General features: G+C 41.6%; 2 protein-coding genes and 1 non-coding gene across 10 annotated transcripts; all 3 read right to left on the reverse strand.

Moving 5' to 3' along the window:
• Window positions 1-2,657: 2,657 nt before the first annotated feature.
• Window positions 2,658-2,763, reverse strand: LOC125148490 (U6 spliceosomal RNA). Its single transcript, XR_007145573.1, has one exon. It is a non-coding gene; the product is annotated as a U6 spliceosomal RNA (small nuclear RNA).
• A 12,458-nt stretch (window positions 2,764-15,221) lies between these two features.
• On the reverse strand, window positions 15,222-56,945 carry ALDH18A1 (aldehyde dehydrogenase 18 family member A1). Of its 7 annotated transcripts, none has more exons than XM_047825680.1 (19): window positions 56,792-56,918; window positions 55,446-55,515; window positions 53,880-54,001; window positions 45,031-45,254; window positions 41,387-41,536; window positions 41,192-41,296; window positions 37,417-37,575; window positions 36,913-37,003; window positions 33,048-33,172; window positions 31,235-31,379; window positions 30,545-30,618; window positions 29,304-29,397; window positions 26,907-27,127; window positions 24,208-24,345; window positions 22,155-22,350; window positions 21,928-22,049; window positions 19,739-19,925; window positions 18,618-18,713; window positions 15,222-16,208 (listed from the first exon to the last, which is right to left on the reverse strand). In XM_047825680.1, exons 3-19 carry the CDS (start codon window positions 53,971-53,973, stop codon window positions 16,027-16,029), a joined length of 2,403 nt encoding a protein of 800 aa, XP_047681636.1. In that variant the 5' UTR covers window positions 53,974-54,001; window positions 55,446-55,515; window positions 56,792-56,918; the 3' UTR covers window positions 15,222-16,026. The 7 variants fall into 7 exon arrangements, with proteins under 7 accessions (XP_047681636.1, XP_047681641.1, XP_047681642.1 ...); XM_047825685.1 differs by having other exon boundaries at window positions 45,031-45,245; window positions 56,792-56,917; XM_047825686.1 differs by lacking the exon at window positions 55,446-55,515 and having other exon boundaries at window positions 37,423-37,575; window positions 45,031-45,245; window positions 56,792-56,945.
• Window positions 56,946-60,545: 3,600 nt separating this feature from the next.
• TCTN3 (tectonic family member 3) lies at window positions 60,546-87,461 on the reverse strand. 2 transcript variants are annotated; one of them, XM_047826047.1, is made up of 14 exons: window positions 87,114-87,461; window positions 86,827-86,950; window positions 86,373-86,491; window positions 85,045-85,172; window positions 84,699-84,807; window positions 83,914-84,029; window positions 83,414-83,449; window positions 82,765-82,845; window positions 81,223-81,348; window positions 79,719-79,826; window positions 79,226-79,320; window positions 78,580-78,733; window positions 74,906-75,043; window positions 60,546-61,428 (listed from the first exon to the last, which is right to left on the reverse strand). In XM_047826047.1, exons 1-14 carry the CDS (start codon window positions 87,361-87,363, stop codon window positions 61,195-61,197), a joined length of 1,818 nt encoding a protein of 605 aa, XP_047682003.1. In that variant the 5' UTR covers window positions 87,364-87,461; the 3' UTR covers window positions 60,546-61,194. The 2 variants fall into 2 exon arrangements, with proteins under 2 accessions (XP_047682003.1, XP_047682002.1); XM_047826046.1 differs by lacking the exon at window positions 79,719-79,826 and having other exon boundaries at window positions 87,114-87,456.
• Window positions 87,462-103,806: the final 16,345 nt, after the last annotated feature.

Consider the following 103,806-nt stretch of genomic DNA (forward strand, 5'->3'; position numbering starts at 1 on the left):
CTGTGTCTCCCTCTCTCTCTGCTCCTCCCCAACTAGTTCTCTCTCTCTCTCACTCTCAAATATAAAAAAAAAAAAACATTAAAAAACAAAAAAAAGAGTTGCAAAATATTAATATGCTAACTTCATGTCTTAGCTTCATTTCTTCATTTACTTCTAAAAAGAAAAACTTTATATCTGGCATATTTCTTTTTTTTATTTTTTATTATTTTTTATTTTTTGGGACAGAGAGAGACAGAGCATGAACGGGGGAGGGGCAGAGAGAGAGGGAGACACAGAATCGGAAACAGGCTCCAGGCTCTGAGCCATCAGCCCAGAGCCCGACGCGGGGCTCGAACTCACAGACCGCGAGATCATGACCTGGCTGAAGGACGCTTAACCGACTGCACCACCCAGGCGCCCCGCTGGCATATTTCTATACAGAAAAACTTCCCAATATCAACTATTTCATTATCCTGGCACACAGCTAGAAAAAGAACAGCAAAATAAATGCTATTTCTTTCTTTATTTACTAGTTTCAAAATAATAGGCTGCATGCCCTAGCATCCTTCAAACGATGACAAAAGAGAGTTTGTTTGTTAAGGACTACTATGAAGTCATGGGTTTAAATATATTTAAGGAGTTTGAGTTTGATGGTTATGATTGTTATGGATTATCCCATCACTGGCCAGTGGCATGGTGGGAGCCTCCAATCTGCTCCTGAGTCCTGTGGACCAACTGTGGTAATTTGGTAGATTCATAGTTTCTGTAGACTCAATTTTGGAGATAATCTCCAAGGTCCTCCTTAGTTAGCACTAGCCTCAGACCAGGAAAATAGGAGCCCTTGCCCTTGGCCACACATATTGTATACATTGAAACAAAAAGTATATTTTCTTCTTTTCAGGTCTCATAGGAAAGTTTTCTAAAAAGTAGGTAACAAATTGAATCAGGAAGGGAGGGGACATGTGTGGGCCCAACTGGTCCCCTCAGGCCAGAGGATGAGGGCTGAGGCTGCCAATGAGTGGGAGGGATGGGAGACAAAAGTCACAGCTTCTGCCCTGGGAAATCAAGGAAAGAGTGCCTACTTCAGTTTAAGTTGGAGCCCCAAGTCAACCTAAATGGGTGTCGAGACAGAACTTATTCCTCTCTACCTACCCTCCTGCCCTTCCCCCTTCCCCACTCTCTCCTGGGTTGGGTTGCTGTAGACTTGGGAGGCACTTAGAACTGCCTGGAACTCTTGAATTGAATTGGAAAAGTAAGGTGTGCAGGAGGATAATCTGCCTGCCCTAACTTTAGGGGAGCTTGACTGAGTCAGTCTATATCCTGGGATTGGATGCATCCAGCCACCACCCAGGGGCCTGGGACCAGCTCCTGCCCTGCTCTGGCATGTCTGTGGTACCTACAGCTCAGATGGCATGAACAACCCAGGGAGAACCTTATTACTTTAGTTTCCACATCTCAAAGCAGTGGGCTGGGGGAGAGAGAAAAGCTTGATTGGAGCCCAGGACATGAGTGGGCATAGCTTAATTTATAGCTTTTAAACATTTAGACATTTGGGCACATGGGGCCGTTTGCATTTTTGCAAATGTTAGGGCAGCATTGGTCCTTCTGGCTGGACATTCCAAGTCAGTGTTTGGATGCCCTGAGAAAGGACCTCTAGAGTCTCCTGTCCAATCTAGTCCCTTGCCCCATTCTTCCTCTTCCTTTCTGAGACATCCTGAAAAAAGACTGTCTTTGGCATTATTGAATTATGAGCATGTTTAGAATTTGGCCTGGGGCTGCTGCTTTTCATTTAAGGTTGGTGGAAACCTGCAGTTTTGGAAGGGCATGGTGGCAGCACAAGGCACATTTTGGGCTCACCATAGTTTTGTCTTGTTTCAGAAGGGTCCTGATAACCAAGTGTGACCTCCCTCAATTGTCACATCTGTGTGACTCTGCCCCTAGGCCATAGCTGATTACTCTTGGTGCAGACACCTCACCCAAACTCTCTCATCTGAGAAATCCTGATGGAGAGATGCAGAGACATACATTTCTGAAGCAGTCACATCAATGGCATGAGGTGCATGGATGCTAGCTGCTGAGGTGTCTGGAGTTGTCCTAATTCCTTCCTTGCCTAGATCTTCTTTGTTAATCTCTTCCTTTAATTGAGTGACACACTCAACAGTCTTTGAAAAGATTTTTTTTTTTTTTATTTTTATTTTTTTTTTTAAATTTTTTTTTTTCAACGTTTATTTATTTTTGGGACAGAGAGAGACAGAGCATGAACGGGGGAGGGGCAGCGAGAGAGGGAGTCACAGAATCGGAAACAGGCTCCAGGCTCTGAGCCATCAGCCCAGAGCCCGACGCGGGGCTCGAACTCACGGACCGCGAGATCGTGACCTGGCTGAAGTCGGACGCTTAACCGACTGCGCCACCCAGGCGCCCCTGAAAAGATTATTTTTTTGTTATTAGTTTGCGCTAACCCAAGTTAGTTCCAATTGCCTGTGAGTGCATGCGTGCATGCGCGCGTACACACACACACACACACACACACACACACACACAGAACCCTTAATTAAAACCATTGTTAGAAGGAGCACTGGGCAAGGAGCCAAAGCACCTGGATTCATTCCTTTACCTCTGACACCCCCATCCCTATCATCACATCTCTATCTATCTATCTATCTATCTACCTATCTGTTTAAAATATGGAACGCTCACGAGTTTGGGTGTCATTCTTGCACAGGGGCCATGCTAATCTTCTCTGTATCGTTCCAATTTTAGTGTAAGTGCTGCCACAGTGAACACTATCATCACATCTTTAAATGTCAGACTTATTATCCTCCCCTATAACCAGAGCTGAAGCTCTAAGTGAAATAGAAATAATGATAAAAAGCAACGATGATAGCAATAATAATACCTGTAATTTCTTTTAGCACTTTGATACCAGGAACTGTGCTAGGTGCTTTACTTAAATTATTTTATGAACCGAATCCTCAAAAACAATATTGGCTCAAAGTAGCTTAAACATAAGGAAATGAGTTATTTTATTTGTAACGAGCAGTTCCTAGCAAGGGCAGCTTGAAGCTTGGTTAACTTAGAGGCTCATGATGTTATCAGGGAACCCAGGTTCTTTCCACCTTTTTGCTCATTTGGCTCTGGTCTCCAGGGTAGTACCCCTCATGACTGCAGAATAGCTGTTGAATTTCCAGGAGCCACGTAGAACAAGACAAAGTTTAGCAGAGTGATAGTGTCTTCCTTGCATCTCTTTTTTAAGTACAAGAAAAGCTTTCCAAGAAGCTTCCCCTGGATCATCCCTCTCATCTCAATGGCCAGAACTGCACCATACACACATACCTAATCCAATCATTGACACGAGTAAGATCACTGCAATGGGCTTAGATGAAGCACAATTCAACCCAAGTTGAGAGGGAAAGAAGTGAAACACTCTGAGAAAAAAAAAAATAAGGCCTCTCCCAGCAGAGAAGGGAAGAAACTGCTAGTTAACCAGCAGTGCTTGCTACAAACTTTGTGAGATGCACAGGGGAGATAAAGTGACTTGCCCAAGGTCAGACAACCAGTTAATGGCAGATGTGGGATTTGAACCTAGAGCTGTCTCTAAAACCTGCTCTCTTAACCTATGCTGTGGGAGGCAGTTGTTCTCGCTAGATTCTTTTGCCTTTGAGGAACTTAAGTCACTAAAGCTATCCTGGCTGCTTCTGGAGAAGAACTGGTGTGGGGACTACCAGTCAGTCAGATACAAGAGACTCAGCAACAGAGCAAACTTACCCAGCTACGGGGACACCTCATTCAACCCCTTCTCTCATGGCTTGCTCAATTCTCTTTAGCCACGGTGGGGAGCAAACATAAAACAATGCCAACTAGCAAACAGCAGGCTTCAGTCTCAGATTTCTGGCTTTCTGAATATCATAAGTGAACAAATATCCCTTTCCATGTCCTTCCATTTTTCCTCTTATGCTGGTATTGCCTCCTTCAGGGAATTTTTCCTAAACTTCAATCATTTGGTTCTGGTAGGGACTTTCAATGACAGTGCCAAGAAGTGACATCAAAATACAGCAAAACCTTGGTTTGTGAGCATAATTAGTTCTGGAAACATGCTTGTAATCCAAAGCACTTGTATATCAAAGCGAATTTTAAGAACCATTGGCTCAGTTATGATCACGTGACATTTGGCATAACATACTACTCATATTGCAAGACATCGCTCATTTATCAAGTTAAAATTTATCAGAAATGTTTGCTTGTCTTGCGGAATACTCACAGAACAAGTTACTCGAGACCCAAGGTTTTACTGTAGTTGACGATGGGAAAGTACAGACGCCAACCAATCAGAAGGGACATTTGCATCAGTGGTGTAGCAGGTCCTGGAGGCCCCTGGCTGGATCAGCCCTAAACTCCGGAGTTGCTGGATCATGAGGAAGTCCAGGCTGTCCAGGGAGGGCCACATGGCCATGGAGGGGGAGGATAGGAAACTCAAGAGGCTTAGGCCAGTAGGTATTAATTAACAGGTATGGAAATATTTCTTTTAATCAGTTCTTAATTTCAGATACTGCATTTATCAGTTCTAGAATGTCTACTCGATTTTTATAAGATTCTAATTCTCTGTTGAAATTCTTTATCTTCACGTATATCGTGTCCTTTTCCTTTAGTTTCTTAAACATGTTTTATAATACTTATAATAAAGTCCTTGTCTGCTAACTCAAATATCAGAATCATTTGTAGGTCTGCTTTCATAGTCTGATTCTTCTCTTTATTATGAGTCATATTTCCCTGCTCCTCACATGTCTCATAACTATATAAAGGAACCATAAATGCTGTAGATGATATTATTTCCCTCCAGTGGTGATTCTCTTTTTCTTCTGTTACCAGGTGGGGTAAGAGGCAGATTGTCCCAATCTAGTCAGGGGTTCAGCCACATGGGGGCTTGACTGCAGCTTTATTAGTCCAGTCCAACACTGGGTTATCTTGTTACTTGGAGGGAGTCCATGCAAGGTTTTGATTGATAGCCTGGCAGGTCTCTGTCTTTCCAATGCTCAAAGCCTATAGAAGATTCAGTCTGTTCTTAGGAGCTCAGGCTCTTTGGTCTCTTGCCCCACACAGTTTAAAATTTTAGCAAATATTGGGGTGCCTGGGTGGCTCAGTCGGTTGAGCGTCTGACTTTGGCTCCGGTCATGATCTCACAGCTCCTGAGTTCGAGCCCCGCGTCAAGCTCTGCACTGACAGCTCGGAGCCTGGAGCCTGCTTCAGATTCTGTGCCTCCCGCTCTCTCTGCCCCAACCCACTCTCATTCTGTCTCTGTCTCTCTCAAAAATAAATAAACATCAAAAAAAATTTTTTTAATTTAGCAAATATCTTGAAGGGGACACCCATCTTATGTTTGATGCAGCCCTCCTCCTTCTAATAGGACTTTGTTTCCTATGTACTGAAAGTCTGGGAAATTTCCCTGTGCTATTAGATACTTCTAGTGCAGTGTCTCCCACTCCATCTTGGAATTCAGCAAATGTCCCCTGTGGGGAAAACTAAGCATGTGTTTAGAGCTACTCTAGATTCCACTATTAGGCTCCTCCAGATCACACCGTCCAACAAAAGCTCTACTGACTTCTTTGTCCCAGTAAAAACCTTATGCCTAGGTCAACCTCTATCCTTGGCCTGTGCCCAGTTTTGGCAATTTCCCCAAGGGAAGAAAGTGGTCAGAGATTATCAGTTCATTCGGAAAAGGCTCTTTTCTCTCCAGAATTTTAGCTCATCAGTCCTTGTTGCTACCAAAACTCTCTACTATCTTTTAAAATAGTATTTCTGTAACTTATCCAGCTTTTTTTCTAGTTGTTTCAGCAGGAACACTGAATTGTTGCTACCTACTGTATTCTATCCAGAAAAATAAGTCCTATTAAATCATTTCAAAATTTAGCCATGGCATGGTCATAAAGGCATATGTGGCCGAATTAGCCCAGATCATGCCATGGCCCCTCTTCTGCATCTCTACTACAGCAAGGACAGGTGACCCAAGTAGACCAACTAAAGTTCTTCTGCACTGGAAGGGGGAGCCAGAACCTTTTTATTTTTGCAGTAGGTGGGAGGTGTGGGACTAAGGCATGAGAATAAGTCTGGAATATTCCACTGGCTCAGTCTTTCATGCTCATGGAAGAAACCAGTCTCCAGTAGGAGAAAATGAAGTCTTCACGCAGAAAGGAGAAGCATAGGAGCGCCCAGACGATGCTGGAGTCCCTGGTTACCTGAGCCACAAATTTCTTTTTCGCCTGAGCTAGTTCCAGTCTCTTGAGAGGCTGGGCCAGCTTTATGTTTTTGCCCTTGGCTTTATGAGACACCCTAGGTCAATCCTTTTCTTCTTAAGCAAGGTAAATGTGGCTTATGTTACCTGTAACTCAAACAGTCTTAGCTAAGACTGCTCCTTTAATGATGGGCAGGTGTAGAAGGGCCGAGTGAAAGGGGTCTCCCTCACTGCACAGAAGGAAGAAATGGAGGATGGGTGGTGATAGTGCTGAGACCTCAGTTTGAAATCATGAATCCTTACCCCAAGGACAGATGGTGCTTCTGGACTCTGGACACCCAGCCCACTGTGGGAGGAACATCAGACTTGCCCAAGTTATCTGAGTCTGTCTGCCAAAGCCACGCTGTTTTATGCTAACCAAACTGGGAAGCTGTTTCCCACTCTCAACAATATTCAACAATGGGAAGGAATGGAAACAGGAAGATTCCTGTGTTTGCACATTTTACCTACTCCTAGGGCTCCTGACTTGCAGATGAGCCTGAAGTTTACACCAGAGGGTAAACAAGATAGCTATTTGGACATCACACACCACTTTGCCAGTTTCCGTTCTCTTGAATTATTTACCATCTAATTGTCTGCATTGAAACAGAATCTGGAAACACAGAGTCAGAGATGTAGCCTTATTTGTGAGTCAGAGAAGGAAAACTAGAGTCCAGAAAAGTACCTGGAGCAGGAAAACTTCATGGCTTATTGAAGTTCTCTTGCTTTGGGAGGGCTGTGAGTACAAAAGGGTAGGGGAACCAGAGCATTAGCTGATAGAGCCACAGGCTGGAATTGTCCTAGAACTAACTGGTTCGGTCTCTCCTGTGGGGCCACAATCCCTGAGCACCAGTCTGGATGTACCCTCTGAGCCTTGATTTCTTGTCTGCAAAAGACAGACTGCAAAGGGGGGTGGGATGGAAAAATAAGCCTCTCTTATTTGTTTATTTTTAATATTTATTTATTATTTCTGAGAGACACAGAAAGAGAGAGAGAGAGAGAAACAGAGCATGAGCAGGGGAGGGGCAGAGAGAGAGGAAAACACAGAATTGTAAACAGGCTCCAGGCTCTGAGCTGTCAGCACAGAGCCTGATGCGGGGCTCGAACCCACAAACCACAAGATCATGACCTGAGCCAAAGTTGGACGCTTAACTGACTGAGCCACCCAGGTGCACCCCTCTTTAGATTTAAAAGATGTTATGAAAAACTTTATTTTCACCATTGTACCAATAATTTCCCATAGGAATAGATACTAGTAGCTGTGAAAAAAAAAGGGAAAAATATTCTAAAAATAATTCAAGCAGTAACACAGAAATTTAGAAAAGCTTAGAAAAGTATAATAATAAAACTCATTAGTAGTCTCATTGCTTGATAAAAATCACTCATTATATTTTTATGTATTTTCTTCCAGTCTTTTTTCTAACCAAATATCTATAATTGGAAAATATTAATATTATTAAAATATTATTTAAAAATTTTTTAATTTTAGAAAGAGAGGGGAGAGGGGCAGAGGGAAAGAGAATCTCAAGCAGGCTCCACATTCAGTGTAGAGCTGGTTGCAGGGCTCAATCCCATGACCCTGGGATCACGACTGGAGCCAAAATCAAGAGTTGGATGCTCAACTGATTGAGCCACCCAGGCGCCCTAATATAATTATACTATTTAAAAAAATTATACTGTTATATTGCCTAGTTTTTTCTATTCAACATTTTGTAGTGAACCTCCCCCCCCCCCCCAGGTCAATAAATATTCTTTAAACACAAGATTTTTAATGGCTAATTATTTTCAAATAGTTGGTTGTAAAGAGATCTATGATTAAAATATTATTAGCTAGGATTCAATGGATTCAGTTTGACTTCACATAAAATCTAACTGGGGTACTGTGAAGGATGCTGATAATAATACGGAGTCACAGATTGGATACAGAGGATCAGGAGCAGAGGTGGAAATGACTCTTCACTACCAGGGCAATTGCCCTGGTGAGAGAGAGAACGTGATGGATGGATGGTCAAGGCAAGGGGTGGATGTGAGCAGCCAGGTGAGTGGGGAGCAGATCCTAGAAAACCCGTGACCCTAATCATTGGATTTAGTAATAACTGCTATTGTGCTATTTCATAGGCTATTATGGGCTAAAATCTAGAGTCCAAGTGCCATCTTTATATTCGTATTTCCTTCCAGTCTTTTTTCTAAGCATAATTTTTTTTTACATAGGTGTAACCTATACTCTTAACATTTTTATTAGTTGCTGTTTTTTTTATTTATACATATGCAGTCTTGTACTTTGACTTGTATAAGCTTAGGATAGGGGAAAAGATACTGTATATCAATAGAAAAAGACAATTTATCCATTTACTAGTTAGGGTCTTAGTTACACCAATTTCCACTCAAATCAACATGATTTTGAAATTTGCAAGGGAAACGGTCCACAATTTTTGGGAGGAGAGAGACGTACACATTGTGGAGAAGGCTGATAGCTCCTTTTCCTCATAGGCAAGTATGTGGAGGGAAAAGGGGTAAGTAAAGGCATGTCAGGGAAAGTCAGAGAAGCATCCACACCTGCTCATTATATCAAATGTCTAGAGACTCTCTAAATAATTCAGGTGCAGCCAGCTCCCTCCAGGGGCAGGTGCTGCGGAGAGTTTCCAGACAAGCATCTCCTCTTGCAAAACTGGAGCAGACTTAGGATCTGATTACTTGAAAAGGGGGCTAGTTAGTAGCCATGGCAACCCCCTTCTTCAGCCTTACTACTTACCTTGGGTTAAGGTACAAGAAACTACTGCTACAGCCCGCTGTGATGGGGAAGAGCTCTGAAGCCCAGCTGCCTGGGTTCTAATCTAGGTTCTACTACTTCCTCACTGTGTGACCTTGGGCAATTCACTCAACCTCTCTTATCCTCAGTTTCTGTACTTGTAAACTAGGGATAACAATTCCTTCATTCACATTGTGTGACATCGTATGCAAGGCTCCTACTATAGTGCTGATACACAATAGCTATCTCCTTAGCGGGTCCCCAACCACATTTCCTAGGAAGAGATGTATGGACTTTAAATAAAAGAGGAGTATCCAGAATTAAGAGAAAGATATTCCTTAAAACAAAATAAATATAACAGCTAACAGTTATTGAAGGTTTACCATAGGTTGGACACTGTGCTGAGTGTTTTACATATAATCTCACAAAACCCATTTATGGGTAAGCATTATCAAAGTTCTGAGAAGTTAAGACACTTACCCCAGATCAAACAGCTAGAAGGTGGTAGAATCAAGGCCCAAACCCTGTTCTGTCTCTTACCTGAAAAACAGCCTGCGTTCTTACCTTTTAGGTAAATTGGTTTCTGGAAGTTATTTTACTGTGCCAGCACGTCATCTCCAGGTGAATCATTTGAGGATGGCAGTGGGGTACAGGGCAGACCTCCTTGGGTCCATGGGGCCAGACTGCCCTCTAGTGTTAGAGGGATCTTAGGGCTAGACGGAAAAAAGAGTGAATTGCTTTTCTTCTGAGATGGCAGTGCACAGTCCTCCCTTCCAGCCTGGAGTGGGTCTGTCTAGTTTAGTGCCTTCCTATTAGCCAAAGAGTTCTCCTAGGAACTGGAGTCAAATAGGTGATAAACACTGGGAGTTAGGGAGAAGAGCTATCTTGGGGTAGGGCAGCAATTCCCTAGACAGCTTAAGCTTTGAACCATTGGACAGAAGGAGTGTCTCCTATTCTCAGCACATGGCACATAATAGGTGCTCAGTGAGTATTCAGTGATGTTTTAAATATTCTCATTAAAGAGGGAGTTCTACCAGCAAGAGCAGTTATAAAGTTGTTCCTTGACTTTTGGCAGAAGCACTAGCAGAAAAGACACTGTACCATGTAACCGACCTTCCACTCCAATAGACTCCAAGAGCATGTTCACGTTCATGACTAGATGAGAATGATGGCACTCCTCAGTTGTTTAGAAGTGAGTTGGGGTCAGCAAAGATGTATGATCATTTTAGGCTGCCACTCTCATACCAAGACCCTAATGGTCCAAGGGTCTCAGAGAGCACCCTCCCTCCCTTCCATAACTCTGCCAAAATAGTCTGTTTCACTGGGTGGTCAGGGAGCACCTATAGGCATTGGTCCCAGCTGGGCTACTGGGGAATACAAAGACAGATACACCAGGAAGGGCCCTATTGCTAATTTTGTGGATGATGTTGATGGAGCCTCTTCCCTGAGCTGTGTGTTCAATCCATTGCCGGAATCTCTCCTGACAGGTAGGTGTTAGTCCTCTACTTGTTCCAAATAAGGAAACTGAAGGCCATTTTGGTAAAAGTAACTCTGCTAAGTTCACACAATTTATAGGTGACAATGCAGGTCAGTAGGACTCCCAAATGCAAGTTCTTTCCAATATGTCACTAGACTACTTCTGTGGAATAACTGGACTCCTGTTACTGTTGCCTTTCTCTAAAATTTGAGAACCTCCAAGAGAATTACCCCCATGGAGCCATCAGTTTACAAACAGATGGCTTTTTTTAATACTTTGGTGGTCTAGCTCTCTCTAATCTCCTGCAGATCCTCAGTCTGTACTCTGCCTGGGGCAAGTCTTAACTCCCTTGCTACTCTCCAGGAGTGCCCAGGAATTTCGCCCTTTCTCCATCTCCTACAGAGGAATTAGGCTTTCCCACATCCTACCACAAAACGTGATTTACAAAACTCATCAATGAGCTCAAGGAAACAAAGGAAGCTTCTAGAAAAATCCACTCCTTAGAGGGGGTTTAAGGTAATTGTGACAAACAGTGCTAGTAGCTTACCCAATGGTTACCATTTTCTCTTCCTTGTGAAGAGGATCCTGATTTTTGTTCAGGTAGGAGTGTGCTCAACTGTAAAGCTGTATTTCCCAACCTCCCCTACAGCTAGAGTTGCCCACATGGCTGCATGAAACAGTTCCTCCCTATCAGCCATGTTGTTTAGGTGAATGGATCCCCCTTCCAGTTCCCTGAATCAGGATAATTTTCCTCTCCTACCTGATTTCCCTTCTTCCTTATCAATAGACTCTTACTTCTTGGTGCTACAATATGGCCAGGTAAAAAAGTCACTTCCCAGCTCCCTTGTAGAAGTGAGGAGGGGTGTCACGAACCAGTTCTGGACAAGCAATTGGATGGGTCTTCCTGGAAAGTCACTTAGATGAGGCAGCTGGCACATACTCCTTTGCCTGAGGTTCCTCCTCCTTCCTGCTATCTGGAACACAGTACCGAGTGTAGGGATACCACTATCATGTGCAAGAAGGCCTTGCCCTAGGATGGAAGAGCAGAAACCAAAAGGAGCCCGAGTGCCTGATGACATCACGGAGCCTTCCCCTCAGCCTCAGCCCTGGGATGCCTACCTCCAGACTTCTTACATGAGACAAAAAATGAACTATCAAGTTCGAGTCCCAGTTGTTTGGATTTCCTGTGACAATGCAACTCAATTCCTACATTTACTACAGTGATGGATTCAGGCCAGTTTAATAAGAGTGGAGCTTAGGACTTTTGTTGGATTGTAGTTTTATTTGATGCCCCCTCCCACCTCCCAATCCCCCAACCCACAACACAGCCAGCTTGCTGCTGGCAGATGTCTGGAACTGTGGTTCTCAAAGTGTGGTTCTTGGATTGGTGGTGGCAGCAGGAGCTGGAAATTTATTAGACATACAAATTCTCAGCCCTTACCCCCGACCTACTGAATCAGTGATCTATTCTAATAACACTGCAGGTGATTCTGAGATTCTCAAGTGTGAGAACCACTGACTTATAGAGATCTATAGAGAAACAGAGCCAAACCCTGATCAAATCCTATCTGAACTATGTGTCGACTTCCTCAGTCATATAACCCAATAAATACACTTTCTTTTGTTAAACTAGTTTGAACTGAGGTACTTGTACCTGAAAACACTCCCACAGTTGCTGCCTCATGGGCACTATCCACACAGGGCCCAAAATACTTCCCAGAAATGTCTGTTCCAGGTGCATTTGAGAGACAGAACTGAGTAGTAATCCTATCAACAACTGCCCTGAGTCAAAAAAGAGACCTGATTAAAGTCTTAGGCAAGATTGCCAGAGGATTCATCTGAATATGCAAAATCTTCGTGTTTGCTTGGAGATCTGGGAATGGATTTCTAGTTCAGAAGCACACACGCTGCACGTATTCTACTTTGTACTGCAGCACTCACGTGTTAAGTGTCTAGAGACCCATGGTCCCTTGCTTTGCTCTCACCCCCTACATAGAGCAGGCCTGCTCCTCTCGGACAAACAAGGACCACCTCTTCTTTCAGGCAGAGCGTGACATTCACCTTCTCTTTCCCAGACCCCAAATCAGGTCTCTGCTGCTCACACTGTTCTCAGTAGCATCTGCCCATGTGCTCTACATACTGAAAGGTTTGATCTCAGGCTCAGTGCTGTTCCTCCTTACTCACGTGGAGGGCAAGCTGGGCTTCTAGTGACCAGATAAAGTGGGGATGGGAAAGTCTGGCTTCTGAAAACTGCTTCATGAGTAACATGAGAAAATTCTGGTTTCTTGTGGAGTACAGAGCCAAGCCCATAGCTGGGCACCCAAAAAAAAATCACAAGTGATCAACTCGCGCCTATTGAGCGCTTGCTAAGTGTCCATGCTGTGCCAAATACTTATGCTACCACCTATGACATAGGAGGTGTTATAGTCCCAGAAAACCGAGGCTCCCAGAACCTAAGTAGCTTGTCCAAAGTCACTTGTTTGATAAGTGGCAAAGCAGGGATTTGAACACAGGTATATAAATATTCTTAAAGTGTTCATTTACTTTTGAGAGGGGGCGGGCAGAGAGAGAGAGGGAGAGAACCCCAAGCAGGCTCTGAGCTGTCAGCACAGAGCCCAACATGGGGCTCGATCCCACAAACCTGCGAGATCATGACTTGAGCCAAAAATCAAGAGTTGGATGCTTAACTGACTGAGCCACCCGGGCACCCCTGAACACAGGGATATTTATCCAGAGTCTTCTAAGATAAAGGGATAGAACTCAAACTCAAACTCAACCCAATTCAAACTAGCTTGAGCAAAAGAAAAGGAAATCATTGAGTCCAGTGGTGGATTTCAGGCACTCATGAAACCAGGTGGGCAAAGTCTCTATTTATCCCCTGGTTCCCTTTCCTGTGTTGGATACTTTCCTCTACATGGAAGGATGAGGACAATTTGTTTTTCCTAATAAGTGCAGTAAAAATTTAGTTCTACTAGCATGCCATTTGGCCAAGTTTAAATCATCATACGCCCAGTCCTGAAGCAATCAGTATAAGCAGGGAAACAGAGTACTCTGACTTATCAGAACCATGTGACTGCCACTAAAAATAGTGAGGTTGGGGGGGGGGGGAGGGGCAGATCAGCATTAACCTCCCCTGAATCACAGAGACTGAGTGGGATTACTGCAAAATGCAGGAGATGATTCCACAAAATAAGGGATACACAGCAGACAAATAACACTTACTATAATCTAGTCCCTGGCTGCCCACCTTTCTCTCCATCTAAATACTTTTCTAAATGCCACATAATCTATGTATATACTGTATCACTGACATACTTTTGGCTGTAACAGAAACCCTAAACTCAAGTAAACTTGGCTTGAAGAACATTTGTTATCCCAGAGGGCTTTTTTTTCCCCATTGGTGGGGGAGGTGGGAGCTTCAGAACTGGTTGTTTCAACAGCCTGTTTGTTGTCAGGAGTTGGTAGCCAGGAAAAGGGAAGGCCCACAGGAGGGATTTCAGAATAAAAGCCAAACAAGTAAGTACTGAAGACTGCCTAGATGGGGGTACTTGTGAGGCTCTGGCTGCCTCCCAATCCTCCTTTGGCGATCTCTTCACTTTGGGTTGAAAATGGGAGAATGCAGTCTGCTCATGGCTTCTGTAGGAAAAGACCAAGCCTGAGGTTGCTCCACAGGGGAAATGGCCTTGTTGGATGACTGGGCTTTACCAGTGTTTTCCAGCCCAAACCCCATTCCCATGCCCTGCCCTAAGAAGGGCAGCTCCCCTCGGGATTGTACCCGTCTCAGCAGTCTGGGTCAGAACACCTTTCTGTACACCGCACGAACTTCTGCCCCACGTCAGCGTATTCGCTGCTCCAGACTTGTGTTCCATCCCTAGCTCTGGACTTCTGCCTGCACCAGTCCCCTGCCTGAATGCCCTGCCCACTCCTTACTCCTGTGACTCATCTTGCGCAGGGCCCAGATCCAGGCCTGCCTCCTCAGTGGAGTCTTCCCCAAGGGCCCTGGCCTTCTTGGGTCACTTTCTATTTTTGACTCCAGGGGTATTTGTTGTCTGGATGGGAGCTGATTGTGGTATTTGCCATACAGTTAAGCAGGACTTTGTTTATTGCCTTTTCAGGCAAGCTATGCCAGAATTCCCCATTCAGAGGGCAGGGCAGGCAGGGTGGCTTGCCAGACCATCTAAGGGTCTGGATGTGAAGTAGAGTTTGGAACGAGTCTGGGAACATGTTCCACACGACACTGTAATTCCTGTGCTCATAAGACATCCTCAGAGGATAAGAAGCATAGAAGTGAGTGCGTATTTCTTTGGGAGGACCCCCACGAGACAAGAAAGCTTTCAACTGCAGACCATCAGGCACCAGGGACCCTAATAAAACAGGAGCTAGATGGAGGGAGGGAGGGTCATCCAAAGTGAACTAAGGATGTCGGCTGGGGCTGTGGCCAAGTGGACGCTGTGTGGACCTTGGCACAATGGCAGCACATCTGTGCCGTACGTAGCCGCTCTTCAGTCCTTCCCGTTTTCAGTCCTTATGCTCCTGGGCTCCATCTCCTGTTTTCCTTCCCCCTCTCTCAGTCTGGGTCCATCCTGAGATCTGCCTGTACCGCCTCCATTGACACAGGTAGCAGATGGACTCTCCCCAACCAACTTCCAGAGAAGAGCCAGTGCATAACAGCGGGGTGTGAGGACCACGGGGAGGGCAGAGGAAGAAGAGGGCAACGACAAGTAAGGACGAGAACGTTAACCATGCACACAGGCTTTTCATAAGAACTTTATTTCTCAAAAAGGGGGAGGAATCTAAAGTATTAAAATAACCCTTTAATTTTTGTTTTGGAGGGAAAGGGCAGGAGACAAAGTAATTCATATAAAAATTTCAAGCATGATTGCTATAGGTACTTCTTCCTGGGACTCGCAGCTCCAGGTTCCAACTGCATTCTGGGTAACGCCGGGTCCTCTGGGTCCGGACAGGGGTGAGCATCTGGAATGCTTCCGTAGATTTACTTCACAATAAATACAAAAAGTCAATCTTCCTGGTGGAAATGATTCAGTCCATTTTTGCAACTGTTTCTGATGAGAATGCCAAAAAGGAGAGCTGCCCCTCTTCTAAATTCCAAATCTTTCCTTTCTGAAACTGACTGTAAGCATGAAGAAATGAAATGTGGAAAGACATATTAGGTGTGATGGGCTCTAGCGCCAACCAAACACCAGGGGAGACATTACCTCATTGAGGCGATAAAAAGGTAAAAGTGGCCATGATTTTCCATTGCCTTTTATGGGGGGAAGCTGCACCTTTCTGCTTCTATCCTTGCAGGGAACTGGACTGTGAGAAGCAAAGTCCCTGTCCACGGTGGTTATTTTCTAACGTAGAGAAGGGTGAATTGGAATACGCGCGTTAGCCAAGAGCGGTGTTGTCACACTGAGCCCAAAAGCTTCGTGGTACACTTTCCCAGAGGCAGACCCTTCTAGGAAGTGGGAGATGGCACCTGGCTCATCCAGGACACGACGAGATGCTTAAGACCATCTTAACTGTGAAGACCTCTTGAATCCTTCCCAGCTCTTCTCAGTTGGTGTTTCTCTGAGGCACAGGGAGGTTCTCGTGAAGATATTTCAAACTTCCGTGCTCAGAGAAATCGGAGACCACGTGGTCCTGCCCCCGCAGTAGCCACTTTGTAGTGAGCAGTCCCTCCAATCCTACTGGTCCCCGTGCGTGGATCCGTGATGTACTGATGCCCACTTCAGCTCCTGAGAAAAAGCACGGATGAGGCTGCGGCTTCCCCAGCCTCCGCTTCCTGTCCGTCCACCAGACCCACAGCTCTCTCTTCTCCCGACCTGGCACCCTCTCGCCCTGCCCACTCCATCCTCCCCATACCCGCCTGAGATCCATGGTCCCTGTCAATGTGCTCTCTGGTTACTATGAATCACAATGGAGTCCCCTCCTAATGAAACACACTGTGTGGGCCTCTTTTGTGCACTTTTATCCCAAATGCATTTTGACAAGACTAGGAGTACTGGCTCTGATATCTGCTTAGGGTCTGGACTATGTATCACAATTTGACATTTGGGCATTTTTTGAGGTATACAACAATGTCCAGTATAAAGATGAAGAACATTTCCCCCAAACTTTAAGTTCCAGAATGTAAGGGACATGTTCTCAGTATCCCCCAGAATTCTTAGCACATGTACTCATTTGACAGTTACTGAGTACACAAGAGGTGACTGCTCATTTTTCCTTCTCTCTTGCTCTAGGCCTAGACTTCGGGCATTAAGGGTCTTCCTGAGTCTAGGTGGGCGTTCTGCATGGTACACAGTGGAGGCAGGGTTCCCTTGTGTGTCACAACTTTACTGAGCAAGTACTATGTACAAGGCACCGTGCTGGGCCTGGGGGAGGCAGTGGTGAATAAATGACGTGAGGTGGTGTTTTCATGGAGCTTATACTTTTGTGGGCAAGGCAGCCAAAGAACGGTTCAGCAAATGATTTCATGTGGTGATGGGAGTGCAGGGAAGGGTGCTGTGACAGACCGTGTGGGCAGGGTGGCCTTCACACAGGTGGAGTGGTTAGGGAGAGCCTCCAAAAGCTGAACAGTGACAAGGAGATGAGCAGGGGAGGGGCAGGTGGAGAGGTGGTGCAGGCAGAGACCAGCAGGGGCAGAGACACCTGAGTGGGGATGTGCTTGGGGGTGGTGGCTGGCATGGACCATGTGACCACTGGATTCAAATTCTGCTTTAACAGCGTAGAGACCTCATGATGTCGGGCATGTTGCCTGTCTCTCGTGCTTCAATTCACTTGGAAAATGAGGAAAATAATAGAATCTGTCATGTAGAACTAAGTGAGACAATGCATGTGATATACTTAGCACAGTGCAAGGAATATGTAAATGCTCAATAAACATCACCTGTCACTGTTATCAACGTGCTTCATAAGAATTTAACTCAACCAGCGTTTGAGTGTTTGCTCTATGTAGGCGATGGAGACAATGGACTTTTGCTCTCCGCTATCGTGGGCTTTCAGTTGAAACCTGGGCACCTCAGTCCTTGAAAGTATGCTGCTATTTCTTCTTCCAATAACATGGAATACAAAAATCAGTGCAACTGATATAATCAAATCAAAAGCCCAACATAACAGAAACAGGCAACTAACGATAAAGGGTCTAATGATTAAGAATAACTGAGTAAAATTCTCTTTAACTACCTTCTGTAATTCAATGAGAAGTACTTCTCTAGGCAGATCATCTATTTAAGAGTTCAGAAAGATTAAAATGTTTTATTTTCAGTGTTGAAATAATGCTCAGATGTGTCATAAATGCCTTACTGGAGCTCTGTATAATGGCACCCCTGAAAACCAGACACTGAAAAATCCTTATACTGGGGAATAGAGATTTTCTTTCTTTTTATTAAAAAAAATTTTTTTTAAGATTTTATTTTTAAGTAATCTCTATACCAATGTGGGGCTTGAACTGCCAACCCGGAAATCAAGAGTCGCATGCTCCACTGACTAAGCCAGCCAGGTGCCCCTGGAGGTTTTATTTCTAAACAGAAGGGGAGAGGGTGTCTTTCTGAAGCTTTTTATTTCAGAGGTCTGTTTTAGAAGTCACCCTTGCAACTCTGGGCTCACCTGTTTATTTCCAATGCCCAGCATACGTATTAACCCTTCTTATGTCTTCTCCTCATGGGGAACTCCTCACTCTCAGGCAACCTGGCTACGTCTCTTTGAAGCAATAAGTCTGCCACAGCAGTGCTCTTGAGAGACCCTGGCATGTACACCTGTCACAACCTGTGCATGTGGACATGCTGTGGTCTGCCATACAGTAGTGGGAGCAACCCAGGCTTTGGACTTGTACAAGTTTGGGTCTAAAAGACAGCTGGGTGACTTTGGGCAAGTTACTTCACTTCTCTGAATCTCAAAGAACTATGAAAAAGAAAAGACAAGTACCTACCTTCTTAGCATGCAAAATGCTTACAGACAGGACTTCTTCTGGCTCATTGTTGTTACTATTCTTTCTCATCAACCTCCCTCCCACAATTCTGTCCCTATCATTTGATCAAGCATGTGACTGCAAAGCAGAGGTGTCTCCTCCACCCTCACTATGCTCTTTGTACCACATAGTGATTCACAATGGGTCTCCTTTCTCTCATGACCAGAATCTTTCTTACCCAGTCCAAAGCGGTAGCCATCAGAGAAGCGAGTGCTGGCATTCCAGAACACACAAGCACTATCTACGTGCTGGAGGAAGAACTCTGCTGTTTTCTCTGCAGCATAAAGAGAAGAAACCGAGTTAAGGTAACCAACCCATGGAGAACATCCCTCCTTCCAGTCATGCACTGGTGACTGATCGGGGCTGGGCCCAGGCCCCTGAAGAGCTTCTCCATACATTAAACACGCAGACTTGTAAAAAGTCTAAAGAGGAAGAAGGTTAACCAGCTTCATCAGTCCCTGTTATGGAAAGAGTAGCTGCCTGGGAAAGACTGGGTTGGAGTCCAGATCTCCTCCTGTAGACATACCCTTGATGCTGCAATGGCCTGACTGTATTATTTATAGGCTCCAGTGTGAGAATGCCTAAGTCTGAATTCCAATTCCACACTCAATAGCTGGGTGACCTTGGGCAGGTTTCTGAAACTCTCTGTGCCAGAGCAAAATGCAGACTGGCAATATTACCTAGCTCATAGGGTTGTATAGAGAATAAAATGACTTGGCATCCACAAAGCACTCATCCCAGAGCCTAGCACACGTAAGTGCTCAGTAAACGTCAGCTATTCAAACTGGTGGTGTTATGATTCCCCAATAAACCGTCTGTAGATCCTCGGAGGAGGCCATTTACCACTGGCTGCCTTTACTGCTGGGCCTCCAGTGCCTGACACCTACGTGTATCTCTCAGTACTTATCTGTGGAGTGAATGAGTGTGGTGAGCTGCTTCTGCCCTTAACCTCCCGAGCCTAGGTTTCCTCAGCTGTAAATGGGTTTATTCCCATAACCCGGAAAGACTGCTGTAGAAGTTCAAAGGTAATACCTGTGACACAGAGGGAGTCGTCTTCAGAGTGGAGCTAACCATCTCTTCCCCACCTCCTCCCCTGGGGGTGCTGTGACAATATAATGTGGCAGATGTGAGAGCACGCAGCAGACCCGTGAATCCAACCAACGCCAGGTATTATCATTAGTGTATTCAGACTATGCTTTCCTGCAGCCAGAAGGGCTGAGAGGTGCTGGACCCCACGGAGACCAAAGCAGAAAAAGCAGGTGCTGCACACTTGAAGCACGTGTGCACACGCACACTGACCGTTCTCGGTGACGATGACATCTGTGTGCGAGCTGCCATACTTGTGGATGTGGTCGATGGCCTCCTGGACGCTGTCCACCACTTCAATGCACAATTCCAGGTCCCCATACTCAGTTCGGAGAGACTTAACTTCGGAGGGGCTGAAGGTCAGATAGGAGGCGAACTTGGGGCCCGCGTGAATTTTCACCTGGAACAGAGGAAGTCGAGGGGTAACAATATAAACCCAAGAGCAGTCAGTCATTTCACTCTTCTTCGTCTAGAATCAAACAGCCAGATGAGCCTGCAGGGGAGGAGCCCGTGGCTGCCGTGGCCTGGACAACTAAACCAGCCTTCGACTTCCTTTTAGGAGCCGCCCACCACCCTCCAGGATGCTCTGCTTTCGAAAATGCTGACTGGCCACTTGCCAGCAATGGGCCTTCAGTAAAACTGGAGCAGGGATTTAAGCAGGAAGCCTTTGAATGTTAAGAATGTGCAAGGCATTTAACAGGCTACTGACATAAGCCTTGACTGCTGGCATCTTACTAAAATGAACACTTGGCTATAAAAATCCCATTCCCTGCATACGGGACACGTAGTCTTGGACTCACATGGAAAGGAGGAGATGGCCTGTATATATTTCTACTCCCTTCTCTCTGGATAAGTCCTAAGTGTGCTTCAGAGGAAAAGAGCACTTGGTAACCAACTGCCTCAAACCATGGTTACCTGTCAGATTTCCAACTTTGTCAGTCAGGCCCCAGCTCTAGGCTCAGCTCAGCACCATCCTGCTCCTGGCTGGAGGAATTTAAGAACTGGAGGCTGGTCACTGAAGGCCCCAGTCATAAGTCTGATCCCACTTAGGCTTCACTCTCTGAGACCTCCCATGGCTTGGTTCTTTGGGACCAAGCTTTTGCCTTTGCTCAAGTTACAACAAGCAGAGCATGTCCTGTTCTTGTTGCTCCTGAGGCCCTTCTACCTGCAACCCCACTTTCTCCAACCACCTTCTTCGTGGACAGGAAACCCATCCCTGAACCCTCACTCTGGGCAAGTTACCCTGCTGGTTTACCTCCCGCAACACAAAGATGAGGTACACACATTGACTGATGTTGATCTGAGGAATTTCAAGGCAATCTTGACTTGAATGACTAAGAATATCATAGGTTTGTGTCTGAATCAGGACTGGAGGGGTTTATTCCTGGCTAAAGGAGAGTTTCCTCCTGTCTAGTCCAGCCCAGTCCAGTGTGGTGTTTGGCATACATAGGTGCCAGTAATGTCAAGTAAGGCTCCAAACATGAGTGATCACGTGATCTGACCCCATTTTAATTTGTGGTGTATTTTCATTTTCAAAACAATCCTTTCAGGTTCTCAGAGGGACCATGTCCATTTACAAGCTGACTAGAGCCTTCTTTTCCAGCTAAAGGATGAAAGGGAAGTGACACACACTCAGGGTCAAAGCAACCAAGGCCAGCAGCCACTTTATCCAGATACTGTGTTTATTTACATAATTCTGAAAGGGTGCCATGGCATCAGATATTAAAGCTTACAATGTGTTCTGCCAGAAAGCTTAAGACTATCCATTTTTGCCTGGAGAGCATCTTTTTTTTTTTTTTTTGGTGCAATTAGGAATTTAAGATGGAATATACACTTGTGTGAAACTTACTGGCACTGGTTTTTATAACCTCAATGGAATGGTAATAAAATATTCCAGAGAGAATATCATACAAATTGTGGACTCCCAAATACCACTGTATTAAGTACATTAATATTGGTTAATTGAAGGCCCTAGTGGCAAGGTGGACACATATAAATTTCTGGTTTGAAAACTTTTCTGCACAATCTTTTCAAACCAAATCCAACAGAAACGCGTGTTCAGAAACATAAACTTTAAACTATGCCGCCTGAATAAATGGTTCCAGAAACAGTCCTTTTAGTGGGCTGCCATGTGATCTGTCTTATCTTTGACCTCTCTTAGCACTTACCACATTCCACTTTGTAATACAGCTATGTGAGCATGGGTTTCTTCTGTGCTAGACTGTGAGAAGGCAGGGATAGGTTTTACTCCTCTCTGTGTACTTAGCATAGAACTCCGTACACAGCAGATGCTCAAAAGTATTGCTTCTTAAATTGCCTTAAATGGTAAGGCAGCTACCCACAGGCTTCTAAATCTCAAAATGGAAGACAGGAAGGGACACAGGAGTCCTGTGGACTTGTACCTGTTCCACTCTCAGCATGTCAATGATCTGGTCAAATAATGGTGTTCTCAGCAGATCTCGGTGAATTAACAGAGTCTCCAAAGCATTACAGGCAGCTGGATATTCACATTTAGAGTCTCGGACTGAAAGGAGGAAGACAAATAATTGTTTCTATTAACATGCTCCCAAGTCACAGAGGATCTGCTAAATATTCTGCCTGCACACAGCAGAGGCCCCATCTAGCTCACCCAGTCTGGTGGCTTTATCGACGCTGGCCTCTGAATCCACATACATGTGGCAGATCCCCTCACTGTGTCCCATCACCGGGATCCCCTTAGCAGCTTTCTGGATATCTCTGACCAGCTGGGAAGAGCCACGTGGAATAATCAGATCTATCATTTTATCTAGGCGACAAAGATCTTCCACTTCTTCTCTGGTATTCACCTGAAGAGGTAGAGAATAAAAACAGAAAAATGACATCTGACCTCATGAAATACAAAGTAGCAGCACCCCTTTTACGGATAAAAGTCTGTACAAAAGTCTGTACCTCGGGAGAACTAAATCAGGTGCTGTGAAAACTTATTCCAAAAGAGTCCTGATATCATCTACCAAATACTTAACCAAACACTACACATTAGGTGCTGTGCTCTGCATTACAAAACAGGAGGACATGTCCCAGCTGTCTAAGAGCTCAGAGTCTAGCAGGAAAGATACGACTAGGACACAACGCACTGCAACTCAGGGCAGATAATTTTCAAAATGGTAGCAAAGTACCAAGTGCTACCTCTGGAAGTCAGAGGAGCTACAGATTATGGCTGGCCAGGAGGATCACAACGGAGGTGCTGCCCTGTGGCTTCTCCAACCACAGCCTTCAGGACCGGCTGGGTCTTGCTAAGGAGTCCTGCTTCTCCACGGGTGCCGCTGACAAGCTCTCCCCTGGGGTGAAGCCCTGGTTTCAGGACACTGAGATGATGATGGCCTTTTCTCTTCCTCTTGATTTTTAATTCACCCATATGGTCATGTTATTTACAGGAGAAACACAAATACATACGTATGAGAACGTTTGTAACAATTTTATTCTGCATAACCCAAAACTGGAAACAACCCAAAAGTTAGCCAACAAAAGAAAGGATAACTGCAGTATACACACATACATGGAATACCACATGGTGATTAAAAAGAGAAAACTACTGCTGGATGTAACAATATGGATGGTTCTCACAGACACAAAGATACACAAAAGAAACATAACACGGAAGAGTGTATTTTGTATGATTCCATTTATAATGAAGTTCAAGAATAAGCGAAAGGTGAATGTGAAAGAAGTAAATAAGGGGCTACTTGGTGGTGGTGGGGCATATTGATCAGGAAGGGCACAAGGGAGCCTTCTGGGGTGCTAGAAGTGTTCCACAGTTGGATATGGCTGGTGGCTACGTATGTGTGTACGGAGATATTTGGATAAAGTCACAGAGTTTTTCAGGTAAGATTTGTATACTTTACTTTATGGATGTTATACGTCAATAAGAAGAGGGGTGGGGGTGGGAGGAAACCTGTCTGATTAAGGTAGGATGTGGTAGAGCTGGGATCTGAATCCCTAACATCTGTGCCCTTTCCACCCCCTGTGGTGACATAAAAAAAACAAAAAACAAAAAAAACAAAAAAACCCAATTCCTGTTATGGGGCACGTAATGCAGTGGGTTTATAAACACTGCCCCAGCAACCAGCAGAATCCTGGAATGTCAGAGTAAGTAGGCCTTGATGGAAAAAGAGAAGGATCTGGAATTAGCCCAGGTTCAAATGTAAACTTTACAACAGACTGCACGATTTTAGGTGAGTTACTTTCACCACTGAGCCTGTTTTTCCCCCTCGTTCTGATGGCACATTCCTGTTATGGGTTATGTGAAGACTGAATGAGACAACGGACGGAAACTGCCTTGCCCACAGCAAGTTTTCAGTAAGCTGTACCTACTACTGTCTAGTTCAAAAACTCCACCTGATGACTGAGGAGAGTGAGACAGTGGTTAAAATAATGAGCATAATAACAATAATGATAATAGCATGACCTCATTCTTACATGCTGCACGATGGTTTATGACAAACTTTCATAAAATCTGTCTCATGTGACTTGCCCTAAATCACTAAGCCACTGAAAACCCATGTGGACCAGGAAGCCCCTGTTCCGGTCAAGCTTGCCTATAAAAATGGCTTGGCCTTACGTGACCTACGTAAGCTTTGCTTCAAACACCCAAACGCCAAACTCAACCCCTCTGAGTCTGATGTGGCTCATTCCCAGGGACCTACCAGCTGTATGGCCTCCTTGACTCCATGGATTGAGAGGGCCTCTTGGGCCAAAAGATGAAGAATCCGGTTGCTGTGTGTGGCCTCCTTCCCTCCTTTGAGTAATAAGCCATTACCACTTGCTATAGCCAAGGCTGCCACCTGCAGATCAAAGGGGAGAGAGCAGTGAACCAAAGAGAAAATGCAGTAATAGTAACAGCAGTCACCGAGCACTTTATATACTATAGTGATTATTATACATTAACAGTGTTTGCTGAGCACTTTTATAAGGCCTGTCATTAGGCCCTTATAAGGCCTAATCTGTTCAAACTTCATGGTATTCCAGTGAATTAAATACTTGTTTTATCTCCTGCTTTACAGATAAGGACACTGAAGCCCAGAGAAGTTGGTGACTCCCCAAAGTCTCATAGCTTATAACTGGCAGGGCCAGAAGTCTTGACTCCAGAGCCAAAGCACCCAATCTCAGGAACTAAACTATACAGCTTCCTTAGCACCATTAGCAAAGTAACCTAAGTGGCCAGCGTCACATGGCCCCCTCCCCACTTGGGCCCTGGTGGAGGACAGGGAGCTTAGCTGCCTCTGGCTGAGGCTGGGTGGTCTCTCTGGCCACATCTTCCTCTGGCCCTGTAACTATTCTGAGAGCTCTAAATGTTGGTGCTGAGAACCTGGAGCAGACTAGAGACCCGTCAGACCCTGGACAAGCTGTTGTGGAGATTTCTGGGAAAGGAGCACAAGCAGGGAGCACAGGGTGAACACAGGAGCCTGAAATGCTTTGCGGTGAATACTCCCTGACATGACCTAAAACCAGCTTGTTCACCAAGGACTCCCATACCACGGGATCTGTCCTCAGCCCCTGGCTGGTGCAGGCACACTGCCCCCCTCTGGGCACACACCTGTTTGCAGAAATACTCCAGTGAAAAAGCAGACCACCCAGGAGGAGGGTTAGTTACCCTCTTAAAGCAAAGAGTTAAGGACTCTAACCTGATCATCTAAGGCCTAAAGCTTAACTTTTTTTTTAAAGTTTATATATTTATTTTGAGAGAGAGAGAGAGAGAGAGGGAAAGCACGCATGCACTCACACGTGGGGGAAAGGCAGAAAGAGAGGGACAGAGAGAATCCCAAGCAGGTTCTGCACTGTCTGCATGGAGCCCAATGTGGGGCTCGAACTCACGAACTGCGAGATCATGACCTGAGGCGAAACCAAGAGTCTAGGATGCTTAACTGACAGAGCCACCCAGGAGTCCCCTGAAGTTTAACTTTCTGAATGTTCTTGGGATGAATGAAAATCTTCCCATTTTTATAATGTAATAAAAGGAACTTTACTAAAAAACCTTGCCTGAGCATGTTAATCTCAATTAGTGGCTCTTAATCCTTTATTGGTTTTGTTGCTCATAGACCCCTTATAAAAAGTAATGTAAATCTTCTCTATATAAATGCACTAGCACACCGAACTGCATACAATTTTTTTACAATTCATGGATTCTGTGATGCCATCCAGAGTTAAGACCCCAGGTGAGGAACAAGAGCTGTAGTTGGCTAGAGAAGAAACCTTTCTCCACGTGAAGTACCCATTAGTATGGATGAAAGGTAGCAAAAAAACATCACGTACTCATTCCTACTAGCAGATTGGGGTTCTACAGTTTTCACTTGGTATTTCTGCAAACAGGTGTGTGGCCAGAGGGGGCAGTGTGCCAGCACCCACCAGGGGCTGAGGACAGACCCCGTGGTATGGGGTGAACAATCTGGTTTTAGGTCATGTCAGGGAATATTTACCACAAAGCATTTCAGGCTCCTGTGCTCACCCTGTGCCCTATGGCAAAGAGGTGCTGTTTTTGTTTTGTTTTTCTTTAGATATTTATTTGTTTATTTTAAGTAGGCTCCATGCCCAACATGGGGCTTGAACCCACAACCCCGAGATCAAGAGCTGCACACTCTACTGACTGAGCTGGCCAGGCACCCGTTTTATGTTTTAAAATAAATATTCTCTTTGAGATTTTGAGGCTAGTGAAAAGAAAAAGCTGGTATCATCCTACTGGTCAGTCTGGTGGGAAAATTGTCCCCAAATTTTAAAGTGTTTAGGGTAACCAGTGGGACAACCCTCTAATGCCACCCTGTATCAAGGCATGGCTTGTTGGAAAAAATCTTTTAAACACATGATTTCTCAACATTAGCCTGTAATATGTCAAATTCCTTAAAGAGGGTTGCATTCTAGTTTTCATTAACTACTGGAAGTTCTTCTTCCTGAGAGATTTACCTACAGGAGGCCATCTGTGACAGTGAGAACAAAGGGGTCTTTTTCACATGGGGAAAACCAGCTACAAGATGAATGACCTTGCAGTAAGCTAGCAGGGGTTCTGTGGTCAGGGAACACAGTGCCCCAGTGAGTGAAGACATACAGAAATGTGCTCCTGCATTGTGCTAGGGAAGATGCATCTGTTATAAGTGTGACAGGAATAGTAACTTCTATAAGCTTCAGTTTCTTCAACTGTAAAATGGACATATGAATACCTACTTTAGAATCACTGGAAGAATCAATAACATAAATTACTTTAAGAACCACCTGAGAAGTCTCAAAAACTTATCTCTGGGGGAGAAAAAAAGATAAGAACTTCTCACCAAAAAAAGAAAAAAAGAAAACCATCTTTGGAAGATTTTGGGTCCTGAAAATATATTCTTCCCCTACCCCAATAGCAGGCACATACCTGGGGTAGACAGTCTGGGCGAGACTCAAAGATGACCAGCAGGACTCCAATTGGGACAGTCACTTGTTCTAGCTCCAAGTTTTTGGCAATTCGGGTTCGACGCAAAACACGCCCCACGCTGTCCTGTGAGGAGGCTGCGATCTGCCGTAGACCGATGGCCAGGCTGTTCAATTTGGATGTGGAGAGGCTCAAACGTTTCAGCAGAGGAGCTGCGAGTCTCCCTGAAGAGGTGTGAGGAACACATGATAAAGGAGTGGCTCTGGACAGGCTGCAGCTGCTTTACCGAACACACGGCACTGTGTTAGGAACAGACACGAATTTAGCGGGTCTTGAGAAGACAACGACATGCCACTTAGTTTTTCTAGGGGGCTTTTGGCAGTATATTTCACACGTAAAGGTATGTACACCAATACCCTCTGTGCCAGCAAATTCAATTCCATAAATTTGTCATTCGCATGAGCAAACTTGCATGTAATGAGGATACTTGTCACAGTATTTACATAATAAAATCAAATTCTGCTTAAACATTTAGACAATGAACTACCAGGCGGTTATTACAAATATCTATATGTACTGACATGGAAAGCTGTCCAGGATATAGTTTTTGAAGAAGATAAACTACAAAAGAGCATGTATGATAATATCCTATTTAACAAATATTGCATATATGCATGTGGAGATGTCTGGAAGCCATCAAGAACAGTGATGATCTCTTTCTGCATTATTTTAATGTTTTATAACGATTGCCTTATTTTTATAATCAGAAGCAATAAAGATGTTTCCTTTTGAAATAAAAACTTAAATAGAATTATAGTAAGTTCACTTTTTTCTTCTTTTTTTAAGTAGGCTTCATGGCCAGTGTAAAGCCCAACATGGGGCTTAAACTCATGACCCTGAGATCAAGACATGAACTGAGATTAAGAGTTGGATGCTTCACCAACGGAGCCACCAAGGTGCTCCTAATAATGGTAAGTTCATATTCAGAATTTTCTTTAAATTTAAATACAACTGTTTGCATGGTGTGATTCTCTCTGCACACACACACACACATATTCATATATACACATGTATATGTACCAGGGAAAATCGTGTGGAATCACATATCACAAATCATTACTATGGTTAATGTTGAAATGAGATGATGAAAAATTTCTTTCTTTTTTATAGTCACACCCACCAAGATAAAATAATACAAAGTTTTCTACTTAGGAAAGGAGGAACCTACCTTATATTAAGAAAAAAGCTGAATCATCATTTTACCAACCAATTATATCAATCCGTTTTCTTCACTTTTCCCTATGTGTTAATATCAAGTTTCAAACACAGTGCATGTTAAATGTTACATTCTAGTTTTCCACCTCACAATGCATATTTGCTTTCCATGTTGCCAAAACTGTTGTAATTACTACTACATACTCCACTGAGTTGACACAACTTAACACATTTAACCAGACCTATGTTGTTAAACACTGAGGTTGTTTCCAGTTTTCAGTGTGATAAATAACCCTGCTCCAAGAATCTTTACATACAGAGCAGTTTTCTCTTCTTGAAATAGTTTCTTATGATAAATTTCCTGAAAAGGACTTAGCAAGTCAAAGGGGACCACCATGCTCATGTATAGCCAGGACTTTGTTCGTAAGCCATTGTGCGTCCTTATGAATTTCCAGAGAGACAGAACTGAGGTCAGAAGTCAGATTTCTGCCAATAACTAATTGTGTGACCTTGAGCAATAGCTTTAACCTCAGTGGGTCTTAATTCTTTTACTTTAAAGAACTGTATAAGATTATCATCAAAGATTTCTTCACACAGAAAGGCCTTACTTAGTAGGTGTTGGGTGCTATTAGTGAAATGTCTAAAATAGTCCTCAGTATTTTTCTTTTTTGTCCTGAAACTGCCATAGTATCCACGGCTCATGACCTGTGGGTACAGAAAAAGCTCCTTTGGAGGGCTGTACTGGAGTATCTGGGAAGGAGCTGGAGATTGTATGCATAATTTGAATACTAGCAAGCTGCCTTTAATAAAAATGATGCATAATATAAAATTTCTTCTATAACAATCTTTTTTTTTTTTTTTACATTCCTAAAAGTTTTTATTTATTTATTAAGAGAGAGAGAGAGAGAGAAAGAGCGTGAGGAGGGGAGGGGCAGAGAAAGAGTAAGAGAGAGAATCCCTAGCAGGCTCCACACAGCGCAGAGCTTGATGTGGGGCTCAAACCCATGAACCATGAGATCATGACCTGAGCTAAAGACAGACGCTTAGCCAACTGAGTCACCCAGGTGCCCCATATAACAATCTTGTCTTTAGGCAGACTACACTGTAAGAATTATTAGTAAAACAAAGAACAAAAACCAAAACCAAACCCTCCATAACACTGACTCCAAATCGCGTGGTCCTTACCCTCTGCCTCCTCCAAGTCTTTCTTGTTGGCTAACAGGATCTCATCACGCTGGTCCGTCAACAGATCAGCCAGATGATGGATAATCTCTGCTCTCTAGGAAGAAAGGTAAAACAAACAAGCAAATACATTAATCCCAGAAGAACCCATACCATTAAACCTACTCCTCTGAATGAGCCAGGCCTTGCTCCTAAATCCAGTCATCATTGACTGAAATCTCCTTACATCCTATCAACCATTACACACCTCAGCTCCCCTCATTTTTTCCTTCCTCTCTCACTACTAATCTCCTTCTACTTCTTGTATTTCTTCCTCTTTTACCATTCCTGATTATTATGATTAGCAGACCACGGCCCAGTAGTGGGGAAAAGGCACAATGAATTATACAATCAGTCCCCAAACCCAAGATGGGGGCTAGCATTTTGAATTGGCATGATACATACATCTCTGCATACTCAGTTTCACTGGCTATATAATTTATTAAGTAAATTTTGACAATTACTTATTTTGACAATTTTGACAATTACTTCTTTAATGAATTCACTCAAAGGGGAAAACCCAGTCCTGGATGCTTGAAGGGATCTCAATCCTTACCCACCTAGGTTAAAAAGTGTGGCAAATCAGTGTGATCACTGAAGAAGCCAAGGGAAGTGGTTTAGAGAGACAGGCTAAGCTCTTCCTTTGCTTTCCTTTCTCTACTTGTAGTTATTTAAAATTTTCTTTTTTCTCAGGCCAAAGTGCTCCCTAGAAAAAATCTAAACACAACATCCTTAACAACACAGGCTTTGAGAAGCCAATCCCCAGCTTCTGTGACTGCCTTGTTTCCAGACCTGCAGTGTCTGCCACTTCACTGCGGACAGGCCTCTGACTAGAGGGCAGGCTCTGGAGCTTCCATCCAATGGGTAAGTCAGGGGACTCAGATGTGTTAGAATAAGCAGTTTTCCTACATTTCCGTGTCCAGTATGTGTGAGGCTTAGGAAACCTCCTTGGTCTCACCATGTTCATGATGTTTTTGATCAAAACATAGTGATAAAAAGCTACCTTAGGCCACAGACTACAAAAGACAAAAGGGAAAATAAAATTTAGAGAGAGAAAAGGCAGAACAAATCTGAATCTCACTTGTAACTAGAATAACTCTGTGGGGACAAGAGGAATGGAGGGGGACATGGCAGCCTTGACTGCACTAAGCCTCACAGCATGACTCAGTCTGAAAACCAACCGAACTATTGGCTAAGGTTATTACCTGCTCAGGTTCCAAAGTGGCCAACATCCTTCCTCCTGCTCGAGCCATTTCTCCCTGCTGTTCAACGGTAGGACCTGTAAGAATATTTGCAAACATCAGATCATGGACAGCAACCCAGCACGTGCACAGACTCATAACGTGCACGGAATGAACGCTCAGTGTCTTGGTGTGCTTGCTTCCTAGAGGTCACTCAGACAAATAAAATGGCAAAAGAATACACTAGATTAACTCGGGCATAAACACAAGAAACTTGTATTTCCGGGGTAAGTTACATCTCGTAGAGTTCTTTTCAATTCCACTTTAGCTTATATTCTCTAATGTGTTTGCATTTCTGAATGTAGGTTATATGGCAATATCTTTGCGAACAATTGAGAGTACATACCATGTTTTACTGTCTTAAGTGTCTTTGCATTTCTAGGCCTCTAGCATAGGCCTAGCAAATGTTTCTTAAGAGAATGGATGCTCATATTCTTTAACATAGTGGTTTTAGAGAGAATGGGAAGCCTAGTTGGGCAGGTTCGCTAAACTTTACAAAAGCAAAGCAAAGTCCAATTTTGCAAAGAGTGTCTGAAATAATACCGTACTTCAGAATATCAACACATCAATTTTGTGATCTCTACTCCTAGAGGAGAGCTCAATCTTTGGTCTCATTTAGGCCATGGTGTGACTACTCAATGAGGAACTACTTACCTGCAGGCTTTACTTCAGAAAAGAAGGTGCCAACTTTCTTTCCCTCCACAATGTCTGTGATGACATGTCCAGACACCTTTGGGTGGGTTCCGTTGGCAATAACCACAGAAGTGCCACCTTGCAAAGCCCAGAGGGCCGCTTTCACCTAATAGGAGAGGTTAGATCCCAACATAACATTCAGACTTTTGCAGGGTCTAGTCATCCATACTTTAAACTCGCAAAAAGAGAATACAATGTGATAGTGAGCAATTGAAGTATATGCAGGAATGTTTTGAACAACTCAGAAGTTCTGAAAACACACTCAGCCCTTGCTCTCTCTCTCTCTCCAGCCCAACTCTGGTACGTGCTAAAGATGAGCCAATCTGCCTTTTGTGCTCAGTGTTCAAAGACTCTCTAGTACTAGGACTCATAACTTCTACATTTGACTTACTGTGCCTCGACATAGTGTCCAGCCTGGTGTTTAACCAGAATCTGATCCTGAGTTCTTTTAACTTTTGTAGATCTCTTTTGTAGGTCTTTGCCATTCCTACAATTGATGCTGTATCTTAAGAGTATTACTTTTTATTTATTTATTTATTTATTTTTAATTTTTTTTTTTTCAACGTTTTTTATTTATTTTTGGGACAGAGAGAGACAGAGCATGAACGGGGGAGGAGCAGAGAGAGAGGGAGACACAGAATCGGAAACAGGCTCCAGGCTCTGAGCCACCAGCCCAGAGCCCGATGCGGGGCTCGAACCCACGGACCACGAGATCGTGACCTGGCTGAAGTCGGACGCTTAACCGACTGCGCCACCCAGGCGCCCCAAGAGTATTACTTTTTAGAACAATTAATGGGAGAGAAAAATTTTTGGAAGATTTCGTAAGAAATAGTTGAGCGGGGGCACCTGGCTGGCTTCCTCAATAGAGCATGTGACTCTTGATCTCAGGGTTGTGAGTTCGAGCCCCATGTTGGGTGTAAAGATTACTTAAAAAAAATAAAAAATCTTGGGGTCCCTGGGTGGCTCAGTCCATTAAGCACCTGACTTATGATCTCAGCTCAGGTCATGATCTCACAGTTTGTGAGTTCCAAGCCCTGCATCAGGCTTTCTGCGCTGACAGTGCAGAGCGTGCTTGGGATGCTCTCTCTCCCTTCTCTCTGCCACTACCCCACTCACACTCTCTGTCTCAAAATAAATAAACTTAAAAAAAAATTTAAGAAAATCTTTAAAGTAGGGGGTGCCTGGGTGGCTCAGTCAGCTAAGCGTCCAACTTTGGCTCAGGTCATGATCCCACAGCTCGTGGGTTGAAGCCCCACATTGGGCTCTGTGCTGACAGCTCAGAGCCTGGAGTCTGCTTCAGATTCTATGTCTCCCTCCCTCTCTGCCCCTCCCCTACTCGTGCTGTCATGCTCTCAGAATAAACTTAAAAAAAAAATTATATATAGAGGGAGAGGGAGAGAGGGAGCCTGCCCTTGACGACTTTATAACATGAACACACTATGTAATATTAATGAAGAGAATACATATACAGACATGACAAAATATAGGTACACAATATGCATTATACCTGTATTTAGACATGTGCACATTTAAGTGTGTATGTGCCTAGTATTTTAGCCATTAGCCCCCAAACAATCACAAAAGTCAAAAGGTTAGGGGCACCTGGCTGGCTCAGTCGGAGAAGTGTGCAGCTTTTGATCTGAGGGTCGTGGGTTCTAGCCCCATGTTGGGTGTAGAGATTACTTAAATAAAACTTAAAAAAAAAAAGCAAAAAGGGTAAAATATTGTTTGGTTTTTTTAGCTGTTACAGGCAGTAACAGCATCAGACCCTTACCTTGGCTTCCATGCCACCCATGCCTACTCTTGACTTGGTTCCAAAGGTCACAGACTGCTGATCTCCGGGATAAAATATATCAATGAGCTTTGCATCATCTGACCCTGGGGGGCTGTCAAAGAGACCTAAAAAGCAGACAGGAGTTGGCAGTATTGCTTTAATGGAAGGCATGCCCCCCAAGACAGACATCCCCCTGGGCACTTGCCAACCACTCTGTATGTGACTGATCCAGATGAAGTCTGTGTTCTACCAGCTCTAACCAGAAAAGAGAACAAGTGATCTGTATAGTCTACCCATGCTGAAAAGCAGCAACAGGACTTTCCATACATACTTTTATATTCTGTTTGCCAGCATCACAGCATGTCCACATCCTTGGTGCAACACTTATCAGCCCTGCCCACTCCACTGTCTACTGGGAAGCTGTCCTCACCTCTGCCACTGCTACTTAAGATGCTGAATTAAGGAAGTAACTGAAAAAGATGAGTGGCTACTGCAGAAACAGTGTAGTAGCCATATACTATAATGTAACCATTTCCAAGTGGGATGAAATGCGAGACAGGTTTTCATGAACTCTCACAACATCCTTTGAAACAGTCACTAATTATAATCCCTGTGTTATGGGGAAGTCATTGTGAAGGTTATGCTGAGTCAGCAGAAGAGCATACAACTCTTGGCATTCAGTCTGGACTTATGACCATAAAGCCTATGTCCCTTTTATAGTTGAGTAGAATAACATAAAATATGAGTTACATGAAATGTTATGTGCATACAATCCAAGATTAAAAATCTACACCATTTCACTAGTAAACACAGCCAGTTGGAGCCTTGGAAAGAAAAATGAAGGGCCTGTAAAAATGGAGTCACATCAAGGCCTAAGTACAGGGAGGAACTGCCTGGGGTTGGGGACTGGCTCAAGGACATGTGGGCAGGGATGTTTTTGGTTTAAGTTACTACTTTTCCCATGTGAAAATACAGCCCTCTCTGCTTCATATTCTAAATCTCTAATGCAATACTGCTATATGCATCACCTCCAGGAAAAGGGGAGTCAGAGGAGTGAGGGAATCAGGGTCCGGTATAAAATGCAGCAGTGCTAACCATGGGCAGCAATTACAGGGAGAGAAAAACTACCTCTCCAACCTCTGTCCATTGCAACCCAGCACTCCACGGCTCCTGGACTCAGGGATGGAGTTTTCTCAGAAGGCACTATGATATGAGATCACAGGCTTGGATTCTGACACTATTTTGGTTTCATACAAAAATAACATGGGCAAGGTTATATAATCCTAAGCCAAAGTTTCTCCAGAGATGCTGAGGAGTGCCTAGAGTTCTAATAGTCTGCCTACTCCTCTTTTTCCCTTATAGCAGCTTCTTAAAGCCACCAAGAGCATATTCAAAATTCTATTATTGTGCTAAAAATCAACATTCAATGGATAACTAATTAAGAGTTAATAGTACAAGCCTGTTTTTTGTACATTCATGTGCATTTGCACACAAATGTGGATAGCAGCATTAGTTATAAATGCTCACATGTCTATCAACTGATGAATGGGTAAATAAAATGCGGTGTATCTACATGGTGGAATATTGTTTGGCAATAACAAGAAAGTACTGACATACGCTATCAACACTGATGACCAATTTTGGTGTTCAAGGCTACATTAAAAATGTTTACTAGAGGGGCACCTGGCTGGCTCAGTCGGAAGAGCACGTGACTCTTGATCTCAGGGTCATGAGTTCGAGCCCTTGTTCAGTGCAGAGACTACTTAAAAAAAAAAAAGTTTACTAGACTCTAGTTGAAATTGGGCTTTATGTATTAATCTCTCAAACTCATGTCTTTTACCTTGCAAAGCAGTATAGAAGAGAGGAAGAGTGTAGATTTTTAAACTGAACAGATTTAGTTGTGAAACCAGCCTCTGGTACTATGTGAATCTGGATACACCATTTAACTGTTGTGAATGTAATTTTTAATTTCTTCATCTGAGTAAGCTAAGCTACCTGCTTTGTAGGATTGCTATAAGGATTCAATAAATTGACATTTATAAAGCACCTAACACAGTATTTAAGCATAGTAGAAATTCAACATAAATCTGTTGAGGGGCGCCTGGATGGCTCAGTCAGTTGGGCGTCCGACTTCAGCTCAGGTCATGATCTCATGGTCCGTGGGTTCGAGCCCTGCATTGGGCTCTGTACTGTCAGCTCAGAGCCTGGAGCTTGCTTCGGATTCTGTGTCTCCCTCTCTCTCTGCCCCTCCCCCACTCATGCTCTTTCTCTATCAAAAAATGAATAAATGTTAAAAAAATTTTTTTTTTAAAAAATGTGTTGATTAACTGAAAAGTCTTCATCTCCAGAGTGGCTCACTCTTACCCCAACCTAGCTGTTCCTGTCCTGAGATTTCAAATTTACAGTGGATAAACATGGTACCAAGATTTCTTATAGGTAAAAATACTGACATGCAAGTATGATATATCGAACTTCCCACATGGGCAGAAGACAGATCAACCCATCTATATCTGCCTCTGCTTCCGCTAGGCAGGCCCCCGCCCTTAATCTTGCACCACTAGAGTGTAAACTGGAAAACAAGTCCTGCCAAAGAAACCTGCCTTGGGTATGGGTTGGAAACTAAATAGGTTTTCCTGATCTCCTGGGAATGTAATGGTGGACTTTTGGGATCCTGTAGATTTGGCCTATTTCAGACACAGCTACCATATTCCTTATGGGTCAAAATGTAAAATGGACATAGCTTAGGAAAGTGAGAATAGTAAATGGAGAGTCAAATTGGAGCCAAGAGGGACCCTTCTTTGAGGAAGGGGACAGCAGAGAAAAACAGATTAACACATGAGACCACGGTGGCCCCATAGCTTGGAATTCTGCAGTGGCTCCCATTTAACGTGTCTCATGATTTATGTTACAAACTGAAAGTGATCAAAACCACAATGAAATAGCATTTCACACCCACTAGGATGGCTATAATGAAAAGGCAGATTATAAGGGTAAGTGTTGGCAAGGATGTGGAGAGACTAGAGCCCTCATATGGAGCTGGCAGGAATGTAAAATGATGCAGCTGCTTTGGAAACCAGTCTGGCACTTCTTCAAAAGGCTAAACACATACAGAATTACCAAATGATCAATTCTGCTCCTAGGTAAACAAAAAACATGTTCACACAAAAATGTGTACATGAATGTTCACAGCAGCATAATGTCTATCAACCGATGAATGGGTAAATACAACGTGGTGCATATACACAATGGAGTATTCTTTGAGAAGAAAAAGAAAAGGAATACTGACAGATGCTGTAACATCGACAAACCTTGAAAACATTATGCTAAGTGAAGAAAACCAGTCACCAAGGATCACATACTGACGATTCCACTAATGTAAAACGTCCAGGATAGGCAAATCCACAGAGACAGAAAGTAGATGAGAGGCTGCCTAGGGCTGGAGAATTTGGGGGGAAGTGAGGAGTGATCACTGATGGGTATGGGGTGATATAATGTGGTGATAAAAATGTTCTAAACCTATTGTTAGGGTTGAGCCACTGTATGAATACACTAAAAATCAATGAACTAAGTCTTAAATAGGTGAATTATTGGTTTACTATGGTATGTGAATTATACCTGTATAAAGCTGTTCTAAAAAAACAAAAGTGCCTGGAAATGACAACATTTCAGCATTCAAACTGCATCTCCCAGACTCCCCCACCTTCTTTGAGCCATAAAAACCCTCTGTCAGACCATATGGCTCAGAAAATAAGGGTCTATATTTTTAAAAAATCAGAAGGACTCAAACAAAGACGGGAATTCATGTGCTCACGCATTTAGTATTTAAAACAAAAGCTGGATAAAAGGAAAAGGCATTACTTTGTACCTTCTACATCTGAAAGAACAATCAAGAGGTCAGTTTTCATTTCCACAGCCAGACGGGCAGCCAGGCTATCATTATCTTTAACACTAATAACCTGGAATGCAGGTAAAAAGTCATTAAGTGAGTGAACTACGCAGTTCAAAAAGACATTCACAGAAGCACTCTGCTAGGTTCTAGCAGGCAAAGTTAATGACATAATGCACAGATGACAGCTCTTGTAGGCCCCCTCTGTCTGCAAAACACTGCGCCTCCTGGCCACCCCACTTCCAAACATGCACCTGGCACACACAAGCCACGCTCATAGCACCATCCGAAATCACTACTGCACCTCACCCTGTTGAATGAGACCCCCTGACTTCAGAAGAGCTTATGTAGCCCCCACTCCACGAGGCCAGCTTCTCTCCCAATCCTTCCATCTTGTTTATGCCAAACTTCCAGTGTTAGTACATGCAGCATAGCGTGGCGTTAGTCTCCAGCATGCTCAACCCTTAGGAATATTTTACCCACATTTACCCCCTGGAGATCACTATTGGGCTCAGCTGGGGGCACGACAGCATCATTTGTGTTGACAATGGGAACGATGTTCATTCGGAGGAGCTCATGAAGTGTCCCATTAAGGTTCCGGCGCTTCTGCTCATCATGGAAATCCAAGTTGGTCACCAAAATCTGAAAGTAATTAAATGCATCCAGAAATGCAGGAAGGAGGAAAATTACGAACTTCCTAGCAGCGACATACAAAAAATGCTAACAGGAGAGGAGTTAAACTCTAGATTTCTGGATCCCATACACATCGGAATGGAGCACACATCTTTGGATGCTCATCCAATTCTTTTACAGATGGGAAAAATTAATCACTTGGGATATTAAAGGATGCTCAAGACTTCTTGTAAAAGTACTTCAATTCTCAGAGAGCTACTAAACCTTTTCCATTTACAGGATTAAGAAAATTAACCTATAAGAGGTACCTGGGTGGCTCAAGTCGGTTAAGCATCTGACTTCAGCTCAGGTCATGATCTCATGGTTTGTGAGTTCGAACCCCACATGGGGCTCTGTGCTGACACCTCAGAGCCTGGAGCCTGCTTTGGATTCTATGTCTCCCTCTCTCTCTCTGCCCCACTCCTGCTTGTACTCTGTCTCTATCAAAAATGAATAAACATTAAAAACAAATTAAAAAAAAATTAACCTGTGAACTTTATGGGGCACCTGGGAAGCTCAGTTAAGCATCTGACTCTTGATTTCAGCTCAGGTCACGATGTCATCATGGTTTGTGAGTTTGACTCCCACATCGGACTTTGTGCTGACAGCGTGGAGCCCGCTTGGGATTCTCTTGCTAGCCCTCTCTGCCTCTCCCCTGCTTGCACATGTGCATACTCTCTCTCAAAATAAATAAATAAACATTATAATTAATGTATGAATTCTAGAGAGATACACTTTGGGGGAAGTGATTAATTGCTAAAATATCTCTGTATCTAGTATCTGATTCAGGGGCTGGCCACAGAAGGCACTGAAATATTTGGTGAGTGAGTCAAAGAATGGTTTGCTCTGTTCGAAGAAGTGTATGAGACAAAATGGAATAGGCCTGTGTGGCCACTGTTGCTCGGCCACTGGTGCCGTTAACACAGACTGTGTTTGAGCATGTGGGATTGGTCGGAGAGATTTATAGAGGTGAGTCTTCAGTCACAAACTGAAAGAAGAGCTGGATGTAACTTAGTTCAGCACAGGGGATAAGCATAAGGTGCTCAAAGGTACAGTGGCGAGCTGGGTATGGGGGTGGGCAGACAGCTCTGCTTCCTTGCTTACCTCAGAGTATTAGGCAATAGTTAGCAGGAGAGAAGGTAACTGAGAACAACAGCAAGAAACTAATGGCAATAAGCCCTGAAACTCATAAATCAATGTTTCAATGAAATCCTTCAAATGTTTAAGGAAGAAGGGTTCTTGCAATGTAGGGCAGGTTGAAGAAGGAAAGGCTGCAGGCAGACTGGCAAGAGGTAAGGTACCCAAACAGTAACAGTGGGAATGGTTAAGCCCTGAGCTAGGGTCTGGCTATGGGAACTGAGAAGATAACAGCAGCCTTAATGACATATAAAATGTAGGTGAGGAAGTTAAAATGGTAACATGACTAAAGGAAATAATTCACTCACTCAAAATTTGTTCAGTACTTTAGAAATGTCAGGCCCTTCATGAGCTGCTGAGCTAGAGAATAAAACTGTTGACGGTTTGGGGAAAGTGGAATGGGGCACATCTTTTGTAAGAATAGATCATGAACTCCTTTTCAGGAAAGTCCAGTCCTGCAGGAAAAACAGGACTGGGTCAAACAGAACATATAGATTCTAGCCATGCAGGTGAAAGGTCAAATGATAAAGTAAATGTGTGTAGGAGAGGCAAATAGGAGGTATAAAAGTCCAGTGAAAATACTTGTTGCTCAAATAGTTTAACAAAAAAGGGATAGAAGACAGGAGCCCTAAAGAGAGAAAAGTATGTCTGTGGAGAAGGGCAGTCTGTTAAGATGCACATTAATTTCATTTCTATGAAGAAAAAATAAGCTGCTGTACTTAAGTCTTTAACGTGACAAACAACTTAGTGGAGATTTCCAAAAGCCACTGATAATGGTCTTTACAACAGGATTACTAAAGACAACAAGAAACCATAGGAGAAAGTACAAAGGGCAAAGATTTCTTGCAGTAAGATCCCCAGGGAAGGCAAACATGTGACAGAGAAGAGCCCATGGATGGATGCCTGCTGGAATGGAGGGGACAGAACTCTTCCACATCAATGTTAATGGAAGCCATGGCTGACATGCAGTGACTTTTAAAGCTACTTTCATTACAACAAACCAAAAAACCTGAAAAACCATCATACATGGGAAAAAACAAAAGCACAGATCTTAGGCCTAAGTTTCCTCATCTGGCCCCAGGCACTTATAAAAAACATTAAAGACTGAAACTGTCATTGGATTGTGGAAAAGAGAGCTGACAATAATGGGTGACAGAAATGAAGATTTCTATTGTATTCATACTAACAGGAAAAAAAAAAATCTAAGACAGTGGGGTCCTCAGCTATAGGCAACAGGTGGACAAGTCCATGACTTTGTTTCAGCTCACTTCACTCAAGGACATTCTGGCACAATACCACAACATCACTGTGGATAACACTGTGAAGATTATGGAGAAAGAGAAGAGCAGCAGGAAATGAAAGAGCAAAACCTGAGAGGATATATACATATAACATCACCTATGTCAAATAACATCTGTGTAAATGTGGGATCAGAGGCAGCAAAGGTGTCTGAAGATAATAACTTGGGGAGTTCAATTTTTTCAGTTGTTTTGTGAAGTGACTATTAGCTGCTTTGTAACATTTACATGTTTCTAGTGTGTAGTTGTATCGATGATTAAAAATACAATTGAAAAAGTACAATGTGGAAAGAAGGCTCTAGAACATTTGGAGCAACCACTAAAAATGTAGAAGTTCCATAAGGACTGGAACCATGGTTGATTTGTTCACCACAGTATCCCCAATGCCTAGCGTACTTCTTGGTACACTGTAAGTGCTCAACAAATATTTGCTGAATGAATGAAAACCCACTAAAAGCATCTTTCTTTCCTTCAGTGCTTATTAGAAATTTATTGTAGAAGGCAACCAGGTGCAAAGAGAGGCAAGCCACCTGAAGTCAAAGAAGCCCATGAAATAAAGACATCTAACTTTTCTGTCTTCAGGAAAAGTATAAGCACTTAGAGTAGTAGCTAGAAGAATTATCAGTATAGGGGCGCCTGGGTAGCTCAGTCGGTTAGGCATCTGACTTCGGTTCAGGTCATGATCTTGTGGTTAGGGAGTTTGAGTCCCATGATGGGCTCTGTGCTGACAGCTCGGAGCCTGGAGCCTGCTTCCGATTGATTCTGTCTCCCTCTCTCTCTGCCCTTCCCCTGCTCACTCTCTCTCAAAAATGAATAAAAAACAGTAAAAAAAAGAAGTATTAGTACCATAACAAGTACTAATAATTACTGAGAATGACACTACATTAAATGCTTTCCATGTGATCTTCTCATTGACTTTTTCCAAAAACCCTCTCAAGTAGGCACTGATATTATCTTCTTTTTTCATATGAAGAGACTGAAGCACAAAAAAGTTAGACCAAAAGACTTTCTCCAGGTTTCCCAACTAACAAGTGATGGAGTTAAGACTGTATCTTGGCAGTCTGGCTCTAGAGCCCCCCGCTCATCACCCTCTTGCTCCACGGCAATCACTCTCACGGGCCTCACACCTCTCTAAAAGGTAAGTCTCTCACCTGGGCGGCACAGATGCTGTACTGGGTAAACATAGCTTCATACAAGGCCATCAGCCCACTCTGTCCGGCGGCTGCACAGGCTCGTGCTTCTAAGACTGGAATTGCCTGTAACACACAAATAGATATGGTGTGACTAGGAGTGAGGGAAGGAGGCCTGCGGACCCCTGTTACAGGGTGTGGGGAAGCACCACTCACCATCTCTTTCAACTGGTTCTGCCCTGAGTGCAGGGCCTGCCGCACGCTCTGAGACAGAAGGATCTCATGGCGCAAGCGTTGCTTGCCAAAGGCCACGGCTCCACTGGTCACCAGCATCATCTCTCGGCCTTGATTCTGTAGCACTGACACCTGACATCGACGAAGAAAAAGTCACCACAAATCACTGTTATCATCTCCTTCCTCTCTTCAGAGAGGTAGAGTCTACCTTACCGGCACAAGAGACTCAGGTAGGGCAGACACACAATTGGGTGGATCCCAGATGCTGGCTTAATGACCAGCTGGGCTGGCTGTGGAAGAATCACCCAGGTTGTTTGGTAAAAATACAGATTCCTACATGCTGCCTCAAATCTGATGAGGAGGTAGCAGAGATCAGAAATTTTTAATAAGGAGATTCTGGTGTGCAGGCAGATTTGACATCCACAGAACTTGATGGTATCTGTTGGAATCTATAATGCAGAAGGCCTAGTTGTTCCAGAAAAAGAAGTCTAAGAATTGCAGTGTAAACTTAGCAAATGGCTTCTTAGGTTCTAAGGTATAACCTGGGAGATTGAGGCCCTTTCTGTGGTATGTTGATCCCTATGAGTCCCCTTGGGCTAAAGCAGGGACAGATGCTGACCTTGTCCTGCTTTGTCTACCTAGAACTAGCTGTGGTCACTTTGTTCCCTACTTTGGACAGATCTACATTGAAAGAATCAAAGATTCAAGCTGCAAATAGAGTCCATATTCCTAACATGTCCATTCTTCCTGATGTTTGAGCCCTATAAGCTGGCTCAGAAACTCACAAACACTTGTGATAAACCATGATTATAAAAAATAACTTTTTATAGTAGAAAATTTCATACTTAACCATAGTGGTAAAAACAGTTTTATAAATCCCCATGTACCCATCACCTAGCTTCAACAACTATTTCTCAGGGCAATTTCCCACTCTCTAGTACTGCCTTTACAGGTAGCCTCCCCATTATTTTAATACAAACAAATCCCAGGCCCTAGATATATTATTTCATCTATAAATATTTCAGCAGTACTGTAATTGCTAAAAGACAGGGAATATATATGCATAGCCTCCCCCCCCCCAAAAAAAAACCACTGTCACCTAAAACATTTCAATTAACTCTTTAATATAAAAGATCCAGGGGTGCCTGGGTGGCTCAGTTGGTTAAGCATCCAACTCTTGGTTTTAGCTCAGGTCATGATCTCACAGTTTGTAAGTTTGAGCCCCACATTGGGCTCTGTGCTGACAGCATGGAGTCTGCTTGGGATTCTATCTCCCTCTCTCTCGGTCCCTCCCTTCTGCCTCTCTATCCCTGTTTCTCAAAAATAAATAAACATTAAGGAAATACATATATATAAAAGATCTGATCAGTGTTCACATTGACCCAATTTTTTTAGCTTGTCAAATGACTGAGGGGACCAGAGATGGGAAGTTCAAACGAGAGTGTAGTTATTCTTGAGGCCTCCTAGGAGAGTTGGTACTAAGCCTGAGCCTTCATGAGTGGTAGGATTTGCACCAACAGAGGGGAAATGTTCCCTGCTGCTAAGTGCACAGTGTGAGTGGTGCCTATGGAGTTGTGTGATTCTAAGGAAGGGGAGGCTCTATGAGTGAATTCCAGGTGGGGGACAAGGACAGGAATGAGTACGTCATGTTGGTGGGCCAGAGAGGAAGTAAGCCTGAAAGTGGTGGTGGTCTTACCAGGGAGAATGGGAAATGAAGTGGATCATTTCATTAGGCAAGAAGCCATGTAGAGGAATTGTGGTGGTCTCCAAAGCAGACTGAAGATATTGTGCAGAGAAGAAACTTGATGATAACAGTGGGAAGGCTCCAGTAATGATTTGCTTAGGTCGCCAGATACCCACAGACCTCATGGAAGGGCTTTCTAGATCAGGGCACTACTAATATGCAGAGTCAACTGTCTTATCCAAGGCATCTGACCATGATAGACAGACTCAGGAGCCAACAAAGTGGCCTCCACTGGCTGGCCAAAGATTACAAGATACGAACATCAATAAAGGTTTGGGCCCACTTGCTTGATTACTTACTGCCTTGAACAATCACCTAAGTGCTTTGGAAGTCCTGATTCTGGCTCCCCAAGGGCAGAGATAACAGTTACATGTCTGTGTACATGTCTGTGTTACATGTCTCTCTCACAATGTAGCCTTTTTATACATATCTGTTCAACTGAATTGATCTGATGGACTAAATCTGAGAGGCTGACTTGATAAAACTGCTTAATACAAAAAATATTGAAAAGAAAATTCCATCAAGTTTTAGTTAGCAGTCACCAACTCATCAGAGAAACTGTTTTTTAAAAACTAAAAATATGGTCATGGAGGACACAGTTGAGTTACAGATAGAATGAAAAAGTTCTAGTTTTATCTCCGTAATGCCTGGATGTCTGTTTTTGACTCTCGGTCAGGAGCTGGCAAACTATACGCAGCAAGTCAAATCTCACCTGCACCTGGTTTTGTAAATAAACTTTTTACTAGAACACAGCTATGTCCATTCATTTACATATTGTCTATGGTTGCTTTTGTGCTACAATGGTAGAGACATGTATTTGAGACAGAGACCATCTGGCCTACAAAGCCTAAAATGTTTACTATCTGTAGGAAAAGTTTCCTATAGAAAAGTTTACTGATACCTGCTCTTGGCAAAGATAGGTAGTGGATCTGCAATGTGATGTTTAAAGTCTAAAAGTCCCATGTCGACCCCTAAGGTCAGTTTCTTTACTGATAGTCTACAGTCAGCCTGGCTTATTGGCATAGTCAATGGGACATAAAATCCCCAATGGAAACTTCTGCTTGGAGCCCTTCCAAAGGTTAAGTAAGATTCCCTGTATAAAGATCTCTTTGTGATTCGATGTGAGACAGACTGTGCAAATAAATACCTTGGGGGGCGTGTGCACAGATGTCTCTTGGACACCTGATGCTTGCTTGTACTCTCTCTCCCTTGCTGCCTTATATCCTTTGCCTTTAAATGAAAGTCTTACGTGGGTATCTCTGTGGAGTTTGATAAGTCTTTTCAAATATCTGAACTTGGAAAATCTTTGCAATGATAGCTCATATTTATTTCAATATTATTGGCCTAATTAAAAAATAAAAGGCTTAGCAAAACAGGAACAAAAAAAAAAGCTTAGCAAAACAGGAACAAAAAAAAGCTCAACATCCATCTGGATACTCAACCCTGACTACATGTTAGTCACCGAGGGAACTTTAAAAATCCAGGTGCTTGAGCCCCACCCCAGAGACGGAGCGTGAAGCCAGGCCCCTTAGACAATTTTAACGTGCAGGCAGAATTAAGAATTACTGACATGTACAGCTCCTTATCACTAAGAAGCCTGAGGCCATAAAATGCATGAAATCAACTTTACTCCTTGACATCCCCCTTTGCTTGCCCTGGGATGTTGGGTCCACTGGTATCTTCACTGGCAAAGGGAGTTTTCAGATGGTGTTAAATCTATTACACTCAGAGTACTTTTACAAGCTGATAAACCTGAACTGATGGTTAGGGTGGGTTGGGAATAAAGTCAGGGTTGAAAAAGACAAACAAACAAAACTGAACTGAGAGCTTAAAAACTCCATTATTATTTTTGTTCACGAGAATTTTCCATCTTGGCAATTACCTGCTCAACAATAGATGCCAGGCGCCCCAGTGCAAGGCCACACTCATCCCCCCGGGTTACTACGGCACTTCCAAGTTTCACCACGATTCTCTTGGCATGCTTCAGCTCACTGCGGTGGGCAAAAGACTTGCCATGTGTACGACTGAGGGGGACAGTGATAAAGGGGATGTTGCTCCAAGAACGAACATGTCTGATGGCTGAAGGCTGGACACGGTCTGTAGCTCCCAAAGTCAAATGCGAGCAAAAAGAGAAATGTATAACTTCTCATTAAAAAGATAAATATACAATATTAATCAGTTTAGCCAAAAAAAATAGCTTTATCATTCTTGATGGAGTAAAATCAGTATATCAAAAGGCAGTATATCCAGCATGTTCTTATTCCAGTATTGTGTGGAGTTTACACCCAGTACAGGTCCCAGATACACTCAAACACTGTGAAGAGTTTAAACAAAACAATCTTTCCTGAAGACATGTTGGCAAAATGTATCAAAACTCTTAAAAATGTTCACATCTTTCGATGCAGTAATTCTAAGTTCAAAAATTTATTGTGGGGTGCCTGGGTGGCTTAGTTGAGCGTCCGACTTTGGCTCAGGTCATGATCTCACCACTTGTGAGATCGAGCCCTGTGGTGGGCTCTGTGCTGACAGCTCAGAGACCGGAGCCTGCTTCGGATTTTGTGTCCCGCTCTCTCTCTGCCCCTCCTTCGCTCATGCTCTCTCTCTCTCTCTCTCAAGAATAAATAAAACATTAAAAAAAATTTTTTTTAATTTATTCTAAGAGACCAACTGGAGATGGAGACAGATTAATCACAAGCCTGTTCATCAGTGTTATACATAATAGGAAAAATCACAAGTGGAGTAAACACCAAAAAAAGTCAGAAGGATTAATGAACTTTGTAAGAATTTTTAATAACATAGGAAAACGCTCATGATACGTTAGTTCCCCCTACGTGTCTAAATGCATGGAAAAAAGATGAAAATAAATCAAAACGTTAATGTTTTTATTTTTTATTGAATTACAGGTGATTTTAATTTTCTTCCTAATTCTTATCTATGTCTTTCAAATTTAAGCAACAAAACACATTGCTTTCATCATCAGGGAAAAAAAAAAACGTGCTTTTAAAGAAATCACACCATTATAAAAAAGAGAGTGAGCCTGACTAGCAAAGACATTAAAGAACAAAGTAATTGGTACTGGCACAAAAACAGACACTCAGATCAATGGAACAGAATAGAGAACCCAGAAATGGACCCACAAACGTCTGGCCAACTAATCTTTGACAACGCAGGAAAGAATATCCAGTGGAATAAAGACAGTCACTTCAGCAAATGGTGCTGGGAAAACTGGACAGCGACAGGCAGAAGAATGAACCTGGACCACTTTCTTACACCACAGACAAAATGTGATGGAAGACCTAAACATAAGACAGGAAGTCATCAAAATCCTCGAGGGGAAAGCAGGCAAAAACCTCTTTGACCTTGGCCGCAGCAACTTGTTACTCAACACGTCTCTGGAGGCAAGGGAAACAAAAGGAAAAATGAACTATTGGGACCTCATTAAAATAAAAAGCTTCTGCACAGCAAAGGAAACAATCAGTAAAACTAAACGGCAACCGACAGAATGGGAGAAGATATTTACAGATGACACATCAGATAAAGGGTTAGTATCCAAAATCTATAAAGAACTTATCAAAGTCAATACCCAAAAAAACAAATAATCCAGTGAAGAAATCGGCAAAAGACATGAATAGACACTTCTCCAAAGAAGACATCCAGATGGCCAACCGACACATGAAAAATGCTCAACATCACTCACCATCAGGGAAATACAAAGCAAAACCACAATGAGATACCAACTCACACCTGTCAGAATGGCTAAAATGAACAACTCAGGAAACAACAGATGTTGGTGAGGATGTGGAGAAAGGGGAACCCTCTTGCACTGTTGGTGGGAATGCAAACTAGTGCTACCACTCTGGAAAAGAGTGTGGAGGTTTCTCAAAAAATTGAAAACAGAACACTACAACCCAGCAATTGCACTACTAGGTATTTATCCAAGGGATACAGGTATGCTGTTTGAAAGGGGCACATGCACCCCAATGTTTAGAGCAGCACTATCAAGAATAGCCAAAGTATGGAAAGAGCCCAAATGTCCATCAATGGATGAATGGATAAAGAAGAAATGGTGTGTGTATGTATGTGTGTGTGTGTGTGTATATATATATATACACACACACACACACATACATACACACACACATACACAATGGAGTATTACTTGGCAATCAAAAAGAATGAAATCTTGCCATTTATAACTGCATGGCTGGAACTAGAGGGTATTATGCTAAGCAAAATTAGTCAGAGAAAGACAAATTTCATATGGCTTCACTCATATGAGGACTTTAAGATATGAAACAGGGAAGGGAAACAAAAATAATACAAAAACAGGGAGGGGGACAAAACATAAGAGACTCTTAAATATGGAGAACAAAGAGGGTTACTGGAGGGGTTGTGGAAGGGGGGATGGGTTAAATGGGTAAGGAATCTACTCCTGAAATCATTGCTGCACTATATGCTAATTACTTGGATGTAAATTAAAGAATAAACAAATTAAAAAAAAAAAGAACAAAGTAATTGGTATGAGTGGTAAAAAATCATAACCAATCCACCTATAAATTTTCTCTCCGACACGGTAGCCTGATTTTAGGTGTCTATAACAATGATTAAAAAACCTGACAGCTTTCTAAAGGACAAGGAGTGTTGGAGTCAGACACTTTCAATCCCTTTGGATATCCACTTCTAAGCAATCCTTTCCTGATTCTTTCTTCTTGCAACACTACACAGGATTTCTAAGGAAGCAAATATTGCACACACACATACACACAAACATACACACACACACTCACATATATTGCATAAAGTCAAAAAAGTAAAGCAGTAAGAGCTGAATGGCAAGCACTGAATCCCTTCCCCACTTCTCACAGATGTAACTCCTCCTCCTGGCTGCTTAATAATTACCCATTAGCCCTTTCTCTCACAAATTAAGAGACTTTGAGCAGAGCACCGCCACCAGTCAAAAAACTATGTTTCCCAAACTTTCTTGTACAGCTAGACATTGCCACGTGACTAAGTTCTGGTTAATGAGATACATATGAAAATGTTATGGGGATTTCTAGAAATTTCCTTCAAAAGAGAAGTGCTTCCTTCTTCCTTTCATCCATCCAGCTGCTTAGAACACGGGTGTGAGGCTGGAGCTCCAACATCATTTTAGACTGTAAGGAAAACATCAAGAACTTTGGAGTAACTAAAAAGGAGGAGTGTGGATGTCTAATGATTTCACAGAGCTATTCTGAAAGCCCTGGACTGCCTCCCTTCTTAGAGAACCTCAGGTTCCTTTCAAAAGAGAGAGGGATGCCTGGCTGGCACAGTTGGTAGAGCATATGACTCTTGATCTTGAGGTTCTAAGCTTGAGCCCCACGTTGGGTGTAGACATTACTTAAAAATAAAAATATTTAGGGGTGCCTGGGTGGGTCAGTTGGTTAAGCATCCAGCTCTTGACTTCAGCTCAGGTCATGATCTCATGGTTCATGAGTCTGAGGTCCACAATGGGCTCCGTGCTGGCAGTGCAGAGCCTACTTGGGATTCTGGCTCTCCTCTTTCTGCACCCCACCCCCCAAAATAAATAAATACACTTAAAAAAAACCTTTAAAAAAAAAGAGTGAGAAACAGACTTCTATCCTGTTCGAGCCATTTTAATTTTGGATTTTCTATTATGCACACCTGACCTAACTGTAACTGATACAGAAGAATGAGTGCACAGGCAGAAAGGCAAATGAAGCCTTGCTGACGGATGGTCTTACTCACAGCAAATGGACATTCTCTCGGTGGGACTCCTTGATTACAAGAAGGAAGTCAAGATGAGTAATAGAGGTCCTCAACAGGACTAAACTTTACGCACTTCCTCCTCAAAGAGTTCTCTATGTGTCATTACACGCAATTCATAAAAATTTGAACGAATTACTATAGTAATCATTCCAAGCCACTTTTTGGACCATTCTAAAATGGTACTATTGCAAAGTAACTTACTCCACTCGAATCAACCATTATCGCCCTCCTTTACATTGACAGATTTCCCAGATATCTCTAGACCCACTACCTCTAACTCCTGACCACTAACTTCTCTAACTATAATGTGACTTCTATCATTTTCTCTATGCTGTAACAATGGTGGGTAAAGTGCGCAGAATCTTATTCTCGTGGACCAGAAGATCATGTGTGTTCTCCTCCCCTCTGCTTCCTTCACACACAAATCTTAGAATGAACATTTTTAATGAAGCAGTAAAGAGTCCTTTTTTGTGTCTCTTAAATTACCATTTTTAAAAGTGATTATGCTTCAGCTTTGTGGAGATACAAGATGATGTGGTCTTTTTTTTTTTTTAAAGAACTTTTTTTTAACGTTTATTTATTTTTGAGACAGAGAGAGACAGAGCATGAACGGGGGAGGGTCAGAGAGAGAGGGAGACAAAGAATCTGAAACAGGCTCCAGGCTGAGCAGTCAGCACAGAGCCCGACGCGGGGCTCGAACTCACGGACCGCGAGTTCGTGACCTGAGCCAAAGTCGGACGCTTAACCGACTGAGCCACCCAGGCGCCCCAATATGGTCTTTTTTCACAACAGCTTGCAGTCTAGTTCCTGGCACAAAGCTGCTCACTAGGTCCATCCTCTGGGATAGAACTGGGACTCGGCACTTTACTGGACTCACAGGTGAGTTGTCTCTTCCTGCTGTGGGAGTCCCAGGGACTGCAGGGCTGGTTTGTGTTGGGGCTAACTAAGTTCTTTGGAGAGTTCCCTTTTTTCACTGAGTTCACCAATACAGGTACTGTGGCTCAGTTTCCAGGGATATTATCACAAGCAACATATACATCTAGGTTTAAGCTTAAAAGCTGTACACATAATAATTCTGGCCTCAATGACTTATAGACAGGGGGTGGTAGAGGGAGAGACTTACTCCTCTTCGGTGTGGATCTGGGATCATTAGCGACTATTTACAAAGCTCTGGGCTACACCCAAGTATCATGCAACCCTTTGATAGCTATCAGGACTAGGACTGATAGCCATTTTTCTTTCCTGTCCCTGAAGAGCTCGTCGGGTCCTGGAGAGTGCTGAGCATGGGTGGGGCAGCGTAGGAGGGTACCTTAGGGACACAGGTAGTGACAAGCTTGTCAGTCCAGGTGATCAAATGGCAGAAACCAATCACAATCTAGCAGACCAGGTTAGCATGAAAAAGGTTCCTGACCCACAATCTTTATCAGCAGAGATACCAGCACACCTTGGTGCCAGGCGGTCAAGGGTCATTCTGGCTGCAGCCAAGTGGGTCACAGCCGATCAGAGCTGACAAGGTTCAACAAGAGGAAACAACTATGAATAAAGTTTCAAGCACATCCAGACAAGCTCAGTCACATCCAGTGGATTCTAGCACCAGGGACAGTTCTGTGGGATCCAGGGCTTTTTGGGTTTCCTGTTCAGCAATGCTTGTACCCTGCCAGATTGACCCTACCCTTCCTGGGGGCATTTTTTATGTTCTAGAGTATCACACTTTTTAGGGTCCATACTGAGGACCACGAAGGCCTTGATTAGTTAGAAAAAAATCTAAGATTACCCTGGATGGGTAATCTCTTCCCATCTTCTAAGGAACCTTTATGGCCCTAGGTTCCTCAGAAAAGCCATCTCCTCCTGGTTAGAATGAGGGGATACTGAGTGTGTGTGTGTGTGTGTGTGTGTGTGTGTGTGTGTGTGTGTGTGTACATGTGTCTGGGGTGGGGTGAGAAGAAAGTTGTCCATATTCCTCAAAAGTGCCACACACCATACACCAAGGGAAGAGAAGTAAGCTACCCTTTCAGCATTATGCACTGATGCTCAGCAATCAATGAGCCTGTGTTCCAGGCCTGAACAAGAGGGGACCCTGATAGGATTTCTATCTCCCTTCCTGGCCTTCCATTTCCTTCTGTGTTTACATGTACATACTTTCTAACTTTGCTTTTCTTATTTCTTTTCTGCTCTTCTGCTTATCATGTCAGTGAACACCGGGCTCCAGAATCCAGAAAAATCTGGACACAAAATTGAAAAATCTAGGGAAAAGATCAGAAAGTGCCTCTTTCTGTGAATGAGACCAACGAGAATAAGCAATAGTAAAAACTATAAAAATACTGAATATTTAGTATATACAGAGAATTGTGTTAAGTATTCACACACCTTTTACAGAGGCAGAGGATATATAAAAGGACGAGTATAGGTTCTGGAGCTAGACTGACTGGATTGGAATCTCAACCCTTGTGCTTATTTGCCATTACCTTACCTGTTGTAGGGGATAAAACAACTTGATGCATGAACAAAAACTGGCACAAAATAAAGACTCCATAAATATTAGCTGGTATTATAAAAAAAGGTGTCAGCTATTGTTATCAGCAACACACTGAATTCTCGTGAGTTAAGTATTATTACGAGTTAGTTGTTAGTATTATCACTCATTTTATAAGTAAGGAAACTAAGGCCCAGAGAAGCTGAGTAACTTGTTAACATTACCAGGCTGCAAAAATGGCCACAATACCTTAAAGCTTCTCTCATCAACAGATGGATTCTGTTTTCCCATCCTCTGACTCTGGGCCAGCACTATGACTTGTGTTGACTACTACAATGTAGCAGAAGTAACACTGCATAAATTCTGAACTTAGGCCTCAAGAGGTCTTGTGGCTTCCCTGCATGTTCTACTTGGGAACCCTGAAAGCATCATATGAAGAAGCCGTATTTAGCCTGCTGGAGGATGAGAGGCCACATGGAAGAGAGATGATTCATCATCCCAGCAGAGGCCACCCAGATCTCAACAATCAGACCTGAGCCAGTGAGTTCTGACACAGACACAGAACCACCCTGCAGCCGAGCCAGGCCCAACACAAAATTGTGACCTAAATCTACAGTTGTTTTATGTAACTAAGTTACTTAGTAAGTAAGTAGCACAGCTAGTTTTAAAACTCAGGGAACCTGGCTCTAGACCCTGATCCTTTATCCCTTATATTCTTCTTTATGTGAACGGGAAATAGACGGTTTTTTTCCTCTGGATAGTGATAAGTTTGATTAGTTGGTAAGTATGACCTCTTACAATAAGATCTAGAGACAGATTACTGGTAAGATTTACTTGATATCAGGGAAAACAGCCCCGCAAAACATGACAAATAGCTTTCCAACAAACGCTGCTGGAATCACTAGATGTCCACAGGCAAAACCATGAACGCTGACCTAAACCTTACACCTTCTACAAAAATTAACTCAAAATGGATCACACTCCTAAATGTAAAATGTAAAGCTATAGAACTTCTAGAAAAAACACAGGAGAAAATCTTCAGGATCCAGGGCTACACAAAGCTTAGACTTGACCCCAGACACACAATCAGTGAAAGAAAATACTGATAAATGGGACGTCATCAAAACAAAAAGACCTTTCCTTTGTGAAAGATCCTGTTGAAGGACTGAAACAACAAGCTATGTGTAAACTGGGAGAAAATCCTTCAAACCAAGGGTCTGCCAAGGACTAGTGTCTAGAAGGTAAAGGACTCCAAAATCTCAACAATAAAAAAACAATCTATTTAAAAATGAGAAAGAAATGTTTCACTAGAGAGGATATAAAGACAGCCAACTAGCACAAGAGAAGATGTTCAACATCATTAGCCATTAGGGAAAAGCAAGTTAAAACCACACTGAAGGTATCCTTTCACATCTAACATGATGGCTAAAATCAAAGAATGACAACATCAAATGTTGGGGAAGATGAAGAGAAAGGGCACTGCTCATACGCTGCTGGGGTGAATGTAGACTGGTACAGCCATTCTGCAAAAAGTGTTTAGTAGCTTCTTATAAAACTAAACATGCAACTACCATATGGCCCAGCAATTGAACTCTTGGGCATTTATCTCAGAGAAATGCAAACTCTGTCCACACAAAATCCTGTACACAAATGCTCACAGCAGCCTTATTCATAACAGTCAAAACTGAAAACAACCAGATGCCCTTCAATGGATGAATAGTTACACTAATTGTGGTATACTCATACCATTAAATACTATTAAGTAATAAAAAAGAACCAACGTGGATGGCTCTCCAGAGAATTATGCTGAGTAAAAAAATCCATCTCCAAAGATCACATACTGTATGACTTCACTTGCATAACATTTTTTGAAATGACAAATTATAGAAATGGAGAATAATTAGTGATTGCCAGGGGTTAGGGATGGGGAGGAGAGGCATAGCTATAAAGAGAAACGTGAAGGATGTTGTGGTGGAAACATTCTTATATTGACTATATCAATGCCAATATCTGGGTTGAGATATTGGAAAAACATGTAAAGGGCATCAGGATCTCTCTGTATTAGTTCTTACAACAGCACATGAATCTATAATGGGCTGAAAATTCAAAACTTCGTTACAAAAAAAAAAAAGTAATGAACAAAAATAGCCTGTAGAAATTTTTGGGAGAACTACAGGTAACACCTTACTTGAAAAACTTTTAATTACTTAATCAGGCAGAAAAAACTACACAAAATTAATGTGTAAAACTTAATGATTCTGTAGATAAGTATATACCTGTGAAATGATCACCACAATTAATGCCATAGAGCTATCACCTCCAAAAGTTTCACTTTATTGAGAAGTACAAACACTTTCACCAGTAGGCTGCTTCCTTGCTTAGGATCTTTGCCCAATTCTGCCAAGTTACTTTTTTTTTTTTCTCCTTTAAAACCTTGCTTGAAACACACTTCCAAACTTCCCATGTATGTCTAAGTTTTCTATGGTACATACGAGATCTGGAGAGGGCTGTGGACTGGACCCAGGGCAGGAGACGCTGGCGGAAGGAGACGCTCTGGAACCCAGAGCGGTAGACTTGACTCAACATGATGCGATGTGGTCACTGATCAAAATATCTGTCGAAAGCAGTTTTAAAAAAGATGAAAATGAAAATAAGACACAATTAATTTTATTTTCTTCCACTTCCTCATACTCTCAGAGCAAGAACTGGACTCTTCTGCTCCAACTCCTCTGTATCAGGGACACTCCCACCTGTTCTGTATGTAGAAAAGAGACAACAAATGGCTCCTTCCCAGGTCCCAACTCTATCCTTCCTTTCCTAGGACCTTAGTTTTTATGTAAGCAAATGAAAACTAAGGACTATAAATGTTCAGAGTGACAAAAAGGTACAATGTTGCTGTATGGATACTTAATCTTCACTACAATTCCTACACGATTAGGGAGTCTTAAACAAACAAAAAACAGATCTAACATCCAATCAGTGGCCTTCTCTACCTTCCTGCTATCACCTCCCAAAAGAACTCTGTAAACCACGTATTTCAAATGTCTGCTTGACCCTAGCTGACACAAGAAGAGGCTGGAAAGGCCAGAGACTACTGCCATCTTTCTCCCTCCTGTCCACAGAAATCTAAAGCACACTCTTGCATCCCTGGGAGGGGGTGCCATGCCTGCGAATGACTGGCATTTCAAATGACTATGGGCACATCTTGTGGAGGATGAGCACATGGCTAGAAAAAAACTTGAGCTGGGGATATGGTAGTTATGGATTATGGTTAGGGGCTCCCTCCTACATATACTCAGAGAATAAGTCACTCATTATTGCAGCTCTCATGCTAAAGAGAATTGCTGTTTTCACAAGATAAGAAAGATACTGCACTCTCTTTGCTTGCAGGCTTCTTTTTAACTTTTGCTGTATAGATTGGATGGATTTTTTCCAACCCTCTTGAATGTGTCTCCAAAGACCAGCAGTCAGCCCCATAGTAAAGTGAAACAAGGAGTGGCATGTGTTGCTCTACAATTTATACTGCCCAAAGGCACAGAAAGAGGAGAGAAGAGATTGGCAGGATACATCTACTGTAAAAGACAGGACATCCAATAGGCATCAGAAAGTGCTAAGTGCTGTCTTTGTTGACTTCAGTTTGTGACAGTCTGGAAGATCCCAAGAGAAAATTATTTGCATAACACTGAGCATGACAAAAGCCCACGGTCTTGTGTGCTGCTTATATAAATCCCTTCAGTAATCGTTGCTAAACAATTATTTACATACAAATTCTCTAAGAGGAACACCAAACGAGTAAAATAATCAAACTGTGACACTAAAATTCTAGTTCCATCTCCTTCATGAAAACTTCCTCGGCAACCCTAGCATCTGAGGTTGGATATAATTCTACAGATCGGCTTGTAACTGCTTCATGTATTACTGTTGCTTTTCCCAACAGGATCATAAAGTTCCCACTGACAGCATGGTGAACTGTACAGGCAACACAGATTTTGGAGTCGGACAGATTTGGGTTCCCGCTCTGCACTTGCTGGCTGTGTGCCTTTTGGAAGGTTACTCACCTAGATTTCTAAGCCTCAGTTTCCTCTTTTGTAAATCAGTAACGGTAACAGTAAGGACCTCGTGGGATTACTGCGAGAATTAAATGAGACAATACGTGGAATGCATGGGAGCAGCATATGCTCAACAAATGTCAGCTGTGCTCCTTCTTCTAGGCACTAAGGATGGCCTACCACTTCCTCTTTATTTCCTTCAGGATGTGTCACGGGCACAAGAATTCAATAAATACTCTGACAGACATAATCAGTAATTACACTGACTGTTTACCTCTCTCTTATCTAAGAGTAACTGAGAGCTCTGAATGGTCAAGGTCACTAACTTACTAGGTTCAGCGCTGACCTAAAACCAAGCCTTCCTGGCCTCTCCCCTGTAACACAGGGCCTCTGACTGCAATGGATGCGCTCAACAAGCAGACAGCTGATTCCAGGGAGCAAAGGGTACGTTGTGTCTGTGTGTCTAGACTCCATGTCATCCATTGGAAAAAGTTTCCATGTTTTGACTCAGGACATTTCTCAAGTACCTCTTTTACTCGTTTTAAACAGAATGCCCTTATCTTACTGACTTAGAGAACTGAACTTTAGTCCCAACAAACTTCACCCAGGAACACGGGCTTGGTGTAAGGCTCACCACTTCAAGACAAAGACCCGGTGATACATCTCGCCCCCTAAGAGAGCAGGGGCGAATGATGCGGGGGGGGGGGGGGGGGCAAAGTTGGGGGGAGGCAAACGGGGGGGAGGGAAGGGGGCGGGGAGTCTGGGGCGCCCTGGTGTGCCACACTGCAAAGGGCGGTCGTGAGCGAACTCCCCCGCTGCTGGGGGCCTGGTTTTGAAAGGGAGGGGGTGACGAAAGCCCAGGCGGGCCGCGGGGGACCGCACATGGAGGCCGCCGACAGTCGGCGTGTGGCCAATTACAAACCAGGGCACATCACCAGCAGCGAGGCAGGTGCACTGGAAGCTGGCTCCGGACTCGCGGAGCGAGAGGTGTCCCCCAAGCCTTCGGGCCTCCACTGAAGGAGCCCTCAGCTCCTCCGTGTGGCTGTACTCAAGGGCGGCCACGGAGGTCGGGTGTCCCAAGCTCCTAAGACCCTAAGGCCTCCCCGCCCGGCCACCTGGGAGCGCCCCGGCGGCCAGCGCACCCCGGGCTGCTCAGCCAGCCGCCATCGGTCGGCGCGCGCCCACACCCACACCCACTCGCCGGGTCGGCCTCCCGCCCGGCAGGAGCCCTCGCAGCCCCCGCGGGCCGGCGCGCACCCCTTTCCCCGCAGCGGGCCAGGCGCCGCCGCATCAGCCCCCGCGGAGGCGCCGGCATCGCGCCATCCCCGCCGCCATCCCCGCCGCCGAGTGCCTACCTCACAACCAGCACCCGACCCCGCCGCACGGCCGGCACTGTACGCCGGCCCGATTCTGGCGCCGGCTTACTCCCCTTTTGCTTCCGTCCACGTCCCGCAAGATGACGTTACGTCAGCGGCGGTGGAGTAAACGCAGGCCGCGGGGCCTCCGCTGCTGGCGTGGGGCGAAGGGCCAAGCCGGAGCTACGCCGCGGCAATCGCGTAGGCGCCTTGGAGAATACGGTCTGCGCTCCACGTGGCGCGCCCCGCCCCGCCCCAAGGCCTCGGCAGACGCCGGGAGGCGGGGCTCCACATCTCCGGTGCACGTCCACGTCCCTTAGGGAACGGGGGAAGGGGCGGGGTGGCGGGGGGCCCACGGGGCTTCCCAGGGAGGCGGGAAAGGAGCCTGACTCAGGTAGCTGCTGGTAGGTACCCGTAAGGAGTGTTTGTCAGAATTGACCTCATCTCCCACGCGCACCTTAAATAGGTTGGATCAACTCGCACATACCTGTATTTACAGAACCCACGCTCTTTTGCTGTTTAAATGCGAAAATGTTGGGGCGCCTGGGTGGCGCAGTCGGTTAAGCGTCCGACTTCAGCCAGGTCACGATCTCGCGGTCCGTGAGTTCGAGCCCCGCGTCGGGCTCTGGGCTGATGGCTCGGAGCCTGGAGCCTGTTTCTGATTCTGTGTCTCCCTCTCTCTCTGCCCCTCCCCCGTTCATGCTCTGTCTCTCTCTGTCCCAAAAATAAATAAACGTTGAAAAAAAAAATAAAAAAAATAAATAAATGCGAAAATGTTGTCACTGTGATAAAATGACTTGCCACCTAGTCGTTGGGGGTTTACCCAAGGGTCCCAGCCCAATTCTTGTTCAGCAAGGGCACTGGTGAAGTATTGCATTTAAAAAGTAGTAGTTAATCCCTGATAATTGGAATTATTCCAAAGGCGAATGAGGATCTACCCTTAAAATTAGAGTTCAGCGTCTTCCTCTTTCCTACTTGCTGTGTTTTCGTCACAGGGTACGTTTTGTATAGACAAAGGTGTAGGGGCGGGGGGGGGGGGGGCGGGTAGGGGCTGCACAGCACTTGACGCGGGGCCAGTGACAAGGAAGGCGTCTACCCCTTCTCCAAAACATTGCTGGGCCTCCTTATTCATTTCCTCATTTATTAAACATTACTTTAGGTGCGGCTGGGTAGTTCACTCAGTCTGTTAAGGATCGGATTTTGGCTCAGGTCACGATCTCCCTGTTGGTGGGTTTGAGCCCCGCGTCAGGCTCTGTGCTGACAGTTTAGAGCCTGGGGCCTGCTTCAGATTCTATGTCTCCCTCTATCTCTGCCCCATCCCTGCTCATGTGTGCCCTCTCTCTCTCAAAAATAAACATTAAGGGGCGCCTGGGTGGCGCAGTCGGTTAGGCGTCCGACTTCAGCCAGGTCACGATCTCGCGGTCCGTGAGTTTGAGCCCCGCGTCGGGCTCTGGGCTGATGGCTCGGAGCCTGGAGCCTGTTTCCGATTCTGTGTCTCCCTCTCTCTCTGCCCCTCCCCCGTTCATGCTCTGTCTCTCTCTGTCCGAAAAATAAATAAACGTTGAAAATAAAAATTAAAAAAAAATAAATAAACATTAAAAAAATTTTTAAACAAAAAAAATTGCCTACTTTATGTGCTAGGCATTAGCTAGATGTGGAAGCAGACACCCTCCCTTCCCTAGATGAGTTCAGTCTTTTTTAAAAATTTCTTTTTAAGTTTTAGTTTTTATATTTGAGAGAAAGAGAGAGAGCACGAGCAGGGGAGGGGCAGAGAGATGGAGACAGAATCTGAAGCAGCTCCAGGCTCTGAGCTGTCAGCACAGAGCCTGTCGCGGGACTCTAACTCACAAGCAGTGATGCCATGACCAGAGCTGAAGTCAGACATGCAACGGACTAAGCCACCCAGGCGCCCTGATGAGTTTACAGCCTTATAGGAGAGACACATGTTACCAAATGATTACAACACTGTGATTTGTGCTAGAGGAGGAGGTGCCCAGGGATTTCAGGCAAGGCTTTTAAAAGAGAGTGGACATTCAAATTATGCTTTGAAGGCTAAAAATGAAGTCGTTCACCTAGAAATGGGAGGCAGGATCATATGAGGAAGAGGGAATGCAATAAGCAAAGGCATGAGATGTCCTATGACAAGAGGCTGCAGGTGGGACATGACAGGAGAGGTGTTTGGTAGGGGCCACCTTGCAAAGGGATTTCTGTGCCATGCTAAAGAGCTTGAAATTTATCATCCCCAAAGATAGAGACCCATGACTTTTAAAGTACTGTATCGGCTGGGGCGCCCGGGTGGCTCAGTTGGTTAAGCATCCGACCCCGGCTCAGGTCTGATCTCACGGTTTATGAGTTCGAGCCCCATGTTGGGCTCTATGCTGGAAGCTCAGAGCCTGGAGCCTGCTTCAGATTCTGTGTCTACTTCTCTCTCTGACCCTCCCCCACTCACACTCTGTGTCTCTCTCTCTCTCTCTCTCTCAAAAATAAACATTAAAAAAATTAAAAAAAAAAAAGTACTGGAATGGCACAATGATGAGATCTGTGCGTCAGAAATCAGTAAAGAGGGGTAGAAGCAGAGAGGTTAGCTAGTGCGAAGGCCCAAGTAAGAAATGATGGCTGGCAAAAAGACTTCAGCAGTGGGCATGGGGAGCACAAATCGGGGAGAGCTGACAGCACTTACTGCTTTAAAGTGGGGGGTGGTGTGAGAAGAGGAGGGATTCTTGCAAATCTAGTGGTGCTGCAATATAGCGAGTTAGGAAATAGATGAGGGGAGTTCTTTGAGATGAACAATGAGAACACTGAACATGGGTTAGTTTGTCAGCTCTTTGGGTTTGAAGTTGGGTGGAGGATACAAAAATAATAAAAGTGCTTTCTAGTAAGTTTCATCTGGCACTTCGGGTTTTAAGATTCTCACCATGAACTTAGAACAAATTAGGTAACTGTGGGTATAACTACAGCCATTAAAAACAGTGGCCTTCTCCACTTTGGAAATCCTATTCTAGTTCTGTTAAACCACACATCACCTTATGGTAATTGCTTGTCTGCCTTCCCTGCTAGAATATAAGCTTTTGAGAGTAGAGAAGTATGTTGCTGGCACATAGACAGTAAATATTTGATAAATGGATGAATGAATTTCTTTGGGCTTAGTTAGTTGTAAGTGTACAGATGCACTTCCTCCTACATTGGTAGTAACTGCTAAGGGAACCTTGCCACTTTTCTCCAAGGAGGTAGGTTCCTTTCAGGGTACTTTGGAATGGGGCAAAATGATTAACCCATCAGAGATGGTGTTTACAATGAGCATTTTCTGCTCATGAAGTGGGACTAATTATATCTAAGTACATGCTTTATTAAAAGGCAGCTTTAGATTCAGATCATTAATATGTTGTGGAAAAAAATAAACTCCCCCAGTTCTCTCTGCCTGGCTTTCAAGTCCCCATATAATGAGTTCCCATCTTTCTTATCCCATCACAGCACCTATTTTGCCCATTCAGTGTTCCTACTACAGTCATGTTAGTCTCCCCACCCTCTGGCTCCTGGCATCACCTCCACCCTCCCACACTCCCTCCCCCCTATCCTGCTATGTTTAGCTCCAACCCCAGGAAAAGAACCAGGTTCTTTGATTTGAATGCTATTTTGCCATGTATGAAAGGTCCCCCCCCCCCCCCCCCCGTTTTTAAAACTCACACACAGATAAACTATCACGAGGTGATCACATGTCAGCTTGTGTGTGCTGCTGGAATTAGTACAACAAAGCTCTCAATCAGTTTTATTTCCTCTCACCACAGTGGAAGGAAAAATGCAGAAATGAGTGGTAGGGTCATTTGCTAGTGAAAAAAGGGGGACTAGGATTCCACATTCATATTGGAAACTGACTAGAAATAATCACTCTCCCCACTCATGCCCAGGCAAAGTGTGTGGCCCAAGGGAGTAGGGAGGGGCCGGATGAAATCCATAGACAGCAGTTTTCTGTGCTGAACAGTCAGCTGCTCTCAAGTCCAGAGGGCATCTATTCCCAAGTTCATCCAGGGGACAGCAGGAGCATGTTCCTTTTTATGCTGGGCCCATGTGTGGCTGTGAGCAGGTGGATGAAGATCTTGCAAAACTTCAGTCACGTACAACACAACCTGAAGGGCTGGAGGAAGGACTCTTGATGTTCTCAGCTTGAGAAGTAGAGAACCTTATGTGTACTTGGTGGTCTGCACAGTCCTAAGCAGAGAGCCAAGACAAAGATATTTGTATTGCTTTTGAAAAATCCCTTCTTTCATATACATTCCTTCAGTTAGGTCCTCTGTTATCCTGAATGCTCTCCTCTGGTCATGAGCAGGTAAGGGCCTATTTTGCCAAGATAAGTAGGCTGTCTCAGAACTTCCCATAGGGAAAACTAAAATCAGATACTTCTTGTTTCACTTGGTCTCTAGCTTGAGAACTCCAAGTACTAAGAGACACAGGATAAGGATGAGAGAGGCTGAACCTTTTTGAGAGTCTACTCCTCTGCTGAATGCTATTTTCAAGGGAAAAAAGAAGTTGAATGGTAGTTTCCAGTCTATTCTGGGTTGGCCCCTTGGAGGCTCTGGCTTCTGGGTAATGTCCACAAAAGTCACAACAGTTGTCAAAGGTACTTCTGTTACTTGGGAACCCTGCAGGAAGAAAATCCAGGACAGGTGAGTGCTTGGTATCCATTCATGCAGCTCTCTAACTTGACTGTTATTATCACTTTTCCTGAAAAAAGACCAAAACCAAATTGCTCTAAGCAAGATATACCTTTTTCTCATATTGGTGCTACATAGTTCTTGTTCTATAATATACAAGGAAATTAATTTCTTTTTTTTTTTTTAATTTTTTTTTTTCAACGTTTATTTATTTTGGGGACAGAGAGAGACAGAGCATGAACGGGGGAAGGGCAGAGAGAGAGGGAGACACAGAATCGGAAACAGGCTCCAGGCTCTGAGCCATCAGCCCAGAGCCCGACGCGGGGCTCGAACTCACGGACCGCAAGATCGTGACTTGGCTGAAGTCGGACGCTTAACCGACTGCGCCACCCAGGTGCCCCCAAGGAAATTAATTTCTTAGCAGCAGTCCATGACACCAGAACTGTGAACAGTTACACCTACCTAAAGTCTGAAAGACTGATTCTATAGTTTCCCCCAACTGGGGAGCTGGCTGATTATCAGAGAGGCCACATGGCAAAACTGCTGCTGTTACGCTCTTAGCAGCTTCACCTTATCAAGTCCCAGAAGGCTCCAGGCTCTGAAGCAGAACACATGTGGAAGGAGTAGTGGCAATTCTATTCTGTCTTCAATTGCAGAAAGAAACGTGAGACTTCAGGGAAAAACAAAGAACTCCGTAATGTAGATAAAAAGCCCTTAGAGTCACAGAATCCCAGGGTCAGAAAGGATCCTCTAAACCACGCATCAATTCAAGTCAAATGAAACAGATGCTCCCAGAAAGGACCTTGTCAAGCTGATTCAAGTATCTGGTCTAATATACATAGCTTTTGGTAGATGTCGTCGTAGCCTGATGACTGGAACATGTTTATCTAAAAAGAATTCCTTTTGTTCTAAGTCTGTACTTACCAAACTTCTAATTATAATTGGACAGTAAATAAATACCTTGTTGAACCAGAAAGGAGTATTTTCTCCACTTACCTTTGTTTATTCCAATGCTACATATTCTCTACTGTGGTCTTTGGCAACAGTAAATACTAGCTGTGGGAACACAACTTGGCTTAGAATAACCTTTCTAGGTACTTACAAAAATGGGTATGGGGCCAGTGCTGTGATAATCTTGCAGGTCATATTAACTCTTTGGAATCTTTTTTTAAACAGTGAAGTTCATGAGGGACTTGTCACAGAAATAATGTTACTTCTGAGCCACTGAGAGAACCATATATATTCCAGAACAATCAGTGTAGGCTAAAGCTGACGAGGGAATCCTGATTCCAGCCAGGCATGGAAGACTGGCTGAAACTAACCAGACAAAGAAAATGGGGAGGCCAGGATATAACATGGAGGCACGGATGAGGTAAGGATAGAAAGTGATTCCAGAATGACACCCCCCTCAGTGTGATTATGCAACTACTCCTTCCCCACCTCAACAAGAGATTGGACAATTACACAAGAGAAATTCTGGATTTAGGGACAGTGGGCATAAAGAAGGACAGAGTGATGTACGGAACTAAAAATGGGGAAATTCTTCTGTATAATGAAATCCCTTCCCTCATCTAGTTCCAAGATGCTGACAGATGGGTCTTACATCCATACCCTTCAGTCAGGAATCAAGAGGATCTTTTATGAAGAAAATGATCAGTTCCAGCAATAAGACAAAAAGATAATGACATCTGGCAGTTCTATAACCACAAAAGCAACTGCACCAAACTGTTCTACTGTGAAGGTCACCAGTCAGCAAATCTCACTCATGATGATCACAGAGCTTTCAATGAGCTTAACAGCTTACTTTTATGTTAGACAGCTAGAGATTGCCAGATGTATGGGGGAAGCTTCTCACATTAAAGAGAAAAACTGTACATGGGCGCCTGGGTGGTTCAGTTGGGTGAGTGTCCAACTTTGGCTCAGGTCATGATCTCGCAGTTTTTGAGTTCAAGCCCTGAGTTGGGCTCTGTGCTGACAGCTCAGAGCCTGGAGCCTGCTTCAGATTCTGTGTCCTTCTCTCTCCCTATCCCTCCCCTGCTCACACTGTCTATAAATAAATAAATAAATAAATAAATAAATAAATAAATAAACATTAAAAAATATATATATAAAAAAAAGAAAAACTGTATCAAATGAGAATAAACAAACTCAGAGGAAACAAAGAAAGATGAGAAGTTGTTAAGATCTTTACTTTTATTTTTTTTAAAGTTTTATTTAAATAATCTCTACAACCCAGCGTGGGTCTTGAACTCATGACCCTGACATCAAGAGTTGCAAGCTCTTCCAACTGAGATAGCCAGGTGCCCCAGATGTTTAAATATATAGAAGAAAAGGATATTATGAAATGAAATAGAAAATAAGCGCTCCTAAATATTAAAAATGTGAGAGCCAAAAAAAAATCAGTAAAAAGGTTAAAAAATAAAGTTGAGGAACTCTTCTAGAAAGAATAAAAAAGTAAAGAGATAAATATAAAAGAAAAAAAATCAGAGAACCAATCTAGTGACTCTGTAACAGATTAACAGGAGTTACAAAGAGAACAGAGAAAATAGTTGGGGGGGGGGTGGTCTGATTATTAAAAAAATAGTGAAAATTGAAAATTCTCAGAGTAAAAAAAAACCAAAATTGTTTGGTAAATTAAAAATGAATGAAGAAAAAAAACCTGTCCAAGGGCATAATATTACAGAAGCTTTGGACTACTAGGAGCAAAAGATCTTAAAATGGCTTCTTAACAGTATTGGAAACTAGAAGACAATGGAAGAATGCCTTCAAATTGTGAGTGAAAATCTAGAAGGCCTGGTCAGGTGACCAATCGTAATTGATATGATAATGATGATGGTTGAATAAAGCTATCCTTAGACATGTGAACTAAAGAAAAAATGTACATGTGCATTTTTTTTTCAGAGGTTATGAGATTTTGAGCTCCACAAAACAAGAGAGTAAACCAAGAAGAAAAAAGTAGTGTCTAGTAAACAGTGAATCTTAACATAAGAAGCAAGAGGAATTCTAGGATGACAGGAAAGGAAAGTTCCATAACAACTGCTGGGCAGTAACTTGTTTACACTACCTCAGGTAATAGAGGTCGCCATGAGGAAAACACATAGGAAAAAGTAGAACTGATAACATCATATGGCAAGTTCAACTGCTTAGAAAACTGCATTGAGAGAGATTTTACGGAGATGTTGGAGTGTGAGACGTTTTAGCCTTTAGCTCAAAGAAAACTAAAGCAATGATATATGAGGTAATAATTTCAGAATGAATAAAAAATTTTACAAAAATTTAATGAGTTGGCTCAGCATATTTATAAAATCATAATAATGAGACACTGAATATTGATTTAATAAAGTATTTTATTTTTAGAGAAATATAGTCTTTAAAAAAAATTTTTTTTTAATGTTTATTTTTGAGGGAGAGAGAGTACAGGTGAGGGAGGAGCTGAGAGAGAGAGAAACTGAGGATCCAAAGCAGGCTCTGTGCTGACAGTAGTAGAGAGCCCTATGTGGGGCTCAAACCCATGAACCATGAGATCATGACCTGAGCCCAAGTCAGATGCTTAACTGACTGAGCCACTCAGGTGCCTCTGATTTAATAAAATATTTTGATGTAATAAAATATTTTGATGTAAATAATAAAATATATTGGGAGAGTGGTGGGAGGAGAAAAACAGAGCTAAACTCATCTACCAAAACAAGAATTCAATAGATAACCTATAAACTCATGATCCAGGAGGTAATTATTCAATATTGCTTAGAATCAAGGCTAGAGACGATATAACATTTTAGTTCTTGTTAAGATATCCTCTTTTCTGGCATTTTTTTACTTTAAAAACATGTATTATTTTGATAAATTATACAATTACTAATTAATTTGATAATTTATACCATTATCCAGCATTAACCCAATCTGCAGGGGAACTCTGAAATATAAGGTAGGCTTCACGGTCCCAACAAGTTGTGTTGTCTCAACCCAAACAAAGTAAGGAAGCAAGGGAGGTGAGTTTTTCTTTTCTTTCCCTTTCTTTCTTTTTAGAGAGAGAGAGAGAGTGCCAGTGGGGTAGAGGGGCACAGGGGAGAGAGAGAGAGAGAGAGAGAGAGAGAGAGAGAGAGAGAGAGAGAGAGAGAGAGAGAGAATCTTAAGCAGGCTCCATTCTTCGTATGAAGCCCATTACGGGACTCCATCCCATGAACCATGAGATCATGACCTGGGCCAAAATCGAGTCAGACTCAATGGACTGAGCCACCCAGGCGCTCCAAGAGCTGGGATTTTCTATTCCTGTATCCTTCAGTCATTGGTTAAGGGCCATTTGGGAGATGTGTATTTCTTTTTTTTTTTTTTTTTTTTTAAATTTTTTTTTTTCAACGTTTTTATTTATTTCTGGGACAGAGAGAGACAGAGCATGAACGGGGCAGGGGCAGAGAGAGAGGGAGACACAGAATCGGAAACAGGCTCCAGGCTCCGAGCCATCAGCCCAGAGCCCGACGCGGGGCTCGAACTCACGGACCGCGAGATCGTGACCTGGCTGAAGTCGGACGCTTAACCGACTGCGCCACCCAGGCGCCCCTGGAGATGTGTATTTCAAGGCACTTTACAGGTAAAGTGGGTCTAGTAGCATGAGGGCAGTCTTTCACAACAGATATAACAAAACACAACAGAAAGGGGAAGAAAACCTTAGGCATACCCACCAAATTAAAAAAAGGAGAGGGTGAAAAATAGAAAGGTAAGTGCAGAAAGGAAAATTACATTTGGTAGTCAACAGGGTATCACATATAAAATAGAAAAGAAATGAATGGGATGCCCAAACTGAAAACATATCCATTATCCTTGACTCATTCTCCCTCAACCTCTGTATCCAAGCAATCAAGTCCTATCTGTGACACCCCTAAATCTCCTGAACTCTACTTCCTGCAGCCCTCACAGCCTCTACCTGGGCCCAGCTATCAGTGTCTCCTGATGAATTTCCATAACAGTATTCTAAATTTCACCTCAGTATTGTCCTTCACTTTCCATAAGCAGGGATGATGTTTATCTTGTTTACCACACTTTACCTAGAGCAGCAACCATGGTATTTGGCACAAAATAGGCACTCAATAAAGATTTTTTTTTTGACAAATGAGTAGAGGTATTTTGGATAGGACACTAATATAAAGTAACAAGAGATAATAAATCATAAAGAAAAAATTATGCCATAGCTATTTAATAGTAAGTACAAATCACTTTGACCCCTTATCCCTCCCACAACACCCTAATTAGGATCCTTAAAGTTTGTGATTCCTTCCTTCCTTATTTGTTTATAAACTAATATTTCAAATTAAATGCTTACTCTTCATATATTAAGAATATTGCCTCCATAATTGTGTGGAAGTTTGGAACAAACACAATCTAATGGTCCAATACTTAAAAGGAATTTGAATGCACTTATCAGGTCATTGGATAATACTGAATGTTACCGACTCATTTTAGAATTTGTGTTTCAGTACCACATGACGAACAAGGTTTTTAAGTTCAGTGTGTTATACATAAATTTTGAAGACTAAAGTTTTTGTATTTGCATTTTATCTTTTTTTTTTTAAGTTTATTTATTTATTTTGAGAGAGAGAGTGTGAGCAGGGGAAGGGGAGAGAGAGAGAAGGAGAGAGAGAATCCCAAGCAGCCTCCACACTGTCAGTGCAGAGCCCCACGCAGGGCTCAAACTCAGGAACCAAGAGATCAGGACCTGAGCAGAGATCAAGAGTTGGATGTTTAACTCTGGGTGGACTGAGCCACTTAGGCGCCCTCTATTTGCATTTTAAAAGTGATGTATAAGCAAAATTAGAGAATTCACTGTTTAGTGAATGTGTAGCAAGGACACAGGAAAAAAAACAATATTCAAAGTCTAGTCATCCCCTTTCTCTTATCAAAACAAACAAAAGACACATAGCCAAGTTAGCACAGTTCTTGTACTGTGGATCCAGTTCTGTTATGTATGGTTAATTTATTTCTGCCTTAAACTATCATATTTTATGATATTTACTTCAGAAATTACCATCAACAATTCTGTTTTAACACTTTGGGAGGTTTAGGAGCTTTATTTGTTTCAATCCAGTTTATATTGAGCGAAATCCTTTGTCCCCAAATAAGATTTACTTTGTAACAATATGAAAAGTTCAGATTAGGTTTTGTTTGGCTTTGGTAATAAGAAGTACACCCAATATATTACTGTATTACATCTTTATAATCACAAATTATATATATATATAATTTTTTTTTTATCTTTATTTTTGAGAGAGAGACAGAGTGTGAGCAGGGAAGGAACAGAGAGAGATGGAGACACAGAATCTGAAGCAGACTCTAGGCTCTGAGCTGTCAGCACAGAACCTGATGCGGGGCTTGAATTTACAAACGGCAAGATCGTGACCTGAGCCGAAGTCAGATGCTTAACTGACTGAGCCACCCAGGTGCCCCTAAACCACTGTATGTTAATCCTCTATGTCAAATCATTACAAATGAAAAGAAACTATCATTATTAGAAATAGAGCCATGAATACCATCCCTTAGATTTATGTTTTTGTAACTACACATTTCATCAGCTAGAACTATGAACTAGAACAAATTCATCTTTGCTCAAGTGTGTAATTCATAACTGAGCTCTGAGAGCTCTTTATCCTACATACAAGAACCTTGTCAGAAACATTTATTGCAAATATTTCCCCCTGATCAGTGGCTTTTATTTTCAGCTTTCCTGTGTCTTTTTAACTTTTTATAGTGGTATAATTTGTGTACAATAAAATGTACACATCTTAAGTGTTTGGTTCAATGAGTTTTGACAACTGTATATGCTGTATAGCCCACACCCAAAACAAGATCTGCAATATATCCATCATTACAGAGGACAATGTGTCCCTTGTGTCTCTTTCCAGTCTGTCTCCCAGAAGCAACCACTTTCTTTTATCACTAAAGATTATTTTTGCCTGTTCTTATACTTTGTATAAATGGAACCTTAAAATATTATTTTTGTGTGTGTTTAGATTCTTTCATTCAAGCCAAATGTTTCTGAGACTCATGTATACTGTTTTGTGTACAAGTAATTCATTGTTTTATTGTAAGAATTCCATTGTGTGAATATATGACAATTTTCCCATTCTCCTGATGATGGATATTTGGATTATTTTCAGTTTCGCGCTATTATGAATAAGGCTGCTATGATCATTCTTTATAGGTCTTGTTTTGGACATATGTTTCAATTTCCTTTGGGTAAATACCAAGGAGTAAAATTGCTGAGTCACAGGGAAGATGAATATGTAAAAGACTAAATGGTTTTACCATTTTCATCCCCATTAGCAATGTGTGAAAACTGAGATTTCATGTTATGTCTTATTGATTTTAGTTATTCTAGTAAGTATTATACTTAATTTCCTAGTGAGTGCTATCTCATGGTTATAATTTGCATATCTCTAATGACTAATGACTTTGAGCAGCTTTTCAAGTTTACTGGCCATTTGTTTATTTCCTTTTGTGTAGTATCTGTTCAATTTTTCCATTTTTAGTTAATTAATTTATTTATTTTGGTCCTTGATTTATTTGTAGGCATTCTTTTTATATTTTGGATATTAATCTTTGGTCAGATAATGCACTGAAAAATATTTTCTACCAAACGATAGCATGCATTTTCATAGAGGTGTCTTTGATTAGCAGTTATTTTAAAGTTTGATAAAGACCTATTCATCAAATTTTTAGTTTTATGGTTTGATATTTGTTTCTTATTCAAGAAATAATTGCCTAATTTAAATGTGCAAAAATATCCTCCTATGTTTCCTTTAAAGCTTTGTGACTCTGGGTTTTATATATAGGTTTACAACGCAAGCATAAGTACTTTTTGTGTATGGAGTCAATTCATTTTTTTCCCCTATGTTTATTCAGTAGTTTCAGTTTTATCCAGTTGTTTCAGTACCAACTATTTTTTAAAAAGTCCTTTTCTCATTGAATTGATTTGATGTGTGGATCTATTTTTGGACTCTATTTTGTCTCATTGGTCTATTTGTCTTTCCTTAAAAAAATTTTTTTTAATGTTTGTTTATTTTTTGAGAGAGAGAGAAAGACAGTGTGAGTGGGGGAGGGGCAGAGAGAGAAGGAGACACAGAATCCAAAGCAGGCTCCAGGCTCCAAGCTATCAGTCAGCACAGAGCTGAACGCAGGGCTTGAACTCACGAACTGCGAGATCATGACCTGAACTGAAGTTGAATGCTTAACCAACTGAGCCACCCATCCACCCCTATCTTTTTTTTTAAAAAAAAAATTTTTTTAAATGTTTATTTTTGAAGGAGAGACAGAGCATGAGAAGGGAAGGGGCAGAGAAAGAGAGACACAGAATCCTTAGCAGGCTCCGGGCTGTGAGCTGTCAGCACAGAATTCAGGAACTTCGAGATCATGACCTGAGCCGAAATCAGACACTCAATTTACTGAGCTACCCAGGTGCCCCCATTTGTCTATCCTTATACCAGTACTACACTGAGATTTAGAGTATATCCTGACATCAATAGTTAAGTCCTCCAACTTTGTTCTTCTTTTTCAAAATTGTTTTGGTTATTCTCTTTGCATTTTCATATAAATTTTAGAATCAGATTGTCCATTTCCACAAAAATACCTGCTAGGATTTTTGGGGGTTTGCATTCATTCTGTTAGATTCATTTGGGAACAGATTATCTCAATGCTGAGTCGTCTTCTCCATGAACATGGTATATTGCTTCATTTCTTTAGGTCTCCTGAAATTTCTCCCTATAATGTTTTATAGTGAATAGGTCTTTTGCTCTTTTGCTAAATTGGTTCCTAAGTATTTTATATGTTTTCCATGTTATTGTAAATGAAACTGAATAAATTCATCTTTAAAATAACATCTAGTTATTTCTAGGTGTTTTCCTAGTGACTTTAAGAAAGTTTAATTACAGGGGCGCCTGGGTGGCTCAGTTGGTTAAGTGACCGACTTCGGCTCAGGTCATAATCTCGCAGTTTGTGAGTTTGAGCCCTGTGTCGGGCTCTGTGCTGACAGCTCAGAGCCTGGAACCTACTTCGGATTCTGTGTCTCCCCCTCTCTCTGCCCCTCTCCTGCTCACACTCTGTGTCTCTCTGTCTCTCAATAATAAATAAATGTTAACAAAAATTTTTTAAAAAGGAAGTTTAATTACAAAAGCAGTAAATTATAAAAAGTTAAGACTATTGGTAAGTAAAAATGAGAAATAAAAACACCGTATTTCCATCTCTAAGAATACCAGTAATAACATTTATGTCTTGACCTACACATACCTAGATCCATATATATGTTTGTTTTTTTTTTTTCAACGTTTATTTATTTTTGGGACAGAGAGAGACAGAGCATGAACGGGGGAGGGGCAGAGAGAGAGGGAGACACAGAATCGGAAACAGGCTCCAGGCTCCGAGCCATCAGCCCAGAGCCTGACGCGGGGCTCGAACTCACGGACCGCGAGATCGTGACCTGGCTGAAGTCGGACGCTTAACCGACTGCGCCACCCAGGCGCCCCCATATATATGTTTTTAACCATGTGAAATCACATTGTTCAGGCTGCTTAGAAGTTTTTTTAAAAAAAAAGAAAAAGAACCTCTACCTTTTCCTGTTAGTATTTCTTTCTAAAATGTAGTCCATACTCAAGTTTCCCAACTATTACAAAATGTGATTTACATTGTCCAAATCGGAATCCAATGCAAAAAAATGAACTGTATCTGATTGTTTATTCATGAGTTTCTTTTAATCTAACACAATTAAATATGGTGATTTCTATTATGATGATTAGAACTTATTCAACTATAAAGCATATTGTAAATATCCATGTAAAGGTAATTTTTCCTCATATAAGTACATAATCTTTAAGAAGTTAGCTGGTACCTGATATTAATATTATGATTTTGGGGGTGGGGGAGAGGGGAAAGTGGGTGATGGGCATTAAGGAGGGCACTTGTTGGGATGAGCAATGGGTGTTGTACGTAAGCCACTTTGACAATAAATTATATTTAGAAAAACATAATTTTAGGAGAACTAATGATTTAAATAAAGTGAAGTTAAGGAAATAATTTCTAAAAAAAATAATGAATTATTTATGTACAATACTCTGCTAGATAATGCACACATTAGTTCTCCATGTTTTTTGGGGCCAAATATAAATTTGAGGGAGAAGCCAATGAAAAATTTTAAATTCCCTCAGTATTTTAAAGATGTCAGTGAAATTATCAAGATTTTCAAATGAGCCAAACAGAACTAATACGTTAAAGAATAAATGTGGTTAAACATTATGTATCAGGGAGACACCTCAAGTAGGTATACATTTTAACATACGGAACAATGAGCATAACTTTCAAAAGTTCTTTAAAAAAGGTAAAAAGAAAACAACCCAGTCAACTAAGTAAGGTTCTTCTATAAAGACTATTAAGAAGTACAGAAAAGGGTCAAGTGCTTCTATAGTCTTATCATTCGTTAAGAGATAAAGGCAAATGGTGGTTGATTGATCCCTGAAAAGGAAAGACTTTGGTGATAGAAACTTTACAGACTGTCACAGTGATCCAATGGTGGTGATATTCTCTAAGACCTCAATAGGTAAGAGAAATCCCAATCCAGCTACTTCCTAGCCCTTTCCTTTAAAGCAATTGTTTCTAAAATCAAGTATATTTCATTTTTATTTAATTTAGTGTTCTTTACCTTTCCTAGTATGGATCTTGGCTTGGCTTCAAGAAATCAATAAATCCCTTGAGAAAGAATATTGCATGTCTGTGCATTTTTCTAGTAAGTGAATAGCTTTCAACAGATTCTTAGTGGGGTCCATAAGATTAAAAACCACTAAAACAGGGGCGCCTGGGTGGCGCAGTCGGTTAAGCGTCCGACTTCAGCCAGGTCACGATCTCGCAGTCCGGGAGTTCGAGCCCCGCGTCGGGCTCTGGGCTGATGGCTCGGAGCCTGGAGCCTGTTTCCGATTCTGTGTCTCCCTCTCTCTCTGCCCCTCCCCCGTTCATGCTCTGTCTCTCTCTGTCCCAAAAACAAACAAACAAACAAAAAAAACCACTAAAACAGATTGGGAGCTTGACTGGCAGTTATTCTAGCATATGCTATTTGACAGAGATATAAAACACTGCCAACTTTCAGTTATAATGAATAAAATAAATTAGTAAATAAAACAATACAATTAGCTTTAAAACGTAGTCAGAGATGTATTTTCTTTTTTTCTTTTTTTAATTTTTTTTTAACCTTTATTGATTTTTGAGACAGAGAGAGAGAGAGCATGAATGGGGGAGGGTGAGGGAGAGAGGGAGACACAGAATCTGAAACAGGCTCCAGGCTCTGAGCTGTCAGCCCAGAGCCTGACGTGGGGCTCAAACTCACGGACTGTGAGATCATGACCCAAGCCGAAGTCGGACGCTCAACCAACTGAGCCACCCAGGCACCCCCAGAGATGTATTTTCTAAAAGTGTTTTTCAAATTGCAAATTATGACTCATTAGTGTCTAGCATTAAGAAAAGAACAGAACAGGGCACCTGGGTGGCTCAGTCAGTTGAGCGTCCGACTTCGGCTCAGGTCATGATCTCGCAGTTTGTGAGTTCAAGCCCCGTGTTGGGCTCTGTGCTGACAGCTCAGAGCCTGGAGCCTGCTTCGGATTCTGTGTCTCCCCCTCTCTCTGCCCCTAGGCCACTCGCATTCTTTCTCTGTCTCTCTCAATAATAAAAAATAAATAAACATTAAAAAAAAAAACCAGAATAAGCTACAACAGAATAGACAACATCACATTGTGCATTGCATAAAAACATTGTTTTATATTTCATTTTTATATATGTGTGTGCTAAAAGGTAGGTTGTTGTAAAATACATAGAGACTAGTAATTTCAGTTGCTTCTGTGGAAGGGGCAAGTTTCTCAAGTCAGCCCTTAAGGTGAAAATTTTTTTATAGTCACAATTCCCTTTGCAAATCCTTTAAATCATCCTAAGTAAAGGTACATGATTTGGTATAACCCATACCACTTCCAGTAAGTTCAACACAGTTAATTTTTGCATCATGACTGGAAGAGATATACTGTCTTCAGTTATACATGAATGAAGCACAACTGAAGTTTTCAATTGTCAACCAATTAGACCAGTTAGATGTGACTGACTGCAAAGTGTGATTTTGTAGAGGGGGCAAACTAACCCAAAAAGCCAACTTCTACTAAATACTAGAAAAAAGATAATGATTAAAATATCTAGATAAGAGATAAGCCACTGGGTAGCTTCCATGCCTAGGAGAACAAGAGATTCAGAAAGAACAGTCCTGTGGGTATCTTTCCAAACTTGCAAATAAATACAGTTTAGAAAAAGAAAACCATATGTTCAGTGTAGGATCTCTAACTGATTAAATGAAGCTTATAGAAGTATTGCTATGTTATTCAGTAATACAGAGAAAAAATGGAGTGCCTTCACTAACAGTTTCTGGTAACCTGAGTTTTAACCCCATTTATAGGCATAGAGAGCTAAGGTACTCAACTCTGTCGTAAGAAGGAGCTACAGATATTTTACTTCTGGCCTACATGCAGTCTCTAGTTCATTTCTTTTCTGGGATGTAAATGCAATGACATATAGATAATAATTCCAGTGAGTTTTAAGTATCATTAAAAGTTGATACACTGGCATGCCAATTTATATGTGAATCAGTTCACCAGATCTTAATCATTTCTCTGTTTTTGCAATTTTAAAGCTAAGGATTATATACTAAAACCAAGGCAGATGTTAAAGTGGCTTAACACACATCATAAACAATAGGTATATGTTTACTGCACTACTAAAATTATTTATCTTAATGGAATGCAATCAACTAAGAACTGATGAGTACAAACTAGCCACAGCAATATCTCTTTAAGCAATCAACAGGCTCACAGACTCTGATAAATGTGTGACTATCATACTGAATGCACAGTTATGGAAAATGTTCTCTGTGCTTAAATCAACTGGTATAACACTGGTATGATAATTTTTTTTTAAAGTTTATTTATTTTGAGACAGAGACAGCATGAGTAACGGAGGGTCAAAGAGAGAGGAGACAGAAACCTAAGCAGGCTCTTTGCTGCCAGTGCAGAGCCCAACAATGGGCTCGAACTCACAAAACCATGAGATCATGATCTGAGCCGAAACCAAGAACTGGATGCTTAACCAACTGAGCCACCCAGGTGCCCCACACTGGTATGATAATTGCAATGAAATTAACCTATAAGATAGTCTGGGTTCAGGAAATTAAAAAAGAAAACAAACTGGGGAAAAATATATACACTATTTATCATGACAACATGCTAATTTCAATCATCAGGCAGGGAGGTTGACTTGAAAGTTGTATCAGCTCTCTCTAACCAAATGTTGGCTGGTAGCATAAATTGGCTCTCAATGTTAAAAAGTGACCTGCTTCTCATATAGCTGGTAAGACCATCTAGGCATTTCAAGGCTTAGCAGTACTTTATGAGCCATAACTTACCTTTATAGACTGGCACTGGTATAGGAATCGGGCTCCTGACACATGAGCTTGTGGGTTGGACTGGAGGCCTGTATATGCCCACAATACCTGGATCTCCAAGGAAACTGGTATGACACAGCAGGAAGTACAATGCATAGCCTGTAGAAGGGTAAAGAAGCATCTGCTTGAATTGCTGATGGTTGCCTACAGTCAGTTACCATGCATTAAGTAGCCATTGTTTCTTAAAAATTATACACAACAAAGGAGGTAATAGGACTTAGAGAAAGAACACAAAAGTTCACAATAGACCATACTATTGTCCTTGATCTTAAAAAAATTAATATTCTAAAATGGAAATGACTAATATAGAGATTAATAAAATGTGAACCCACGTACAAGGGTTATAAGAAGTGCTCAGTAGCGGGGCATAGTCAGTGCTGTGGACTGCCAAAAAAAAAGCCATTTCTGGCTGAGGATGGCTTCACAGGACTGGGATGAGTAATGTGTGATTGGAAGAAATGGTGATTAAAGGAAAATTCAGGTAGAGAGATGGCACATAAAGAGGTGTGGAACTAGGGGTGCCTGGGTGGCTCAGTCGGTTGAGCGTCCGACTTTGGCTCAGGTCATGATCTCACGGTTCATGGGTTCAAGCCCCACATCAGGCTCTGTGCTGACAGCTCTGAGCCTGGAGCCTGTTTCAGATTCCGTGTCTCCCTCTCTCTCTGCCCCTCCGCCACTCATGCTCTGTATCCTTCTGTCTCAAAAATAAACATAAAAAAAATTAAAAAAAAAAGAGGTGTGGAACTAGACCAGCACATGATGTCATGGAGGGATATTCACTGATTAATTTGAATAATAGTTACTGAGTGTCTTCTATGTGCCAGGCATGATGGAGGCACTGGCCTTGAGCAGACCACTTGACTAAAGCAAAGGATTTGTACCCAGAGCAGTGAAAGGTAAAGGAAGACATTTCAGGGTTAGATTATGAAGTCCAACTCCAGGAAGATTAATTCCAAGAGGTAAGAAGGATTGCCGGAAGTGAGGACATCAATCAGGAGGTTACTATAACCTAGCAGACACAAGGCACTATCCTCAAATATGCCTTGTGCTTTCCTAGCTTCATACCTTTTTAGAGTAAGGCTCAGACACTGGCAATAATAATATAGGAATGGGGGGAGACAGACCATATTTAAGCTTACTTTATTCAGGAACTAACAAACTGTTTCCCAAAGTGACTGCATCATTTGCAGTCCCATCAATAATGTCCGAGGGGTCCAGTTTCCACACACCCTTGCCAACACTCATTAGTGTCTCTCTTTTAAGAAAAGCCATCCTCATGGGTGTGAAGTGGTATCTCGTTGTAATTTTGCATTTTCTTAATGGCTAACAATGTTGAGTCTTTCATGTGTTTGTCCCAAATATTTTAAAACATCTTTCTTTTCATTTATTCTACATTAGGAATACTTTCCTATGTTGTCAAATGTTCTTCAAAAATGTGATTTAAAAATACAAATTGTAGGCTTAAGGCAAAAAAAAAAATAATAAAGAGTAGTTCCAGCATAATCTGAACCTTGTCACTAACCATCCTCTTCCTGTTCTCAGCTACAATCACCCCAAACCACACTTCCTCTGTAGGGCTCTGTGGGAGATTTACAAGAACTCGATTGGACTTCAGTTGCCCAAAGCCTGGATCAAGTACACGTGTTTACTTACCCCAAGACTTTTTAAAAGGAAAGAAGTATATAAGGAATAAAGTCATAATAGTGCTGCAGAAGAGAAAAGGGAACTTTCAAAATAATCTCTAAGGAGAAAGGCATTTCAAAGTCTGAACCAAAACTGAAAGGTTAAATAAAAAAAGTAAATTGATATCTTTCACAATATAAAAAAAAAAAATACCAGAAACAAAGTCAAAAGACAAATGACAAACTGGGAAAAAAAATCTGCAAATCATACCAAAAGAGTTCATTTCTCAAATTTGCAAAGATTTCCTATAAGCCATAACACAGTAATTCAGTAAAAATGGACAAGGAATATAGATAGATAATAGTGAATAAAATACAAATTGTTCAACCATATATCAAAATACTCAACCTTACAGTGAGAGAAAAATAAAACTACACTGAGATACTAATTTTCACTTATGAAAAAAGATTAAAAATTTTTATGACATAGTATTAAAGAGGGTTAGGGGAAAAAAAGCAGTGTCACAGATGAATGATGGGACTGTAAATTAGTGCAACCTGTATGGGGAATAAATTGATGATATTTATTAAAATTTTAAACGCATATATCTTTGATCTAGCAATTCTACTTCTAGAAGTTATCATATAGGTTTAGTCTCTCATGTATGAAATGTTGCCTGAACCAGGATACAAAATGCTGCACTGTGTATAACAGCAAAAGACTGAAAACAACTTGAATGTCTACCAAAAACTCTGCATAAATAAATTATGGTTCGTCCATGTAATGGAATATTATGCAGCCATACTGTGCAATGAATGAGGAAGCACATTATGTACTGATATGGAACACACTCTATGACCAAGTGAGAAAAGCAAGGTGTAGGACAGTGTCTACAATGTTATATCATGTGGATAAAAAAAGTACAAGAGTATATACTTGTGTGAGCATGCAGTATCTGTGGAAGGAAACAAACTAGTAATTTCAATTGCTTCTGTGGAAGGGAAGAGCTGTCTGAGACACAGATTTTTATTTTGTACTTTTTGAATTTTTAGTCAAGTATACGTATTATACAGAAAAATAAACAAAATTTTAATATATATATTTTAATACTTGATCATTTTTTTGAGAGAGAGAAAGAGACAGAGCATGAGTGGGGGAGGGGGAGAGACAGGATGGAGACACAGAATCTGAAGCAGGCTCCAGGCTCTGAGCTGTCAGCACAGAGCCCATTGTGGGGCTTGAACTCACAGACCGTGAGATCATGCCCTGAGCCGAAGTCGGACACTTAACTGACTGAGCCACTTGGGTGCCCCAACAACTTAAAATTTTAAAAGGAAATAAAATTAAAGGTACAGCTAAGACTAAAGTGAGAAGATAGGGGGTTAGGCAAAAGAGGAAGAAGACAGAAGAGTATAGCAGATTTACTTATGTCACTTGAGCTGGAGTCCAGAAACACACTTGCTGGCACTGATCTAGTGGGCCACCAGGAAAAGTGCAAACAGAAACAGCTAAGTGAGTTTCCTTCTAGGGAAGGGGGTGTTGGGGTTTTCACTCTTCATTGAATACCATTATATACATGGTTTGAATTTTTAACCTATTAATGTATTTTTATTAAATATAAATATGTAAACTTTTGTAACAGAAAGAAAACACAATTTCAACCTCAAAGAATCTGTGTTGATCAAACATTCAAGAATATAAGAGAATATCTGAAATATATACTTTCTCTTACCATAAGTAAGGTTGATTTTGAACCACAGAACAATCTCTAGATTTTCTACCTTCAAATTTTTTTCCAAGTAAGGAAAGTAAGTTAGGTATAAACCTAACCTGAAATAATAACTTCAAATGGCATGATTTTTTGTAGTCTTCCTTTTGTGACAACCGCATTACCTTCCTTCTATGAGGGTCACATCATCTAGGAAACAGGGCTGGTTTTAATTTTAATATCCACAATTTTCAAACAAAAGGGGCAAGTGAGTTTCTGTGAGAATGTATATTTCTCTCCTTACTGAAACACTGCAGTTCCTGCTGAGAATCCTTGTCCACTCTCTCTTTTGGGCTGGGTCAGCGTTACCAAAGATGGCAACATGTTCTGGGCTGGTTTTTCCATGAAGAGTCTGATAAATTTCCTGCTGTAAGTGGCTGCAGTCCACCTTTTTCAGCCTGAAATGAAACACCATGGAGGCTGGAGTTCAATGCTAACATATTGATCCAAACGTTAAAAATAATATTATAGGAGCACCTCGGTGGCTCAGTTAGTTAAGTGTCCTACTTCAGCTCAGGTCATGATCTCACAGTTCATGGGTTCAAGCGCCACATCCGTTCTGAGCTGACAGCTCAGAGCCTAGAGCCTGGAGCCTGCTTTGGATTCTGTGTCTCCCTCTCTCTCTGCCCCTCCCCCGCTTACACTCTGTCTCTTAAAAATAAATATGTTAAAAAAATTTTTTTAAATATTACAAAATAAATTGGAAGAAATAATCCTTATTAGTAGGTATAAGAGACTGTCAGAAAACTTTTAGCAATATTACTATTATATAGATTATAAAACTACTCCTAACTAGCACTGTCATTCAAAATATAAAAGTTGTCCTTATCAACATATTCCCTACAGAGAGAGGCAAAATTGTGGGAAATGATGTGGAAGCAAAGAATTACCTGAGCTTGCATCCAGATATTGCATTCACTCCAAATTGCACTTCATGTTTCTTAACAGAGCAGATTCCATCACCCTGGCTCTGCAAGAGGGTCATCTGAGGTGGAAAGTGATGGTCAAGGAGAGTGTAACAGAAGAAAAAGAAGGCAGATTGGAAAATTTATGCTCTTATTATTCCTTTAACACTATATTTTACTATTATCATAACATTGTTCGAGTTACAAATTTGTTTTTTCCCTCTAGTAGTTAAAAAACACAAGAGACAATTACTATTTTCCCCCAAATGTCTACCCACACACCAGTATATAACTATTTCCTTAAAACAAACACTTTCAGCTTTTGGTAGCAACGACTTTGAGAATATAATGTATTAATGGTTTGGTAAAGGAAGTCCTGAATACCTAAAAAAATCAGGGGACCTCAGAATTGGCAAACCAAAAAGATCAGCAGCTGCAGCTTTTCTGCAAGAGACTACCCAAGTCCCAAAAAGGATACAGAGTGACTTTTATCACCAGTTAGGGCCAAAAGTGGCTTCCCGACAATATAGCCAGGATTTCCACTTCTAGGACCAGTAAGAGAAGCAGCTGTGCTCTGTTGAAAAGCCTGCACAAAGAACGAAGAAAAGTCACTTGCACAGAAAAGCACACTACACTGTGTGGCTTCATACCCTTCTCTATGGCATTGCAGTAACTTAGCAGCACTGAACAATCTGGCTCCCTCACACAGTGGAGCATTTTGCAGAAATTTCTACTCCCCAACATCTTTTACTTTTTCATTCACTAAAATAGGTCCCAAGGGGCGCCTGGGTGGTGCAGTCGGTTAAGCGTCCGACTTCAGCCAGGTCACGATCTCGCGGTCCGTGAGTTCGAGCCCCGCGTCGGGCTCTGGGCTGATGGCTCAGAGCCTGGAGCCTGTTTCTGATTCTGTGTCTCCCTCTCTCTCTGCCCCTCCCCCGTTCATGCTCTGTCTCTCTCTGTCCCAAAAATGAATAAACGTTGAAAAAAAAAATTAAAAAAAAAAATAGGTCCCAAGTGATCTGCATATTGAAATTCACTGTATGCTACTCCTACCAAGGATTACAACCAAGGATCTACCAACCTTTTGTTTCTCAAAAACTTTTATCAGTTAAGGAATTTAAACTTAATTTAGAAATATCTTTTAATTAATATAGACGTTCCAGTGATAAACTGTGAGAGACATGAGACTTGATTGATCATTTGAGGGCAGAGTTGAGAAGAAACCAGATTCTGCTGGGGTCAAAAGAAAGTAGAAGAAAGCCAAAAGAGTGGGTGATGGGCATTGAGGAGGGCACCTGTTGGGATGAGCACTGGGTGTTGTATGGAAACCAATTTGACAATAAATTATATTATATATATATACACACACATATATATGTGTGTGTATATATATATATGCGTATATATATACATATATATATATATATATATATATATATATATATATATAAATAAAAAGAAGAAAGCCAAAAGATCGTGATCAAGATTGGAAAATTAGATTAAGTGGGAAATGAATAAAATGCTAAATGTCATCACATAATAATTTGACATGTTTATAAATACATACAGGCAAAAATTCATTATAAGCACTTAAATAGTACAGAAATATAAAAAGTAAAAAACAAACAAAAACTTGCCAAATGCCCAGATATATAAGAAAAGCTAGTTAAAGAATTTCTGTGGGAGGTTGCCTGAGTTTATGATTCAAAGTGACTATTTAAAAAAAGAGTTTGGATTTGAGACTAAAGTCCTGCTTCATTGGGGCCAGATAGAGAGTCACAGAAACTTTACTGGATAAATGTTGTTGAATCTCTATCACTTGTAGTTAAATTATGGAATAGCAAATGTTGAGGCCTCAGTTGACAGACTGAACTAGGCCTTCATATTCTTAATCTATTTTGCATGCATCAGAGAAGCCCAGGAACTATTTCTAACCCACTATTTCTTGCCCTCTCAATCCACTATAGAAGAAGGGCCCTAACCCTGAAGCGAATGAGGAAATGTTGCTGTAAGGAAGTGTCTGGCTCCACAGTCAGGTTGGTTTGTCCAAAACTGACAGAGACTTTCTGGATTCCAAAAGTCCCATTGGTCTCTATCTCATAGATGACCTGAAATACAAAAGTAAAATCAATTAATAAAATTTATTTATTCACTCATTTATTCATCTATTTAGAGAGTGCATGTGTGAGAGGGGGAGGGGTAGAGGAAGGAGAGGAAATCTCAAGCAGGCTCCATACCCAGTGTGGAGCCTGATGTGGGGCTCAATCTCATGACCATGAGATCATGACCTGAGCCAAGAGTTGATCGCTTAACCAACTGAGCCAACCAGGTACCCCTAAAAATTATTTAATGGGCCAATTATACAGAAGATTTTATGTCTTTAAGAGTTTTATTATAACTAAATGAGTGTACAGCATAGTGAATACAGTTAACAGTAGTATATTTATATTTGAATGTTGCTGAGAGTAGATCTTAAGTTCTCATTGCCGGAAAAAAATGTGTAACTGTGGTAATGAATATCAACTAAACTCAACTGGTGATCATTTCAGTGTGTGTGTGTGTGTGTGTGTGTGTGTGTGTGTGTGTGTATGAAATTATCATGTGGTGTACTTAAAAAAAAAAAAAAATATATATATATATATATATATGAAATTACCACCTTGTGTACCTAAAACTAACACAGTGTAACATATGAAATTATCATGTGGTATACCTAAAACTAATACAATGTAATATGTCAATTATATCTCAATAAAAGGAATAACTGAACGAGGGAAACTAAACAAGTAATCTTAAAAATGCTAAACACAAATACCATGAAAAGATAAAGTAGACTTCATATTATATCTACACATGCAAAAAGACACTGGATCTTTGAAAGGGTTTTGAAAGGGTTTGAAAGGGTTTGAAAACTCTTTGACAGGGTTCATGGGAGAAGTGAGTTTATGGTAAGGATCGAAAGGAAAGAAAAATGAGTTCTGATTGTGTGCAGAGAAGATGAGTAGAGAGGGGAGCATGGAATGGACACCAGGTTTACTTGATTCTCCCAATGTCCGAGGATGAATGAAGATAGTAGCTGGAAATGGAAGTCATAAGCAATTGAAGGTAACCTTAGATTTCTGAGAAGACTTTAAAATGATGCTTAAGACAATACTTCCTTCTGTAGCTTGATTAAAAGGGAGAATAGAGGAAAAGAAGTGGACTCCTCTATTTCAGATTTTCAGATGATACTAGTTTTTTTCAGGAGAAGAAAATGTGGTATGAACGATAATAAACCGCCAATAGGTAAAGGTAGAAAAGTCAGAAGTAATCTTAGTCTTTTGGGTGTGAAATATGGGAGAAAGGCAGCAATGGAAACTGAAACATGGTAGGAGGAAGGTGATGGGCTCAGTTTTTGACATGTTAAGTTCCATGCACAAAAATTCCTATGTGGTTGGTCTGGTACTTAATGGAAGATGAGGCACCTCTGGTAATGTTGATCAACAACCAACAAACAGTCCAGAATCTGAGATCAGCGTCCTTACCTGGGAAACCACATTCTGACAAATGTTTCCAGACAAGAGAGGAGAACCAGCCTGTGAGACAAGGGTTACAGGAACCTGGAACTAGCAAGGAGAAGAAGTAAATCAACTGAGATTGAAAGCAGTATTTTCTCTTCTAGCTACATATTATATTGAAATGAGTATTTTTCATTTTTCATCACCACCTTCCTCTTTCCTTCCCATTGCCAGCCTACAACTTAAGATAAAAAAAAAAAATCATTTTAAATCAGCACTTCTCAAAACGTATTTCTCAGGTCCTTAATTTTACTGGATATAAAATAAAGGTTCTGTGGTCAAATAAATTTTAGGAATACTATATCTGGTATTCCCCTTAGAGAGTACCAGGGTCCTCTAGCACATTAAAGACTCCAAGAAGACCGCTCTAAATATAATGTTTAACTTTACTTAACCCAATGTTTCTGAAACTTATCTAACACCTTGTGAATTTTTATTTCATGTGATGCTTATTAATCATAAAGAACTTACATGGGAAAATGTTTTACGTCCACACCTAACAGTTTGATACATCACACACAGATTTCCTTTCACAACTACAATCTAGACTGAAACTGCCTCAGATGCAAATGGACCAAATAGTCTCCTTATTTTTTCCTGATAAACAACGTCATACCTTCGTATTCTGCAGATCAGTCATACCTCTTGGAACCTAGAATAAGAGAACAGCAAGAACCGTGAGTGTGCATAGACCTCAGAGAAAATTTCCAGGAGCTTGTGGTTTCACATGTGGGGAGGAAAAATTAACATATTAGAATGATTCTTCTCTTCCACCTGACTCTTCTTAATACTAAAATGCCATGAGTAAAGCTGAGGGGAGATTGGACTGTGACACGCCTGCTCTGAGCAGAGCTCTACTGAACGGCAAAAGCAAGAGGTTTTGGTGAAATAGTGAAATGATATCCCCTCCCACCGTCCAAGCCAATCCCATTAGCCAGGAGGGTAGAATCTCTTATCTTGGATGCATATCCTCAATTCTTCCATCTGTCTTTAGATGACAGGGTTTTTGGGCCCTCTGCCTTTTTTGTAGCTCTTAGGCATTCTGACGTTCAGTTCAGTGCTTTTCCCACAACCCAATGGTGGGAAGCATGTTGACTTGGAGGGTAGGGACACCACCTTTAAGACTGTGAAGTTATAATAAGACGCAGCATTGAGGGCTGGATCCAAGGTGCAGCTATTTGTCAGGTTCTTGAAGAAACGAGCACAGGTTGTACTTTTACTCTCCAGGAAACCTTAGAACACAAAGAATTAAGGGAGTGATAAAAAAGAAAGTCTATTTTCTTTTTATTTAAAACAACTTTTTTTAGGGTTTTTTTTTTTAAAACGATTTCTAAGAAAGCCTATTTTTCATTTTTATTTTATTTAATTTTTTTTAAATGTTTATTTATTTTTGAGAGAGAGAGAGAGAGAGAGTGAGTGGGGTAGGGGCAGAGAGAGAGGGAGACACAGAATCCAAAGTAGGCTCCAGGCTCTGAGCTGTCAGCACAGAGCCCAAAGCAGGGCTCGAACCCATGAACCATGAGATCGTGACCTGAGTCGAAGCTGGATGCTTAGCTGACTAAGCCACCCAGGCACCCCCAAGAAAACCTATTTTATTTTATTTTTTATTTATTTTATTTTTTTTTTTTAATTTTTTTTTTTTTCAACGTTTATTTATTTTTGGGACAGAGAGAGACAGAGCATGAACGGGGGAGGGGCAGAGAGAGAGGGAGACACAGAATCGGAAACAGGCTCCAGGCTCCGAGCCATCAGCCCAGAGCCTGATGCGGGGCTCGAACTCCCGGACCGCGAGATCGTGACCTGGCTGAAGTCGGACGCTTAACCGACTGCGCCACCCAGGCGCCCCAAGAAAACCTATTTTAAATTGAACAAAAATGTTGGCACTTTTGTTTTGGACTCACCTGCAGGATTGCTCTCAGCACAGAGCCCCCCAGCACCAACTCCGGCAGGCTGCCTCAGCAAGCTGATTACAGACCACTTGGGGAAATATGTCAAAATGGGGTCCCCAGCCTGAATAAAGTACAGTAGAAATTTATCCACAGTGAGATTGGACAGAACTCTACCAGAAAAGAAAAAGTAGAAACAAAAATTAACTCAATGACTTGTTAATATGGACAATACTGCCTTCTAAAAGAGTTGACAATGGTTTACCTAGTTGCAGCGGGGTACCTCAAAGATACCCCGTCAATTGTCAGCTATGAGGGGAAAAACCACACCAAACAATCCCATCCCTATCCCCAGGCTCACCCTGTAAAAAGGTGGTGGCGACTGGGTTTGGAATGTTGAAGTGAATGATTCGCCTCCAAACTCTGTAGCCAAGGCCTGGAAGTTGGTTGCATTGACCTTTTGGAGCTTCTGGAAATAGTTTAATCTTGCTAGAATGTTGTTTTTTTTTTTTTTAATGAAAAGGGGTTTAGATAAAAGAAAAGCATTTATTTTAAAATATCTGGCATGCCAAGTAACTACTTAAAAAAATATTCTTATTGGGGCATAATATATACATAGCAAAGTATGCAAATGCACTCATCTTAAGTGTAAACTCAAAAGATTTTTTACATATTTATATACTTTTATTCCTGCTACTCAGTGTAAGTTATAGAACATTTTCCCAGAACACTCCTAATCAATAACACTCCACTTTCAAAGACAACAAGTGTGATTTTTATCGCCTTCTATTTTATGTGTAATCTGTTAAAGGAATTATTGTTTTACTATTGACATCTAAGATAAGAATACGGCCAATGAATACCAGTCAGTTCCACGTCCTTAATGCCAGGAATGTGAGTGATTAGCAGACTGCGATGAAGACAGGAGGTTCAATAATGTTCACATTTGCCCCATACCAGATGAGTCTCTAGTACAACAAAAAGGTACTGTTTCCGTCAGAACATGGCAAAGCTAGAGACAACATTCAATTTGTCCTCTCCTTCCTGTTTCTTCTTCTTTTTTTTCATGTTTATTTATTGTTGAGACAGAGAGACAGAGCATGAGTGGAAGACGGGTAGAGAGAGGGAGACACAGAATCTGAGGCAGACTCCAGGCTCTGAGCTGTCAGCACAGAGCCCGACACGGGCCTCGAACCCACGGACTGAGAGATCATGACCTGAGCCGAAGTCAGAGGCTCAACCGACTGAGGCGCCCAGGCGCCCCATCCTTCCTGTTTCTTCTAAACCTCCACTGACCAGTCCTGATAATAATGTTTCCACCTCTCAAGTAATTGGCTTTATGTTTCCCTCCTTTCACTTCATAATGTCTACATTTAAAATTTCAGACACTCCAAAGGGGTATATTTTGTAACAATTCTATAACTTATATTAAACAAACATGTAAATCTATCTAAGTTCCTGTAGCCAGCTCCTTATGTCTAACAGGGATGACTGAAATTAAAGTTTTGTACAGGTTTTCTGATCCACAGCCAATAGGGCATAAGAAATTGCAAACGTTCACTACTAAGAGAAAGAGAGGGAGCAGGTGGAGAGGTACAAGAGGGCAGATGATGGAAATTCAACAGAAAAAAAAAGTTAAAAAAAAAAGTCATGTTAGGTAACATGAACAGCCAATACATTTCTACTCACAGTTGTTCACAAGGACACAAAACTGCCTTACTCCACCTGAATCCATGAAAACTCTCGAAGGAAATGGGGAATTACTCCTGAAGATAAGAGAGTTGTCCACACACATCCAACTCGAAGACCTGAGAGGAAATAGGACGAAGAAGAGATACATTTAGAAGTGGAGGGTTTGGCCCAAAGGACGTGCCCCATGGATGTCAGTCAATGCCTAAGAGAGGCCTCCTTGGGCATCCATAGGACAACACAAAGGTCCTATTCTATCGGAGGGTCCTACTCTAGAGAATCCGAGGAGTAACTTCACTCCTGGGAAAAACCAAGGTAATCCCCCTTACAGAAGTGGAAGTGGGGGTGGAAGGCAGGAAGGATAACTCCTCCTACTTCCAAACATGACTTATTACAATTAGACCCTACAGGGTCTCAATCTCCTTTAGGATTCTACCGGCACACGGCAGCTCACCTCACGCTGCCCGGAAGGCAGAAGGAGAAAACTGTCCTCGGATGGAGAAGGTAGCAGTCCCTGTCGCAACAGCAATTTATGTCGCAGGTACCAGGAGTCAAGTCACAGACACAGACCGGTAAGGCTATGAAGGTAAAGCAGAGGGAATGGGGTGAGGACTCCCAAACTTCCGAGCGCGAATTCCCATCTTGCGACAGTCCCACTCCTCACTTAGTGGCAATCCACTTTTTCCACAGAATTTTAGATCTAAGGCAGTGGTTTTCCATCCCCACATCTCCTCCCCTCACCTGGGAAGAGGTCTACGGTCCCATTCTCAGGTGCAGAGGGGGTCACAACCGTAGGGCCCACCGTAGAGGTTCCAGGCACAGGCCAGGGAGTTTCAGATCCCTCCGAGGATTGAAGGGTCCCTCCAGGCGACGCTGGCCCCACGTCCGAAGGGGTGGGGGCAGCCCCTGACGGAGAGGAAGGCTGAAGCCAGACGCCCTCGGGAACCATCAGGAAGAACACCTGCAGTAGCATGAGCTGCGAGATGCACATGGGGGCAGTCAAGACCCCCACGAGTTTAAAGTGGGTTTCAGCGGTCCCGAGGCGCGTCGGGGGAGGATGGTGGAAGGAGTCGCATCGCGTCTGACGTCTTCCGCATGCACCTGCTCATTGGCTCATGGCTATGGCCGAGAGTTTTTCAGCCAATAGAAAGCGGCGTTGTTACAGTTCTTTTAACAGCTTTTAGTGTGCGCCCTCCTCCTTAGGCCGGCCGCGCCCCGCCTCCGTCGCTTGGTAACGGCCAAACTCTCGGAGGAGCCCTTGCCCCTTCTCTCCGCTAGGTGACACTAGAAGGTCAGCGGAAAGACAGGTGGCTCGGAATGTGGCGCCGGCGTCGCGGCCCACAGGACTGGGGCCTTCCTCGACAGAGGGAAACCCTAGAGGCTGGAATGAGAATTGTACATCTCTTCCACCCGGGGTTCTGAAGGTGAGAAACTCTTTCTAAGGAAAAATAATGATCTCGGGGAAGAAAATACACTGAAGTTCATATATACCTTAAAATAAAGTCACCTCTAAATATTGTATTTTTTGGAAACGGAAAGATTCGGCTTCTTAAATTTTAACATTGAGAAATATTAAAAAAGTTAAACCTCAATAAATGTTGTAATCGTTACCTGTGGACTGTGTAGCTGTTATTAGAAAAAATAAAGAAGGGGGTGAGAAATGGGGTAGGAAAAAATGTGAGAAGCGAGGGAGAGAAAGAGTAAAGAAAGGAGAAACAGATTTTCTAGAAGAAGCAGGGATGGAAATAGCCAAGGGAGAGAGAAGAAAAATTAGTTTTTGCTATTATAGTCGCCACTTTTTGTAGCCCTCTTGGGAAAGTTTTGGTCTTTCCCAGGAGTGGCAGTGTTTTCTTCTCATTCTCTGAAACACCAGCTGATAGAACGTTCTGCAATGTTGGAAATGTTCTCTATCTGCATGTTCAGTGCTATATATGTGGCTATATATAATCAGGCTATATGTGGCTGCTGTTCCCTGGAAATGTGGCTACTTTGACTTAGGAGCTTAATTTTAAAATTTTCATTAATTCAAAGTTAAATAACTACATGTGATTAGCAGCTACCATTTGGACAGTGCAACTCTGTATGATCAAAATCTTGCTCCAGCTAAGACCCAATGTTTTCCTCAGTCTGCACAGGTCTGACATCTGTATTATTTCAGTTGCTTATTTTGGAGGTAGAAACTGAGATCTGGTAGGAGTTACTTAAAATCTGGTATACTTACCTAACCTCTAGCCACTACCTCCTTCTCCAGGTGAAAAACATAGGCAGATAAATTTTAGGATCCCTGACCTTTCTCACATTCTCTGACAAGGTATTGATATTCTGATGTTTTGAAGTCAGTAGCTAAATGTGTGTTTGGGTATAAATGTTCTCAAACGTATTTTTATTTAGTTATTTACTTAGTTTTTATTGAAGTGTGGTTAACATAAATGTTACATTGGTTTCAGGTGTACCACATATTAATTCAACAATTCTATACATTATCCTGTGCTCACAATGGTAAGTGTAATCACCATCTGTCACCCAACAACATTACGATATTACTGATACACCCTATGCTGTACTTTTCATCTCTGTGACTTATTTATTTTATAGCTGTAAGCCAAATATGTTTTCATGTGATTGTGTGATGGACTGATAGAAGAAACATGCATATTTGTGTTTGGGCATAAAGCATTTATCTACCTTATTAGTAATTTCTGGATGAAAGGGCAAAGTTTAGATCATTCAAATTATATGTATTTACTAGAACATAAACACAAACCAGGGGGTTTTGTCTCTTTTGTTCACTGATATATCCCAGGACTAGAATGGCACCTAGGACATGTTAGATGTGCATTAAATATTTTTCTTTTCTTTTTTTTAATGTTTATTTATTTTAGAGAGAGAGAGAAAGACAGAACATGAGCAGAGGAGGGGCAGCAAGAGGGGGGAGACACAGAATCCGAAGCAGACTCCAGGCTCTGAGCTGTCAGCACAGAGCCTGATGTGGGACTTGAACCCATCAACTTTGAGATCGTGACCTGAGCTGAAGTCAGACACTTAACCGACTGAGGCACCCTAGCGCCCCTAAGGTTTATTTATTTTTGAGAGAGGGAGAGAGAGAATGCAAGCTGGGGAGGACCAGTGAGAGGGAGACAGAGGATCTGAAGCAGGCTCTGTGCTGACAGCAGACAGCCTGATGCGTAGCTTGAACCCACGAACCATGAGATCATGACCTGAGCTGAAGTCGGACGCTTAACTGACTGAGCCACCCAGGTACTCCTAAATATTTTTTAAAAGAGTGTTTTGTTGAACTCTTTAGATTTAGCTCTGAATATTTAGAGTTTATATTATTTTGGGATTGCATGTGTTTATATAAAATTTCTATTGTACAACCAATTGGAGATTATTTTAGATTTACAATTTTGGAATTTACACTGTAACATCAATGGTAAATCAGTGATAAATTATTCCTGAATTTATTAGTATTGGCATAAGAGTCTGTTGATTGAGTAATTTTAGGGTGGAGTACAGAGAAATAACATCTCAGGATCTTTCTTTTTTTTTTTTCACCTCAAGATCTGAGTTGCTCTTTCTTATTTTTAATTTTAGCACTTAACAAAGTTTTTAAAATAGCTATTTTTTAAAAATACTGTTTTTTGTTATAGTTGAGCAAAAATATTATTTGTGTTGTTACTGTTATATGTTAGTAGGAATCTGTAATACAGAACTCTCAATTCTTTTGAGATCTAGTATTAATATCTAAAAGGTAATTTTCGGGGCACCTGGGTGGCTTGGTCGGTTGAGCGTCCGACTTCAGCTCAGGTCATGATCTCACAGTCCATGAGTTCGAGCCCCGCGTTGGGCTCTGTGCTGACAGCTCAGAGCCTGGAGCCTGTTTCAGATTCTGTGTTTCCCTCTCTCTCTGCCCCTCCCCTGTTCATGCTCTGTCTCTCTCTGTCTCAAAAATAAATAAACATTAAAAAAAATTTTTAAAGGTAATTTTCATGAAGGAAAATGAAATTTATTCACATGTGTCATGCAGATGCCAGTTTTAGCATGGAGACCATGCTAAATTGAAATAGCTTAATATGACATCACTTCAGAACCAGAGATTTCCACATTAGATCATATGATACTAGCAGCTGTCTGTGTTTGGTATTAAAAGAGTTCAATATGTGCTTAAAAATTTAGCTGAGATTGAATCAAGATGGCCAACTGAGAGCAAGTTCTTGCCTCTCCCAACTCCTCCCTTCTTTCCCAAGTCTAAGAATTACAAACAAGTTACATGGGTTCACAAACTCATGTGTATCCATGCACATACTTTGACATTGAAAAACATGAAGACAGTCGGTTAAGCGTCCGACTTCAGCCAGGTCACGATCTCGCAGTCCGTGAGTTCGAGCCCCGCGTCAGGCTCTGGGCTGATGGCTCAGAGCCTGGAGCCTGTTTCCGATTCTGTGTCTCCCTCTCTCTCTGCCCCTCCCCCGTTCATGCTCTGTCTCTCTCTGTCCCACAAATAAATAAACGTTGGGAAAAAAAAAAACATGAAGAAGTTCTATCAATGGACCAGACATTGTGAGAATCCTTGAAAAAATAGGAAACAGATGGGATTGGACTGAAGGTAGACAGACAAAAGTTGCATAACATAGGCTTAATGCAGAAATGCAGATGGCTTTTGGGGATATTCTATGTACAGAGAAAAAAAACTATTGGTATCAGTAGGGTCCTTGAACAATGTGTGAGTTATTGATTGAGGTACGGCTCTAGAAGAGACGGGTGGGGCAGCCTCTCAACCTTACTCCCACTCATACATGCAGTGGATGGCAAAAAGACTTGTTCCTAAAGGGAACAGGGACAGTCCATGTAGGTACTTTTGCTGAAAAGCTGTGATGGCTTTTGATATCTGGGAGGAAGAGGGAGGCCTCACATCTTAAAGACTGATACTAGCTCACCTTGTCAAGCTGCACATGCAACATTCCTCCACAAATCCTTGAGGCAGAATGCAAAGAGAAAATCTATAAATAATATGCATTAAAAGACACATTACCTTCAAAAGAGAATAATAAGACACACGTCACTTTTTACAGAAATGTGGAAAGCTATAAAAAGTTAAATAATGTCTTAGAAGGAGCTAACCTAGTATTCTATACCCAGCAAAATATCCTTCAGACATGAAGTTAAGATAAAAATGTGTTTAGAAAACAAACATTGAGAAAGATCTCCACCAACAAACCCACACAAAAAATTGCTAAAGGGAATTTTTCAGGCTAAAGGGAAAATGATCCCAGATGGAAGCACAGATGCAGGAATAAATTAAGAGCAAGGAAAAAGATAAACACAAGGTCAATATATAAAACTCAATTGTATTCCTATATTACAAATATCATCTAAAATTTTTAGATGATAGAGTTTATAGTAACAAAACTAAATACTTAGGAATAAATCTAAAATAGTGCAAGATCTCTGCATATCAAACTGTATACTATTTCTGAGAGGAATTAAAGCCTAAATAAATGGAGAGCTATACCAAATTGATGGCTAGGAAGACTTACTAATGCAAACATGTCAGTTCTTCCCAAATTGATGTGTAGATTCATTTCAGTCCCAGTAAAAATCCCAGCCTTTTTTGGGTAGAAATTGACTGGCTGATTTCAAATGTCATGTATAATTGCAAAAGGCCAAGAATAGCCAAGAGAATTTTGAAGAACAAAGTTGGAAGGCCTACTCCTACTATGTATTACCTCTTATTATTAAGACAAATAATGTTTAGAACAAAATGGCATAGCTTTGGCTATAAGATAGACAAATAGACCAATGGAAAAGCATGGAGTCCAGAAACAGACCTACACATATGTGGTCACTTGATCTGTGACAAAAATGGTACTATAGTGCAGTGAGGAAAGGGTGATCATGTCAATATGTTGTATTGGGTCAATTGGATAGTCATACAGACAACAGTGTATCTTAACTAGCTATACATACCCAAACATTAATTTCACATAGACTGTAGACAGTTAACAATAAAGTTAATAAAAGGTAACATTGAAGAATATTCTCATGATCATAGGGTAGACAAATATTAAACTGGACAGAAAAATAACTGATCATAAAGAAAAAGATTGATTAAATTGTATCTTATTAAAATTGAGAACTTCTCTTAATGCAAAGACATCATTAAGAAAGCAAAAAGGCAAGATTCTAAATTTGTTCCCTTTAAAAATATTAGCTATGAACATGTGTTGAATCATTTTCATCAATTTGTACTTTAATTTTGGGAAAAGTGTAGATTCACATGAAGTTGTAGGACATAATACAGAGAGATTCTGTGTACTCTCTAAAGGTAACACCTTGCAAGACTACAGTACACATCATCAGAATATTAGCATTGATATAATCCACTCATCTTCACTTTTTCCCAGTTTTACTTTTAAGCCTATATGTGTGTCGCAATTTTATTACGCACATGGTTTCATGTTTCCAACACCACAGAGCAGTTCCGTCAGCACAAGGATCCCTCCCATTGTCCTTTCATAAACATTCCGTCTCCTCCCCTCCCACTTCCTCTCCCCAGGATCCTTTTTTTTTAACCATTATTAATTTTTATAATAATCATGATTAAAATAACTATAATTTGAACAGCAGTTCACAGCATTGATCCAAGTAAATAAAATAAATAGTATCTACATTTCTAATAGAAAGTAAAAGTTTGGTAGCTCTGGAGGAACTAATTTCCTTGCTTACTAAGAGATTAATAAACAATGCAAACATTATAGAGGAAAGAAATATGTTTTCACTTTGAAATCTTAAAAAAAAACCGATTCTTTAGTTTGTATTAATTGTAAGCACTGTACTAATTAGACACTGATTACCATTCCTAAATGAAACTCATTTGTGATAACCATCTTTTTCTTTACATTAAATAAACAGAATTATATGCTATCTTTTTCTTCATATTAAAAGAAAAAGGTCGTGATCTCATGACTTAACATTTTGAGAAATACCACCAAAAAGACGATACTAACTTAGTAAGTCCCATCAGTCGAGTGCCTGCTTGCCTACACTCCCACCAACCCTGAATCCTTAATAATTTTGTCACTCAGACAAAATTTATCTTTCTTTTCTTTGATTATTGAGGAGGAGGAACATCTTTTCATATGCTTACTGGCCATTTGCATTTCTTGTTGGGATTTGCGTTTGCCTCTTTTTCTTTTTTTAATGACGAAAGTATAAATAACTACCATCTCATTGTACAAAACTTAAATGATCCACAAGTAAAAGAATAAAGGGTGACACTTTTCTTCATTGCATCCCATCATGTTCCATTGCCCACAGCTTTGTGGACATCCACGTAGTCCCCTTCCAGACATCTCCATATGAATATACATATGATACAAATTCTATTTTTAAATAAATCGGATCATATATATGTACTGTTCCACAACTTGCTTTTCTTTTTTTGTCTCAAAAACAGATCCTGAGATCTTTAAATTTCTTTAATGGTTGAATAGGATTCAATACTACAAAAACCCCATTATTTAATTATTCCTTTATTTTTTCTCTTGCTATTACATTGCCATAGCAAATATCTTTTTCATATATTTGTGTGCTTGTGTGTGAATTTCTTTGGATGGAGTTGTATAAGGTAGATTGTTGGGTCAAAGGATGTGTTTTCTGATAGCCTTCCCAAAGGTCTGTATAACTTACTACTTCCACCAAATGTATGGAAAGTTCTCATTTTCCCATATAGCCTTACCTACACTTGATAACTTTTATCTGATGGGCAAAAAAGAATAAAAGAATTATTTTGCATTTCCCTGGTTAATGGTGAGGTTGAAGTTATTTTCATGTTTATTGGCCATATAGTTTTATCATGAATTGTTTCTTCATATCCTTTACCTGTGGAAGCTTTTCCATTGGGTTGTGTGTGGATATATGTTGTTTTTTGTTGAGCATCTCCTTCCCCATCCCCTGGTAACAATTCTTATTTATTGTGGGAACCCATTTCCTGTGGCTTAAATGATGAGTACGTGACCAGGTCTGGCCTTCCAGAGTCCTGCAGGTCCTTAGCCACAGTGATTAAAGAACGGGCATGTGGGGCGCCTGGGTGGTGCAGTCGGTTAAGCGTCTGACTTCAGCCAGGTCACGATCTCGCAGTTCGTGGGTCATGATCTCGAGGTCCGTGAGTTCGAGCCCCGCGTCAGGCTCTGGGCTGATGGCTCAGAGCCTGGAGCCTGTTTCCGGTTCTGTGTCTCCCTCTCTCTCTGCCCCTCCCCCGTTCATGCTCTGTCTCTCTCTGTCCCAAAAATAAATAAACGTTGAAAAAAAAATTAAAAAAAAAAAAGAACGGGCATGTGACTCATGGTAGGGAGCTCTCAACAGAACTTGTGCCGGGACTGTTGAAAGAAGTCTCTGCAGAGATCCTATGAACTAAGGACTATGGAAGCCTGAATTTGCACCATGTGGAGAGAGTCTGAGGAGAAACCAGAGGCTAGCAGTAATGAACAAGAACTAAGTTCTGTTGTTATTTTTCTGGAGGCCCTAGATCCCACTGGGCCAAAAACCTGCCCTGCTTCTGAACTTTAAAGTTTTGTGAGCAAATCAAGTCCCTTAAGATTATTGAATTTTTCTGTCCTGATTAACATAGGTTATTTGTATTTTCTTATTGATTTCTAGAAAAGCTTGTGATTTAAAATTCTAGACTTATACTTTACACATTGTATAGGTTTTTTAAAGAATGTTTATTTATTTTTGAGAGAGAGACAGAGAGCACAATCAGGGGAGGGGCAGAGAGAGAGGGGGACACAGAATCCGAAGCAGATTCCAGGCTCTGAGCTGTCAGCACAGAGCCCGACATGGGGCTCGAACTCACAAAGTGTGAGATCATGACCTGAGCTGAAGTTGGCCACTTAACCAACTTAGCCACCCAGGTGCCCCTACACAGTGCATAGGTTAATAAAATTAGCATGGCCTTCCAAAAAAAAAAAAAAAACCAAAAAAGGGCACCAGGTATTTAAATCATAACATATTTTAGTGGCTTACCTATACTTACATACTAATTGAAACTCTCAAAGACCAATTCACGTGACTATTTTAAATATATTAGTAAATATTTAAACTAGAATTTCTATTTGAAAATAAACTAGAAATTAAGCATTTAAACTAGAATTAAACTAAAATCTCTGTTCTAGCATCTACTGATTATCTTTTTTCATTCAGTTTGTGGTCTTTTTGGTTATTGGCATGATGAATGATTTTTGGTCAAAACCTGGACATTTTTTTTTTTAATTTTTTTTCTCAACGTTTATTTATTTTGGGGACAGAGAGAGACAGAGCATGAACAGGGGAGGGGCAGAGAGAGAGGGAGACACAGAATGGGAAACAGGCTCCAGGCTCCGAGCCATCAGCCCAGAGCCTGATGCGGGGCTCGAACTCCCGGACCGCGAGATCATGACCTGGCTGAAGTCGGACGCTTAACTGACTGCGCCACCCAGGCGCCCCAAACCTGGACATTTTTTAATGTTTATTCATTTACCTGGAGAAGGAGAGAGTGCATGTGCAGGGGAGGCGCTGAGAGAGAGGGAGGGAGAGAATCCCAAGCAGGTTCCGCACTGTCAACACAGAGCCCATCGTGGGGCTTCATCTCATGAACTGAGAGATATGACCTGAGCCAAAATCAAGAGTTAGATGCTTAACCGACGGAGTCACCCGGGTACCCCCAAACCTGGATATTTGGGGTGTTTATAAGACTGTCTTATTTAAACCTTCTGTTTGAGCTAGTTCACTCTGACACTGATCTGGCAGTGGAAGTGGGGCTCTGCCCCATTATTGACAAATGACAATAGAAATCTGGTTCCTCACTTGGCTTCCGTTAACACTGGAGGGGGTGAGGGAACAGCATTGCTTGCTATTTCTGGCGTGGTGGTGGGTCAGAGCTAGCTTCCTCCAAATTTGGGATATATAAAGCAAAAAGAAAACTCAGGGAGTTCACCACTATGTCATTTCTAGGGACCCAAGGTCCCTAGCCAGTCTGCCTTCTCTCCACCTTTTAGAGTTTTCTTCCTCATATACATATAATGTCCAGGGTTTTTAGTTGTACTTACTGACAGGAATATGGTAAAATATATCTATCTTCTCTAAAGTACGGGTATAACTTATTATAGAAAGGAATTGCCAGTTCCTTCATGCTATTGTAACTAGAAGGCCCTCTTTCTTCTTTTGTTTCTGAAATTGTTTTTCCTTCTCTCTACTTTTATATTTTCTATCACTGGTTTAATTAATAATCATTCTCAATGATATAAGTTAAAAAAATGTAACTGTATTCAAAGCATTCAAGTTATCTGTCGGTGTGTAACAAACCATCCTCAAATTGGATGGTACAAAATTACAACTATTTTATATTGTTATGGATTCTCTGGGTCAGGAATTTGAACAGGGTACAGCAGAAGTGGCTTTTCTCTGCTTCATGATGTCTGGAGTCTGAGCTGGCGTGACTCAGATAGTTGGGGGAGATTTTCATGACGGGGGTGCAGAATCATCTGTAGGTTTCTTCACTCACTTGTCTGGTATTTGGGATGGGAATATTTGAAAGCTTGGCTTAGTTGGGACTATTAACAGCAATGCCTGCATGTGGTCTATTTTTTTTTTTTTTTAATGTTTATTACTTTTTGAGGGAGAGACAGAGTGTGAGCCGGGGAAGGGCCGAGAGAGAGAGGGAGACACGGCATCTGAAGCAGGCTCCATGCTGTCAGCACAGAGCCCCGGCACAGGACTTGAATTCGTGAACCATGAGATCATGACGCTTAACTAGCTGTGCCACCCAGGCACCCCATGCATGTGATCTATTCTTATGGCTTACACTTCCTCCCAGTATGGCAGCCCCAGGATAGTTGGACTTTTTAAATTTTTTTTTTTTAACGTTTATTTATTTTTGAGACAGAGAGAGACAAAGCATGAACGGGGGAGGGTCAGAGAGAGGGAGACACAGAATCTGAAACAGGCTCCAGGCTCTGAGCTGTCAGCACAGAGCCCGACACGGGGATGGAACTCAGGACCACGAGATCATGACCTGAGCCGAAGTCGGCTGCCCAACCGACTGAGCCACCCAGGCGCCCCATAGTTGGACTTTTTAAATGGAAACTCAGGGCTTCAGGAATGACTGTTCTGGTGAGCAAGGCAGAAGCTGCAGAACCTAGTCCGAATTCACCTCAAAAGCCATGTAGTGTCCCTTTCACTGTACTCTGTTGGTTGAAGCAGTTATAAGCCCATCCAGAGGGTATATGAACCCCCTACCTCTGTATGGGAGGTGTGTCAAAAACTTTGAGTCCAATTTTTACAAAAAGGACTCAAAAAGGATATGAAACTTAAATATCTTGTTATACAAAGCATATATATTTAAGAAAATGTGAAAATTTTTTAAATTCAGTGTCTTAAAAAATTATTTTTCTTCTAATATATTAAATATTATTTGCGGGGCACCTGGGTGGCTCAGTCAGTTAAGCATCTGATTCTTGTTTTTGACTTAGGTCATCATCTCATGGTTTGTGGGTTCAAGCCCTGCGTCGGGCTCCCCGCTGACAGTGCAGAACCTGTTTGGGGTTCTCTTTCTCTCCCTCTCTGTCTGCCCGTCCCCTGCTTGTGCGCTCTCTCTCTCTCTCAAAATAAATAAATTAATTAAAAAGTTTAAAAACATTAAAAAATTATTTGCTAAATGTAAAGGCAAGGCAAAAAATAATAATGAATATCAAATTTTAATTTTATTTAAATGTAAGTTTTATTTAAATGTAAATGTAACTGTAAGTCAGTTTTTAAAAAGTTAATTAAGTCTTGCTAAATATTTCTGTAAGCCTGAAACTATTTATAATTGTAGTTTGTCAATGAGAAGAATAGGTATTGTGTCTCACATATGTTATATCTAGACTTATATGCATACAAATTTGGGGTATAATTATCAAGTATATATGTTATATAATATTTAATTCTTCACTGCCTGTACAACTGTTATAAAAACTGTACTAAATTATGAATGGCAGATATGAAGAGTTCGAGAAAATGAACACTTTGCTCTATTGGCAAATATTTCACTATTCAAAAACTGTATTGCAGTCATGGTATTTGAGAGGAAAGAATTATAATCTATTTTTCCCTAATTATTTTCCAGCTCAAATCCTCCCCACACTATGAAATAATGCCCATTTCTTCTTCTTTTTTTAAAAATGTTTATAAGTTTATTCATTTTTGAGAGAGAGAGAGAGACAGAGCATGAATGGAGGATGGTCAGAGAGACAGGGAGACACAGAATCTGAAGCAGGCTCCAGGCTCCGAGCTGTCAGCACAGAACCCTATGTGGGGCTCAAACCCACAAATTGTGAGATCATGACCTGGGCAGAAGTCAGATGCTTAACTGACTGAGCCATCCAGGTGCCCCAACAATGCCCATATCTGATATCAGCAGTGCCTCAGTCTTCAATTCTTCATTTGGATACAGTCATCTTTTCTTTCATGGACACAGGAGAAGGTATATGGCAGAGTGTTTTTCTGGAGCCTGAATTGTGTGAAGCACAGCAGCAAATGTAGAACATTGTGAGTTGCCCAGTGCCATCACTGAGCCCCTGGTGCTGAGTGACAGAAGTGACCATGTAATTTTCATTAAATTTTCTGGTTTATGGGTCCCTGTAGGATGCAGGACTAGGGCAGGGGCCCCTTGCCTGGGTTTGAAGGTGGTGCCACTTCTCTGGGAGCATGAACTTTTAAATTTTGTCTGTCTGTCTGGTCACTCTCACTGCTAGCTCTAGTTCAGTTTATAATCTGGGAAGCTTTCAAGAACATAATATTCCTTCAATAGTGTTTCCACAGTAAATTATGACCATGTTAAGGTTCAAAAGTTGATGGAATGCCAGTTTGTTCCCTGGAGTGCTTGGTCCAAGGAGTCCAGTCAAATGGTGGGATTTGTTTGGACAAAATGTGGAGCTCCAACACCTGGTGATGTGATCACACTTGGTACTCCCAAAGTTTCCTGACTTTTAGATTTGAGTTATAGTTTTGGTACATTGAATTTTCTTATTTATTTGAGGGGGAAAGGATTCATTTAACCAAGAGAAACTCTTAATCAATGAGCCTTGACAACCTCCAAAAGGTGAGGCCTCCATTTAAATTTACTTTCTAGAAATTTCTTCTCTATATCTGAGAATTATAGTAAGAATTCAGTCTAGAGATGACTCAAGATCTTTGCCTCCTATTTGCAAGTTGTATAGGAATTTCCTCTGGATAACCTGTATGCACTCATACTTCATAATCATAAAGATTTATTTTAATTAATACCCATTTCTTTGTTGAAAGATTTCCTTGGGGCGCCTGGGTGGCACAGTCGGTTAAGCGTCCGACTTCAGCCAGGTCACGATCTCGCAGTCCGGGAGTTCGAGCCCCGCGTCAGGCTCTGGGCTGATGGCTCAGAGCCTGGAGCCTGTTTCCGATTCTGTGTCTCCCTCTCTCTCTGCCCCTCCCCCGTTCATGCTCTGTCTCTCTCTGTCCCAAAAATAAATAAACGTTGAAAAAAAAATTTAAAAAAAAAAAAAAAAAAAAAAAAAGAAAGATTTCCTTACTAGTTAATCACCCATAAGAAGGACTCAGAATGTGTTATAGGGACAGTGTAATCTCTCTAACCCCTCTCTCACCATTTATCGGTCAGATCAATATTTATATTCATATCAATATTTATAATTCATTTAAGTACAGGCATTTCCTTCTATTTTAAACCTAGAACCTTCTATTTTAAACCTAGAATCTATTTTAAACTTTTCTCATGGCTGTTTACAACTAATTGTGAAATAAAATAACTTGTCCACTCACAGTTAAGGAAATCTAAGATATTAGCAGGCAGGTAGTACACATATTTTTATTTTGACTGGGGCTCTCATAGGAAAAAACTCTAAAGGCTTGATCTATAAGGGAAGCAATCTTAGAGTTCTTTCTAAGTCAGTCTGAAGGTACATAAACTTTGTTTAAACCAAAAGCCTGACTTATGTATGGCCCACCAAGCATACATTATACACCTGCTTTGTAAATGAGTAGCCTAAAGGAAAACCATCTTGTCCTTAAGATACGGATCAACATTCCTACCTGCTGCATTCCTTGATGTTAAAACTTGTGATCCCCGCCTATATGTGCATCTATAATCTTTTGAGATTTTAAAAGATGTAAAAAAGGGCATAACCCTGCAAAAACTGTTCATTCTCTTGAGCACTTTCTTTCCTGTGACGAGTGTGTTCCCTGGGCAGCTGTCCTAGCTTGAATAAAACTCTCTTTTTTTTTATTTCAGAGATTCTAAAAGGTTTGTTCTTGTTCATTTTGTATTGACTGCAGCACCCTAAAATTAACATCAAAATAACATTATCTATCTATTTGATCACCCCTAGCAGTCTGATGCCAAAACCCAAATGAATTTAAAATTTCCATATTTGGAGTGACAGTTGTATAAATATCAGAGAAGTCACATAAACATTCTGTGTAAATTAGAATATTTGAGTATTCATTCCATCCCCCCCCCCCCATTTTTTTTAATGCTAATGTAAGTTTTTGTTTAGGTATTACAGACTGGAGCAATCTTTAACAAGTTTAGGAATATAAAAATAGTAGCTTACTAAGGCTATCTAACCACTGAATATATTTAATTTTATTTGAATTCTCAGTTCTTTCCCAGTATTTCTCTCTCTCTCTCTCTCTCTCTCTCTCTCTCTCTCTCTTTTTAAACACGTATTAGATATTCTAGCATTTTAAATAGGAGTTCCTACCAATTAATATTTCAGATAAACACAAATATGGACAGTGAAAATTACCTACATGGAAAATGGCTTGTCATATTCTAGAGAGTTTTAAAAATTAGTTCCTTTAGCCTTACTGGGAGGTGGATCTATGCAAAAACTTTCTTTCCTTGAGTAGTGAGTCCTGAGCTGTTAGGCTTCTTACCAAAGTTCAGGAGGGCAACATCTATTTTCTCAAGATGGTGTGATAATGGGGTATTATAATGTTCCTGGTGTGAAGCAAAGAGATAACAGCCAGAAGCCTAATTAAAAAGAGTTGACTTGCTTTAAGGAAAAGGGCAAAACCTTTTCCTTCCCTCTACTTTTAAATCTTCTGGCTCCCACCCACACGAAGACTTAAAACAATAGAGCCAACAGTAAGAATGACACCTTTATGTTATCTCTTATGAAATATCTTCTTTTTGTTTTCTTAATGAAACATTTGTCTCCATCTTCCTCTGCCTTCTTCCTGTGGGTAACAGCTGACAAATGCTTGTTTTCCCAGTGGTGGTACATTAAAAACAAACAAAAAAACAAACAAACCCCATCTCTTCTCCCTTAAAGTTCCTTTTGTTAAAAACTTTAAGCCAGCCAAATGAGGGACTACACTGTTACACTGTTAGGGATCTTAAGGCAGTAAAGTTTGATAGCCCTAAAGGAAATATTGTCTTTTGTTTCAAGATTTTTTCTGGGTTGGTGATATCTTAATTCCTGATTTGTAACAAGGCAGAAACTCTGAAATCCCCATTTAGGAACAATAATTATGACTTCATTAATTCATTAATTTCTTGGATTTGATGATTTCACATAGAAGATGTTCTGTCCAAACTTAACAGAAAAAGTCATGGGGGAGGGGAAAAATAGTTACAAACAGAGAGGGAGGGAGGCAAACCATAAGAGACTCTTAAATACAGACAACAAACTGAGGGTTGATTGGAGCGGGGCTCGGAGGAGAAGAGAAAATGGGTGATGGGCATTGAGGAGGGCACTTGTTGGGATGAGCACTGGGTGTTGTGCGTAAGTGATGAATCACAGGTATCTACTCCCAAAACCAAGAGCACACTGTATACACTGTATGTTAGCCAACTTGACAATAAATTATATTTAAAAAAAACATGTTCTGCCTAGCACTCCTTACTATAATCGAATGGTATTTTGTCATTAGGCCTATTTTCTACGTTACAAGGGAAGTGAAAAGAGAAAGGACAAAGAAGTGTGATCTTGGGAATAATTACTGGATCATCAGAAATGTTAAATCACATAAAGATAAAAGAGGAAGTGGTTAAAAGAGTAAAGCACACTGTCAAAAATAAAAGGAAATAACTACTGAAAAGAAATGACTGTCAGATACTGATATGCAATTAATTGAATGTAGTTTTTTTGGTGAGGGATTAGTGGTAAGAAAATAATTGTATGAAAACACTGTTATTTATGCCCTGTTTCATTTTAAAAAATGATGGTGATAGATATTTGTGTGAATGTCTTTCTAGTAGAAAAAAACACAGTGTAACACAATAGTGGCCTTTCCTTCCTGAGTGTGTTTAGAAGTGACGTTGCTTGTCATCTGTCTGGAACAGGGAGGGTATACTAACACTTCACATTTGTTTTATTTTTTTATTTTTTTATTTTTTTAAATGTTTGTTTATTTTTGAGAAAGAGAGACAGAGTGTGAGGGGGAGAGGGACAGAGAGAGAGAGAGGGAGACACAGATTCCGAAGCAGGATCCAGGCTCTGAGCTGTGAGCACAGAGCCCAATGCGGGGCTTGAACTCACAAACCATGAGATTATGACCTGAGCCGAAGTCGGACATCTAACCAGCTGAGCCACCCACGTGCCCCTAACATCTCACATTTGTAATTACAGAGCATTTCACATTCTTTGAATTTTTACAATAACTTCATTAGATTGATGCCTTAACAAGGAAACAGCCTGAACTAAGTGACTTGTTTAAAGGGGCATCATTCCTAATTATTAGAGCCAGAACTAGAACTTAAATCTCTTCTCAGTTAGGTAGTGCTTGAACTTATTTCTGCTGCTTGAACTCACAGATAAGTTTACCAAGGTCCTTTCCAGTCACAAGGTCTTTTCTTTGGTTTTAATAAATATACAAATGTATCACATTATGTTTATAGTCAGACAGTGCTTTTATAGTCACATAGTGTAATATTTTAAAGTCAAACGTGCTTTTAAATATAGGAATTTGGAAACAGTGGAAGGCAGATGTGCTGGGCACTCTTGGCTCTACAGATCTGCTGTTCATTCTCCTCCACCCTGCTCTGTGTCCTGAGAGTGAACTGCATCCCTGGGGTTCTGGTTAGGTTCAGCAGGAGATGGGAGGGTGGGGAGAACAAGGTTGGGTATTTATTCCTCAGCTTCTTTCCCTGCTGGGCCAGATTGGCATTAGCTATCCTCTTTAACTGAAGGTGTAGCCGACCCTGTGGGGCCCCCACCCATGTACCCTCCGTCCTCACCACTCTTTATACATGGTGGTGGCTATTTCCTGTGTAAACACCTGCCACTTTCTGCCTGAGACCTTTTTCTGGCCATGGAAGCATGCACAGCCCATGTACAACCCAGTGCAGTTCAGTGGTGCTGGACAGTTGATACCCCAGGGAGCAACTCTTAACCAATGATATGTGGGAATTGGTGAATTA

Source organism: Prionailurus viverrinus, chromosome D2 (assembly GCF_022837055.1).
Source record: "Prionailurus viverrinus isolate Anna chromosome D2, UM_Priviv_1.0, whole genome shotgun sequence".
In the NCBI taxonomy this organism is placed as follows: domain Eukaryota; kingdom Metazoa; phylum Chordata; class Mammalia; order Carnivora; family Felidae; genus Prionailurus; species Prionailurus viverrinus.

Bases quoted from the DNA above. Each gene is read 5' to 3' on its own strand.
- ALDH18A1 (XM_047825679.1), bottom strand. From the start codon at position 53,973: ATGTTGAGTCAAGTCTACCGCTCTGGGTTCCAGAGCGTCTCCTTCCGC. The intron at 30,619-31,234 runs GTAAGTAGTTCC...ATATTCTTACAG, and splicing joins TTCTGAAGTAAAGCCTGCAG to GTCCTACCGTTGAACAGCAG. The intron at 19,926-21,927 runs GTACAAGTCCAC...CCTCTGTTCCAG, and splicing joins ACATGCTGAGAGTGGAACAG to GTGAAAATTCACGCGGGCCC.
- TCTN3 (XM_047826047.1), bottom strand. From the start codon at position 87,363: ATGTGCATCTCGCAGCTCATGCTACTGCAGGTGTTCTTCCTGATGGTT. The intron at 85,173-86,372 runs GTGAGTAGAAAT...ACAACATTCTAG, and splicing joins TTGTGTCCTTGTGAACAACT to CAAGATTAAACTATTTCCAG. The intron at 81,349-82,764 runs GTAAGGACGCTG...TTTGTATTTCAG, and splicing joins GTCAGAATGTGGTTTCCCAG to GTCATCTATGAGATAGAGAC.